Source organism: Gymnoscopelus microlampas (assembly GCF_963454915.1).
Source record: "Gymnoscopelus microlampas genome assembly, chromosome: 5".
In the NCBI taxonomy this organism is placed as follows: Eukaryota; Metazoa; Chordata; class Actinopteri; order Myctophiformes; family Myctophidae; genus Gymnoscopelus; species Gymnoscopelus microlampas.
The window spans coordinates 32,064,620-32,184,752 of NC_139942.1; the positions used below are offsets into that span (position 1 = coordinate 32,064,620).

Below are 120,133 nucleotides of genomic sequence, written 5' to 3' on the forward strand. Positions count from 1 at the left end.
TATATGTCATCATGATTTGTGTGCATGGGGATCTCATCTTAAACAAGCTAAATGCTTAATGAGCTATCCAGTTTAGTAGACCTTGTATTGTGAATTTGTACTTCCATGTCTTACTAAATAAAGTACATCAATCAATCAATCAAAACTCTGGATTCCTGGACTCTTGACAGGACAAAGCTTCTAAAATCTCAGTATTCTGTGGATCTGAGAGAGTGCTGTCCAGGTTGATCCTCCCAAGGAAGATTGAAGTCGACATCTTAAACAGAATGCGTAACACCTCAGCCTTTACAAGCCCTAAAAAACCCTGTGCATAAAATCTCTGGACCCCTCTCACTGCATTCTCTAAAGCAGTGGTTTTCAAACAGTGGTCCGGGGACCACCAGTGGTCCTTGAGGGAGTACCAGGGGGTCCCCAGCAAAATTAGTTAATAGCGTCACAATCATTTTTAACCACTTAGGTTTGGCTATTCAAAAATAGCAGATATACAAGCTCATAGCGAGCTATGAGCTTGTAGATCTGCTATTTTTGAAAAACCTTGAAAAAGTGTGCATATCTTTGAATATTTATATTTTTTAAAGCAAAAATGAACTCAATTTGCTTCTAGGGGTCCCTCGCACAAAACATTTTCAATTGGGGGTCCGCGGGCAAATGTATATCAATTTAGGGGTCCTTGGCATGAAAAAGGTTGAAAACCACTGCTCTGAAGGAGCAGTATGGTTCCCTCTACTGAATTTAAAAAAACAAGGCTTACAGCTACACCCAGGGGTGGACTACCGCACGGGCCTACCAGGCCCAGGGGCCCAAGAGCTCAGGGGGCCCAAGCCATGAGCCATGAGCATGAAGCGTTGCTGTTATTAACTTTGCATTTCTTATCAAAAGGCTTAGTCATTCATGTCAATAACAGAGCTCCAAAAGGCATACTCAAAGCTAAAGGAAACAATCACTTTGTAGATGTTACAAGAAACAAATATCATAATGCCTTTTAAGCGCATGTTTATCCCACCAGTATATTTATAGGACTTGCAAAAAGCAAAGTGTAAAACAGCACTGGAATCTCAAAAATCCTGTTAGGGTTGGTCAGTGTACCTGCCGGGGATATGGGGGGCTTTTACAAGTCTGTGCCAGGGGCCCATTGTCTCGTAATCCACCTATATGGCTACATCCGATATAACCTACATTACTTCAAAGGAAGTGGTGACTATATTATACTTACAATAGTGCAACAGTAAATTTTAAATTGTACACCACTACAGAATAAATAAACAAGGCAGGAGGCACAGCGACAACAACAAAATGTCATCACTTTTTTGTTCTCTCCACAGGTATTTATTTCATTTATCATGTAAGAAAATAAGACAAAGAAACGTTCCACTTCTCACATTTTCTTTCAATGGCACACAAGGTGAAATTCTAACAAGTTTGGCAAAGAAAGACAGCAAAAAAACAACAATCAAAGAAGAACATGGAAACATAAGCAGATTGCTTTAAGACTTCCATATTCATTACTTATAAACTCTATTGTAGTCTCATTTAAATATCTGTTGACACCAAAAATGGAAAGGGGGAATGTTAGCATGAGCATCATAAAAAATAAAATAAATCATAAATCTCAGTTGTATGTTTTAACAATGAAATAGGCTTGATTTGCATAGCTTAAAAGTGTTAAAACAAATCTGCTTTTCCATGAGCTACATGTCCTATCAACTACGTGTTGCTACCTCAAGGTCAGAGAGTGATTCTGAAAGCAATAGTATACATAAACGAAAAGCTACTGAGTGCAGGACCGTAAGCCTTTAACCAATGTCAAATGAGAACATCATCACAAATGAGTCATCCATTCTCACTTTCATATCTTGGATTTGAGTAAGGCCTTTGTCAAAACTGGAATTGACAATTCACAAAACAGTTGGCATTTTACATTTATTTCAGATAAAATTAACTGGTAGCCCGGAAGTGGGGCCACATTATTCTGTGGACAGATCCATTCTTTTAGCAATAGCTTCATCAGTAGTTACTTCTTAAGGCTTAGAATGGGTCCCCACAATGGTAGTGCTCCACTGCATTAACAAGCTAGTTCTAAGTTAAACTGAGCAGCGACATCAAAATAAATCTCAAATAGTTGCATTACGTCTAGAGAAATTGTCTTAATACATTTTGGCATTCAAATATTTGTGTGTTTTAAAAAATATTCCTACTTTCTGATTTGTACATATTTGTAGTAAAGTACATTCTCCCCACATGATGGATAAAAGGAAGACTTGTATGAGACGTTAACATTGACATTTTTCTTGCTCCCTAAAAAGCAGAATGTGGAGAAATGTTACAAGGTAAATAGATATTCACAGGCTTGAGGGACATCGAGAGGGAATCGATCTCAGTAAGTATAAATGTCCACCTTTTTATAACAGGGTCACATCAAACCAAAACTCAACAATAAAGGAGCCATTCCTCCCCTGCACACAAAGATGGTCTTCCCTCTTTACATTTTGGCCTAAAAAAGAAAATCTAAATAAACACACACACAAAAAGATCTCCAACGCCCCCACGAGGCCTAAAGGGATACTGCTTGAACCAGCAAGCGTCATCCCTCATGTTGCCCTGACTAACACCACCCCATCAATACTTGGATCCTGCTTGGATCTTGACTGGAGGTGGTTAAACATGTGCAGACACATAAAAACACACACACAGTAGATACATTTCATTGTGCACTATCTTAATGAAAGCAGAGACAAAAGGCCTGGTGAATAAGCTCAAATTCAGAGGTGAAAGGTGACATCACCATTTGCTACTGAACACATTTTTTCCATCCCCATGACATCATGACTTTAACGCATGCCTTAATGCGGCCTCTTCGAAAAACTGACCAACAAACCGATATAATGAGAAATAATTTGGTATGTTATGTTTCCAAGACATCAAAATCGAATGGCTTTTCTCGCTCCCTGTGGTTGGCTCAAGTCACAGCAGACACACACACATTGACATCATCAGCCTCAGTAACACTCTCTCTCACTTGCAAATACACTCCATCAAATGCTTAAGATTATAATCTCCCAGAAGCAAAATTACTTTTGCATTAGAAAAATTTACATAAAGAATAAAAGTAAACCCATATTCACTCTCATCACTGCAATGTACTGTCAAATGACCGTTCAGCTTGACAAACACTGCAAACACAAGCAAAACATCATTTAACGTAGACAAACCATGGAAGGTAAGAACTGTGTTCAAAGTAACATAGGTTAACAAGTCAAAGGGAGGTGCTTTGCCTGCAAAGACTCACAATCACATGACAAAATGGTACAGAAGACATTCTCACTTATTTGGTGAGAAAAGTATAGGGTGAATAAGGTGAAGCTTGCTGTGTGGTGCTTGCAATGGTATGACAAAAGGTAAGTGTTAGCATTCCATTTTTCCCCAGTGGGAAGGGATTTCAGGCCATATTGACACAACCAGTCAGACAGGCTATCCATTACTTTTAAGCATGTGTGCGGGTGGTGGCAGTGAGGCTTAATACATCTAGTATCAGTTGCTGACAAGGTCGACTTTAAGAACAGCTTGTGGGGTGTTTAGTCTGCCCTCATCCACTGCAGACCTCACCCCCCACCCACAAAAGAAGCAGGTGCGCACATGAAAACCAAAATGTCACTGGAATGCATTTGAGTGGTAAAAAAAAAAAAAAAAAAAAAGACTGTCAAGTTAATGGAGGAGTTACAGTACATCAATGGACAAGCAAAAAGGACCCATCTGCATTTTCTTTCATTCCATCTGTTGAGCTGATATCATTGGTAGACACCACGCCTGGCCTTAATGGCCACCCAGGGTGGCGTGCTTTAGGGAGTGGGGTGGGGGTGGATGTGTGTAGCTGGTCTCCTCCAGTGGTTATAATAGAAGGAGGGGAGACGGTGTAATGAGGTGGGGTGAGGGGTGCTTTTGCATGTGATCATAGTATTACTCCCTCTTATTGGCTGCTTTGGACTGCTCTCTCTGGATCATGCAGCGGCGCACGATGCTGTCAAAACTCCCCAGGTAGAAGAGGGCGATGGTCCGAAACAATCCCATGGTCACAATCTGCACAAGAGTTAAATCAAGGTGAGGTTTGAGGACAGAGGTCAACATCAGGATGCGCCTAGGTGCATTCAGAGTAAAATCCTCATTGTTAATTTATCAGAGTCCGACATTACCGGTTTGCAGATTGCCCGGGGCAAGTAAAGAAAATTGCATGTGATACCGATTGAGCCAGGTATTCTATGGAAAGTAATTGTCTATGTCTTACGGTTCAAAAGTTAGGCCAAAAACTTGACATTGAGAGGTGGCACTAGAGGGGTAGATGTATTGACTTCATAATTATTATGTGTGGAACAGTGGATATATCTCAGTTCTTTTCCATATTACTCACTCCATGTATTGCTATGGGAACAGCGCCCTCTGGCGCATCACGGCCATAACCACCCATTTGAGAATAATAAGAATGCCAACTATGACAAGAGGGACCTTGTACCTTTGGTATGTGGCCCCAATTAAGACAGAGGATTTTACTGTGATGGGATGATTAACTTACTGTAAATACCTGGCCTCGCTTATTAACTGTGGCCTAGAGCACCGCCTATGGGAAACCTAAAGTGACATCAAGAGTACAGTATGTACCTGTTGGAGGCCTTCAGTGATGGAAGTAACAGGTGACATTCCACATGTGAGTGCTGAAAGCATGTAGCCATCAGGGCCCACAGAGCTGTTGAAGTTGCCTTGCTGCAGGAAGAAGAAAAGAAAGAAGAATGTATCAAAACAAAAATAAGTAATTTTCTAGATTAAACTTTGAGGTGGCTGTCGGGTCAAAAGGCTGATAGATGGTGTTTCTTACCACAGCATCCCTAACGACAATCTTGGCCACTTGCTCTGGTTGACAAACCCCAGAGGTCTCAGAGATTAACCTGGTCTCTAGCGGCTGTGAGGGGAATGAAAAACAGGGTATTGATTGGTGAATTGATCAATTTGGTTAATTTTGTTCAAATGCTATTGCGTGAGAGCATTTACCTTTGTCTTGTTCTCCTCTGCGAGTCCTGGAGTATCTGTGTCAGGCGGGTAGGCCACAGTCACATAGATGTTGTATGGTTTCATCTGATCAAGAAAGAACACAGGAAGTCTTACCAAACCAACACGCTGTGGCTGTCTCCAATGGTCAACCACAACAATCAATATCTGACTCTGAATTATCAGTTGTCCTCCTCTGTGTTAACACATCGGGTGCCAAACACGGTCTGAACCGTCTGTTTACATAGTGGCGGTTCCGAAGCTTCGGTGCCGAACACGGTCTGAACCGTGATTTCAGTCTTTTTGTTTTTTTCATTTTTCTCCGCACGGGCGGGGCTAGAGCAGCTCTGGGAGCACCCATTGTAATCCTGCGAAGGAAGTGCCAGATCGCTCACCGGAAACACATTTTTTTCCCCCATCCGCTTCCTGTCTATTTCCTACTTTGAAACGCCTATATCTCCGAATCTGTTTCCTGTGGGGAAAAACGGTCATGCGCGACGCGCGATCCCCTCCCGTTGTAACCCGCGAGGGGAATGTTATGGTTCCAGGCAGTAGCCAGGCTCATGGCAGAACATGAATCGATGCTTTTTTTTGCGTGGATTTGCTTGTAACGCACGCGGAAACGTTAAACAGCAAAGCGCAGTCAATGGGGAGAATGCTGGCACCCACGGTAAGTTGTTGTGAAAAAATGCTGGCATCCGATGTGTTAATATAACTGTGTTAACATTTACCCAAATGTACCCATCCTCTCAAAGTTAAATTAACACTAGGATTTTGCAGTGCAGATATTTGGGAAGTGTAATAAAAAAATAAAATCTCATGAGGCAAGTATATTATAATTCACTGTGTGTCTTCAGATAAACCACTTGAACCCCCAGCATGCCTATTCTGGGGGGATCATTCGCCAAAAATAGTAGATCAACAAGCTCACAACGCGTCGCAATGCCACACATTGTAAGCTTGTAGATGGGTTATTATTGGTGAAGAGATTTGGTGTAGACAGAAAGAAAGGGTCCAAGTACAGTTTTACTAAGAATAGAGGGTTTAAGTTTAACGCTACAGTCTGTGTGCTCGTTGGCTGTCCAATAGGACTTTCCCTGGGAAGACTCACCTCCATCTGCAGTGACTCTGCCAGGCCACGGAGAGCAAACTTAGAAGGGGAGTAGGCGGTGTAGCCAAACAGGCCAATCTGGCCTGCCTGTGAGGACACGAACATAATGCGTCCCATCCGGCGTTCCTTCATGGTGGTTATAACGGCCCGCGTTGGGTACACGCTGCCGAGGTAGTTCACCTCCATCATACTCTGTAGGAAACAATGCCATGCCAAAGAAACCCCGTTAGGCACACCCATACACTGGGGCAGTTTGGCGTGGCTATTGTGGACACGCATAACAGACTCAAGACTCTTTCCATGATTATACTTTCCACTGTGAAAGCCTATCTGTGAAGCTGTTTGGATGGGAATAAAACATGCATAAGGTGCATATTTAAGTTGCTACTGAATCCTTGGTTTCAGCTTGCCATAGAAATAAAACGGTCTGAATTTTGAACAAGCAATCTTGCATGACTAGGTGAACATGTGTTCTGTTATGGCTTTTATTTTAAGGTGTATGTCCTTACACATGCGCTCTTTATCATCAAGCATCTAAGAGTGTGAAATGAGCCTAACTACCCAAAATGTACAATTGTACCTGTTATATACAACAATCATAATGAAGTGGCAACATTCACAACTCCCCTGGACCTCATGAAAGAGTAAACCAATCCGTAGTAGCAAAACATGTCCATTTGGAAGGGAAGAAAGAAAATGATGAAAATAGAATATGAAGTTATGACATTACCTCTCAGATCCTAATCCGAGTTGTAAATATATTTAACAAACCTTTCATAGGATTGCTGAGAGTAATGATATGAAACAAGTTAATTATGGGACCTAGTTGTCATCACTTAGCCTACTTTGAAGCGCTCCACCTCCACTTCATCAAACTTTGCAGAAATGGATGATCCTGCACAGCATACCAGCATATCCACAGGTCCCAGTTTCTCTTGAGCCTACGTGACACAAAAAGGTGACTTTAGCATTACAACCTTGTTGTATAAAATTAGAGAAGGTCCAGTGTGATTAAGTGAGTTAATGTACCTGTTTTATCACACTCTCCACTTGACTATACTCCTTGGAAACATCCACAGATATGCAGAGCACCACCTGATTATAGGAGATGGTAAAAGATCTTATGCAATCTTATGCAAAAATATAAGGGTATGCGCTATATTGTTAGAAACACGATCGAGTTGGTATACATACAGTACAAAAAGAAACCTACCTGTTTGTCATTTATAGCACATTTCTCCACCTCCTTCTTAGCTTGAACTAATTTGGTCTGAGGAAAAAGTGGTATGATGTTAAAGCTATGATACAAGTCTGTGCATATGGGTATATTACACTTTAACACTTTTTCACCATATCACCACCCAGAGCCAATGTAGCAGCATATTTATTACAGTGCTGCTTCTACTACTCCTTAAAAGCACAAACACATTTAATTTGTTTTGCAGCATGTATAAATGCGTAATTTAAAAAAATATGGATAATCCATGGAATATTATCCATTCTTAAAAAGTGTACAGTTGATACCATTTTGCCATGTTTGGCAACAAATAAGTTGGCTTGGCTCTTGGTAGAGACAGGTTAGGACTAGACTATACTGTTGCACAAAGGGTATGAATGGCAGGTTATTGTAGGATTTCTGCTGACCTCGTCCCGTGCCACCAAAGTGATGAAAGCTCCTTGCTTGTAGCACTCCATGGCAATGCACTTTCCTATCCCACTGGATCCACCAGTCACCTGCAGACGGAAACAAACTACTAGCAAGGCACTCTACTTAAAAGGTGCCTTTAAAGTTTAACAGTGGTGTAAAGTAACTAAGTAGATTTACTCAAGTACTGTACTTAAGTACAATGTTGAGGTACTTTACTTGTCAACAAATGTCAATACTTTTACTTTTACTCCACTACATCTCAGAGGCAAATATTGTACTTTTACTCCACTACATTTGAAAACTTTGTAGATTTTTTATTTTTTTTATTTTTATTACAAAACATACATTTACCACTTCAGCCCTATTTAAACTTTGGCTATTTGAAAATAGCATATCTACAAGCTCACAATGCAACGCGTTGTGAGCTTGTAGATCTGCTATTTTCAAAAGATTTGTATACATTTAAAAACTTGAAATGGGACATTCTGCATAATGAGTACTTTCTACTTTCAGTACATTTTGATACCAGTACTTTTACTTACATTTAGAATTCCGGACTTTTACTTGTAACAATATTTCTACATTGCAGTATTGATACTTTTACTTAAGTAAAAAATGTGAGTACTTTTTCCACCACTGCCAATATTACATGCAAATATGATCCTAGTTTTGAAACGACTTCCATTCATTGGTGTGGGCGTGTCATCCTGTTGACAGCCAGTCGTTATAAATTAGTGTAACGTGATCACTCGGGCAAACAAAGAGAGTAAGAAACCGTTGTAATTTAACACATAATTTGACTTTAAACGCTTGAGAAGACGTTGTTTTACAAAACGATGAATATTAAACCAGCGTCAGGTGGATATTATTAACGTCCCACTGTGTTGTGCACTTACCACGACATGGGCCCCGTTGAGTTTCAGAGGTTTGGGACTAATGAGAGGTGATATCATGTACAACAATAACACAAAGGCAACGATGAACGCAGCGACGACCAGGAGCATAATGAATGGCAGAAGAAGCCACCAGGAATTGATGAAAAGCCAATCGGTGATCGTTGAACTCAAGCCTTCCTCAGAGGACATGGGTGGATCTGTCAGTCGTTAGCTTATTTGCTAACTAGCGAGCTAGCTTCTGGATAACGAATAGCGGCGGTACAAAAGAAAGGGGAGGCGAAAAAAACACTTTGGAGGTGGAGTTGGGTTTTTTCTAGCAGGATTCGCCAGTCAGCCAGAGAACGAACACTGGAGATAAAATTACCTCACTGGACCTTGCCTCTCTACGACAAAGCGCACTCAAACCAAAACAAATCGAACTGTGAACTTTGAACGTCTGTTCCACGGCCGCTAGATCATTCGGTACATGTAGTCCTCGGTATAACAATTCGGCAGCATATTACCCTGACTCCAGTGTAGATAGACTACAACTCCCTAAATGCTTCAGCTTCCTCATTCCTGGGTAAAACCCTTATGTTGTACAGCACACACGCCACAGACAGAAAACAGAAGCAAACAAACATTTTAGCTGATTAAACCCACATTTAAATCACCACCCTTCTCACTCATATCTAAATTTCCCATTATATTAATTTGTAATGAAAATGCTCCGGTTATGTTGTTGGAACAAAAATACAGCAAATGCTTCTTGTGACTTACTTTATTTACATACATGAAAAGATTCTTATATGGCCTCTTCATAAAGAAAAGGGCAAATAGTTGTAGTAGTATAGAGCCATCTCCAAAGGCATTTTAAAGTAAAATGAGAGATCTTCCCTATCAACATGTTTAAAGACAGTCTTGTATTCTGAACGCCATAAGAACATAAGAGTACAGATGAATACAATGTCTAAATGAGAGTTTACATGAAATGTGTAAATTGATATACATTTCTTTTCAGTGGTGGCAAAGCACCCCTTACATAGCAATGACTTCCAATTAAAGAAAAAAAGAGAAAGAAATCCTGCAACTTGTTTAGAAGGCACATGGTTCACACTGCCACTTATAATGGCTACATATTAAAGATGAATCATGCTTGGAGCTGTATTTCAGTGATGTAAAGTGTAACAGATAGTGATCTCTCTACCCATGTCAGAAGAGTCAGAATTCAACACCTGAGCCATGTCTCTTCAAAAACCAACACTGATGCTGTGGCTATGTCAACAATAAGGCATTGCTTCTTTCAGGTTGTGTGAAGGATATTCTGTATTGCCTTGTAAGGAAATGTGATCATAGAAAGACGTAGGCTCCGCTGTGGAAAGACTTAATGATTTGAGGAGTTGAAATGAGAGACTACTTCGAGTCCTTTCCAACTGTAAAATAATAGTGGTCTGGCACCTTTGGTGATCCATCCTCGTTCCTTCTTGGATTTGTCCAAAAAAACGGAAGAAAAAGATCAAAATTTGCCAGATGCAGCTACTGCCCTGAATGCGAGTCACTTTCTCAACCCCGTAACACATCCACCACCTTGTGACTAAAACGCCTATGTTGCATGCATTGTTAGCTCTCCCCAGCTCAACAGTAATACAGGTTTATAGAGTATTTAAAATAAATCTTCTTTCATTGATACAAAATACAGGTGCAATAAAGACATCCTCTCAACTAGAGAGATGTGGCATGACGGAAATTTGACAGACAGGGAGTTAAATTTCTATTTACGATGGTAGGTAAATTAGGCGTGAACATAGGCGATGGGATAATCCTGATGTGAAATAACGTATGCCTCATATATCCAGATTAATTGAATAGTTTGATTTACATCAATGTGTATATTTCTCATCAGAAGTGTCCCAAGTTGCTTGGGAATTTTGCACAGCTATACATTTAGACCTTAGTGCATAATACAAGTAACCAAAATAATCCATTCTAAGTAGCAATCAATCCACATTTTAACAGTTCAACTGCAGAAATGCTGCAGAGAAACCCCTGAACAACAGAGGATATCCAAGAAAACAATGTAGTATTCCATCCCTTGTGTTGTGTGGCCAACACAACTTAATATAGCAGTCTTGTGATATACGAATAGAGCCCTAGGACTGGTGGAGGGTTAGAGGGAGAGAAAAGGAGAATGATAGGAAGGAGAAAAAGAACATCACTATTCCATTGCTTTGGTTTGCTTTGGCTCGAACATCCCATTAACCTTCCTGACCAAAGTCCTCTGTGAATTTTTTCAGTTTTTCCAGATCTTGTTCATTAACTGTCGGCTTTGTGTTGGTCAGGGACCTCAGCATGTCGGACTGCAAAGTAATGAACAGGCACACATTACAAGATATTCAATAATGGTTTCTCATGCACTTGGTGTGTAGAAGGCCAGCATTTCAGTACTCTTACCATGGAAACAACAGGTTCCAGTAGCTTCTCGCTAGGAACATCCATCCATGTCATCTCAATAGCACTGGGATCGCCAGGTGAGCACGGGGTCAAGAGGTCATCTACAAGAACATTGGGGTCATCTCTTGACGGCCCTCGTACCTTGGAAACCACAATTAATTAATTAAAACTTAAGTGTGGAGCGAGATCGCAAGTGGCAGCAACTACTCAATGGTCTACTGAAGCATAATCTAGCATGCGGCTGTATGGAGACCTACCCGTTTAAAGTGGGTAGCTGACTGGACCTTCCTGACAGGTTGCATGAGTGCATCTCTGACAATGATGCTGACATCTGCTCCCGAGTATCCGCCTGTCTTCTTTCCCAGCGTAACAAAGTCGGTTTCAGCGAGGCAGGTCGGGGTGGCGCCCAGGTGGAGTTTGAACATGAAGGTGCGGGCATGCTCTTCTGGCAGAGGGATGTAGATCCTCTTCTCAAATCTGACATGGTATTATAGGTGTTCAGTGAGTACAGAGGAGCAACAGCCTGGTCGCTAATATGTTTGGCAGATGACAGAAATTACCTTCTTCTGATGGCAGAGTCCAAAGTCCATGGGATGTTGGTCGCTCCAAGTACCAGGACTCCCTCATTGTCGTTCCCCACTCCTACAGAGAACAATGTCAGTGTCAGGTATACAGACTCATGCACAGGGGGCTTCAGTCACATCAGTGTTTTGAAGAGTTAAACACTTGAGTCTCGAGTCAACCCCTGTTCAGTATGTACTGTATAAACTGGTCATTACAGAATTTAGTTACAGGTTGCATTGGATTTTGCATAAGCTCTGCAGCAAACAACGGCTTATGATATTTTACATAAATCAAAAACCCTATGGAAAAAAGCTAAACATTAAAAATCAGGCATTGCTAACTCAGTTTTTAGTACTACAACCCTGTAACACTAAGTTGTACAACAGAAAATACTAATGAAACATCCACATCACATGGATAGTGAGAGATTAAGTGCACATCACCTTTGTATTCTGCCTGTTTAGCATTGGAGATACATTATCTTAATACTTAAAACAACATAAAATGCCATTTTTCCCCAAGGCACCTTTAGTGTGAAAATGCAGTAGCAAAATCAGCTTCCTCCGGCTTCAATGTGAATGTCCTTATCAATTCAATGCTCGTCATTCCATTGAATGCTGATGTTTTGTACTGATAATTCAGGCATTCATTCAAAGAGGAAGTTCACAGAAGAGATCCGCTTTTGATAAGAAGCTCAGTTAAAAGCATTGTGCTCCCCGAATCACAGAGAATGTATAATCTTTGAAAATGTAAGGGAGTAGATAAACAGCAGAGATATTTGACATTTTCAGGCCGATTTGAGGAATGAAAATCTAGTAACACTGATCAGAGCACACCGTGCGAAGCTTGGCCAATCAAATTCGAATGCTACGTTTGTACGCGAATTTGGCCAATCACATCTGGATGTTACGTTTGTGACCCCCCTCACCCTCCACCCACCCATAAGCCAATTTTAATATAAGATAGAGAGATTGCTCTGTGATCAGTAATCCAGTCATCTACAGGGGGGTTCAGGAGCTCATCTGTGGACTCACCCTGCATCTGAACCAGGAACTCAGTCTTGATGCGCCGAGCTGCCTCACTCTCATTCTCACTCCTTGAACCGCAGAGGGAGTCAATCTCATCAATGAATATGATGGAGGGTTTGTGCTCCCTCGCCAGGGTGAAGAGATTCTTCACAAGCCTGTTGAGCAGAAAGGAAGCATTAAAGAAATTAAACAACCAAACGCTGGTGTTGCCACTGCCCGTGCCCCAGAGTACCAAGACACACTCACTTTTCGCTCTCTCCCAGCCACTTGGAGACGAGGTCAGAAGAAGAGATGGAGAAAAAGGTAGAGTTGTTGGCCTCTGTGGCCACAGCTTTGGCAAGATAGGATTTTCCTGTACCCGGAGGTCCAAATAGAAGGATCCCTCTCCATGGTGTTCTCTTACCTATTAGACAGCAGAACCCCACATATCTTTATTACCTGGTTATAGCGTTTAAACCAAAACAATCAAAACCCTCCACACAATACTTTCCCACAAAATCGGCACACGTTTTATGAGGTGTTGAAAGATTAAGATGTTTTTTTGCAGCACTGGAAATCGGACAAACATGCAACGCAATTGGTCACTGTAAACTAGCTCAAAGTTATAAAAAACGTAGTCTCTGCATACAGGTTTATTGGTGCTGAGTCATACACACTCCCTCCATAGAAATTTAATGATCTGATGTATTGTTCAGTGTTTTGAAGCTGATCACCGCAAACAGTCTACTCTGCACACAAGGTAGCATGCCGTAGCGCAGCGCTGAGGGTGACTGTGAATGACAGATGATTATAGAAGCCCAGTGCTACGCCACTGACGCTTTCAAGGGGGGGGGGGGCAATTACATTGATTAGCCCATTGAGCTAATGTAATTGACAGAAATGCAGTCAAGACTTAAAAGATCATTTATCGGGTCCACATAAATTACATAACAAACATAAAGATAAAAATGAATTATTTAAGTGAAGAGTACGGTCTAAACCTGGTCTAAATGAAACGTGGGTGACTTTTATTGTAATTTGGGCCTATATAAAATACAATGAACTGGGGGGGTTCCCCTTGAAACACTTAATATATGGTCATAAATGGGAAGCGCATATATCCATCTAATAAATAATATTTAATTACCTGTGAATAGGTGTGGGAATTTGATGGGTAGAATGACAGCTTCTTTCAGGGCTTCTTTGGCTCCCTCTAACCCAGCAACATCACTCCACTGAATGTTTGGCTTTTCCATTACAATTGCACCTAGGGAAACCAAATTATTGAATTGAGAAATCTATATATTAGCGATATAATTATGAGAGCTGCATTGTAACATTCATTGATTAAAAACAATGTGACAGAAAGCGTCGTATTCTGATTGGCCAATGTCAGATATCTAACCTGAGAGTTGATTCTGGAACTTCTTTTTCTCTGGATCATCTCCTTCATCACTATCATTCCTGATAACACAGGCAGAGAAAAAGAGTGATGAACACACAAACATATCACAAACAACACAATTGACCACTATTACAAGGGAGGCACCGTATCAAGTGGACCTTGAAACAGTAATCCATGCACTCATTTCTACACCGTACGATTGGATCCTTGTAATTCCCTGTGTTTGGGGCTCAGGCCAAAAGGTCTCCAGCTTGTTCAAAACTCGGCTGCAAGAAACATCACACTGGCAATCTGTTAAGTATAGAATTCATTTAGACTTTTAAAGCCCTACATGACCTTGCCCCTACTATTTGTCTAGCCACTACCTGTGCTACTCAGGTAGGACCCTCCTAAATGTTCCCTCAGCCTGCCTAAATTACAAAAGGTAACCATCAGTTTTCTGTAAGAGCCCTGCAGCAGTGGAACTCCCTACCTGAAGAATGTGGGTTGGCAAAAAAAACCTACACGTAATAGTAAATCTGTTGTTTCTATTCCTCTTTTATAACTTATATCACTTTTATTATTAGACTTTGGTTTTGCCTATTTTGTAAGGCACACCTAGTAACTGTGTGTGTGTGTGTGTGTGTGTGTGTGTGTGTGTGTGTGTGTATATACTGTATATATACACACACACACACACACACACACACATGTTTGTATGTGTGTGTGTGTGTGTGTGTGTGTGTGTGTGTGTGTGTGTGTGTGTGTGTGTGTGTGTGTGTGTATATATATATATATATATATATATATATATATATATATATATATATATATATATATATATATATATATATATATATATATATATATATATATATATATATATATATACATATACACATACACACACACACACACATCAATCTATTTAAGTCAGTGCCAACTTAACAGACTTGATTCATCACATTCCAGCCCTGAAAGGCCAACATGTCAGCAGGTGGAATCCATGGCCCCACCCATAAACACACCCTTTGTCTTCAGAACCAGACTCTTTCACTGGCTTGGCAGGCGGAGCTTTCTCCTTCTTCCTCAGGTACTCCTTCAGCTTTTCTGCTCGGTCCAGGTACTCTGCGCATTTTGCCCGGATGCTCTGCTTAGCTTTGTCACCCTGGGCTTCGTCTAAAAAAGAACATACAAGAATTAAAGGACCAGCACTAAACTTGTTTCAGGAGGCCTAGCATTGAACACTTATCAAGCCTCCACTTGATTTCAGGTCATTTTTACGTTCCTAATAACATTAATATTAACAGTAAATAAGCCATTTATGTCTATACAAATATGTATTATTTATATCGTACACCTATGACAATATCAAAACACGGGGTCCAAAATGACCCATCACTACCTTGAAGAGGAATGACATAATTAAAATAAGATTCTGCATCAGATTAGGATAGACAAATATCAAGCGGCACATGAGGAAATGGTTAATTAAATGCAAATGTTCCACATTCCACTTACATTTTACCACATGGAGGAAGTACTGAACAGCATGTTGGTACAGACGCAAAGCCTCCTCATAATTCTGAGCTTTATCCTCTTGCGCTGCCTTGCTGGCAAGATCAATGGCTTTCTGAAAGACAAGAGATGGAAGATAACAATGCCAATCACAGAAAAACAACATACCTAAAAGTAACGGAGAGCTATAAAATAAGCACAATTACTATCTAGCGACAGCCTCTAAATTATGGGGGTGGCAAAACAGACATCCACCTGTCTGTATAGTATACAAAAATACATTTAAAGGTAGGGTAAGTGATATTTTTGGTATTTTTGTTGTATTTTGTTAAAAGGTTAAAGTACTATATTCTGATAATAATCATTGCTACAGAGTGTTTGTTCGGTCACAGGGGTCTCTCCAGCTCCTTAGTAAACAGAATATAAATACATTTTCAGGTAGGTGACAACAGTTAAGCCAATCAGGAGAGAGCACTGAAAATGCATTTTCCGTCTCCTTTTACTGAACAAACACTCCATAGCAATGAGTACTATGAGAATATAGAGCTATTTAACACTTATTTTAACAAAAGTAAATCACCTACCCTACCTTTAAATATACAGACACAAAAGGCTGAGGGCAATATCAGTATGACAAATTATCAAATGATCATTGCTGCAAAAATATTATGGGCATATAATCATGTTTTTTTTTAAATAGATCAAATTCTCAGCTGTGTAGCATTATTAGATTGGTTCAGATATTGGACTTAGACTGAACAGTTTCACTTCCTGAAGGTTTAACAATTACTATTGGCTGTGGATGGGGCTCAGCAGGTACATCACCATAGAGTGACAATAATATGTAGCCTACAAAAATATAGGTTTCTGTTTAATCCAACGATCCAAGTATACTTGAATACTTGGATTAAACTGAAACCTATATTATATATATATATTATAACTAGTTACCCGATTGCTTGGCTAATCAGATGGATTTTATGCTAACTGGTAACTTGAATATCTAGCCATTAAAAGTGAAACACTTTGATGATGACACACCATCAAACAGTGTACTTGTTCCTTGCATCAATACACAAATAAAGACGAGGCACGACACAAATGGTAGACAACTTTATTTGGCCAGAGTTGACGTGTAGCTAAATTTGCTGCTAACTAACATTAGCTTAGCCTGATCCATGCTAAATTGGTAGATTCTCTATAAAGTTAAAACCCCGCACTAGCACAATGTCCGACCGAGTGCTCAAGGACACTCAAGCCGGGGAAAGGAGGCTCGTTCTTCGGTAACCAGGGAGTGTTTTCCACGTCCTGCTTTGTTTGTTTGTGTTGTTTAGCTCGTTTAGCTGTGTTAGCTAGCGATGTGTTAGCTCTCCAACTTACCTGCAAGTTGTTGTTGGCAGCCATAAGGGCTGATTCTGTGTCAAAGCGGTCGAAAAAACGAACCAAAACACGGCAACAAAACCAACGATGTCCAAATCTGGTTGTTTATTAACACACCAAGAATAAAAACGACGGCTAATAATAATTGTGGTCGTCTTGTTTTTGTGTCGTCAAATCAACACCGAAGCAGCTGCAAACTTCCGCATTGAAAACAAGTCCAGAGACCCGAGTTGGTTTCTCTCTCTCACGCACGCGTGCACGCTATGTCATTGCGTCACGACGCACCCACATGAGAGCTGAAAGGTTAGGACCTGTCACACGGCCTGTCACAATTATTAGTACATCATTGTATAATCGCAATTATTTTTGCACAATCGGCAAAATCGTTTCCATGTTGAAAAATACATTTCTAAATATATAAAAAAGAACAGCTACAAGCTTATGTTTAAAGAATTTTGAAGTATAAAATAATTAAATGTCAAGTTAAATATTCAAGTAATTTATCATATCTGGCCTGTGCAATGTTTGATTATGAAGCCTAAAAGCCACAGAAATGTAATTTTTCATATTCATGAAATTCATATGCTCCAGTTTTCAACGACAGAAACACAATAAAATCGTTAATCACAATTATTTGTATGACAATTAATCGTCAACTTAAATCTTCTAATCTAAACTGCAATAATATTTTACTGACATTGGAAATGCTCGTACTTGGGTATAAGAAGACAAGGGAGTGTCAACAAAACACTTAATACTGCTGCTACTGACTGAGAGAATTATTAGGCCTACTACATAATGGCCCGCATTCAAAGCAAACTAATGACAACACTGTAGTAGCTAATATCTATATGAAATGTAAGCATATCACCTAAACATTTTTATGTTTGAATTAAAGGACCACATCACCCATTTTAAACTTATCTTCATACTCATGCTCATTATACTATGGTACAATTTTCGTGTACTCTGTGTCTAAGAGGAGGGCTGTGGACAGTTAAGAAACCAGTGACATGTTTGGTCATTTCAAACAAGAATTATTTGATTTCATGTTTCATTAATGCAAGAACAATGGCTTCTATTACAGCATGCCAACTTTCCAGGAAGAGAAAGTCTGCGGTTTGGATTCCCCATCGATGATGTCACTGTTAGGGGGTTTCTGAACTGTCCAGAGCCCTCCTGAGACACAGACCAAGTATATTATACAGTATATATATTTTTTCCCATAATAATCCCATAATGAGCATTAGTGAGGACCAAATATATGAAGATATTGGTGTAGTGTTCCTGTAAGTAAATCATTATTCAAGTAATTAATAATTAATTCAAGAATAAGTCTGAGAATTAACCAAAACAAAACTGCACCCTTATATTGACAGTAAATCTCTTACAGCTGGCAACTTTGGAAAAACTCTTGGTCTTGGACCAAGTGGACTCGAGTAAAATTGCAGGTTTAGACCAATACCATCAAAATGTGGTCTTGAAATCAGACTCAAGATCGAGAGCTCTTGAGTACTACAGCACTAAAAAATACAATTGAAGAAAAAGCTAATATGAGTTAGATCTGTGAAATGCTTTATATTCCATTCCCTTGATTATAAATGTGAAAATTGCGCAGTAACCTCTTTATTCTCTAGGTACTTCTGTAGTTCTTCCACTCTGTCCAGGTACTGTTTACATTTATCCCGTATCTTCTGGTTGCCTTCTTTACCCTGGGGTTCACCTGATGGGGAGGGAGAGGATTTTTCTATCAGGGACTGTTGCTGTTTGTTGATGTTGAAAGATGTGCTATGCAGTTGAGTTCAATATGATACACATGCACACACACAGACTAAATGTAACTATCTTTAGATCTTATAACCTGGTATTCCAATCCTTTATAAAACCGCTATTTTCTGTTAGTGTTCTGTATATACAACACCAAGTACTAACTCAGTCATAATTGATGTATTAGTATATTAGGTATTAGGCTACAGAGTTGGAAAAATGTAGGGACAGTGAGAATACCGGTAACCATGTAACCAGCCTATCTACAAGCTCCTGCATGCGTTGTGAGCTTGTAGATAGGCTATTGTAGAGGGAAAAAGCGGTCCAAGTACAGAGCCAACTCAGGTACAGTTGACTATCTATAGAGGGTTTAAGTGGTTAAGTCAAGTTTGTAATTTTGTTCCAATTAAGCATACGTTTTACAATGTGCAGGAAGTACTTGACTGCATGTTGGTATGAGCGGATTGCCTCCTCATAGTTCCCGGCCTGGTCCTCCTGGGAAGCCTTCTGTGCTACGGCTATAGCTTTCTGGGAAGAGTAGGACATGCATTAATAATTCATTCCTATTGTCATCCCATCCCATCCCATCCAATTGAAGGCATCTTGTAATTGGTTACCACACTAAATCTAAGATTCCCAAACTTAAGGGCCGTTTACACAAAGCACTATAACAGGGTTCCCCAAATAGACGGCCCGTGGGCCAATTGCGGCCTGCGAGAGACAATTGTGCGGCCCGCACACCCCCAACTTATACATAATGCAATATCATTCAAAACAAAAGAAGGTACAGGCAGATTTGTCACATTGGTACACTGGGAGCCAAACTGCAGCCGAGTGTTCGTGGAATACATTGGAGTCAATGAGAGCCAGGTGGACCAGCTTATGAACAAACACTATTTCTGAACGACTGTGACCTTTGTAAAATACTCTGCCCAGGAAAATAAAAGAAGACATATGACACATTGTTTTCTACTGTGTTGCTTTTCGGTGTGTAACACTGTATAATTTTATTGAGGCATCTAAAGAGTACTTTTCTGAAGGAGTCAAAGTATCGCGAGACGGTCATTGACCGAGCCAGAAACGATACATGGCGCTGTTTAGATGACTCAAGTGTGCACATCAAAAAACTAAAGATTAGAAAACAACCTGTGATATGTCTTCTTTTATATTCCTGAACCGAGTAACTGACAAAGGTCCCAATCGTTCATAAATAGTGCTTGTTCACAATCTGGTCCGGGCGGCTGCCCAGCTCTCAGCCTCCAATGTATTTCACCAAACATCCGGTTCGAGTTTTGCTTCCCATGCTCGTCAATGGCGCCTGACTGGCCCGTGGACTGTCTGTACCTTTCTATCATAGCCTTGTAGTAGACCAGGAAGTTAGGAACTTTGTCACACTGGAAAAGTTTTGTCAAAAAGGAGAATAATGCATCTCTGAAAGTACAGCCCTGTCTTCCTTTGCACGTATTTAAGACGGCAGTGGTTTAAATGGCAAAAGTATGGATAATGATAATGAGGTACAACTTTTCTACACTACTACAAATTCGTGGTCTGACAGCTGCCGGTTGAAGTTTATGGAACGGAGAAAAATAGACTGTATGTAAGCAGTCTGCTCCTACAGATTTTGTCCAAAACTCACACATTGAAATCGTTACACATTATCTCTGCATGGGGTCATGTGATCAAGATTTTTCACATCCCATTCCAAGTGGCTATGACCAAAGTTTGCCTGGCCCCTGGGTAGCCAACCCGGCCTGGTGGAGACCTGTGCTCCAAGGAGCACACTTTTCTAGTTGTCTTTGTTGTACTTTGTGTGGATTTTGGCGTCCACTTAGTTAGAACGATTTTTTAGTTAAAATTACATCTTTTATAGTCATAATAACTATAGTGCTTGATGTGTGAACGGACTTTAAGTCATAGAGCCACCTAGCCTTCCCTTGGATCAAGCCTATCATAGTATTTATCGAGTCTGACTTTTACTTTCGTATCTGATATGCAAATGTCAAAATCGATAAAATACATCTAGGATAGTCTTGATCCAAGAGCCACCTCTGTTCTACTGTTATATTCTATAAATTGCATTATTCAGACATTGGCCACAGCAGGAAATCTAACCTCAGCTAAAACAAAATTAATAATACATGACCGTTAGGTCCACATTCCCAAACAAACAAACAACACTCCAAATGATTAGAATTAGGGCAGTTTTCGCGCTTGTGGCTGGTACCATACTAAATTCAAACATGGCTGTCAAAACAACATTTTCCCACTCATTTAATAACAGTGAAACACAACATGCATAGTTAAATCAGGCTTTTGGTAAGTTAGTGATAGTGACATTTGACAGAATGTGAAGAACAGTTCAGACTGTCTCTGAATGATTGTGATGGCTATTGTGTCGATTTATTGACAAATAAGACCATTCCGTCCTGTGTTAAGGATCAAGTTCAAATCACAACATTGACACATGGAATAACCACCAATAGAAAGGCGTTAAAATTAAACTAGTCTAAACTACTTTTTAGACAGCGACTAAAAACACTATGATACTCGGTTGAGCTGCTCCTTTTAGTAGCCTCTAGTCGGCTGTAAAAACACAACATAAACATGAATAAGTGCTGTTTGACAGTCAGTGGAAGTTAATCAGTGTACCTGTAGCATTGTCGGCTCCATGCCGGAGTCTCTTTTTAAGGAAGTTTACAGTCAGTTCAGTCCGAGGGTTGAAGTTTCGATCACCTATGCATCACCCAGTTCTGTTCAGTTCCTGGTTGTTGCTGCTGGCATTCCAATTACGTCTAGTCTAGTGACAGACAGTGTGACACATGCGCCTCTAGTTTCAGCTAGAAGAATGACAACAGTGTTTGGACAACAAGAACACACCATGTTGGATAACAAGAGGAAGTACTATGCATTTGCCTTCAAAATAAAAGCATTTAGCTCTTTTATAGCCATGTTTGGCTCTCTTTTGGAAAATAACATGTGTGTAATGAAGTTTTACAGACATGATGATGTTGTTTAACCACTTAAACGCCATATGGGTAACTGGAGTCCCTCAGGGCTCAATACAGGGCCGATCGACAAGCTCACAACGCGTCGCAGAGCTTGTCGATCTGCTATTTTCTGCTAAAGCTTTCCCCACAATACAGATGCTGGGGTTTAAGTGGTTAAGAATGTTGGAAAGGATATTGATCTATTCTAGATCTTACAGACACCCACTATACAGGTAGTACCACAATCTTCAAATGCTTCCGTCATACATTCAGAGATTATGGAATAGTTGTCTGGTTACAAAAGACTACTACAAAAAAAAATGTGTGTACTACACCTAGAACAGATTCTTGACCATATTTTATTTTTGCCCTCCATCAAATCTAACAAATATTTTCATGGGGGTCCCAGTAACAAACTCTTTTCAAATGGGGTCTATATACAGATTAAGATTAGGGGGCCCCTGACATTAATATATTAATGTAGATTATACCCTGCTCTAGTGCTCTATAATACCCTGGTCATGTATGATAAGGTTAAACGTTATGCACTGTAAACATGTGGTATTCAGTAAGTAAATAAATGCAAACCCATAACTACTGAAAAGTGACTAGTACAGTAATTTAATAAATGCTTTATTTACATTTACAATATATTTCTACTTTAAAAACATGTGTCACCCTCAAAAACATACAATGGATAATACGCAGGTTTGACAGTGGATTGTGCCTGTATGCATTAGCAAAATGAAATAAATTCAACATTTACTGTAACATTTTGAAATTCCTTTACCAACACCAAGATGGATAGATTGTCAGAAGCAAAGTAACAGTGAACCAATGAGAATATGGACCCATACGCGAGTTTCAATTGCTTGATATGAACTTATTGATGACCATACTCTGGGCATGTAGACTACTACTATTCATTCAGCTATGTTTGATAGATAGTTGTATTCTACAACTATCTATCAAACATAGCTGAATGAATATTAACTCAATCCATACCTGATCTAAAAACTGGATAAAATATATCAACACTCAAATCATTAGCAAATTCCTATTGAAGAGTTTTGATTTACTCATGTAAACAGTTACAATAACCCAATTTTACTGTACAGTACAATGGCCATCAGGCCCAGACTACTGTAAAATATAAACTTGTAACAATTCTCTGTAAAAAAAAAATGTTTGGCTCAACACGTAAAAAATAAGTGTGCTGAAATGAATAAAACTTGGTCAAACTTCAGATGGCTGTTGTGGTGGCTTATCAAAAACATTTGCTTCCTGCTCTTTCCAAGGTGCCAGGAAAGATTAATCAAGGTGGGGCTGCAGCCTTCACGGAGGCCAGTGCAGAATGGATACGGACATGGAGTCTGTTCTCAAAGTCATAGCCGGCGTAGCCCTCCTGCAAAATCCATACATACATATAATATTATAATAATGAATAAAAGTAAATCATCACCTCTTACATGGTAAATATGTATATATGTGAAGCAGGATTTAAATCAACTGTAAAATAAAATGAGTACAGATTGATAAAATGCTATGCATACAACATGGCATGGCACACTGAGCTACAGTACCTTTGCCTGGATCAATAGTGCAGTACTCCTCTCTGCAGACTGAAAGAAAAAAGAAAGAAGAAATTAAGAGACAGAGCACTTCCACATATATACTACTGTATGTTCAGATGAAAGAAACAGACGCGCGCACACACACTTACGTACCTCAGGGCTGTCCAGTAATACACAGCCCAGTTCATAACAGGAATATGGCTGCACATAGGAGTTGCTTAGACGGCCCACCTCATCTCTAGCAGCCAACTGGAAATGCTGCAAGAATGAATGATGGCATGGTTTAAAAAAGGGGGGGGTTAAATATTGATTGAGGTGCACACTGTTATTTGTACTTGTTTTTTAAACCCGAGTGTACCTGAATGGCCTCTTTCTTGTTGTGAAGACATTTGTGTATGGAGCCAAGGAGCAGATTCTTCAGGCCATCACACGAGGGATCCGTAATTCCCTGCAGAACTGGTACAATGACAATATGATTTATCCAACAATATTGTGTTACTGCATCACCTATCTGTGCATTAGAATTTATGTCCGACAGTGCAGTAGAGCAGTGATTCTCAACCTTTTTAATTTCAAGGACCCCCCGTTTGATATGCATTAGGCTACAGGCCCTCATTTGATATGATCTTTTATCTCTGGGATCCCAATCTACAGTCAAATCCTCAATGTTAATTTAACTCAAAGAGTTTACACATTTGTACATTCTTGGAGTTACAGACATTAAAAGGTCCATTTGGTTACCAACTATCAATCATTTAGCTGGGGACCCCCTGGTACCTCCCCCCAAGTTCCCTGAACCCCACATTGAGAACTATTGCAGTACAGTACCTTGTGTCATAGTCTGCAGTTTGGAGGCGGAGCTATTCGGAAGCGCTTTCCACAGGTACAGAATTTCAATCACAGCCAGGATACACAGGTCTTTAGATGGACTCTGCTTTCTTATTTTCTCAGCCTGACACACACACGCACACAGAGTTGATGCTTCACATAAAGTTGATTCATTCTTATTAGGTATTTGTTTAGAAAATAATTAAGTGGTGACATACTCTCTTCAAGGAGAACACCTCTATTTGATTATTCTTGCGTTTAAACAGTCTCGGGACATCCTTGAAGACTGCTGTGGCTCCCTCCAGGTCACCAGTGGCTCCTTGGCACACTGCACAGGACCACAAAACAAAACAGTAAACAAGGAACCTCCACACACAAGAAGAACAATGCTTAATGCCTACTCCATATATGCACTGTTGGCACTGTACCTCCAGTTAAATAGGCGTAGTAGCACTGTGACCAGCGGGACTCTGCCTTCAGTCGGTCAAATGCTCTGTAGGCCTCTCTGTAGCTCAGTTCAATCATGCTGCACCAGCCTGAAAACATCCAAGGGTCAGATGTCATCACAGTGGGTTAACCACATGGACCCTAGTATCGCTCTAGACCGGCTCTATGCCAACATCTCATTTAGTTGTCACCAGTATAGATGAACAAACTGCTTCACAGTGATACTGATTACAGCCATGCTTATTATGTAACTAAGACATTTGCATGGAATCTATAATTTCATATACACAGATACATAAAACAAGACAATTTAATCGTGAAACTGGCTAACAATGGCAGATATAATTCTCTGCTTCTCTCCCTGGTGGGTGGGATTGGCTGGGACTGTTACAAAAATCACTTAACAGTCCGTGGGCAATTCAGAGGCCTGTTTGAGTTCTCATTATTCAGAAATGCCCTGACCACAAATACCACTGAGTGTTCAAAGTCTGGACTTTTGGGTTAGCATTGATGTCGGAGAACCACACAGAGAAAAACAACGAAAAAGTTAAATGTCATATCATAGGACCTAAAACAATACCTATTTCATATAAACACACATGTTGAATTTCCCTCTGCTCAGAGGCCAGGGATAAGGCGTCATTGAAGGACGTCAAGGCACCGGTGATCTGACACTGGAAAAGGAGATGTTTGTGGAGTGAGTGACAGTATGTGACAGGCTGTACCGTATTTTCAGCTAAGTACAGTATGAATGAGCTTTTAGCCACATGGCAAGAAACAGTCGGGTTTACTTTTAACTGTTATCTACCTCGAGGCGCTGCACCCTGCCTTTAAAAAACATGAAGAGGGAGGAGTTCGGGTAGACGGCCTCTCTGCGTTGAAGAATGGCTTTTGCTTCCGACAGCCCAGCCTGTGTGTCTGTGCCATCCAGAGCAAAGAAGGGCTGCACTACTGTGTGGTACCACAAGAGGGCCAACCTGCATGACATGCAGAGAAACCATAATGAATGACAATTGTGGAATTTGCCTGGCATTATAATATAATGTAATGTACAAGTATATAATATAGTAGTATATACTGAAGTGGTGAGCAATTATTATTGACTAAGCTTAGTGGAATTGACCCCCTTTCTAATACAAACACAGCCAAGAATGTGCTTGCCTGTTGGATGTCTGGTCTAATAAAATAAATTATTAATTGCTTACCGGTAGGTATCATTAGGGTAGGGGAAATTATTTAGCCATTAGCAAGCTCCAATCTATTATTGGGGCGGTACAGTTAGGGACTTGGCAGTCATTTAATGACCACTTTCACCATTATAGGTGAAAATATAGCAGACGCGTTGTGAGGTTGTAGAATTGTAGAATTCGAATTTTCTATTTTTTAACCACTTTAATCAAATCTTTTTGACAAAATATTTTTCTAAACATCAGTAATACGTGGTCTAGGACTCTCCAAAATTGGGAACAGCATCGGTCGGGCTCTACAATTGGCCAGAGTAGTAGTCAATATTTATACAATGTAACGGTATATAGAACTGAAATTGAAAACGAAATTAAAACTAGTAATTCAACTATTATAATCTTGCTTTGTACTCAGTCGTGGGAAACTGTCGAGTGAGTTCCACACCACCAAGTAGGAAGTAAGAGAAAAGGGTTATGGTCAATGAACATGCTCCGATGTCACATTATGACCCCCGTTTGCGCTTTACAGGGATGTCTGGGACACCTACTCACGTAGCTAAGGGGGCCTTCATGTCCTTACTTTCGCTGGCATATGTGAGCGCAGACAGGCCCTGGAGACGGTCGCCGGGGAAGCCCAGCAGGTTGACGATCTTCAGCAGGTGCGGTGGCACCATGGAGATGCAGAGGTGAAAGAGGCCATAGCCGAAGCTCACCGAACCCTTCAGCCTCTCCAGAGCCTCGTGGCTGATGCCGTCGCACCGCTGGGAGGGGTTCAGGCCTTGCCGAGCGGCCTGGTCGTGGATGGACTGGTCCGAGGAGGAGGACGACACTTGGGACCCACGTTGGTCTGAGGACCTCCTACTGCTGCCGTCCTGCAGCTGACTGATATCACTGTAGCATTTGTTGTACATCTTCCAAGCTTTACGGAGGAGCCAGCCTCCTTTGATGTATGCTGCCAGACATGAAGTCATAGACAGGTATTAACCGTTGCAATGTCATGCTAGCTGGTATGTAATGGCACACAAATATGACAGTATTTTCCAATGTTTCCAAAATCGTAAACTTGAGAGAAAATGTGTGATCAGATGCAGTCTATAGTATTACTGTGTATTCAAGTGACATATAATACGTTATTTGCTCATTTGCACTAATTTGAGGGCACAAGCCAAACAACTTCATCACACAGGGTGTGATGAGTGATTCATTCAACCCTGCAGGGTGTCTCCATTACTGTAGATTAATTACTGTAGCACTGGTGTGGATTACACAGAATCACGTCAAAGTGAAACCAAGGATTACTGACAGAATATGGCAGTGCTGAATAGGTTGGGCTGCATAGGCAGGTTTCTGCTGCGATATTGAATATTAAGTAATAATATATAACAAGTATAGCTGGTGTTTTTTGTATGCATGAAAGTCATATAATAAATAGATGGAGATAATGTGAAATATTCCTTTAACCCCTTCATTGTATGACGATACCGAAAACAGCCGGTCTAGGTGCGTCTGTTTTGTGGACTTGCAGACAGAATAGTCAATGCTGCTCCTAACAAATGTAAGAGGACATTTAACCACCCATCCCTATTACTAAACAAATGAATAAATACATAGGCGATTTGCATCATATCACAATGCATCTTGAGCTTGTACATAAATCTGCTATATTTTTTACAATTTTAAACATGTCCAAAATAGGGCCGCCAGGTTGTAAGTTGTTAAGCTAAACGGCTGTAACTTCATCATGTCCTACCTGACAGCTCTTGTTTGATGAAAGACAGTACTGCAAGGTAAACCTGACAGTCTGCTATGATGATCTGTCTCTGGAGGCGATCCACTACTGCCATCCCTGACCTCTGGGAATCCATCTGCAGCACACAAGAAAGCCACACACACTCTCTAACCCGATGAGTAACTAGACAGGTAGCATGCAGACTCAGAGGGAAACGCTGTTAGTTTTTTTATTTTATACTGCCACAGCTTAAAACGTACGGTAATAGGCCTTGCGCTAGATCGCGTATTTTAATAGCTTCTTTCTTTTTTTTTGGCGAGTCCTGATGTTCATAGTGACACAACACTATGCAACCGAAAAAAAAGAAGAAAAAAAACAGAGAAATCTCGTCTAGCGAGACTTCTGTAATTATTTTTATTTTTTTGCATAGTGTTCTGTCACTATGAACGTCAGATCTCACAAAAAATAAAAATACACGATCTGACGCAAGGCCTATTGGTGCACGTTTTAAGCTGTGGCCCGGGATGGAGTTATGACATTTTTCTACGGTACCATTCGTCCTAAGATATCATAACATCATAGAAAAGGTTAAGAAAACCGTGGTCCAAAATTCCCCTTTAAGTCAAGAGTTGTGGTTGTGATTGTGTATTGATAATGTCAGTATATTTGCAGTGTGTTCTGTGTTGGTTTTGGACACTTACACTTCTTTTGATCTTGTTTCTGATCATTTCAATTACTCCATTAGTGTCACTCTCACACAGTTTCTCGGTAGCTTTGAGGTCCTCGTAGGCCACCACCATTTTCTCCTCCTCAAATGTCATCATGGCATTCTACAAAAAGAGATGCACGTGAAACAGTACTGTGATATACAACTTTCACAGAGTTAGGCCTGTCAATTATTACATTATCGTCTAGTCGCAATTATTTGAGATAATTATTCTTGCATAATCGTCATAATCGTTTCCATGTTGAAAAATGTTCACACGTTTTCAAATATAAAAAAAGCTTTTTGTGACACGTTGTAAGCTTGTAGATCAGGTATTTCTGCAATTTTTAAATGTATAAAATTATTAAATATGTCAATAATTTCTTTGTATATTTAAGTTATTTGTCAAATCTTGTGCAACTTTTTATTACAAAGCCTAAAAGGCCAACAAAAATATTTTTAAAATTCATATTATGTTCAAATTAAATCGTTAATCGCAATTATTTTAGTGACAATTAATCGTCAACTTAAATTTGTAATCGTGACAGCCCTACACAGAGTAGGTGGAGCGAAACAAGTGCTTATGAGCTGTGTAACATCTCAGTTTGTGAGAAGATCCCAATCCACAGCTAAAAGTCTAAAAAGGGCCAGTAGCCATCCCATTTAAAATGTGGTCCCAAAAAGAAATAAAAAAGAAAGGAATCATTAAAAGGCACAGCATTTACTACCATGTGTAACATTCCACTAGGTCAGCAAAGTCATTCCAACAAATCAATGCCATTTGCACAGTCAGATCTCTGTGATGCATTTAACCACTTTCAATCTAGTCTCTCAAGACAGGCTGTTGGCTCACAAAACTTTCAAATGCTTCCACCCAACAGTCTACAGCGAATGTCTGACTGGCGCCCCCACTACCGTTATCTGGTCTTGCTATGCAGCAGAAATTATAAAGTTTCAAAAACAGCTTTCTGTCACAACTTTTACGAGACCATCCATTTTCAACCTCTTATCTGGAGCCGGGTCGCAGCAACAGTTCCAGCGAGAGCTCAAGAATTCCCTTTTCCGAGCAACATTAACCACTTAATGCTGGGTTATCCTGAGGCGTTCCAAAGCCAGCGTGGAGATATAATCCCCCATTCTGGTCCTTGGTCTGCACCTGGGCCTCCTCCCAGTTGGACATGCCGAGAACCTCCCTAGGGAGACGCTCAGGAAGCATCCTTACTAGAGGCCCGAACCACCTTAACTTGCTCCTTTCAGTCTCTCCTGGGTGACTGAACTTCTCACCCTATCCCTAAAAGAGATGCCAGCCACCCATCTGAAACAACTTATTTTGTCCGTTTCTATCCGCAATGTATCCGCAATCTTATTCTTTCTTGCCTTCTGGCTCAACTTTCTTTTCGTCACAACAGTGCATACTGCAATACCGCTCCTGCTGCTCTGACTCTCCGGCTGACCTACCTTCTCTCGTTAACAAGACCCTGAGATGCTTGAACTCCTTCACTTGGGGACAAGACCTCATTCCCTACCCACTGCCAGTGAACAACCGACCAGTTTCCTGCTGAGAAAACCATGGCCTCAGATTTGGAGATGCCGATCCTCATCCCAGCGGTTTCACACTCAGCGGAAAAATAATCCAATAAGAGCTGGAGGTCAGACCGATGATGCCATCAGGACCACATCACCCGCAAAAAGCAGTGAAGCAACCCTCAGCTCTCCTCCACGACTGTGTCTCAAGATCCTGGCCATGAATATCACAAACAGGATAAGTGAAAATATGCAGCCCTGGAGGAGGCCAACCCTCACCGAGAACGAAGCAGACTTACTGCCGAGCACACGGACACAGCTCTCACTTCTCCTCACCCCATACTCCCACATAGTCTCCCGGGGACCCTGTCATATGCCTGTGTTCCACAACCAGGCTGGAATCTGCATTGTTCCTCCTGGATCTGAGGTTTAAATAATTGCACCATTTACAGCCATTTATAGTTCTGTACACAAGTACATACTGTCGTTTCAAAATGAACTCTCTTGGGCTCATGTTAACCGCAGACGTTATTTTCTGCATAGAAAGCAAAATAAATCTGGCGAGGGAATCATTTCAATTTCACTTCCGTTTTTTTATGACTAAAAATTGATATTTAGGGTAAACTATGTCAGCAGAATTAAGTAATAGGAAGTTTTGTCTCTACTCACCAGAAAGCTGACAAAACTGGCTCCAAAACTCATCAAAGGACTATAGTTCCTAGTAGAGGGGATATGAAGAACAATGAACCGTTTATTGACACAGATGAAAAAATATATTTTAAAGCAGAGCCTAGCAGGGGTAACATGTTTCATGCAGCCTCGGGAAATAGGCTACCCTCTGAATTGGTAGACTGTGAAAGCAAGTTATTCACTTCTTTGACAATGTGATTGCTGCGGAGGCATAGTGCCTGACTGCCTGCCTTTTAATAGACTCAAAAATAACACCAAGCCATTTGATTTTCATACACTACAAGCCCAAAAGGTCCAGGGCGGGGGGGGGGGCTACTGTAGCAGCTTAATAAAGAGAACCAATTCCCTAATCTCTGTTGCTGATTCAACAAGCACAGCAGGAATCCCTGTGGTCGATATAATTAGTGGGAGACGTGACATTTAAGCTATCATCAGGAGACAGGGCACACATAGCATGCCCTTCTATGTCATTAAGTGAAGTCAAATTAGTTATGAAACCTGACAGGAATAGCATTCAACACATTAGTCAGTTACGATTGATTGGGCAATCAATTATTTAGAAAATTTGACTAGTAAGAACAAACTCTTGGAATAGCTTAACAATTGGTCTCAAGTCTGGTACTGGTATCGTTCTAAAGAGATGTAGGTAGGGCAGGATACTCTTATTTAACACCTCATCTTTAAGCAATACAAATAAAATAAATATAGCCTACTTAAAAATATAATAACCAATGATTTGCAAGATACAACAATGAGCCTAAATGTTCCAATAATATTGGAACATTATGTGACTAGCTTTAACCCAGCAAACTGGTTCACAGACAGTAGCTGAGCCTATTCCAGTGGCATGGTAGGAATGTTGGCCTGTTGTTTCGCACACACGAGACTAGAGAGGCCAATAGAATCAACTATTCAATCATTCAGAAATAGGATTCTCATGAACATTTCAGATGGACCAATGTGTATTTCATCTTGGCCGTGATAATCTATTAACAGTCAGGGATGATAGATAGAGGTAACACGCCATGGAGAGAAGGCAGACAGTGGCTCAGAGGTATGCATCACTAGCATGAGAAAGCCATGCGACACAGGGAATGTTTGAGCAGAGTGTTGGTGAAGACATGCCTACATTTTTGCGACTTGGACCTACTTTAGTCAGCCTCCTACTGCTGCACTGTCTACTGACTAGACAGTAAGATAAGACTAGACTCTAGTCTTACTTACTACTCGATGTGCATTAAAACGTGTGCGATTCATTTTAGGAAACATGTTAATATGACCGACATCAAAAATTGCGGTCAACGTGGAAATAAAAACACAAATACTGAATGGGTTTATCAATGGGTCTATGGGAGAAAACCCCAACACGTGGGTTGTTTGGGTTCCCCCGGCAACAACAACACAGGTGCAAATAATTGGTGGAAAAACCTACACAAACCAACCTGTGTGTTCTGAAGAGCTCGTCGCTCTCCTTGAATCCATTGTTGAGCAGCATGTTAATCCCCTTCAACGCCAATTCTGCATCATCGATAGAGTCCGTTTTCTCGGCGCTTTGCTCGGATGGTTCTGTTGTGTTGTCGGCCATTGAGAACTGCTGGTGTGGAGATTGTGGACCCGGTGTGTGTGTGTGTGTGTGTGTGTGTGTGGACACTGGACCGCTTGTCCAACCGACACACAGCGAGGAAATGCGACTGAACGCGGCTGTAGGAATGATCGAGGGAACGGTGTAGTAGGTGCGTCTGTTTTGTGGACTTGCAGACAGAATAGTCAGTGCTGCTCCTAACAAATGTAAGAGGACATTTTAACCACCATCCCTATTACTAAACAAATTAATAAATAAATAAATAAATAGGCGATTTGATTTGTTACAAATAATACGAGTTCACCGTTTTGACAGCCAGGCCGCGGTCTTTCTTCCGTATAGTCGGATGTGTGTGTGTTCAGGATGCAGTAATAATGTCATGGGTGTTCTAAGGAAATACAAGAACTTACGTGTTTGAGATCCAGCCAACCAATGAGCGTGTTTAGAACAAGTTTACACACACACACACACACACACACACACACACACACACACACACACACACACACACACACACACATATTAATAATGTGTGTGGGAGAGAAATACATTTATACATATTGTAATTGTATATGTAAACTTTGGTAAGAAAAGTACAACTAACAGGAAGATGTATAAATTCATATCTGCTGTGTTTTATACAGTTTCAAGATGAACTTATGGCAATGACAAGCATTTATAAACGATGTAAACTCTTAAAAGCATCAGTGGTCACAAAACAGGAATGCATGTGAAAAACTATACCCAGGAATAATAAAACTTATTTTCTCTCACACATTTTTTAACACATTTGAACACAACTCTGAGGTATACTCTTGCTGGTGAATCCAAAAGAATGAATTTTGTTTTTTCTGTCTTTAACTATAAGCTTCGTATAATAAATGGTCCCAATATTATCACTCAGAGTTTTGAGACTAATACCCACAATAGACCTAAATAATACAATTTGGCATTTGTTTGACCATAATCCACAGACAATTAGATATACATACAACAATAAAATAGCTAAATGACCCTGGCGTGACCACATTCATATTCACACACAGCTTCTCTATGTATGTGCAAATACAGAATATGATTTCAGATTGGCATAGTAAGCCTACATGTAAAACTATGTGATATCAAGGTTCTGTATGAAGAGTCAATTATATGCAAACCAGTTATAACATGCATATACATGCTCATGTAAGAACATTAACTCGAAGGAACTTGTCAGACACTGGTAAGTCAACACCGCCATGAATAGCATGGGTTGGAAAATAATACAAAACTTAAACACAAACTATTGGGTCCAGAGAATCAACTGAACAAAGACAGCATCTAATGATGCTGGTAATCATGAAAGCACCATCACGAATGGCAAATGGCATTCATCTTCTTAAAGTGCTGCGTTGCTCATATATAGTAAAATCCTTTATGTTAATTTAACTCCAAGAGTGTACAAGTGGAAGCAAATGGACCCGTAGCATTACGTTGTAGACAGAAAATCAATGGACTAAAACATTTCTAAACCAGATCTGATGTAAACCATCTGAAGTTAGTAAAATGGCAATTATAATAAACAATTTGTATCACAAAATAAATATAGAAACATTGAATACAGAAGCTTATCACTTTTCTTTCCTGATACAGAGCAACAAAATAGTATTTTGAAAACAAACACACACACACACACTCAAGCACACACACACACACACACACACACACACACACACACACACACACACACACACACACACACACACACACACACACACACACACACACACACACACAAACACTCCAAGTACATACGGTACATTCAAACACAACATTATATGTACATTCTTACTCATACACATTCTCTGTCTTGCTAACAGATTGCACATGGTGGCCAGTGAACATGGTCCCAACGTTTGTTGGCAAGCTTTTATCTCAGCCTGCTGAACACTCTCTGAGGTTGACTGCACCAAACACCCTAGACAGCCTCTCAAAGGAGACAGGCTCATTGTTGATCCTCATGTCCCGGATACAGCCCACAAAGGATGATGTGACTGGGAGGGTCAGTATGCTCGTCTCTGTAGCTGAAAATGACACAGCCTAGTTATAATTTCAATTCAATACACTGCTGTATGTATTTCACAGTTTTTGTCTTCTTTCCAATTGCACTCACGCAGTAAAATCGTGTTTATTTAAATGTGAGAGTCAGAGAGTGTATAAATGTTATGGGTCTATTTTTACAATCTCAAGGCAGAGGCGTATTTCAGAAGAGTAGATGGTGGACATGAATAAATACAATTACTTAGGCCAATAAATGTATGGTATAGTTCACACATGGGCAACATACGGCCCGGGGGCCGGACCCGGCCCTTTGACCATCTCAATCCGGCCCGCCAAGTCATAAAAAAAAAAAATGTAAAAATGTCTACATTTTAAAAGGCTGCCATATGTTACGGGTTTTGAGACAAATGAATTAAACTCCAATTAATATTAATTCATATTTGCCATTTGAGTACATACCTGCATTCCTCCATCCGTATGTACTCAAATGTTTTATGTTTATAATGTATTAAATATGTAACAGTGAAACAGTCTGCTGTGAGTTCATCATATAATGAATGCGATGTGAATGCAATGTGTTTTATCAGTGACCTATGGAGAGGTGCATATCAGATAAGATAAGATACGGCATTGACGTGGATTGTTTCATGTGATCTATTCATTGTAATCTCGTACAGAGTACACCAGAGTGATACAAAAAGAAAGAGAAAGATCAACATTTTGTTGATGAACATTGTTGTTGTGAAAGCAACCTTATTCTAATGTAGTCTGGCATGTCTACCAAATTCATGCAGTTTCAACATCATTCAGCACTTACAGTATGTGCTTCAAGTTTCAATTCAATTGTACAATGTGGCCCTTCACTCATTTTATCGAAGTCAGTGTGGCCCTCTGGAAATAAATGCTGCCCAACCCTGGTATAGTTGGTGACAAGACATCACGTGTTTAAACCGTAATATTTTCAAACGTATTCTGTATTCCCATTATGCCACTGACAGTAACTCTAAACCTGGTATGAGGCAATACCACCAAGATATCCTGAGAGACTACACTAGATACAGAACATGTGGAACGTGGTCATATAGCACTGAACAACAAAGGCTACTGTATAATATAAACTTGTGACTGACAATCACATATGCACAAGACACAGCTGCACACGCACGCACGCACGCACGCACGCACGCACGCACGCACGCACGCACGCACGCACGCACGCACGCACGCACACACACACACACACACACACACACACACACACACACACACACACACACACACACACACACACACACACACACACACACACACACACACACACACACTGTGTATACTGTAGTGAAGATATGTAAATGATAAATAAACTGACTTCACTACTGTATACACATAATCATTTACCACAGTTCATAAAAACACTTACCAGGAATTCCACCAACATACAGGGGGTCTTTGGTCAAAGGAGTAATGGAAGATGGTGGGCCAATTTTATAACTGTCCACTGTGTCCACATGCAGTTGCACCACATTTTTCTGCTTGATCACTAAAACCAGACACACAGATTATCATTCATCTCACATTGACCTTTATTATGAATGTTGTCAATAATCTCAACCTCAGTTTATAGTAGATAAAGTCCTGTTAAAGGGAATGTGGGCATTTTACCTGAAATTTTATGGAAAGTTCCGTCACACAGGTTGGTCTTGGGTGTGACTGACGCTTTGAATTCATTCATTCCATTCTTCACCTGAGCCACAACCTGTAGACATGGGTAGGTCCAAACTATGAGCATTACAATGGATAGTTTGACCACTAGGCGTCGCTAAAATGTTTTAACAATTCTAAATCTATTAATACAGTTTATTTGTGTTAAATGTTACTCTGACATCCCAAGGTTAACCAAATAAACTCTAGCATCCAATACAATAGTTTATTGTATAATGCTGCTGTATTTGTATTAGTGACCCGTAACCATAGCAGGTCAAGAAATGTTCACTTTTTTGGCAGGAGGGGCGGGTCAAATAGTGATGCGCAGGTCGACCTGTAACCTGTGAGTCCCGCAGGTTGGGTCAAGAAATATTGTTGGCAGGGCGGGTCAAATTATGAATTAATGCGGGCACCCTCGGCTCGTTTTCCCCCCCAAGATTAGCATAACTAATTTGGATGATGCTGTTATTTGGAGTGGCCGCACTAAAGGAAATGTTGTCATATTCTGGATACAACATCTTATCCCTATTTCTGGGCATGTCTTAACAAGTGAGAATACGTGAACATTCTGTGAAAATTGCAAATCTACAAGCTCTGTGAGCTTCTAAATTGGCAATTTTCAAGAGCTTTGGTGTGGAGGGAAAAAAAGAAGGGGATCAAGTACAGACCCCTGGGGGGGGGGGGGGCACGGTCAAGGAAGTACATAGGGTTTAAAGGGTTAGTTCAGATTTTTTGAGTATTTTCTGTAGGAAATACTTACCATTAATGTAGTGGTTGCAAAGGTATTAATTGATTGCCCGAGTCCCGTGGTCAGAGTTATGGTCAGTTTCTGATAAATATGAATGTAGTTCCGGTAGATTAGTATATTTGGTGGGGGCCGCTCATTAAAAATAAATACATTTAAAAAACTAGCGTCATTTGTATTGTTGACCTATTTCTACCATATAGAGCAGGTTTCGTTCAATTTCGACCCCTCTGTCACATGGTACTATTTTTTGTGTCATATATTTTGTGCGTGAGTAGGCTGCCGCGGCGCAGTGATTCTGGACACAAACATTAGTACCATGTGACAGAGGGGTCGAAATTGAACGAAACCTGCTCTATATGGTAGAAATGGGTCAACAATACAAATGACGTTAGTTTTTTAAATTAATTTATTTTTAATGAGCGGCCCCCACCAAATCTACTAATCAACCGGAACTACTTCATATTTATCAGAAACGGACCATAACTCTGACCACGGGACTCGGGCAATCAATTAATACCTTTGCAACCACTACATTAATGGTAAGTATTTCCTACAGAAAATACTCAAAAAATTTGAACTAACCCTTTAAGTGGTTAAGACATACAGTGTAGTGTCATCTCTACTGACATATTTGACCAACAACTGGCTTTGCTTATCTTTATTACATCAGGATGAAGATGTTCTTTTACTCAGAATTAAATATAAAATGCTCCTGATAAAATGACAGATAACAGCTGTGCTGATTGTATAGCTATAAACTAGATTTGTATTAAATACGAAATTGCATGCATTGGATGCTGAATTCCCAACATCAAGTTCAACCCTCTGAGAGTACTCATATTTCATTTACACTGATTTACATATACTTAAAATGTTATATGTGTGTGGGGGGGGGTTGCTATTCCACTGTACCCATCCCCAAAATGTCTCACCTCTCCTCTGAGCATGTAGAGGCTGAGATGGTGGTCCATAGTGGGTGTGGTTCTGGTCCTGTTAAAGTCTCCCACATGAAGCAGTAGTCCATTCAGATTCCTTGGACGGACTTCAAACAGCAGCTCAAAGCTGGAGCCCACAGCAAAGGAGTCATCTGTAACAAACAGTGAACACATTATCATCACTTTAACTGCCGCCATCATCGTCATCATTTATGACTGTACATATCAATAGTAAACATGACTTTGATGTCTCAACCAAAAGAGCAGCATTGTTTGCCTAAGTAATGTACTCACTGATAACAGCATGTGCTCCTTTCCCTGAGAAATAAGCCCCATGCTGTGTCTGTCCCTCAAAGCAGGGGCCAATGCCATTATTGCTGCTCGGCTCTGGCATGGGTGTGCCATTCATCTTGAAGTTGCGGACACAGCCAAACACACTTTGCTTTGGGAGGATTTTCCACTGAAAGTAAATTTAAAAAAAAGTTCACTGTATAAGAATGTATGTGTGTGTGCGTGCGTGCGTGCGTGCGTGCGTGCGTGCGTGCGTGCGTGCGTTGGCTGTATGGCATTTGTCATACCTTTAATTCTTTGTGAAGGGACTCGGGGGCACTGCCCAGGTACAGAGGTGACAAGATGTCCATGGATGCGGCTTCATCATTTGTCAGCTGACCATCCTGAGCCCTGATTCCATCTACGACCAATCGGAACCTCTTCTTTTCCAGACTGAAGATGACCTGCAGGTATGGAGGTCACCACAAAAATATGAAATGGATTTATTTATTAAATATATTTATCATTTCAGAATAATACAACTGAGCCTCTTCGGAGGGGAAAGGCATCCAATGCTAATAGTATAACGTGGATCATCATTTTCATCGTGTCTCATAACATAATGTCTTATCGTGATGTGAAGCAGCAAACTGACCGAGTGCCATTTCCCATCATTGTACTTCTCACGATTGAAGATCTCCTTTTGTTTGCCTACAGACAGTCTGATCCTGCCCTTGGAAAGGTACAGAGCAAGGTGAGTGCGCCCTCCACTGGTGGCAGCGAAGAATATTAGGCCCTCAGGAGAGCGCGTCCTGACATCTAGGGAGAAGTGGGGCCTAGGGCAATAATCAAAACAAATCACTTTGAGTGAGGGAGGGAGCGTGTGTGTGTGTGTGTGTGTGTGTGTGTGTGTGTGTGTGTGTGTGTGTGTGTGTGTGTGTGTGTGTGTGCGTGTGCGTGTGTCTTGTGCATGCTTTGATGTGGCAGAGTAATAAGTTACACACTTGGGCTGCAGGGCTTGTGGTGGAAGTCTGTAGGTCAGCCTGCTAACAGCACCGCCCATGTGGTAGGCATGTTGGACCAGGGCTGGCATGGTGCACATGGAAAGACTGCCATTGGCTGCCTCCATAACATCATCCTAACATAACAGAGACAGCGACAAGAGATCACAAAAAGAAGACCATAAAAGACCAGTAAAACATACAGTAGATCTGCATCGGCACCACTGCCACCTCAAAACTCTCCAGCAAGGTCCTGTAACTGAAAATGAATGTGCTTGGGAAGGAACGATAAGGTCAAGTGCCACAATCACAAACCAAAATAGACCTGTAGCCTAATGATAAATGTTGGACATACAGTATTCGCTGGTGCTACCGAAAACATAAGATCTGAGTGATGAACAATATGATCCCATTCTCATCATAGTCATAGTGCTACTTCATTGTGTTAATTAATTTATGTTAAAGTACTGTGCATATACTGTATATCTCTGATGTATCAAAATAATAAGTATTTACTGATCCCTGAGGGGAAATACTTTTTCTGCTTTTGACCCAAAGTAGTGCACTGCTCAGGTGAGCGCATGGGGAAGAAGTTATGGAAGTGTCCTGCTTGATTGAACCGGGGACGTTTTGATTCCCTAATATCTTCCTACTGTGCCAGTGCCACTGAGACTATAGCACAGGTTTCCATCGGAGCCTGTTTATCTATATTTTGCTCTTTCTCTTATTGATGGTCTATCAGGGACAACGTTTTGTTATTAGATTATAAATTATATAATCTGCTTCCTATCTATTTTATGTGCCTACTGGCACTACAATTTCAACTACAGTAAACACAACTTTTATTTGATTTCACAGTGTTCTACTTTTGCGTAAATGTAAAATATATTAGTTGTAAAATGTATGTAGAAACTTGAATGTATTAGTTTCTACACCCCAAATGTTCTCTTCTCTAGGAGGATCCAGGGAGTAATCTTAAGGGATATGAGTTTTCATAAAGTGGAATTTCACCTGACCTCCTGTGTGTACTCTGATATTCTTAACCACCAGCCCAATTAAAACATAATTAAGATCTAGCTCACAATGCGTCACATTGAACGTTCTGAGCTAAAATGTTGTTGTAAAATTCTGTAAAATTATTTTTTATTTGAATATTATAATGACATGACCAAAATAGGGACACCAGGTTCAAAGTGATGAAGAGATGAATATAAGAATCACTGACATTATTAATAGTTTACTGTGTCAGAAGAGGTGCTGGCAACCGCAAGAAAGTAATCAGAGACGAGATGAGTCACCACACAATCAGGTACCAACAAGGATATATGAGATGACAGGAATCTGGTTGTCATTTCACATCGGAGATCCTTGTTTGTGCTAACAGACAGTTTTAGCCATGAGTGTGTTACCACCACAAATGTTTGTGGCTCATCTTGTCACTGGTGGCTATTATGTCTATAACATGATAGCCAACATCATTGAATGGATGTGGGTTTTACACCCCTCAATCACCATACACAGCATGAAATATATTCTTGCTTTGCTTTGAGTTTTTAAGGTGGGTCTACTTTGTTTTTGTAAGGCATAAGTCAAACACTGGCTTTTAACCACATGAACCCTGGCGTCCCTATTCTGTGGCAAACAATCAGTAATAATAGTTTCTCTTTGCTATGGTTATTTTTTGGCAAAGATGTTTGGTCTAGAGGGAAGAAAAGGAGGGGACCTCGTATAGACCTCTGTGGGACCCCAGTCGACGAAGTGTATAGGGTCAAACCCATTAAAACCGGGAAAGCATCTGTGTCATAATAGATTTTAGCATTGGCTATTCAAAAATAGCGGATATACAAGCTCAACTTTCTTGTACATCTGCTATTTTTGAACATTTTTTTTTTAAATCTTGAAGATAACTACTTATTCAGAAGGCATTTGTAGAATTGGCCTCAGGTCTTAATGGGTTAAGTGAGTAAAATCGTTTTTATTTATTCTTTTGCGTTTCACATTTCAATAAGTTGCTGCACACATGTAAAGACTATCATTGGCTGGTAAGGTAGTGGAAGGAGACAGGTGGGAAAATGATTGCTGTAACGAAATGGTCCCAAATTCAAGCTCTCTAATTCAATATTTAGGTGTCACTAATTACCTGGTAGATTATTCTGGGTATTAACATGGAATAAATGTGTTGTATCTTATGTGCTTATGTGACCAATAGATGAAATACACAACACTATGAAACAATGCATGTTGAGAAGGTCCACACATCTGGGCCTCTTGTATTGTTTTTATGAAAATATCACTGCAGGATATTTAATGTTTTCTGTTTTCACAGTAAACCATCATGCCGTTACAGTCTGAATTAAGCATTGCTTGAAGTAGTTCCAGGTGTGTTCTTTTAAAATTAATGTAGTCCCTATAGTGAATTCCATACCCAATGGGAATTGCTAACAGTTAAAGATACGGTGATCAGGCTGGGTGACTGATTAGTAATTTAGTCCATTCAGTTGATAATGGTGACATCTACAGTATGCTTACAATCAGTTATGTTTGTAAATTAGTAGAATCATTAGATGTATGACACTTTTTTTTTTAAATGAGGTGCTTGTGAACGACTGGTTAGAAACATGTTAGAAACACATTTTGGTTAGTCATATGAAAAAAAGAGAGCAGACATGACTTCTTCACACATCACATTGTTTAGATATTTTGAGAGAAAACTCTGTGTGTCAATGGAGTATACAAGTGACAAAACATTCTATTTAATGATCATGCAACATGTTAAGCAGTTAAATACATTAGAGATGAATCAAAGCAAAAAATAATCCAGGGGTAAACAAACAAAAAAATAAAGTCAAAAGTCAGTAACGCTGACACAAAGTGTGACCATTCCAGTGACAATGTTTCTCATGTCAGAATCAGATTGTCATGAATATCTGCAGGCCTTAAGGCATCCATCCCTTTCTTCATCTCTGGAAACAAAGCAGCACAGTCATTGTAAACAATAGATCTACAGCAGACGTGACTGGGATTAAGCATAATTATGATTCAGCAGCAGCAAGAGGTTGTACATTTACTGTAAAAGGTTCAAGGTTAGTACTCTTAAAAATAGTTGTTTGTTCCTGATGGCAAAGTGAATCAATATCGATAGCAGTGGTTCTAAAACTTTTATATTTCAAGGACCCCCCCATAACTCTGAAAGTATACAAATGGAACCAAATGGACACTTACAGACCTGTAAGTGTCCATTTGGAACACCCTCGAGGAACCGTGACGTGAGGGTCCCTGGACCCCACGTTGAGAACCACTGATCTGCAGTGTTTATCATGTGCTCCAGGTTAGTTCCATTAGTCATCACTGTCAGAGTTTAATGTTGAATGTTTAACACATTATAATTCTAATTAAACATAATATCTCAAATGTATATAGCGCTTTTCTAAGTACGCAAAGACGCTTACATTATACGGTATGTGTGGGCATAAGGTTATATCATTACCTTCTTAGCATTGCGGTCGAGCATCAGCTGCGGAGGTCTGTCACCTGTACATATGTCTAACAGGGTGTCTCCATTGGAATCGAAATGGCTCAAGTCCTCAGCTACAAACAGACTGTCTGGCCTGCAGGAACAGTCAAGAAAATTGTATATCTTGAGATACCATGGAAACTCTTTTAAATGACAAAATAATTAGCAAAAAGGGAGGGGACCAATAATATAAGGTTTTAGAGGTTTTTTTATGTGACAACAGAAATGAGAAATCTGCACCACAAAAATCTTGGTTTCTCCGTATAACATGAAGGGAAATTTACCGTCTCATGTAGAGGTTGGAGAGGCAGCCTTTGAACGTGTCCTTTCCAAGGAACACAGAGCTATTTTTGCTGTCTGTGTATGCTCTGGAACTCTGCTGCTGACCCGCATCCTTATCATCGATATACAGCTCAATCCTGTTTGTTAAGATGATCATACATTACATTACATTACAGTCATTTAGCAGACGCTTTTATCCAAAGCGACTTACAATAAGTGCATTCTTATTGTATAGATAGATGTGACTATTTATTGAGGTCTCATAGTTACAGGTTTGAAGGTCAAAACGTAGATTCTTCACATCAATTATAGGTATTTGTATGAAATAAGTCTTAATGTACTGTACCTCTGAGCTCTTTTGGTTGCAGTCAAGTAATGCCATTGGCCATCCTGGTACTTTTCTTTCGATTTCCAGACCTTGTCTTTGGACTTAAGGACCACATAGCCTCCTTCTAAAGCAATTTCAATTCCAGTGGCCTAGAAAATAGAGAAAATAGAACTATATGTTATATAGGGTAAAGCATGGTTTTGTTATCCCGTACAAATCACTAATTAATAGTTTGCAGAGTAGCATACAGTATGAACACACAAAGAAAATAAATTGAAGGACAATGCCAATGAAGGACTGACCGGCTGGCTCTTTTGCAGAAGGAGACCATTTTCATTTGTGCTCTTGAAACCCAGTGAGACAGTAACATCACCAGTCAGGCTAAAGCCACTGAGGTCCGCTGACAGAGAACTCCCCAAGTTGAACTCTGCTTTACGAATTGGCTGAAAAATAACATGGAAGTGGTACATCAGCGCAATTACTTGGAACATCATCTGGACTGTGGGAAGGGGGCCTCAGAGCGTAGAACAGCACATAATTAACCACTTAAACCCTATATTTGTTGTATGTCAAATAGAGAAAAAATAGTCAAACTATAAGCTCACATGTTGTGAGCTTGGTTCATATGCTTAAAAGGTAGCAGTTCCGTCATATTGCCATGTTAATGTCTTACCAGGAACTCTGGCATACATCCTTTGCTGATGCCCACTTTCTCTTCAAAGGGTTTGAAGTCTGAGTTTATGTTGATAGATCTGACACATCCTTTCAGTGGGATTGCGGTAATATTATTTCTGTGAGAGAAAACAAGAAATGTATTTATTCTCTGCAGAATGGGATGAAGGTTACTGTATAAGCACATACACATCAAATGAATATGATGCCCACCCTTTTCTCCCACATTTAGACCTTAAGCCAATTCCCCCTTGTACATTAGTCCCTTGTCACTGCTGACCCCTACTGGTTGGTTGACTAGGGAGGGTGTAGGTGAACATGTGTTTCCTCTGATTGTGTGGCCCTTCCAGTCCGTTTCTTTTTACCTGACACAGTCAGGAATTTCACCGGGAGGATATAACGCATGCGGAGGAAAGAGATATTCCTCTCGGTTCCACTCCCCGCTGAACAGGCCCCCTAACCAACCAGCAGGAGTCGCTAATGTAGCGACAGATTTTGTGTTAGTTGGAGCACCCGGCCAAGCCAGATGCACCGCAGAGAATTTCAACCCCTAGGGTCCGTGGTGTTGGGCACATCACACCTTGCACCACCAGAACACCTCAAACATTTTGATGAAAGCTGATAATCACATACTTTTCCCTCAGGTTTAGGGGTGCGCCACCGAGGTAGTATTCAGTGAATTCTCCTTTGGTGTACTCAGCCGTGGCCTTGACGACTACGTCACCTGCCGTAATGACTTTAATCTCCTTGGACCCGCCTGCTTCAATAACAACGAGAACCTGAGAACCTTGCAGTTGTTTATTCTGAAGAGAGGAAAGAAGAGAGATGTTATTGAATCAATATAGTTCATTTAATCTCAGTTTTCCCAGCTTGGATTGGTGAAGACAACTGGAAAAGTTACTGTAAAATGACTACTGAGAATACATACAGAGCTCCAAACACTCACCGCTGGGAATATCTTTTTGACACTTTTAGCTGGTTCTGGGAGCAAGTTACTTCTGATAACAATGAAGCCCCTTTCAATTGTCACACTGTAGTATTTGTGCTGTGAAAGAGAGAAAATGTATTAATATCAGAACTATTTCACATGGCACCATCAGTTCGATAACATTAACGAAATACTTGGACACAAAATCACAGGTGTAGTAAATACAAATGTACCTCATTTCCAATGTAGATGAGCACGCCATTCTCAGAGTGACTGGAGATGCTTTGAGACATTCGGAGGGTGGACTTTGGAGTCCCAGGTATAGATATCCTGCCATATCCATTGCCTTCCAAGTACACAACATCATTCGGAGGAATATATCTGGGTTGAAGTGAGATTAAAGTCAGCTAAATAAACTATGACAGCCTTCAAACTGCTTATTTAGATTGTACCATCTACTGTACTGCAAAACAAAAGTGGTTTCTGAGAGTTTATTTATTATTTATAAATGTTTTCATTACAGGGAAAATACAGTGGGATACCATGGTGACGAAGTATTAACCCATTAAGACCTGAGGCCGATGAAAAAAAATGTTTCTAAATCCTAACGCTTTAAAAAATATATATATATTCAAAGATTTGCACACATTTTCACGATTTTACAAAAATAGCAGATCTACAAGTTCGTAGCGCGGCACTTGGTGCCGCGCTACGAACTTGTATATCTGCTATTTTTGACACAGATGCGTTCCCGGTCTTAATGGATTAAATAGCTCCATTCATTCGAAGAGCGTACCTCTTGCATGGAAGCTCCGGGTTGACGTTGACAGCTTTGTGGAAGTTGTAGAGACTAGCGGATTGGTCGTTTAAGCGGAACAGCTCGATGCAACCAGTATAATTTGGATGTTTGAGCGGTTCTGGTGGCTGAGGAAGAACATGAGACATATGTAAAACATACATTTTCATTGCAAGCATCACTGAACTAAGGTCATTGTGTCCACGCGCACGCAGACGCGCGCATGTATGCACACCCAGCAAATATATATTCTGATGATCATAGTCACATTTTTATTGATTTCATTGTTTAACTTCATTGTCACTTTATACTTCTTGTTTTTTTTGTTTTTTTTTCTAAATTTTTATCCCACGATTTCGTAACCCTATTTTATACACCCAGTGCCAATTGTCTATGTAATCCTGGGCACTACCTTCCCTCTGCCAACCTAGGGAGGCCAGGGCCGAGCTCATGCCTCCTTCAATGCATGAGAGCCAACTGACCTTCTTGTCACCTGACAGGGGGGAGTTTCCCTGGTTGGACGTAGCGCGTGGAAGGAACACGCTATTCCAACCAGTTCCCTTCCCCTCCATCAGGCGCCCCGGCTGGCCAGGGGGAGGCAATGTTTTGTTATTGTGTTATACTGTATGAACTTACAGTGAAGTCAGCAGGGTAGCCTCCGATGTAGAAGACAACCTCACTGGACTTGAGATCCAAAAGGTTCTTGGTTTCCTGTCCCTGTGCGCTGTCCGTCCTTTCAGTTTCAGGAGGATTTGTGAAGGACTTGGTGAGGATCAGTTTTGCGTCCTGGTAAATTCTGAATAATATACACACTGTATGTTACTAAATACCCAAGTTATATCCTTAGCCATTACATCCAAGCTATTGCCTTTCCAAGTACTTGTATTTCATCATTTTTTAAATGACAGATTCTGCTGAACAGTTGAACAGATTACCTGTTTAGATCCACTTTGTCAAAGACAGGTATCGTTGTAGAGGGGGTGGTTTCGCCTGACTTAATCTCAGTCTCCACTCCGTTTAATTTGTACACACAGTACAGCACATTATTCCTCAGAGCCATACCTATGTAGTCTTTAGATGACTGGAACAGATAAAGAAGCACATTTTAGGATATCACATGTATGCCCCAACACACCAGCTGCATAAATGTCAACCCACGTGTGTGGAAGTCATGTGTTTTGGTACGGTGCGCTCACTCACGTCTTTATTGCCGAGGTAGAGCACAAACATGTCTCCTTTGTTGGAGGCCTGTCTGCGTCTGCGTCCGTCTCCCCTACTGGGGGGCGCATCTCTCTGCAGGGACAGAGACATGGACGTATAGGCCTTCAGATCATCCAAATCGCTCGGGGGGCGTAGCTCCACATGGCCATTACCCGAGAATTTCATGGGGACCACCACCTGGAGAGAGGAAATGGACAAGAGGAGTGGTAAATGAAGATTGTATCGGTCAGTTCTGGGTTCAAGGTTTATGGTATGGAAGCTAAATGGCTCCAAAATGGATTCATGAACAACGTTCACTTTCTTTACCCTGTCGGCTGCGTCGCGGGCTTGTTCAATGAGCTCTTTGATCTTCTGGATGCTCTCTGATATGTTGCTGATAGGTGAGATCTCAGAGCTGAGGTTCTCCACCTCGGAGATCTTCTTTTCAAGTGACGGGATGGTGTTCAACAGGTTCTTCACTGCAAAGAGAGAACGAGAGAAAGAAAGTCAAAAAAGGCCTATTCATCCATGTCCCTGTCGCTGCAGAGAGATGAGCCCCCCGAGTAGGGGAGACAGGCCTCCAACAAAAGGAGACATCTTTTATGTAGGTGCCATCTTCTCCTCATCGCCCTCACCTGACTCGTTCACGTCATCCATGACGCTGCTGAGGTTGGAGTCCGGGTGAGTGATGTTGATCTTATCGATTTCGTCCCTGATGCCCTTCAGTTCATCCATGGTTTTGCTGGCTGTGTCGTTGGCAGACGATGCCTTCCTCTTGGCTTCAGCGATCACATCGGCGATGTCATCTGGTTGTCAAGAGACGGGGAAAAGAAGAGACGCAGGGTGAGCTGCGGCGCTGGACCTTGCTCACTCGTTCAAACACTTAACCACTTTCAACCTGGCGTCAGGGTTGCCAGATCTGCTTATTACAATTTCCCCGCAAGATTTTATTTGAAAATAGCCGATCTACAAGCTCGAAACGCGTCGCATCGCGACACGTTGTGAGCTTGTAGATCTGCTATTTTCAAATAGCTGATGTATATATTAAAGTGCTCATGAGGCCCATAGTCGCTTCTTTTGGGCTGGTTTTCCTAGACCTGGTTGCTTGTTTCTCTCACAGAATCTGGCAACACTGCCTGGCGTCCCTATTTTGGGAATCGTTATAGGGGAAAGCTTTCAAAGATTTTAAAAGTTTTTCGAAAATAGCAGATCTACGAGCTCTAAAACGCGTTGCATCGTCACACGTTGTGAGCTTGTAAATCAGCTATTATCGCCACGCAAAACACCATCGTACAGCACCGTATAAAGTATGGCTTTAGTGGTTAAGCAGTTAAGCGATGCTAACCCTTTAATCTTACAGTTGTTTGCTGTACCTCTTTTGATGTTATTTAATTCTGTCTGCGCCTTAAGAAGGTCCTTCTCCAAGGCTTTCTTCTTCTTCTCCGCGTTCTGCAGACGTTTCTTTTGGTCACTGAGGTCATCGGCAGCATCTGTTGAGGCAAAGCTGGAGTTACTTAACTGAGCTATCCAGGTTTGATATGTTGTTATTTGATATTGAAACAGATGACATGGCTGAATACCCTGAAGAGCTGTCTTTGCCTCCTTTCCGTCCTTCAGTAGGTCGTTGGCGCTGTCTTTAAGTTCTTGAGCTCTTTTCACAAGGTCCTCTTTCTTGACGTCCTAAAAAGGGGGGAAAGCATTGGAAAAGCTCTTACTCTGGATTACATTAGCTGGAGAGGATGGGGGGTTTTATCGCTAGTGGGGATATGCTTTATCGCTGCTTCAGGACAGACTAAATTAAATACATTCATTTCCCTTTCGATATGTTTGATATCTATGGTTGAAAATATCAAAATTTAACAATTTAATAAAAAAATTAAACCACATTAACCCTGGCGTCCCTATTTTGGGAAAAAGTAAGAAATTCATCAAAATAATGTCAATATATGTACGGTGTCTTTTTTGTATTAAAAACAATATAGAATAATAGCAGATCTACAAGCTGACAATGCATCACACTGAAACGGCCACTGTCTGTGTGGGCTTACGTGGTTATGTTTTTTTGTGTGTGTGCGTGCAGTAGAGAAGCTTACATCCAGGGCCTTGTCTGCTGCACGTTTGGCCTCATTGGCTGCCACCTCGGCAGCATTGATGGCATCTGTGATGTTCTTGTAGGCGTTGATGGCATCCATGGCGTCACGCACATCAGAACCACCACTGGAGTCCCTCACGGCACTGTCGGACAGGACAAAGGACACAGGTAAACACATGATTCTGACTGAGATGTCAATACGCAACATGGAAAAATGGGGCAAACTTGTCTAATCCGAAAGGTTTGCGTTTTTGGTAAATCTTTGGCTCCTATTATAATCCTCAGTTATTAACCCATTAAGACCTGGAACTGTGTCATTTTTAGATTTGAGCTAAAAAGCATTATTTTACACTTTGGGCTATTCAAAAATAGCAGATATACAAGCTCATAGCGCGGCACCGAGTGCCGCGCTACGAGCTTGTAGATCTGCTATTTTTGAAAAATCGTGAAAATGTGTGCAAATCTTTGAATATATATATTTTTAAAGCGAACATTTTTAACTCAAATCTTTGCTTCTGGGGGGTCCCTGGAACAAAATATTTTGATGGGGGTCCGCGGCCAAATACATATCATTTTGGGGGTCCTTGACATGAAAAAGATTGAGCACCACTGATATAGAAACATACGTTTTTCAGAAAACTGTTGGGATTTAGGAGACATGTAGAATCGGCTTCAGGTCTCAATGGGTTAAGCACTATAAGTGCTCCTGAACCTGCAAATGAACCCAAGTCAGGAGAAACAAGAGACGGTATCCCCCTGGATACCACCAATCTATCACTCGATCACAATGAGACGAAACACAGTGTCTGCAGTAGGTGAACCTACTCCTGGAGGTCCTTGGCCAGCTTGGTCAGGTTCCTAGCATGTTCCTCTGCTCTCCTCACAATGTCCTCCTTGGCCGCCGCCTTGGAGATCTCGTTGACCTTCTTGGTCAGGTCAGTCTTGGCGCCATCCAGTTGTGCGGCCAGCTGTTCATATTCCTGCAGAGAAGAAGCACAGGAGTGAATCTCGGTGTTGTGCTACACTGGGGGACATTCCGTCCTCATCACTTCACAGGATATGGAGCGCAAACATTGATGATTATCTGAATGGACGGCGTGTTCGGACCTGATGGCTGACTTGTGTGGAGTAAGAGGCAAAGCTGTTTTACAACGCCGTACAAACACTCTCTCAAGGCATTCATTGCCTTATACTAAGAAATAAGACAATTCATGTTTTTTAACTGTAATAACAATTATGTGGATAGGCGCAGGTCGATTGAGACATACATGTATTACAGGTTCAATGTGTCATCTGTACCTTTTGACTGTCGGCCAGCATTTTCAGCAGATCCTTTGTATTCTGCAGCTCTTTGTCTGCAATGGCAATTTGATCCTTGACTGTATCGCGTTCCTTCTTCAAGTCTGCAATGCGTTTCTGAAAAGAGCACATCAGTCATTAATATCATAACGTGATAACGTCATTATATTACACTAGTGTATATTCTATTCTATTGATAGTGTGTCTTGTGTGTCATTACCAGTAGATCCTCCAGTTCCTGTGCATTGAGTCCATTCTGGGTGTTGGCTTTCTTAACCGTGTTTCCAGCCTCTTTCAAAGCCTCCTCCAAGTCCTTAAGCTTGGCCTCATAGCCCTTTATCAGGCCCCGGAGCTTCTTTGCGGCCGCTTCATTCTGGTCACACTGCTTACTCACATTGGCCTTTACGTACTCTAGCACTGGGGAGGAATAGATCAGAATAGAATAAAGGTTTACCCACAGAGTAACATTCATTTCTGCTGTGAGACGCTTGGTATGTTAGCGACCGCTATTTTGAGAACCACATCTGCTTACTGACACTGTGTCTGTATCTAATCAAGACAAAAGCAGAAAGCTTTGGTGAAATCTGACTGAATTGTCTTACGTTTCTTGGCTTCGTCTCTTTCTTTCTCAGCTGCGGTCTTCTGCGGGTTGAAGTTCCGTCTCTCCATCTCCTTCACCATGCGCTGAGCCTCCTCCAGCATCTTAGCTAGGTCGTCATTGAGCTGGCTATCACCACTGGCACTAGTGCCTGCCTCCTTTAGTTGGTCCAACAGGGCTGCTCACACACAGAAAATATTTTGTCTTTGATTGATCGGCAATTACAAAAGAAACAGCATACTGTGTCAGCTATTAATGGAAAGCCATACAAACAGATAAACTAATACATAATGACAAATCCATATGTGAGAAAAACAAGAGCAAGAGCAGTGAAAGCAAACACAGCAATAAGTAATCAGTGTAATACTACTACAGAAAGAATTACATTACCTTGGATTTTTCTGAGCATGTTCTTAATTTCAGAGTCCAAACCCTTTGCTCTCTGATATGTTTTTTCCACATCTGCCACAGCCTTCTTTGCATCAGCAGTCTTTTGGTTTGCCTGAAAGGAAAGTTTATTGGTAAACTTCACACGTCTTTTCACACTGTTATCGCATGATTAATACAGATCTTTTCATTTGAAATGACGGATACTGGAAGTGGCAAAACTCAGCTGGTGTAACTTCATCAGTCAGTGATGTTCAGGTTTTCAGGTTATCTACAGTGCCAGTTTAATAGATCATCCAGGCTGACTGGAACCAAGGGTCAGATTTGAGAAATGTACTCAACCATGGCCGTGCAAGTACTGTAGCATCACCCCCAGGCGTCAAATAATAAGAAAAGGTCAGTTATTAGGATAGATGAATCCCCATAGCCTGTATGGTGACATCCCTCCACATGGAGGGATTATTTCTCTGCGATTGGCTAGTTCGTTGTTAGGTCAACCACAGACCAATGGTGTAGCTTCATCACTAATTGACTCAGTCATTGTTTATAGGGCTGGCCCCACTGTTGCGATCCAGCCAAAGAGCCGTCAGTATAGGATGCCCCAGTACCCTACCTTGTCTTTAAGGAGATTGATGTCATCTTTGAGAGTGAGCACATCTTCCTCCAGCTGACGAACCTTGGGCTTCTGGTTGTTGATGGTGGAGTGGAATTTGTTGACCAATATCTGAAAAACAGGGAGAAAAGCTAATATATTACTGTACAGTGTGAGACTGATCAGTTACATACTTGTGTGCTGAAGATTAAACTGAAGATTAACCCTTTAAGACCTGAGGCGATTCTTAAAAAAAAATCTAAATCTCAAGTTTTTTGAAAAAAAAAAGGGAAATATTTTTTGTAGATCTGCTATTTTTGAATAGCCCAAAGAAATCTTAAAATGAGACGCAGATGCGCCCCCGGTCTTAATGGGTTAAACTGATGTAGGAGGTCCCATAAATTAAATACTTAAGTTAAATGATGAAGAGACTGAAGTCCCTGAGCGAAAGAGCCACCCGCAAGTAATAATCTCAACCATCGATGACGCCGTTTCTAACTTGTGTCAACACCACAGACTGCGGTTGACACACAAGGCCGCAAGGACAGAATGCTCCGAGATCGCTTATCAGCGGGACTCTGGAATGTTTGGATAAACACACCCTCCTTCTGCCGCCCCGGGTGAGTGTTTGTGTGTTTGTGTGAGAAGAAGATAATACAAACCGACCACATTAGTGCATGCACATTAGTGTGCATGTGTGCATCAGCGTTCAAGTTGATGAGAAGAACATGACTACCAACATCATTAATCATGCATTTTATCTGTGACTCCTTAATTTTCTCTCTGCCGATGTCACTGTCTCTTTAGTGCAGGACTGTACCTTGGTGTCTGCTATGGCCTTTTCCAGCTTCTTCAGCCTGTCCTGGGAGGTTGCACTGGCTGTGGCATTGTCAATCTGAGCCTTGATTCTGTCCAATTCGGCATCCAGCTTCTCCAGATCACTCAGTAAAGTCTGGGCACAGCTATCGCACTCTGAAACAGCATAAACAGCATTTGATTGCTCGCTCATACCACAAAGACCGTGTGTATACATACAACTACAGTATGACAGAGTAATAATTCATTCACCAAGAGCTTGCCAAATTATGCTGGGGCCACACTAAACCTTTCTAGTAGAGAAGATATATCGTGGCTACGCTAAACATCTCCTCCATTCAAACCTCTGGAATCTGGTAAGAAACACCAATAGAAACAGGAAACTCTGCCGTATTAGGGCATGACCTGAACATGATTCCAGGTCCACCATCCTCCTAAACAAAATGAACTCCATGTCCTGTGCTTATGCTATTGTTCTAAATAGCATCTTATTGTATAGTGTTTAAATGGGTATTTCACTTAAAACACTTCTGATGGCATTTTAATGTCTACTCTGGCTTTTGTGTTTCAATATTTATTCAATATCTTTATGATTTTGATCAGACATGGCCCCCTCCCATTCAAATTAAAACTCCATGTTCACCATGTAAGACTCATTGAAAGCATACGTTCCTGCTTCTGGTGACTGAGACGCACTTCATTTTTCAGTTGCATTTTTTAAATTTGTTTAGGTTTTAATGGAGAAAAATATATCATTATTTAGTATAATATTTGTAAATTGTTTCATAATAAACTTAACCCATTGATACCTGGAACGCATCTGTGTCACTTTAGATGTCTTTGGCTATTCAAAAATAGCAGATATACAAGCTCATAGCGCGGCACCGAGTGCCGCGCTATGAGCTTGTAGATCTGCTATTTTTGAAAAACCGTGAAAAAAAAATGTTTTGATTTTTTTTTTCTGATTTAGATTTTTTGTAGAATCAGCTTCAGGTCTCAATGGGTTAAAACAAAACAACATTAGACATTGTCTCACCTTTGCATTGTCCATCTGTATTTGTATCTTTTGGCTCTGTGTTCTTACACACTGCAGAGAGAGATTGCAATAAATCATTCAGAAAATGAGTGAACTGAAGTGAACGGAACAAAACACAGTAGAATGGAAATACATTTATTTTATCTAAAAACACAAGCATCTATAAACTCACCTCCAGTCCTTGAGTCGCAGTTGTTCCCATTGCCATTACAATCACAGGCCTGACAGCTCCCTCCATCTGTTAGTGGATCACCATAGAAACCGGGAGCACATCTGTGTGGAAGCAAAGAACAGGTACGATGTGGATAAAAATAAGCAAGATCTAATGGCTGATTACTCCACATCCAAATGTGCACGACCTGATCTAAAATCTAAACCTTTTCAGGGTCACACACAGCTGTTTTCCGAGGCTGGCATGATTACCGATGCCACACAGTGAAAACTACCATTGGTTAATAATGGTTGTTTTTGATCAACTGAATGGTTCTATTACGGGACCCCATAACTCTGTGAGTGTTCAAATGGAACCAAATGGATCAATTTGTACACCCTCAGAGTTGCAGAACTGTAAGGGTCCATTTGGAATACCCTCAAGGATAACTGAGGGTCCCTGGACCCCACTTTGAGAACCACCGATCTAAACAATCCCTCCATGACGACACTCACCTCTCACACCTCTCTCCAGTGTATCCTGTTCGACAGATGCACTGGAACGCCCCAGACACCTCTCTGCAACCCACTGCAAAACTAGAGAGGAAAAGGGAGACGTAAGCTTTATTCATGTACACGTGTGCGTGTGTGTGTGTGTGTGTGTGTGTGTGTGTGTGTGTGTGTGTGTGTGTGTGTGTGTGTGTGTGTGTGTGTGTGTGTGTGTGTGTGTGTGTGTATGTGTGTACGCGCGTGCATGCATGACTTTAGCGGTGCCGAGTACTTTCTCACACCCACCTGTTAGTCGGCACACGGAATGGGCACGGGCAAACACGGCATGTCCTCTGAGCAGGGTTACCATAGTAACCTTCCTTGCAACGTTCACATCTGTCCCCGGCCGAGTCATATCGACAGTTCTGACAAAGACACAAAGACAAATATATTCTCAAACCACTTTAATACAGACTGAGCCTTGTACGCTACAGTGACTGAGATGCTGGAACTACAATAAGAGATGTGCATGGTGTACATAAGAATAAACTCTAGCCTTGTGTGTGCTCTGCAGTTAAGTCTTTCAAGACAATGCTGTACCAACATAACAACAAGAACACTAGCGTCCCTATTTAGGGCATGCTATAAAAGGAAAATAACTGGCAAAAACATCAAATCTGCAAAGCTCTCAACGCATCGCTGCACGATGCGTTGAGAGCTTGCACATCAGCTAATTTTGATATTTGACATATTTGACACAAGTGGATTTCCAGAGTTGGTTACAGTTGAGAAACCCCGCTCCCATTTACTGTAAGAAGGGGAACGTTTGGAAGCAGGCAAATGCCAAACATTTCTCTGCCAAATCATCACAAAAGGGTACTTTCCATGCTCTCAAAGGAGAGTGGTGTTCAGCAGTGCGTGTCTTGGTGGCTGTGGGTGCCCAGATATACAATACAGACAGACAGACACAGGCCTGATCTTGAGTGTTTTCACAAGAGTAGAGAGAATGTTGGGGTTTTAGATATCTCTAGGATTTCATCCATCCTTCCATCCATGAAGAAGTGATATGAAAAGTTATATAAAATGAAGGGAGGGGTCCCCTGAAGCCCAATCAGAACAAGTAATATGTCAGCGATTTTTTATGTGGTCACACAGGGTGCCACAGTATTGTGCAAACATGTGGTCAGTAGATACAGTAGGGTGGGGTGCCCATCAGTTGCCCACATATATGCCCCAGAGGAGAGCAGTCTAGACTCTGACTAAGCTGATGTCCTGAAGTAATCATTGCGGTGTGCAAACCTGTGGTCACCAAATGATTAGTGCTTTCACGCTGACTTTCAGTAGATAGACCAGGTGAGTTCAGGTGAGTGAGTGATGCAATAAGTGAGTGATACAGTGAATCAGTCAGTGAGTAAGTGAGTAAGTGAGTGAGTGATATATCAAAAGTACATTATTTGTGATAAGCTGCGACCAGCTCTTTGTTTGCCCAGCATGTTGCATGTGAGAGTTAGGATGTACGCACAACTTAACAAAAAATAAAATGTTTATGGAAAATACAAATGTCTTTTAACCCATTAAGATCTGGAACGCATCTGTATCATTTTTTGATTTGAGCTAAAAAGCATTATTTTACACTTTGGCTATTCAAAAATAGCAGATATACAAGCAGATTTTTGAAAAATCATAAAAACTTGTGAAAATCTTTGAATATATGTTATTTTAAAAACAAACACTTTTAACTAAAATCTTTGCTTCTGGGGGTCCCTGGAAAAAAAAAATAGACCGGGGTCTGTGGCCAAATACATATCATTTTGGGGGGTCCTTGTCATGAAAAAGTATGAGAACCACTGATATAGAAACATATGTTTTTCAGAAAACTGTTGGGATTTAGAAGACATTTGTAGAATCGGCTTCAGGTCTTAATGGGTTAATGATTTATTTCCATGTTGAAACATAACGTGTTGCATTCCCATCAATGGTATTCTATTGTAAACCCGAGAGACAGACAGTGGTTTATGCTAGCTGCTTGGTCACAACTGAAAAGTGAAAGAGACTTGTCACTTACCAGGCACTTCCCTGTCTTCTCATCACACTCATCAGCCCGGCCATTACAGTCACAGCGAACACAGCGCCCGAGGAAGGGCCCACTGCCATCTCGGTAGTAACCAGGAGCACATTTCTGTAAACACAGGAATACCACAATGTTATCTTCACCGTCATATTATGAATACAGACTTGTTTAAAAGCTTTTCCCTTGACTTATGGATCCGTATTTAATAAGCTAGGGAATTTCTGTCAATCTTACAGACTTAGTTTTATGTCATACCACAATAATAATTATGTACAATAATACATCACAAGATACCATTTATCAGTGTACACTTGAGATTAGTGATCTAAATACACTTTAATTACACATTTATTTTTGCCTAAAGATTGTGATGTGACTGGAGGTTTGCAAGCAAGAAAGAAAAAAAACTATTGAAATAGACGGACCTAAACAGTACTTAAAAAGGGTGTGTCACCAAGTGTGCAATTCTGTATTCACAGCTCAAATAGCAATGAACTTGACCTGAATGCAGTGTCATTAAATGGGACAAACTGGAGTCCCCAAACATTCTCTGATCTCTCACCCTTAAAAACTATAATCCACAAACCAGGTACCCCCCAAACATCTGTGCATTTTACCTTGATCTGAGAACTGCCATCAATGTCCTTAATAGACGGGTACTTAACAGTCTGCCCTCTGTCATGTACAGAGGGGTACTGTACCCTCTGAGTACCTTGGTCATTTACTGACGGGTACTGTACACGCTGAGCTCCGTGGTCATGAGGCGAAGGGTGTCGTATCCCCTGTGTCCATCTGTCATGTTGCCGAGGGTAGCGGGTTCTCTCCCCTCTCTGAAAGGGCCTCGGGCCAGCAGAGCATAGTCCGAGCAAAGTCCCCCATAGCAGGGTCTGTAGCAGAGCCCTGCTCTGCCACCTTCTATCCACGTGTGTATCTGGCATTCCTTGCATTTAGTCTGGGTGAAATAACTCCCCACTCTCCCCTATCTCGGCCTCTTAAACACACAGCCATACGCACACCGCGGAGAAGACACGCCCCTATCACTACTCACCCACCTGAGTCAGCTTTGGGCTCGGCGCACACACGTGCACGCACACAGAGTGTTGCTCACATTCAGACACATTGATTCAAGTGTGCTTGATGAGTGGCACATGATAAAAGAGTTTAAAAGAAATAAAAGAAAAGAAAACAGTTTCCACTTTTGAATAGTGAAGAAGAAACATTCATAAATCATTACATAAGAGCGTCAGGGAGCAACTGTGGGAGAGTCTTTGCTTGTAACAAAAAACATTTACCGTTGTGGTTTACCTTGGGTATTTGTGTGAGCATGTTGGTGTGATTGAAAGAAAACTCAGGCATCTCTAGACAGTACAGACATAAATCTCTGAATCACACAAGTCAAACACAATGGAGACGTTTGGGAGTGGCAGCCATACATCGCTACACACATCAACACATTGGGGCTGTGGGGAAACACTGTGTTGCCAGTTGCCACACCCTATGCGTCAAGGTGTTCCCTCAGGGAACATATTCTCAATTTCCTCTCAGCACACCCTATAAAAAGATGTCTCATATATACACAGGTAGACAGACCCCTCTGCTTTGGCAACGGTGCTCTGAGTGCAATCACAAAATAGAAAACCAACATAACAATCACTTCAGTTGTGCCCCTGGTGCAAGAATATAATCTGGGAACAAAATCAGGCTTCCTCAATACGAGACACCCACTGAGAAAAATGTGGTCACATTTACACCTGACTTTCAACGTGTTCATTCTAAGTGGATTCTGTGGGGTAATTTAGCTGGAATCATCCACCATGGCTATGAAGACCCCCCCATATCTGAGAAAGAGACATCACACATTGTGAGACATTGTGAATTCTTGCATTACATTTCTTTTTTTAATGGGCGGAAACCGTGACACAGCGATTAAGGCTGTATAATCACTAACATTATGTCTGCGTAATTGTGTTTCCTATCCCACCCTGGGGCTATGCAGTTTGGCTGCGCGGCTCTCGGGCATGTATTTTCCAGTACATTCCAGCTGATGAATTCTTACTCTTACAGTTGACCTCATTCACCCAGGGCGTGGCTCTTTGTTTGGGCATGTCAGGACTCGGGACGACCCCAAAGTATTGTCTGAGGTGAAGTTCTGGCTTTCCTGAGAAAAGCAGCTGGTCAATCTGTACCTTTCCCTCCCAACCAACCACTGAACTGAAAACAGCATCTCACATCTGATCTCAAGCCCGAGTTATACTTCATCGTACGACGGTGTCACAAGGAAAAAGTAGCGATCTACAATCTCACAATGTGTCGTGTTTGCGATGCGTTGCGAGCTTGTAGATCTGACTCTCCCTTATCCTCCCCATCTCTGTACCTTCATTCCTGTGTGACACCGAAGCGAAAGTTGAAAAATGATTATGTAAAAACGAGCACTTGATCTTCCACATCTACACTTAATCCTTCCTCTTCAATTTCTTCAGAACATTATGAAAAAATTCCATAGAACCTTCTGCTACTATTTCAATATTTGGGGTTGCTCCACAAGTACTTCACACAACCTGGAATGCTATATACTGTATATAATAGGTTGGCCGGGCAAATTATATTGCTCAAGTGGAAGAAAACATTACCCCCCGGCTTCACTTTTATATAGATGCATCATCTGACAATAGAAACAATTCGCTCTTCTACAAGAAGTTGTGATCTGAACTTTTACAATATCTGGCAACCTTTTCAGATTTTGTATGTAAGATGGATGCCGCTAGCATCCTACCTACCGTACATAAATATTGCCCCAGTCCAATTTTTTTTTATCAATAAAATTAGACAAATAAATAAAAAAGACCTTGAACAGAAAAAAAAGACATACCAGGACAAAGTGTATGAATTACTGGCGGGGTTGGCTGGGTAGGGTGGGGGGGGCAGGGTTGCCAGATCTGCTTATTATAATTTCCCCCCAATATTTTATTTGAAAATAGCCGATCTACAAGCTCACAACGCGTCGCATCGCGACGCGTTGTGAGCTTGTAGATCGGCTATGTTCAAATAGCTGATGTATATGTTAAAGTGCACATGTGGCCCATAGTCGCTTCTTTTGGGCTGGTTTTCCTAGACCTGGTTGCTTGTTTCTCTCACAGAATCTGGCAACACTGGTGGAGAGTTGCGTATGGATTCTGGCCTCCCTACCTGACAGGAGTCTCCAGAATAGCGTGCGGGGCAGGCACATTTCTCCACAGTGCTCGCAGGGCTTCCGGCCCCGGTGTCGGTGGCCTCCTCCAGGCCGACGTCCCCCAGACTGAGGCGCTGGGTCTGCGTGAAGTACAGAGCCCGGATCCTCAGGCCCGCCAGACCGGCCAGAACCGTCATCATCTCATCTCTGGACACGGGCCTGCTGGTGCCAGCGTGGCGCCAGTTTCCCTAACACAGACAATAAGAGGATTTAGTGAGGGATTATACAGGAACTCATGTCGGGAATTCTTCGAGAACAAAATGAAAATATTAATATTTTATTACAGGGGTCTTCAACGTTTTCAGGCCAAGGACCCCCTAGCTGAGAGAGAGATGAAGCAGGGACCCCCTCTATATTGTAAAAAATCGTGTTTCAGATAAACTTTTGCTGCTCTTTTTTCCCTCTACACCTATAACTCTTTCCCAAAAATAGCCGATCTACAAGCTCACAACGCCTCGCGCAGGCGTTGTGAGCTTGTAGATCTGCTATTTTTGGCTAAAGTTCTCCTCAGAAAAAGGGATGCAAGGCTTCAAGTGGTTAAGGTAAAAAAATAATCACATCACACAAAGATTTGGCGGACCCCCTGTAGTAACTCTGAGGACCCCCTGTTGAAGACCCCTGTTTTATTAGATACAATAGAAACATTGAGAAATCACATTACATAGTGGGAAAATCGATCAAATGAATGTAATGCTCTTTCTCACTTAAGTGTGAAATGGCTGACTCTTACTGAAAGCGACTATCACTACAATAGTAAAACAGCCTTCTGGGAGTAAAGACAGTGGTAGAGTGTATGTTTTCCCCTTCAAGAGTAGGGCATATTAGAGCAAGTACAGGTTATAATAGGAGGTATGGGGCAGGTGTATCTCTTTACAAAATTATATATTCTCACATAAAATCACACTTATACTGAATGAGCATTATTATGAATTGTATCAAAACTACTTTAAGGAAGCGTGTTTAAATTTAAGTAGTAAAATACGTTTAAATAAGGGTAAGGGTGAAAAAACCCACCTCAACAAGTTGGACCCTGCCCTGATAGAGGCGGTCCGGAGACGGGGGTTCTGGAGTCTGGTGGACCAATCTCATGTCCTGGCCCTGAGGATTACAGTATGTCCAGATGAAAATGAGTAATTCAGAAAGGGAACATAAGACATTGACAAAGAGAGGTGAGTGATGACAGGTAGAATCGTGACTCTACGCACAGTAAGCAAAACATCCGGTCTTGTGTTCAGCAGAGTCATCCCTTCACTGGGGATACCAAAGGACTTGATCTGGTACGTCAGGAAGCCTCCATAAGATGACACCTGAGAGGAAGAAGGAGAGGGAGAATGAAGATAATCCCAACAAGGGAAGGTAGAAGCCACAGGAATTAAGAAAGCTGTCTGAACATAGACATTCTGAGAGTTAATTGTAATGATAATTTGATCCGTACTCCTTTGCAGAATTTGCCACCAAATATTTGCATATACAGTGAAATGTGGTATCTGCATTTAACCCATCCCAAGTATCAGGAGCAGTGGGCAGCTACAGGGGCAGGTAGGGGATAAGTGCCTTACTCAGGGACCGGGGCCAGGATGCGAACCAGGGCCCCTAATGTAAGTCTGAAAGTGCCTAAATGTGCACATAGTTACATTCGTAATTTGTATAAATGAACCCTGAGGACCACACTGTGTAAAATACCTTCAACCAGTCACTCACACATGGCCATGAATTGCCAAATTATATTACATTTAAAATGATTGCTGAAAAACTGTCATGAAATGAATCACAAACTGACTTCTCTTGACCTTGCCAGCAGTCTCCATCTACTCACCCTGTCTCCTAGGTATGAAGATGGCGCCACCCAGTGGAGAATGTGTACAACAGCAGGCAGCTCCTGGACGTCTGCCACCACTGTGTTACTTGCCGAGTTCAGTACAGACGCAACTTCCTCCTGGTTCTCCCTCTCCAGACGCCAGCCACGCATCTCCACAAACTACCCACAGGAAACATAATATCCAGAGTGAGTTATCTCATGCTTTGGTGTACGGTAAACAATTATGTTGCACTCACTCTATATGGATGTTTTCTATACAACGCTCATTATTTAACCTTAAGCCCGACTGTATATACTTTGTTGTATGACAAATATAGCAATGATAGCAGATCTACAAGCTGACAACGTGTCGCTATAAGGTGTAAGGTTGTAGATCTGCCACTTTCACAATTTGTGATTATTGTTTGAAAATGTTCACCTATGCCCAAAATAGGGATGCCAGGTAAGATCAACGTGATTCACTCAGCAGGGCTTTCCTGAACAGCTGCTTTGTGTAAAAGTTTCAGATGTTTTACAAGTATTTTGTGCACCACACAATTGCAATTATTCAGTAATCTTTGCATGGGTAGAAATTCCCAAAGGCATTCATGGACATGCAGCCAGGGCAATTAAAATACACTGACCTTCCCCCTGTGCTTGCTGGAGCTCTGACACTGGCCAGTAGCTCCAAAACAGAAGCAGCTGGTGCAGCCAGTAGGGTTGGACGGGTCAAAATGGAAGGCGCCATCCTTGCACGCATCACACCGGTCACCTACAACATGTTTCTGCAACAGCAGCACCAACAACATGGAGGAGGTCAGAAGAGGGCCACAAGAAGAGATAAAACAGAACAAAGCAAAATGTCTTTATGTTCTACTGACCTTGCAGAGACACTTCCCTGTGTCAGGATGGCATACATCCGGTGTGACCCCATCCTCGTTACAGTCACAAGGAACACAGTTTGGGAAGCCATGATAACCTTCTGCACACCGGTCACACTGCCGTCCCCCAATCCGAGGTTTGCACCTGCAAGAACACAGACAGATATTGACTCGTGTGTAATCTAGTTGAGATTTGCATTATATTCTATCTGGTTTGGTTAACCCATTAAGACCTGAGGCAATTCTTAAAAATGTGTTCTAAATCCTATTCCTAACAGTTTTTTGAAAAAATAGCAGATCTAAAAGCTCATAGCGCGGCACTCGGTGCCGCGCTATGAGCTTGTATATCTGCTATTTTTGAATAGCCAAAGAAATCTAAAATGACACAGATGCGTTCAAGGTCTTAATGGGTTAATGCCCATGGAGAGGTTTACTTGATATATTTATTAGAAGTATACATACTGAATATATATATGGTGTTAGTTGTATACTACACTGTAAATCAGTATTCTATTTGGGACAATAAGTCTAGAACTTCATGAGTTCAAGGTGAGGTTTTGGTAGTAATATAATAAGGTAAGGGCAAGGCAACTTTATTTGTATGGCACATTTAAACAACAAGGCAATTCAAGATGCTTTACACAAAAACATCATTATAAGATACACAATGAAAGACGATGAAATCTCACTGACACATGTAACTCCTTAACCTGATGAGTGCTTTGTGAGTGTTTTATCGCACACAGAGTTCCAGTTCCACTCACGTGCATTGTCCAGAGACGCGGTCACAGTCAGGACCTGCACTGGTCTGTGACTGCTCGCCTCTGGTGCCCACGGGCGAGCAGTCGCAGTCCTCACAGCCCAACAAGGGGTGGAAGCTGAACGTACGAGCCTCACACACATCACAGGAAGGCCTGATAGTCTGGGGAGGGCAAATGCACTGGCCTGTCACCTCGTCACACAGCCGACGGCCACACTCACACGCTATACAGAAGGGGAAAAACAGATTATATTCAGATTCAGTATTTGCTGTACAATACATTTCATAACATTTGTGAAGATGACATGTATGGGAGACTGATGTATGCTAGTGTCAACGTCCAACGCATTCTCACGACCAACTCATCACATTTTGCCATTTTGTCAGGTGCCTTTGGCCGCGTCTGAAGCTGGCGCTGAGGATTCTTGCACCATGTCCATGATGACAATGAATGATCATAAATGATTCCTACCCTATCAGCACGAAACTTGGACACCGCTTAGTTGGCAGAAGCTGGCTCTCGGCAGGGCCACTCACTTGGCTAAGGCCTCCCTCGTACGTGCCTCACAGGCCACTAGCCAGCTTCTGATGCACGCCTGCCTTAACCCATTAAGACCGGGAACGCATCAGTGTAATTTTAGATTTCTTTGGCTATTTTTTGAAAAATCGTGAAAATGCGTGCAAATCTTTGAATATATATGTATATATTTTTTTTGAAGCGAACATTTGTAACTCAAATCTTTGCTTCTGGGGGTCCATGGAACAAAATATTTTGAGATGGGGGTCCGCCGCCAAAAACATATCATTTGGGGGGTCCTTGACATTAACAGGCTTGAGAACAAAATGTTTTCAAAAAAGATTTAGAAGACATTCTGTAGAATCGGCCCCAGGTCTTAATGGGTTAATGTTTTTAAGGGTGACATAATTGCTTGTTTTCAATAAGTCTACATGATACAAATTCCGTTGTCACAGACAGCGCATTCATGAGGCTTCTATGTCAGACATTGAGGGAGTTCTATAGAAATGTAATGACGTCCTCTGGCGTCTACACATGACACTAGAAGACATTCACAATGTCGCAAAGGGACGCCTCGGGTACTTGACCAAGTGGCTGCATTTGACGCGTTGGGGTGAGAATATGAGTGAATGTCCACTCACATCTGCAGTAGGGAAAGCCATAGTATCCTGTGGCACACTTTGTGCACTGTCGACCAATGACATGCTGCCTGCAGGGACACTGTCCTCCATTTGGATCACAGATGGACCCCGTGGAGCCTGACTGGTCACAGTTACAAGGCACGGCTCCACCATTATAGGCTGCTACTAGTGAGCGGGCGGAGTCTCTGCAGAACTCGGATGAGTTTCTGGGGCTGAAGACATAGAAAAATAGGTTGGTTTAATCATATAATTGCAGCTAGAGGGCGCCATTTACAAAAACATCCATGACATGGTTTATTTTTATGCACTTCTGGTGCTTCTGGAATGGAAGCCAGGTAACACATAAAGCTGAACTCACATGAAAATGAAGTTGTACCATAAGCAATCAAAGTTTAAAACAATCTACTAACTAACTATTGTAAAACTTAATTCATTCTAAATTGTATGTTACGTTTTTCTGCTGGAGATGATTGCTTGAGCAGTAAGTAGCTTAACCCATTTAGACATGGAACGCATCTGTGTCACTTTAGATTTCTTTGGCTATTCAAAAATAGCAGATATACAAGCTCATAGCGCGGCACCGAGTGCCGCGCTATGAGCTTGTATATCTGCTATTTTTGAAAAATCTCGATATTTTCTTTTTAATTTTTTTCGAAAAACTGTTAGGATTTAGAAAACATTTTTAAGAATCGCCTCAGGTCTTAATGGGTTAATGACATCATGCTGTATACACTGACTGCTTACTCAATATAGAATCCCTCTCCTCTGCAGTGTTGTATAAAATCTGCAGAGTTATCCAGCGGTTTGGGTTTCAGGAGATCTGGGGCGTAACTGTTATCGCGAACCACCAAGACATAATCCTAAAGCGGAACAAAGCATAACAAATTATAAAAAAGCAACAACAATGCTCTATCTGATAACCTCCCTTGCTTATCAGTGATATGCAAACCCTATGCGAACCATGATATGAACACAAAATTATCATCAGTATTTACCACTTTAAGCCGTTAATATTATTCTGTTTGGACCTAATCTGGAGAGTGAAAACCAAACTTAGATCTGCTGTTTTCTAAGCAGACTATATAGCCGAGCCAGGTACAAAACAGCCAGCTCATTGTTGTTGTTTTAGGATATGGCAGAACCCTGAGGAGAGAATACCTCATCATAACAGGCAGTTGACCTGAATGACCTTAAACAAGGCATTCCAAGCATAATCTCCTCGGTTCAAGAACTGTGCCTCTAATCGGCGGCCCCAAAAGCGTCATGTACAGCTTAAAAGGTACATTAAATTCATTGCATTGCCTCTTGGGCGAGCCAGACAACTGGTTGAGAACGGTAAGCACGAAAGGCTTAGCGACGGACTTAAAGCGACTGACCAGGGTGAGGGTCTTTCCAGGCGGAATCTTGACAGAGATGATGGGCTCTCGCCAGGAATGGCGTTCAAAGTCAAGGGCGATGCGCCGCTCGGCGATGACCACCTCCCTGCAGCCGGAGACACTGGGGCAGAAGGAGGCGTTTATGGAGCCTGGGGCGGGGGGGGCGGGGGGTTGAAGACAAGTAGAGAAAAGAGGAGGTGAGTTCAAAGAATGTCACACAATGAGAGCTATTACCCATTAAGACCTTTAACACATCTGTGTCACTTTTTGATTTGAGCTAAAAAAGCATGATTTTTGCACTTTGGCTATTCAAAAATAGCAGATATACAAGCTCATAGCGCGGCACCGAGTGCCGCGCTACGAGCTTGTAGATCTGCTATTTTTTGAAAAATCGTGAAAATGTGTCCAAATCTTTGAATATATATTGTTTAAAGCGAAAATGTTTTACTCTATTCTTTGCTTCTGGGGGTCCCTGGAACAAAATATTTTAAGATGGGGGTCCGCGGCCAAATACATGGGGGTCCTTGACATGAAAAAGATTGAGCACCACTGATATAGAAACATACGTTTTTTTCAGAATACTGTTGGGATTTAGAAGACATTTGTAGAATCGGCTTCAGGTCTTAATGGGTTAAGGCTATAACGGAAAGTGTGTCCAAGAGCTTTGATCATCTTGTCATGACCCGAGGGGGCTTATAAATCTGACCTTATAAAAGGTATCACCCCTGCACTAAGAAGACCACAATTATGCCCAAATCACACGCTCATTACATCCATTAGCCGCTGCCAGGAGAAAAAAACATTATGCTCAAAAGGGAGCCGGTATGGTTCTATTTCATTTGATTAGACAGGTGTGAGACTGTCACAAACTCACCGTTCCAGGTGCGCCCCGTGTCCACCCGCACTTCCACGGGGAAGGAGATGTGTTCTGGCTGCCGATAATGGACCACAACCACATACCTGCCCGGCAGGGGTACGGTGGGGTTGAAACTGATCTCCGTCTGGAAGAAAGGGGGGAGGATGGGACAGGGAGCATAGTGCAGATCGGGTAAAAGACTGAGAAATGCATGGGAATGGCGCAGAGGGGACCTGTCTGTCTCCAGCCCTCGAGACAGCGAGCTTAAAACAGCTACGGGTCAATGGTGTAGGCCAGTGGTTTTCAACCAGTGGTCCGGGGACCACCAGTGGTCCTTGGGGGGCTACCAGGGGGTCCCCAGCTAAATTAGTTAACATTCTCAGAATCATTTTAACCACTTAGCTTTGGGCTATTCAAAAATAGCAGATATACAAGCTCATAGCGCGGCACCGGGTGCCGCGCTATGAGCTTGTAGATCTGCTATTTTTGAAAAATCTTGAAAATGTGTGCAAATCTTTGAATCTATTAATTTTTCAAAGATATTTTTTTTTACTCAAATCTTTGCTTCTGGGGGGGTCCCTGGCACAAAACATTTTCAAATGGTGGTCCGCCAACAAATGTATATCAATTTAGGGGTCCCTGGCATGAAAAAGGTTGAAAACCACTGGTATAGGCAACAAGGGCACAATTCAACACTGATACCTGGGGAGATTTAAGCAGGACCCCTTCACTCTGGGGTTCAGTGAGAGGGAGCTGTCGCCTGCGCCTCCACTCCTCGCTCCCCCTCTGCTGAGGGGTGACGACCCGGGGGGAGGACGGCTGTCCGTCGCGAGCTGCGTCCAGAAGCCACGATGCGGCGGGTCTGGTGAACTGGCTTGGAATACAATGCTGACTGAAGAGATAGAAGAGCAGCAAGATGTTGACTATAAGACTTATAGGAAACTTTAATGTACTCTGAGAGGCAATTTTAGGTACATTAAGACCTGAGGCGATTCTTAATTTTTTTTTCTAAATCCTAACAGTTTTTTGGAAAAAAATCGGAAACATATTTTTTCAAGATTTTTCAAAAATAGCAGATATACAAGCTCATAGCGCGGCGGTGCCGCGCTATGAGCTTGTATATCTGCTATTTTTGAAAAGCCAAAGAAATCTAAAGTGACACAGATGCGTTCCAGGTCTTAATGGGTTAAGGCAAAACAACTCTAAAGTGAAAATAAATAATAACTAGAAAAAGTGCTCCTCGGAGCACAACTCTCCGCCAGAAGACTTGTGTTGGGAATGTTGGGAATGTTCTGTCTGTATAAGTGTCCTATCCCTCCTGTCTGTATAAGTGTCCTATCCCTCCTGTCTATGTAAGTGTCCTATCCGTCCTGTCTGTGTAAGTGTCCTATCTGTCCTGTCTGTGTAAGTGTCCTATCCAATTGTTACAGTATCCGCCATTTCTCAGCCATTTCGTGATTGTTCCTGTCTTACCTCACTTTGAAAGAGGCACAGACTCTTTCAAAGTGACACACGTATTTATAGGCCGTTATACCGAACATAAGAGAACATTAGAACATGTTCTCTTATATGTTCTAATTCTTACAAAAAATCCGTCCTGTCTGTATAAGTGTCCTATTCGTCCTGTTTGTATAAGTGTCCTATCCGTCCTGTCTATGTAAGTGTCCTATCCGTCCTGTCTGTGTAAGTGCCCTTATGTGTCCTGTCTGTGTAAGTGTCCTATCTGTCCTGTCTGTGTAAGTGTCCTATCCAATTGTTACAGTATCCGCCATTTCTCAGCCATTTAGTGATTATTCCTGTCTTACCTCACTTTGAAAGAGGCAAAGACTCTTTCAAAGTGACACATGTATTTATAGCCTGTTATAAAAAGTGACTTGTGCTCCTCGGAGCTCCTCGGAGCACAAGTCTCCGCCAGCAGACTTGTGTTGGGAATGTTGGGAATGTTCTAATTCTTATGTTCTAACTGTCCTATCCGTCCTGTCTGTATAAGTGTCCTATCCGTCCCGTCTGTATAAGTGTCCTATCCGTCTTGTCTGTATACAGTAAGTGTCCTATCCGTCCTGTCTATGTAAGTGTCCTATCCCTCCTGTCTGTGTAAGTGTCCTATCTGTCCATTTCTCAGCCATGTCAACTCGAAATCATGCTCGCTGGCTTGGGCGCTTAGCTGTTAACTAAGCATTTGTAGGATCGAGGCCTTCCCATCTAGAGAGGCTTTAGCTTAATTAAAGTATCTGCTTTGCATGCAGGATTGTTGGAACTGTCTTACCTCACTTTGGAAGAGGCACAGACTCTTTCAAAGTGACACATGTATTTTATAGGCCGCTATACGTCACTAGCCAATCGGATCACACTATTTCACCGTATTGTCACGTGTCACGTGAGGCTTGACCAATGTTAGTCCCAGTTTCAGAAAGTGAAAACAAACTCTCCTGGCGGAGAGAATAATAATAACAATAAATAGGCCTATATTGCTTAAAGCTCGTGGCTGAGTACTTGAAGGGATTGCCAAGCAGCACTGAAGTGGAATAATTTGACCCATTTGGACATGGGGTCAATCCACCGAGCAGAGGTCGTTATTTACAGTATGAAATGGCGCTAATCTCCAGTGATCCTCTTTTGAATCTTGACATCCTCTGACTATCACATTCTCTTTCATCAATGTACAACGTACAGAAATCACACATTTACACATTCCACACACTTCGTACGAAAGCTCCTGTGTTAGAGGCCAACTCTCTGATCCTTTGGCAATCCCCTCTGCCTTCAGGATTAATTTTCCCCCCATCCTCGTTTTTTTTTGCTTCCACCTCTCTTGCATATTTTCCATTTCATTATTACATTACTGTAGATTCAAGCCCCATGACCAAATATCCCCGAAGTCCCATTTGTTTGAATGTTTTTTGTCTTTTGTTCATCTGCCCTTATCAGCCTTTCTGTCACAAGGCCGTTCTGGCACCTCATTTCATGTTTTTTCCTCATTATTTATTTTAGGTTCAAAAAGCAGAACAATGCAGGCCAAAGAACTTGTGATATCGTCAGCAAACCACTGCACCGTATCAAATTATTGCGAGAGACTTGAAAGAGATTGTTTTTCCATTTTGAAAGTTTGCTTTCTTGATAGAAGAGATATGGGCTCAGTAATAGGCTTTTAGTTGTGATCTTAATGGAGGCACTCTCTTTTAAGGATTGCATTAGTTGAGCCATGTGCAGTGAGTGCAAAACCATTGTAATGTGGCTGTTTGTTTGTTTGTCTGTATGTCAAGTCAAATCACATTTATTTATATAGCAGCACATTTCATACGACAAGCGCAGACTCAATGTGCTTTAAAAAAAATAAGATAAATAAAGACAAGAACATTAAAATAAAGACAAAGGTCAGCAATGACACAAAATGTCACAATTACATATGATTAACATGTAAGAATGAATTAATAAAATGAAAGTCCAGTTTTAAAGATAACTGCACACTCCAAACCTAGCTGAAAGCTTGTGAAAACAGGTAGGTTATTTGTTTTCTTTTAAAAGAAGACACTGTTATAACAGACCTTAGATCAGCTGCTATAGAATTCCACAGAGTGGGACCATAGTGACTGGAAGCACCATAACTTGATTTAGAGTTTATCCAGTGTATAGTGACCTTTGTCAGATGATCTAAGGGTTCTGGTTGGTACGTATGGTTCAAGCATGTCAGACACATAGGAAGGAGCTAAGCCATTGATAGATAATCCCTGGAACAATGAGAATCACATTAAAATCAATTCTTTGTTTCACTGGGAGCCAGTGAAGAGAAGATAAAACAGGAGTAATATGTTCAAATGTCTTGGTTCTAGTTAAAACTCTAGCAGCAGCATTCTGAACAAGCTGGAGTTTATATAACACCTGCTTTGTCAGTGCAAAGAGAGCATTACAATAATCTAGTCTATTAGAAATAAAAGCATGAACCAGTTTTTCAGAGTCTACTTTAGAGATGTTCCTTAGATAAAAGGCAGTCTTGGAGATGTAATTGATGTGCTTCTGGATGTTAAGCTCATCATCTAAAATCACGCCCAAGTTTTTAACATGCTCACAGGGTTTTACTGACAAGGGAAGTAACAGGGAATTAATATGATGTCTTAAATCCTTAGGACCCCACTAATAAAATCTCAGTTTTGTGATCATTTAACTTTAAGAAAGTGTTGGTCATGTCTGAGATGCACTGGGCACCCGAGTGGAAGCATGTATAAATTGAACTTTTATGTAGTTGTATCCCTCTCTTGACAGAGAGAGGTAATTGCAAAACTGTCCGGGCGGATCTATGCCATCTGCTTGAAATAACTTTGACTTTGCCAACGAGTAGGTGTCCTACTCTAAAAGATAGAGCCTGGAAACTCATTTTATGGATTCAGGGAAAGTGTGCAGAAATCATTTAAATGCTACTGTCAAATAACAGGACTGGAAACTGACAGTAAATAATTGTCTGTAAATATATGTATTGTACGGCTGGAAATTCTAGGTTGGCCACTGGGTGTTGGTTTGAAAAGAGAGAAAACCAAAAAGGAGGGCCGACCCTGTGCTCTGACAACCTCAGGTGAGTGACCCTGCCCTGTGAGAGGAATGCACGGAATCACACCTGGAAAACAGATGTATTTGTCTCTCCACAGCAGGAGGCCAAAAGAAAGGGCTGCAGGTCCTTTTTTCTTACAAACATGTTTGCCTCTCTATGCCTGTTGTTGTTATTACCCTGTGATACCCCCATTATTGAGTTACTGTACCTGTCTGCAGTAAAGCGGCCATGGACCGAGACACAGAGTATCTTGGGGTTCACATACTCCATGAAGAATTCCTCTGCAGGCACTGCAAAGACTTTATGCTACGGAGAAAATTTCATATATCAAATGCACGAAAAAAAGAAAATTCTGTTCTCATATTCATAAGCAATTATTAAATCATTTAACCCATTATTAAGACCTGAGGCCGATTTACAAGCTCATAGCGCGGCACTCGGTGTCGCGCTATGAGCTTGTATATCTGCTATTTTTGAATAGCCAAAGTGTAAAATAATGCTTTTTAGCTCGAATCAAAAAGTGACACAGGTCTTAATGGGTTAAATCAATGAATGATCTTTCCAAAAAAAACAACCTCTGTCTCACCAGTAGGAAGGAGGCTGTGGAAGACTGCAGGAGAAGCGTGTCCTTATGCGTGAGCTGGAACACGGCCACTCGGTTACTGCTGTCCACGGCAACACTCCGACAGAGGAAGCTGCAGGTGGAGGCAATGAACAAACTAATGAAAAAACATCATTAACACTGGACAGGAGCAAACATTTCTTATTTATACAGCCGATATGAGCAGATGCCCATAGCATTGGTTCAGAACAGGAACTCGTGCCTGATGGCCGCATGCGATGATATTCAACAAACGCACCTGTAAGCACAGCTGTAAACGTTGGCTCTGGCCTGGATCTCGCCATCTGACTGGCCGTCGACGAGCAGGTTGACGTTCTGGACCGTGTCCACCTCGCTGGCATACTCCAGGACCAGAGCGTACGGGCCGGGCCGAGACACACGCAGACCAAGCTGGAGCTGGGCCTACAGTACAGACACAAATACATTCTCATACAATGTCATCCTAACTGGTACAAGAGCACAGTGGTTCTCAAACATGTGAAGGACCCCCAATTGATATGTATTTGGCCACGGACCCCCGCCCCCCTCGCCCCCCCCGGACTCAAAATTTGTAATAATAAAAAAAATCTCCACTGGGCACCCAGGGAGATCTACAAGCTCACAGATCTGCTATATCTGAATTGCTGAAGTATAAAATGGGTTTTAAGTGGATTTTGACACTATGTAAAAAAATGTTGCTGGGAGTGAGAACCACTTTGAGAACCGCTGCAATAACAGAGGGAAACTGTGCTGAGATAATGAACATACTGTAGAAGATGTTGTACTTTCATTCGTGCAACCTGTTTGCATACATGTTTTAGGTGCACATAGGCGTGCCTACCTGTGTGCCACTGACAGAGGCCATCTCGGGGTGATCTGGGGTGGGCCGTCGCACACGAACCTGCCTCTTCCGGCGCCCACCGCGGTTGGAGAGCTTTCCCTGGGTGCCCAGTGCTGAGCTGAACCCGTCCATTGACACGTGCTTGTACAACAGACAACTGAGAGAAAGAGCCACGCAGACACAAACGGTGGTCAGCTATGAATGATAACACCAGAGAATCGCACAGCAATTTCCAGAGATCAGCACTCATCATTTTAGCTGCATCATTCTAGCTCTCTTTGATCTGGGCATAAAGTTTAAATTGAATGTTCATGAAGGGTGGATGTATTAATCTAATGTATAGTATAGATCAGTGTGTCTCAAACAGAGTGTCAGTGCCCGATATCGAGTGGTGAGACATATTCACAGTCTCGGGAAGAACAGCTTTGTCAGTTTTTGTGATGTGGTATATCAGTTAATTAATTCATTGAGATGTGGCTCCCAAGCGAGAAACTAGTTGAGGACCATTGGTTTATATGATAACTCCTGTAATTACTTTGTGTCTCTATCTGCAGCGGGGGTGTACGTGCATGGCTGGGTGATCTTCTCCTGCAGTAGAGGTGCCTCATAGTAGTCGCGGGGAAGCAGCACTAAGTAATCCTGAGAAATAAGAGTGATACAGGGCAAGTTTAATTTACATTACACCAAGCACGCAACCCAAACATATTGCATTGTGTAAGCAAAACACTGCTTAAAGTGCCAGACAAGTAACTTTTAACAATAGCAATGTTTTGAAAACATTTCAACCACAAGTCATTGTGTACAGTTAATAATGCGAGCTCTGCGTCTACAACCTGAAACGTTCCCTTCCCAAGGCTTCTGAATTCTGCTACCAGGTTTACTTTAGTTTTACAGTGAGCTCTATCCAACTGCTTCTTTTTGGCATTAGATACAGTACCTCCGTGGTCATTTGTCGGCCATTAGTAAAACTCTTGCTCAATATTTGCATCTAGAACACCACAGGCATTTGTTCACGATGTGAATCCGCCTATCTCTTTGACCGCACAAATTACTTTGTTTGGAAAACACAAAAGATGAAAATAGTATGAGTAAAAAAAAAAGAATGTATGTATGGTGCTGATTTCTCTCACAGAAGCTCTTTCTATTATCGCTATTAATTAAGAATGACCTGATCTCTTTCTAAAACAACGTTGGTAACTGACACTTTAATCCTTTCACCAGAGCATAAATTACGCCTGATTTATAGTTGCGCGTGGCTGTCGTGCACCAAAAATAAATAGCAGATGTGCAAGCTCGAGCTTGTAGATTGGCTATTTACGGTGCGCAACACCCCTGCACAACTCAGTATGACTCAGGCTTTCGACATGAGGAAGACGCACGAACAAAGCCCTTTTTCCCCTCTTGTACTCACAAGCAGAATTCCCTGGGCCTGTATGTGGATCACCCATTTTCCAGGGGTCAAAGAGAAGGGCTGAGCGAAACCATCTCCTGGAACCGTAAGGAAAGTCGGGGAGGTGCTGACAGGGAACACCACCTCCTGACTCTGACCTGACCCTGCAGAAGAAATAAAACCACAGGCTTGTAAAATGACACCTTCACAGCTGAGAGCACATTACAATAGGAAGAGCATCGACTGTCATCGACTGTGTAAGATATTAGATGCATCATGCACCAATTTATAAACAACATGAAGGGGAGTTGTTGCTTTTATTGTTATGCTACACCAGTGCCGGGGGGGGAATCAACTATGTTGGCATTATAGTTAATGCCCTCCTCTTGACAAAAATGTGAATGTTCCAGTCTGAGAGGTTTTCTGAGCCAAAATTATATAAATTAGTTCATTCAAAGACTTGGGAGTCATTTGTCAATAATCTTTTGGTGTACAGCACATTATTTATTTCAGATTTTCCTATCTATAAAGGCCCCTTTTAATGCATAACATGGTTAAAGACCCCTTTACACAAATCTTTTGTGGCTTTTGAGCCACAGTCCTGGAACCCTGTTGCCCCCCAGGCACCGGTATGGATGGCCTTGACTCCCTTGACAAAAGCTACAATACAGTGTGTGCTTAGTTCTATTATGTGTGTGTTATGAGCAAACAGGGTGTGAACAGGGTGTTGAATTGGACCTTAATGACAATGGTATGCACGGTGACACATTTAAAAGCTAACTTGGTGTCAGACACAGCCTTACCTGGGGCGCCACGGTTATTGGTGGCCTTGACACTACCGCTCACATTTGTACCGCTGGGGTTAGCGAACCGCAGAACCACACGGAACAGGGGGGACAAAGGCTGCCTTGCCTCGTCCACATCAACATGCACTGTTACTCTGACTTCAGTCTGCAGAGACAAGGGGAGGGGGGGGACACATAGCTGACTGGAGGGACAACAGTCTGGGTGGGAGGCGTTAAGGGAAATGTTAATGACAGACTAGTGGGTTAAGCAGGTAAACTGATACAAGGGGTTAATTAATGGAGAGCCGGCGCGGTCAAGACAGGAAAAGAAAGCTATAGGAAAGATGGCCCTTCACTTACAGTCACAGCAAGAGTGAAAGCCAGCCTCTTCCATGACCAAGATCCTCGCTCTCACGCGCGCTGCCCCTTTTTGTTGGAGAGTGGCGTAGCGCATTATTACATGGAAAGGGCCAGGAAAGCCTACGGCAAGCATTAGGATCACCTCTGGCTGAGAAGAGATAGGATTAGTGCTAGGAGAGCTAGCCACCACATTTCCAACAATAGCCTCATTGTAAATGTTTCAAGTGGGAGAGGTAAAAGAGAAGTGCAAGTGCAACAGCAGTAAAGTAAATGGAAAGATGCATCCTGTAAAACCTTGAGATAACAGACAAGGTCGAGCTCCCCCCCCCCCCCCCCCCGCAATAAATGAGTGCCAAATTATTTCACATAGTGCGGTGAAAATGTCCCAACAATTGAAGTAAACATGTACTGACCTGTGCCGTAGACATAATGGCATAACCTCTCCAGCTGAATGCTGGGAAGTTGCGGGGGTCAAACCCAAAGCGCACAGGCCTAGAGTTGGGAGTGATGCCATTCTCTACTTCATACTTTAGCTGGTGGAGGCTAGGGAAATAGTAGCCAGTTGCGGGCCTAGCGGGGCAGAATTAAATTTAAACCCAAATTATACATAGTGAACATAGTACAGAGTAAGAGTATGTCTTGTTAAGCCAATTGGTAGATAAGATATAGACTAGAATAGATAATATTACATTAGGACTGCAACAGTTAATCAAACTAATCGATTTACTAGATTCTAAAAAAAATTGGCAATCGTTAATTCAAGTAAAATTAGCGATTAATAATCAATCCCTATTTTCACTATTTTTGCATGGCACCATTGTGCGACGAAGTATAAAATATTGCTTAAATGGTTAATACATTTATTGAACTTTAAAAAAAAAACATGCTTCTGAATTATTTGATTAATCGGATAGCTGCAGCTCTAATGTACGTACATTTCATTAGCAAACATGACATGTGTTTATCTATTAACACATCGGGTGCCAGCATTTTTTCATAACAACTTACCGTGGGTGCCAGCATTCTCCCCATTGACTGCGCTTTGCTGTTTAAAGCTTCCGCGTGCGTTACAAGCAAATCCACGCAAAAAAAAGCATCGATTCATGTTGTGCCATGAGCCTGGCTACAGCCTGGAACCATAACATTTCCCTCGCGGGTTACAACGGGGGGGATCGCGCATCGCGCATGACCGGTTTTCCCCACAGGAAACAGATTCGGAGATATAGGCGTTTCAAAGTAGGAAATAGAAAGGAAGCGGATGGGAAAAAAAATGTTGTTTCCGGTGAGCGATCTGGCGCTTCCTTCGCAGGATTAAAATGGGTGCTCCCAGAGCTGCTCTAGCCCCGCCCGCGCGGAGAAAAACGAAAAAAACAAAAAGACTAAACTCACGGTTCAGACCGTGTTCGGCACCGGAGTGCTACTATGTAAACACACGGTTCAGACCGTGTTCGGCACCCGATGTGTTAAGTTATGATTCAGTCAGTGCTTACTCTGTGCAGGTACGGCCCACCACGTGATTCCGACACCGACACTGTCCCGACATATCATCACAGGCCCTGCCAATAGCCCCGCCCACATCACACTGACAGCCTATCAGGAGAAGACAAAAATAAGACATTCTCTTAGATTAAAGTACAATAACTTATGTTGGTTATGAAGTAAAATCTTGGCATTTTGTTCAACTTGTATGTTAATTATTTATGTATTACATGTTTCGTGGAAGTGGTTTTAATAGAAGATAGAAACACATTTTGTAACAATCCAGTTTAGATCAAAGTGTTAACCTGCTCTCTGAATATACTGGTATATCAATGGAGTAGAAATAGAGCATAAGAATAGAGTAGCCCGTATGATTTAGGTTTGAAGACATTACTCACCTTCACAGCCAAAATAGTTACGTTTCTGCACCAGGAAGTATCCATGCTTACATGTGTCACAGGAATGTCCACATGCGTTTGGTTTACAGTAACACTGCCCATTTTTCTAGAGGAGACGATTAATAGTGAAAATATCAGATTAGGCATACGGCCCATGCAAAGCACAGTAGACGAAAAGTACCAAAAGTAAAAGTACTAAAATGTTTGAAAATAGCAGATCTACAAGCTCACAACGCGTCGCAACGCGACGCGTTGTGAGCTTGTAGATCGGCTATTTTCAAATAGCCTAGGTATAAAATAGGGCTAAAGTGGTTAATGTATGTTTTATAATGTAATCATTTATATCTGCAAAGTAACTAGTAACTAAAGTTTTCAAATAATTGTAGTGGAGTAAAAGTACAATATTTGCCTCTGAGATGTAGTGGAGTAGAAGTGAAAGTATAGACAATTGGAAACACTCCAGTAAAGTTGTACTTAAGTGCAGTACTTGAGTAAATGTACTTAGTTACTGTACATCAAATAGCATTTAACATACATACCTGTCAACATTAGAGAGAGTAATAACAGAAAATGTTACCCTGCACGTACAGGACAGTGTAATAGTATTATTGCTCATCACAGGCAGAGAGTATAAAGGAAGCTCAGGTAACCTCACCTGCTGACACTCCCCGACGCCACTCAAGGTCCCCTTTACATCACACTGACACTCTGTCAAAGAGAGAGAGAGAGAGAGAGAGAGAGAGAGAGAGAGAGAGAGAGACGAGGTGGGGTTGGTAATGGGTGGGAGATGGTGTTAGTGGGGCTCTACCGTGAATAGAGTCTGATTACAGAGGATTCTCTCACTTTTATGGGTGAAACATGACAGCACAAGCCCCCTCCCCTCATACTCAGGGAGTTGCACATCAAAGGCCACGGCAACGTTACCGCTGGGGCTTTCAACTCACTGAACGAGGTTCTCCTCAATGTTCTGCCACAGTTAACCTGAGGCATTCCTGGGATATTAAACTTGTTTTTTTTCTCCCCTGTCCTCTCCTGTATCTCCGCACAGGCTGACAGTGATAACATTCTTACTGCAAAGCAGAGCTGTAACATTAGACCAGGTATCTGCACTATCTGGACAAAGCCTCAGGCTGTTCCCTCAGCACTGGCTGCTTAATGGAGGCAAGCTACTCCTCAACTGACTGTTTCTATATCCAGTATGCTTATGTTGAAATGGTGTACAGTAGTATAGTTTTTTGGCTAGTGGATATTAAGCTGTTAGGCGCTGCCAGAGCGCTAGACGCTTTAATAGAGTTTACTTTACTAATTGGCGCTGAATAACCACTCCCTTTTTCTTTTTTTTGGACCACGGTGGGTAGAGGGGCGGAGCTTGGGAGTATTCCAGGTTTCTGAAATGCCACCATGCACATTCTTGCACTGTGACATTGATGAAATCCCACTCGTTCAAAAGGAAAGCTGCCAAGAAGCCTGTATTAATGTGTTTTTCCCCCCCCAACCGTCCCTGTGAAGGACAGGAAAGTGGATGGATGGCTCCCCATTGACAGAGTGTGTAAGAGAGGCCAAGGCCCATATCAGCACCTCTTCAGGTTGCTACTGATGATTTAATATTTCTGACGATAAAACATAGGGGCTGATATTGCTACGGGAAAAAAATCCTTTGGACCATTTTTGCAGAAGCTGTGTAGCTACTGTTGCCGTTTTTGCCTCAGGTGTGCAGCTACTGTTCGTGTTTCAGCAGAAGGTGTGCAATTAGTTGTTTTTGCAGAAGGTGTGCACGCGTAGAGACGAGACGATATACGATATTACGTTTTTATCATGATAAAAAACTATTCAAGTCATCATAAAATAGTCAATAACCTCCATCATACTCTGGGATCAATTCGCTGAGAGAAACAGTGATATGTAAAGGGTCTGTGTGCGTCCATGTGTGTGGAAATGACCGTTTACAGTTTTGCAGTAGGTGGGCTCTACACTGGCTGGCAGTGTTTACATTCAGAATAGAATCCAGGCTTTCCATGCTATGATACAACGTTATAATAGCTGAAGGCTCGCTCTCTTGAATAATAGAATAAAACATAATAATATCTTATTGTGATTATCTGTTGGGTATTGACAAGAGTCTGAATCTGTTTGTTTTCAGTAAAAAGATTGTTCGCAAATGATGGTCTATGAGACAATACAAATATTTGCAGAAATTTCAGGTTGAGTGATTCCAGTGATTTTTGTGGCATTTTAAGAATTATAAGCACACTTTGCATATTTTAAGCATATTTCTTATTTTGTCCACAATAATTGTGACACATTTTCATATCGTCCCCATAGGTGTTTTTGCAGAAGGTGTGCAGCTGTTTTTGCAGAACGTGCAGCAGCTCTGTGTTTTTTTTTACAGCACTCTCAAAGCGAGGTACAGCATGCTATGAGGAATCTGTGTGGATAGGCTTCACAATGGATCCAGGTTATCATGTAACATTATCTTTGTCCTATTTGGGACTTACCTATACAGCCGCTGGGGTGATCTGTAGCTAGGTTCCAGTAGAGAGGTTTACATCTGTCACACTGAGGTCCCTCTACATTTGGTAGGCAGCGACAGGAGCCCTGGTCAGGCTACAAGGGTTGGTAAATACAGAATAAAGTTACATTTTCTCTGATTGTTTATATATGTACACAGTACAATAGGAGTCCCATAGTAAATGTCTGTGACACTGATGCATATTGTTGATTTTGTTTTCAGTTTCTTCTTCAAAATGGAAGGAAGTCTCTTTTCCTTTTTTTTGATTACAGTTGATTTCACTTCCACTGACCCACAAAAAAAAAGAAAAAACTTCCTTATTAACTCTGCCGGATGAAGGTTTGGCAAGTTGGCTCTGTTATCAGATACAGGAATGTGAAAACACGTGAGTCCACACCCAGTTGGGGGCGGGGGGAGCGGGGGGGGGTTGGTCTTATACTGACAAGAAATTATAGACATCATGTTACGAAAGCTACGTTTTTAGCATATACCTGTAAGTGATAGTCTGTTGAGAGAGGCCTACCTACCGTTTGTGAATTGATGACTTCTGACCCTGCTGGGTTACACTGTCTAATGGAGGCTGGAAACACACACACACAATACACACACACACAGTCAAAGGACAAGCTCAAATCATACAGTAGGCCAGTAGGACAGTAGGCCATTAACCCTTGTGATCATTTGTAAAGCATTCACCTTTATAGTACAAAATATTTTGAGATGAGGGACATGAAAAAGTTTGCCACAGCTGATACAGCAACTCAAACTGCTCAGGTCTTAATGGGTTAAAAAGAAAGTGTTACAAAGTGATCATATTTGTGAAAAGGGGGGGGGGGGGAACAGTGGCCAATCAGGGATTACCTGAACATTGTGGGAACTGTAGTCCTGAGGCACAGCGGTCACACATCTGCCCCACCACCCCAGGGAGACACTGCAGACACTGGCCTGACAGAGGGTTGCATGTCGTGCCGTAGGAGCCCTCCCGTGAGCACTGGCATGCTGACACCAGGAAACAAGCAAATGCCACATGTTGATTTCGTCGACTAAAACTATGCCGAAAAATGTTGGTCGACTACCTATTTTCACGAAAACGAAATAAAAACTAGGCTGAAATGTTTGGGAGGCACTAGTGGAGAAGAGATCCAGTAGAACTAAGACAAGTCATCATGGGCGAGCGCGGGTGTCACAGACCGAAAATAGTTGATCTACAAGCTCACAACGCGTCGCAGCGCGACGCGTTGTGAGCTTGTAGATCGGCTATTTTCAGCATGCAGCTAAGTGAAAATCATTTCGATGCCATCACGTCCCGCCAAAGATCTCAACACTGCTTGAGATGTGTGTACAATGTATGGTATCTGGTCAGAAAGCCTGCAATATGAATAAAGGCTTGAAGAAATTCCAAACAAATCCCGTGGCTTCTTGGAGACGAGCTTCATGTGCAGCGTATATCATCTGTGTCTGATTTAACACAAGAACACTAAAAACGCGACTTTATTCTCAGTGGTCTAATCTTGGAAAAGAGAATCCTTTCTAAAGATGAGGGCAAGCCCATATATTTATATCCCTCAAGTTTATCTCTGTGTGAAATGTCTTGTTGTGTCGAAAACATGAGATAAATCAGTTGTGGATGACAGCACAGGGCTTTAACCCATTTAGACCGGGAAAGAATCTGTGTCATTTTAGATTTCTTGGGCTATTCAAAATAGCAGATATACAAGCTCATACACAAGCTTGTAAATCTGCTATTTTTGAAAAATCATGAAAATGTCTTTGAATATATATATTTTTTTAAAGCAAACATTTGTAACTCAAATGTTTGCTTCAGGGGGTCCCTGGAACAAAATATTTGACAAATGTTCACTTTAAAAAATATATATTCAAAGATTTGCACACATTTTCGGGATTAAAAAAAAGCGCAATGAGCTTGTATATCTGCAATTTTTGAATAGCCAAAGAAAAAAAAAATGACACACAGATGCATTCCCGGTCTTAATGGGTTAACGGATACTGTGGGGAGAATCACGGTATTCACCACAGTCATGAGAAGAGGCCACAGTAAGCCTTAATGAAACCAGCAGCATTACTTTTTCCAGCAGCAATGGCACATCAAAGGTCACGCCGGCCCGATCTGTGGGGCTCTCTGTTGTAGTTACATGGGGTTTTGGCACAGCGTTAACTCACCAGCACAGTCTGGGTAGCCGTAGTAGCCGGGAGCACATTGGTCACACTGCTGTCCCTGGTAGTTGGCGAGGCAGCTGCACTGGCCGCTCGGATCGCAGACAGTGCCAGCTGCACCAGCGCCGTCACAGCGACACTCTAGACGTGACAGGGAGAGAGGGTAGTGAGCGCAACATTTTATGTTTCGCAGAGATGGATCATGACGCAACTTATACTGTAGGCCCCGTTTGCGCCAGATTAAATTTTCTGCCGTTTTCTTCAAATCACATTTTTTTCTACTACTCAAATCGGTAAACATTATCTCTGGGGTCATGTATTCAAGATGTATGAGTCAGATCCCATTCCCAAGTGGCTATGACCAAAGTTTGCGGGCCCTGGGTAGCCGTGGTGGAAAGTAACTAAGTACTTAAGTACTGTGCTTAAGTACAATTTTGAATACTTTTACTTCTACGCCACTACATCTCAGAGGCAAATATTAACGCCACTACAATTATTTGAAAACTTTAGTTACTAGTTACTTTGCAGATATAAATTACTATATTATAAAATATACATTAACCACTATTGGCCCTATTTTATACATAGGCTATTTGAAAATAGCCTATCTACAAGCTTCACAACGCGTTGTGAGCTTGTAGATCTGCTATATTCAAACATTAGTACTTTACTTTTGGTACTTAAAGTATGTTTTGATGCCAATACTTTTGCGCTTTTATTCAAGTAACATTTTGAACACAGGCCTTTCACTTGAAACAGAGTATTTTTATATTGTAGTATTGCTAGGTATACTTAAGTAAAATATGTGCGTGCTTCTTTCCACCACTGCTGGGGTAGTGCTTCAAGAAGCACACCTTTCATTCACAACAGACTTGATGTTTGCTGATATTAACGAGGTTGTGACTCAGCAGTGTGGAGATGGTCTCTCACCCTGGCAGCTTGGGAACGTGTGGAACCCGGGTCGACAGCGGTCACACCGCTCCCCCTCCACTCCCCGGCGGCACAGACAGCGTCCCAAGGCGTCACACACTTCATAGACTGAGCCTCTGTCGTCACACACGCACCCTGTACATAAAGATATCAGAAACTATTAGACCACACAAGCAATATTTAACCCATTAAGACCTGAGGCAGATTCTACACAAAATGTCTTCTAAATCCTAACAGTTTTTTTTAAAAAGACCTATGTTGCTACATCAGTGGTTCTCAAACGTTTTTATGTCAAGGACCCCCAAAATGATATGTATTTGGCCGCGGACACACATCTCAAAACATTTTGTTTCAGTGACCCCCAAAAGCAAAGATTTGAGTTACAAATATTCGCTTTAAAATATATATTAAAATATTTGCTATTAAAAAATAGCTGATCTATGAGCTTGTATATCTGCTATTTTTGAATAGCCTAAGAAATCTTAAAATGACACAGATGCATTCCCGGTCTTAATGGGTTAAGCTGCAACAGAAATTGTAAAATTAGGAACGTTAGGGTCATTCCCAAGCCCTTCCCATGATTCTGAGTCTTTGGCCCAGTTGAACAAGGGTCAATGACACTTCAGTCAGATAAACTACTCCCACATTGTGGGACTATGCTTGCGCAATGGTGCCAGTGTCTTGCCAAGCCTGGCATTCACATATGAATAGGCCTGGCACGGTGACAAGCACCACAGAATAGTGCTATAGTTAACTTGGCTCCTAAGGCGGCAACAAAACATTAAAAACCTCTTTCGAAAAGCTATTGATGAAATTCTTTCTCAGTCAGTCAGGGTCACTTTGTTTGTCTAAAAACAATGAAACAAAAACAGCCATTTCCAAATCAAATGTCATCCAGCTAATCATGCTTTTCCCAAATTGATTCCAGCTCAAAAGAAAACCAAAAAAGGAGATTTTGGGAGATGACTACAGCTATTAATAGGCAGCTTGTTTTCGCCTAAACATTCCCAACTGACTGCTTTCATCCTGAGGGGACAGAGACCCCATCGACCTGCAGTTTGACTTTTTGAGAAATTATCATACGATGTGGACCACCTTTTAGCAGCTGATTGCACAGGAGGCTTCCCTCGAGGCATGTCTGGAAATGCTTCCCATTTCACTATTTTCAGTTCAACAAAAACAGTACAGTATATTATACCTATTATTACAGTACCTAATACAGTATAATTACATTACATTAATTATATTTATTGTGGAGTTGTATTTTCTTAAATGCAGGCATGGCCAAATTTAAGGGATTAAAACATGAATTTTCAACGAGTTATATTAAAGTCAGTTATTGTTGATTTTCTTTTTCCAGCAGAAAAATCACTAGGCAGCACCTTTTCTTCATAAAGGATGGACAGTGTGAACATACCCTTATGTGGTTCACTGCCTAAATTACAGTTATTCTCAAACGGTGTGCTTAAATTTCAATAAAGAAATATCTTATTTTTCTCCCACAAATGTTGAAAAATGTGCGAATACAGCATATCTGCAAGCTCACCACGAATCGCATCACAATGCATTGTGAGCTTGTAGATCTGCTATTTTTGCTATGACTAGAGTTGTGCCTTGAGACTTTTGGTGTACAGTACTGTACCTTGGGCACAAAAACAATCGTAAACCATTGATGTATCGGTTTGTGGGTCCTTGACATGAAAATGTTTGTGAGCCGCTGTTCTAACCTGCTCATTAATCCTAACCATAATTCATCTGACTTTCAAGTCAAGAACTCCTAAAAACCCTTTTTTGGCTGGATTTGGATACTGGCTCTTAGCCGTAACCTTGTAATAAAGTCAGGTAGACTCATTAGAGCCCAACATGGTCTCCAAATGTTCTGTTTAATGACCTGTATTATCTTGTATCTAGTTGAGTGGCTCCAAAATTCAGAGACGACGGTCTTTACAAAGGTTCTCTGAGAGCTTATTGCAAAGAGTGTAGATGTAGAAGTTGCTAATGGTTAAGAAGCAATAAAAGCCATTGCCAGCATAGTGTAGCCTTGTAATCACCCATCAAGTAACACTAATCACACTCACGCTGACAGCTGGGTGGTCCGAAATAACCCGGCAAGCAGGCTGTGGAGAGACGGGAGCAAGACAAGGCAGGATAAGATTCAAATTATAAGAGTTAAATAGCACTTTTAAAATGATTGTTTAGAACACTTACCCTCAATATTACCTGAAGGAGATTTGGTTGTGGTCTGGGGATATCCTCCTGATTACAAAAGGGGGAAAGGGGAAATCAACAGCTATACCACAAGTGGCATACAATTAAAACAAAATGGAAACCAACTATTGTACTAAGAACTAGGTGAAATTAAATAACCCACAGAACAAATTGCAGAAAAATTGTCTCCCCAAAAATAAAGCAGAGGAGTGCATCCTAAAACCCAGGCAGCATTCATTCTGCCTACAAGTTGAGACTACTCTGTCAGGCCTACGGGCCGAGAGATGAACCATCCAATTCTGTTATAATTACATCCAGTAATAAATCTGAGTATTCTGGTAATACACTGTCAAGCACAATTTCCAAAGTTTTTGTGACATGTAAACATCTTGGGGCAGACTACAGATTTGTTATGGTTTCACATGGTGATCGTATTCCAGTAGAACAAAAGCTTTAGTGAATAATTTGTGTCTACCAAATTATACAAACTGGCCAATATTTGGTCATGAGCACAACTGACCATATTCACACGGTGGCCATTTAGCTCCGATATCATGCTCTGGGGAAACGGATTAGATTTAGGTATCTCTTTCATTCAAGTGCCAAAGCAAAACAATTCAAACCCTGACTTTTCAACAGGGTTCAAGTAGCTTCGCTAGCCAGCCTCTGTTTAATTACGGTTTCAAGTGGTTAAATACGTGTTTTAAATACACAACATAGGTGATGCATAGTCACACACTAACAAAATGAGATGAAACATTTTGAGCAAACATAACTAGAAATAAAATATTTTCTAATTCTGATCAAAGTTCACTTGCTAGAACAATTCATTTGTAATAAAGGCAAACCTACAGTACCATATAGCACACATATACACTTTCCTTTCCATCAGCATGCAGCCCTGTAGCATTAATTGAATGCGTCTGCCCTTGTGCTTCTGAAAGTCAAAATCTGCCCTTCTGGGGTCAACCTAGACTAGAGAGCCTTGAAGCCTCTCAGAGCAAAACTCAAGTACCTCAACAAAAACAGTCCATGAAATCAAAGACAGCCATCAAAGGAACGGGGTCAGTTATAGCCACGGTCAGATCACAAATAGCTTGACACATGGAGCCCCCAAATACAGTACAGACACACTTCCTTTGAGGTCATAAACAGGACTTCCTCAATTAACAGACTTGATGGGAGTTTCCTCTCTAGTCCATGAATCGGACGTGCAGCAACACTGAGCCACAACCACCATTTTATTTGGACACCAAACATGCACACTTTATTTTGACAACCACATACACTTACATCTACTTTACAACATCCATCCATCCATCCATCCACCGGATCAAAATGGATTCCCACCAAACTGAACTTACTAATGCATTGAGGCGGGTAGCCATAGTAGCCATCTGCACAGCGGTCACAGTTGCCTCCAGTGAACTGTGGCTTGCAGATACAGCGTCCCGACCCCATCTCACAGCCGGCGGTGGTCCTGCCATCACATCTACAGGCTGGTGGGGTAAAGGGAATGAAAATATATGAATACCCACACATACGTATACACAAATGCGAACATTATGCATATATGTAAACACATGGAGACGAATGTACATACATTGCACAAAATGTCATATCATATCAAGTATTCTTTCCATGTTATAGAGGTATGTATTTATTATTTTCCCCCACACATACAGCTCAAGACACAGGGGAGTTGTTGAAGATGAATGATCATTAACAGACCTCCACCGTCTACAAGACAAACATCTTCCGCTGCTAAGCTCACTTAATTGAGTTAGTGACTCCTTTGGTTCACTTTTCAAAGAGCTCAGGGCATCGTGTTTAATTCCATTGCTTTCCAAAGTCCAAACACAACTGGCAGCTATTTATACGCCAAGAGACAACCACGGCCCACATCAGCAATGTAAACAGGAGCGGAGCCCAATTTAGCAACAATACAAGTGGTGCTGGTTGTTGGCGGCGGTGCCATTTGTCTCTGCCTCAAACAACACGTCTCCTAGGGACAGAGATTCTTTGAACACAGCATTGCTTTTGGCCACCTGTGTTAGCCATGCATACCGTAGGTCAAATATGGACACTGTGAGACAACAAGTTATGTCTGTCTGCGCTGTTAATCCAGCGTACGTCACACTGCACATTGTAGTCTCGAGAATTCAAGTGGAAGCAATCTGTCACTAATGGTGACGTTTGAATGCTATGGCAAGTTGGCAACACAATGGAGTAAAACACGGTATATCCATGTTACGGTATATATCTTAGCAGAAACCGTGTATATCCATATTTCACCTCTATGTTTTTTCGTAAATAACTGGCCTATTTCATTCTTCATATGACAGTGTGTGTTGCACAAAAGTAAAAAAAAAAAAAAAAAGAAATAGCAGATCTACAAGCCTGCTATTTTTGCAGTTTTTTTGAAAGATTTTGTAAATCTTTGAACATTTTAATGACATGCTCAAAATAGTGATGCCAGGTTGGAAGTGGTTAAGTTTATCTGTGGGTTTTTATAAATATCTAACCATAAACTGAATAATAACTACATTGGATCCATTGGAACACAGGTCATTTTTATCTCCTGAAAAGTAACGTTTTTTGACATACAAGGTATCCAACCAACATCGACAATATTCCTTTATCTAATAACGGCATAAAATGAAAACAACTGAATTACGCTTGAACCCACAGAATGTGCAAGTGCAAGCGTGTGCCGCAGGGATATCATTTCTTTCCGCCCCCATTTTAATGAATGCCGGAAATGAATGCATTCTCATTGAAACGCATTCACCAGACGTCCGCTGTGGCCTGGCTTGGCGAGAACAAACCTCTGCGCACAATAAAAAGCGTGTTTGACACTTTTTTTGGTGGGTTACCATTAGAGTTTTCAAATTCTGCCCGAACCCTACCCTACCCTACCCGGCCAAAACTCAATCGAAAATCGGCGATCGGAAATCGGCCAATTGGGACAGAATCTGCTCAGTTCAAAGCTTGTTGGATGCGTGACTTTGAGGACATAAAGAGCATAATGACACGTTTTGGGTTTCTTCAGGTTTTCGGGCCTAAAATTGTGGTAATTGTTCGGGCCTGGCCCTATTCAGGCCGGGCCTTCATTTTCAGGCCTGTTGAGAACTCTAGTTCCCAGTGTTAGAGACGATTTTGCTCATCTAGTTTCTCTTTCATTGTTGAATGAATCTTGCATGAGAAAATAATAGATATCTATTTGTTATTTTTTGTGTCACAATATAATTATGACTCAATACATGTCCCGGCAGTAAGGAGAGCAAACTCACGTATGCATCCAGTGTGAGATTCAGTAGGCAGTCCATAAGGTCTGTAGAAGCCCTCAACACATTTGTCACAGTTGACTCCAGCAGTGTTGTGCTAAAGAGACACAAACAAAAACATACAACTCACATAGAATTCAATAAAATGTATTATTAAGTCCCTGGAGGAGCACTAATGTGCCCTTTGCCTTATAAAGTAGAACTTCTGATCCATTTGTTCGTGCAACCAGAATTTAACAGGACAACGCTTTTCAACCACTTACCGTAAGTGAGATCGATACCAAAAATGGCCGATCTACAAGCTCACAGTGCGACATACAGTGAGCTTGTAGATATTTTTTGCTATTTCTGAAAAATCTTAAAATGTTTTCAATTCTTTTAAGGTTTTCACCTGTAACGACATGTGAGACAATAAAGACACTGTGGTAAATGTCATTAATCTGCATTAGTATCATATTCCATATGACAGCCTATACAATCTCTATACAGTATCAACAAAATTACTTTCATCTTTTAAATAAAGAACTGAGCTTCAGGCCAAATTAACTGGCAGGCCCTTCTGTTTGTTCAAGAACAAGGTTTGTTTTAGAAACATTCATTTGAGCTCTGAGAAGTGCAGAAAGGACTGACTTAAAAGCGGTCCATGCAGCGCAAAACACCCGTGACAAGGTATCACGAAATATTCGTTCATCATGTACTTATACACTCACACCCATCGGCACACACAGATGACAGACACAAATAGCACCCACCCTGCACACACACACACACACACACACACACACACACACACACACAAAATACCCGTGACAAGGCATCACAAAATATTCGTTCATCATGTACTATACACTCACACCCATCTGCACACACACAAATAGCACCCACCCTGCACACACACACACACACACACACACACACACACACACACACACACACACACACACACACACACACACACACACACACACACACACACACACACACACACACACACACACACACACACACACACACACACACAGAGTATATGGTGTGGAATCGGTTTAGACTTGATATGGACTCCATACCTGGCAGTTGATGCATACTCCTCCTCCGTCATACCTGCCGAAGGTGTCTAAACTTGTTCTCTTCTGCTCCACCTCTGGATCGTAATAACAGTCAAAGGCATGGGAGAAGCACTGGCAAGCTGAGAAGGAAAACCCCCGAGACAAGCACACACACACACACACACACACACACACACACACACACACACACACACACACACAGGTAATGAATGCTAGACACGTTTCACGTCGAAAATATTTGATTCCCTGTTCTCATGCGCCAACACATTATTCTCGAGGGTGTTCTTCTTGAACCTTTATCTGATTAAAGCTGCTACAGTAAATCCCCTTAATATGGTTGTTAAAACTATACAAATCTAAACTAAACTTCCTACAAACCAGGCCCTGTGTCTCGTTAATGTTTATGAATGGTTCTGGTGCCTTTCCACTACAAGAATGCAGAGACTGCTCATCTGTCCCCCTCTCTCTGTTTTAGAGGCTGCTAGCAGGTCAGGTTTCAGCATCTCCAGCTATGAAGGGAGAATCCTGTCAAAAGTCCAAGGTAATTAGAATCCAGCTGACATGAGCTTCACTGGCTGGCTGTCTAACTGGCTGGCTGACTGAATGGATGTCTGGGCGACTGGCTGGCTGTCTAACTGGCTTGCTGACTGAATGGATGTCTGGGCGACTGGCTGGCTGTCTAACTGGCTTGCTGACTGAATGGATGTCTGGGCGACTGGCTGCCTGTCTAACTGGCTGACTGAATGGATGTCTGGGCGACTGGCTGCCTGTCTAACTGGCTGACTGAATGGATGTCTGGGCGACTGGCTGGCTGTCTAACTGGCTTGCTGACTGAATGGATGTCTGGGCGACTGGCTGCCTGTCTAACTGGCTGACTGAATGGATGTCTGGGCGACTGGCTGCCTGTCTAACTGGCTGACTGAATGGATGTCTGGGCGACTGGCTGCCTGTCTAACTGGCTGACTAAATGGATGTCTGGGCAACTGGCTGGCTGGCTGTCTAACTGGCTGACTGAATGGATGTCTAGGTTGCTGGTTCTCAAAGTGGGGTTCAGGGGACCCCCTGGTGTCCTTTAGTGGGTTTCAGGGGGTTTAAACAACTTGTTTTTTTGTCGCCTATTTTAAAATAGCAGATCTATAAGCTCACATTGTGTTGCGATGCAAAGCATTGTGAACTTGTAGATCGGCTATTTAAAAAAAAAAGATCTTGAACATTTTAGACAATTTTTTAATAATTTAGGAAAAGTTGAACAACACTTTTGTAATGGGGGTCCCTGGCACAAAACCTTTTCAGAAATCCATTTCCCTTGACGTGAAAATGTAATAAGAACCACTGACTGGCTGGTTGACAACTTGACAACTTGGCACAGCTGCCTGACTGGCATTGGACTGGCAAGGCTGGCTTGCTGGCTGAGCAGATTAAAAGGCACTGGTCCTGGGGCTAACTCCACATTGTGCTGTTCATCATGCAAACCCCTTGAGTAATGCCGACTTGAGTCTCCAGTAAGCCTCTGTGCAATACCATATCAGGGCATTTAGTACAGAGCTAAAACGTGATAGAGGCAAAGGGATGCTCATAAAACCCTTTAGCCCTCCCCGGAGGCCCCAACTCACTGAACCAACATGTGATGAAAAAGAATCCTTTGCAGTATGAGGTGGGTGGTTTATTTATGTACCGCCACAACGAGGCATTGTACATACTATATATACACGGTTGCTCACTTACGTTGACACTCGTTGGGGCTGTCTGCGGTAGCGGCACGCCACGGCTTCTGGTTGAAACCTGGGCAGCAGCGGTCACATGACTCGCCGCACGTGTTGTGCGTGCACTCGCACTGGCGTCTGAAGGCAGGAGATGAGACACCTGGAGTTACTGTCACGGAGATTCTCATGCAAATATCTCACAAAACTGACAAAAACAATTAGATTTCTCCTGGGTAATGGTAATGTAAAATGCTCAAATCCCTATCAAAGGCAGCCAGTCAGCACTGTAAGGTACAATAAGAGCATAAGATTCTGCTGTGTCATTTTTGTGGTTAATTATTTTCCCACCCACTGAGTATGGATGAAAATGGCTGCTGTTTGAATATTGTCAATAGCCTTAGAGCGTTATCTCACATCTTGCATCCCCTTCATCTTCTTGCCAACCCTTTGGTTTACATCATCACAGTCGGTAATCAGGGGAATCAAAACAATCTGTTGCTTTTCACAAAGGCTATATCAGAAAACAAACAAATGAAGTCACTGCCCTTTTTCCAAAACCCAAGTATATCACTAGGATCTCAAGGAGACTATAGTATCATGCTGCTTTCAGCAAATTAAGTCATCCTTCCTTTGGCCCATACACTGTATAAACTAACCCTTTTACAAACAATCCCATAAGGGGGATGTTTCACTGGGTAAATCTTTATTTTATTGTGTACTTTGGAAAGGCTCATAAAAGTAATTGCAGCCTAAGGAAGAATCTGTAAGAACAAATAGGGGCAAATGAATATTTCTTGCCTATCTGCAAATTTCTCCTGTTCTCCAAATTCATAGGACATTTAACATTATAACTAACACAATCTGATAGCTTCAACATTCCCTACAGTCATTAGAAAAGAATGGGGAAAAAGAGCATTACTCACCTATTTGGACTGTCCTGGTTCCGCCCGCCACACACCTGTGCATGCCCGTGACAAACGCACCGTCCACCAACACTGATGTCCTTGATGCTGTAGTAATACTGTAAATAAAGAGAAATGTTATCTCAGAATTTGAATCAATATTATTTCTGTGTTATCAGCAGCGATATCGCCCACACCAGAACAAACCAATGTCTCACCTGGCTTAACCGCAAGCATTTTAACAAGAGTGAACATTAACCATAATATCTGTACCTACAGTACAGTAGTATATTGGCTGGTTGAATCTGTACATACAGTATAAGAACATTGACATTGAAATTGACACCTACTGTTTATCTTCTGCCTCTCAGGCTAAAACAAACGGTAGCATCTTACATACTGTACAATTAATTTGAGAATTAACTTCATACAATAAAGCCTACATTATAATTTAACTGTGAGAAAAGCATGCAGCACAGTAATGTCAATAGATATACTTACTGCTCTGACATTGGAAATATACCAATTTTAGGTTTAACAAATATACAAAGTAAAAACATCCACAGATTTTAACGTATTGGTAGAGCCCGATCAATATATCGGCCATTAAGTGTAAAAGTTAATTTAGGAGTACTACAGGAAAGCTATCCCTATTTTAAATGGTCTCATTCATTTTATTTTGTACATGTATACATCGGCCATTATTTGATTTTTCTTCAGACATTGGTAACGGCAATTATGTAGCCGATGTGTCACGATTTTTTACCACTTTCAACCTGCCGTCCCTATTTTGGCATGTCATTATAGGCAGAAAATGCGATGTGTCACACAACGTAGTGCTTGTAAATCTGCATGTGTAATGGGAGATGCAGTAGTTAGGCGGCACGCTACAGCGGGCATTGCATAACTCGAGGTGCATGCATTCCCAACGGGCATCGTTCCCAATGGACATCGGCCTAGTACACTTCATTTTAAAAACTGTATCATCTAAAAGTTAAATAAAGTTCAACTTGAATCAAATCTATTTTTTCTGAATTTGCCCTTTTTTCTATTTTTTTAATACAAATTATCAGTCAAAACATCAGAAATGGGTGGTGTACGTCTCTCCAAAATCGGTACTGGCAATGGACCCAAATATCTGTCTTTGGTCGGGCTCTACTAAACATGCACAATACAATACTAAGACCAGCTGCTTCTACATCTTATGCCTGCAGGGAGGTGAGCTGTCTAAACCAGTCCTGTGTATTCTCTACCAAGAAAATGACTATGATAACTGGACAGTCAGGTCTGGCATTAAGCCTCGACAAAGAGGAATGTGCAAGCAGGACATATCAGCTCAGTGTGCTTGCGTCAGCAAAACACAGACACTGGCAGGGAGCTGATGCAGTGCTGTAAATATGTCTTGCCCAAATGGGCAAAGAGAATCTGCTAGAGTGGCACCTTGGTGTGAGGCACCAGTGTGCGCGCCCTACCCTGCGTGTGACGGTGGGGTCTCTCTGGGCCTTGGAGATGAGGTGGCCCAGAAGGGTGCTTGTGCGGAGGAAGCGTAGGCGGATGTTGGTGGCCTTGGTGAAGTCTCGCAGCACCGGAGAGTAGGTGAAGTTCTTAGATCCTGGCCGTCCGTTGACCAGAGACACCACAATCTGGATAACACAGCATCCATTTTAATCATGTACCTCCTGCTAGAGCTAGGCCATATATAATTGAAATCATATGAGACTAGATAATACAGTTTAAATGTTGCAATAAAGTTAAATTCCACATTACTATAATGATTGTTTATCAAAATTGTCTTGAGTGTAAATATCTTCTGAGCACACCAACTCTCATCCCCAAAATACTGTCAAATTATCAATATCTTTTTGACAATCACCCAGCCTGACTTTTGCCAGTTCCCACTATAATACACATCTGTAAGGATAAGGATAAGGATAATATTGTTATATATTTAAAGTGTCATTTAACCTCTCCATTCTCCAGGGGGACAATCCGTGAGTATTCTGTGTAGCAGATCTGGTCGTCATCTCGTACTATACGCAAGTTGGGCTCCTTCCCAAACTTTTCAATGCACTCTCGCTTGGAATCTGAGAGCAAAACCACACACATTAGACAATCTCTCATCTACATGCCATTTCATCACACAACGAAAACAAATAAGATCAGGTTTCTTGAGAATATTTTCAATTTGTCAATAGAATGACAACTTCTGACAATTTCTGCATCAGCTTCATTGACAATAAACTGGAAATGTACTTTATGTTTCTCCTAAAATGGGTGGATTTCCTGGCATAGCCTATACAGTAGTTAAATGCTCCAGGTATTTTGGCACAATTTTAAATTAAGCTTTTTGATTGTAAAAAGGTTAAACGGGTATTCACTTAGTCGACAGTCAGCCTTATTTTCTTTGGCAATGTTATGTCCCAAAGACTTGTCTCTTTATACTAGGGCTGGGCAACATATCAACAGACCAAATCATCATGGCATCATGGCATGCCATAAGGAATTATCCTTATGGCATCACCACAACCAAAAAAGAATTTCTGGGTAGATAGCACAGATTATTTTATTACAACAGATTATTTTATTGTTTCATTTTAACATTAGACATTTAAAATGAAAAAAGCAATCAAAGAATGATGGTCCCCTCATGCATTACGACAACAACAGAACCAGGGACATGTGTTTTTAATGAGTCATGGACTCAACAGTTTGAAGTTGAATGGGTTTATATAGGAGGGGGCGTGTCTGAGCAAAAGAATATCAATTGTCTAAATATTGAATCAAGCAACATAAAAATTGTCTGGGGTGCAGACAGACCAGAGTAGACATTAAAACTACGGCAGATGTGTTTTAAAGTGAAAAACAGCTTTATGCCTTTCAAAAATAGCCAATCTGAATCTACAAGCTTGCATCGTGACGTGTTGTGAGTTTGTAGATCAGGGTTTTTTTTACGTGAAAAGTGTAAAAAATAAACATTGATATTATCGTCATCATACAATATTATAGGCAGTCACAATATCGAGGTAGTTTGTCAACAATGTTGTGATATTAGATTTTGTCCATATCGCCCAGCTCTACTTTATACCATCAGTGACTTTATGTCTTATAACTATAATCTTGCCAATCTTTAGCCTTTACATAACTAACTGGAAAGGTGCACTCAGTTGAGCTCAAATCTCTGCCAGGAGGCATGCCCTAATAATAATAGCGATGTAGGCAGTTAAAGTTCCACCTATAGTCATGAAAGAGCAGCACGGCATGTGATTGCAAGTTGTACATTGACTCTACTGCCTTCCTCTCTCTCTCTCTCATACACATTCATTGTGTACAAAAACTAATATGGCCACGCAGCTGTAAAATACCAGGATGAATGGGTAAAACGGACGAAAGGGACAACGTGAGACACAGTGGAGACAGGGCATAGCCTGAGCCCAAGAAAATAAGTGTTAATTCAGCAAACCCAAAAGTAGAAATATTGAAAGAATAGGAGCTGAGAGATGCCCATTTTGAATCAGATCAGTGAATCAGTGACAGTGGAAACCATATTTTGCAAATCTTCCACCCTTTTCCTTATACAGTATATGAACTGTCACAATGTAACTTGTTGAGTATGGATCTATTGTGTAAACTTACATTTTCTCAATTAAAATAATGTGCACCAAGTAAAGTTTTTACTAGTTATTGGAAGCACCAGACGGGAGACACATGAAATGTCCTAAATGCTATTTAAATGTAAACATAGATATTCTGTATTGTTGACACTAATTGAATCTTTTGTGAGCCTATTATGTCAAACAGCACTGAAAACAATCTGCAGGTGCCAGTCTAGACAGCAAGGATATTCCAAACAAACAAAATACACAGGCTGAAAGACTACTTCACGATAAGTACTTGCTTTCCTTTTCACATATTTATGCAACAGAAGTCATGTTGCCCTCTGACTCCCAGTCATTAATAACATGTACAATAACCAAAATCCCCACTTGCTAGGGCAAAGGCCTGATTAAGTCCCAGACATACTTCACTGTTCCAGTCCTTACTGACTATATACAACACATTAAATCATAAACATTAGTTTAAGTAGGGAAGGGATTAGACCCCCTGAACCTTACTCAACAAAAGGCAGCAGTGGTATTACTTTAAAGACACTATAGTGCAGGGGAGGACTGAAGGCCCCTGTGTGTATAATGAAGGTGTCTAATGAATTCGTCAATCAAAGTGAACATATGTAAAGTACAATTCAATAAACAACAACAATGTAGAAAAATAGGCAATGTGCTATCTATAATCAGCTTATCTCTATCAGCAAGTATAGCCGTGAACCTAGGGAACTGTCAAGGTGCTTTACTTTACATCTCAGTAGTCCATGTGCAATAGTGAATAAGAGGATTGATTACTCAGCACAACAACCAACAGCCAACATGGAGAGACCGAGACTATGGCCTGGAGACACACTTCTGCATGAGCTTGAATCCAGGTACAACCTGGATGCATTCCAACCACTGTAAAAATGCTGGGAAGCTATGTGTAATCTCACCCGTTTCTCATCAACACAATGAGACCTTCCCCAGCTAGATGTACCTGCTGGCTTTGATCCACTACCAGAGCTCTCACTGGGAATAGACTACTAAGAACACTAGGAACACACTCTAGTCTTCACCACTTGAGATGGACATAAAATGGACAGCTGTATGGAAGTAGCAAATTAAGTTTTAAACTAGCAGATTTAGATAGATAAGACATCTAAACAACATACATGAAGATGCTCTTCCCAGGCAGGAGAGCTGATAGCCCGGAGTGACAATTGTTGCTCGCCTCTGGCAGCTTGTTTGTAAACAATCTATTCATTTTAGGCACACACACACAATTTATTGCATTTCACTAACATTCACATTGTTAACATTCACTTAATGCTGCTAGTGTGAATTCAGTGTTAGGAGGCACTCAGAGTGTAGTCAGACACATGACACACGACCCAGACTTTGTCAGCAGCATGAGTGGGAATTTTATTTAGAAAGAAAAGAGTCATGAGAAAGTGGAAGACTTTTTTTGTGATAAGGGGAACCTCTGGTGCCCAAAGATAAATACTAAGGACATGTCTCATTTTTTCAAACGTAGAGAAGGGAGAACTAATGTTGTGACTTGGACTTGGTCATAATAACACAGATCATCGCCATCTTAATCCCAAAAGACACGCTCCACAAGGTGAGACTTAACTAACAGTCACTTTAAAAGACACAACACACCTCCACTAACATAAACACTCTATGTCCACGGACCTTGACAAATTAATACACACACTGATTTTGCTCTCAGACTAAAACGGTCGTTGATAAATAATAAACCCAGTTGCAGGCTTTATGGCAATCTATAGTAGGTTGACATTTACATTTAATTCTCTAAAACGTTTATTTTTTTCAGACCTGAGGCGATTCTTAAAAAAAATCAAAATCCTAACAGTTTTTTTTTTTTAATAGCCAAAGAAATCTAAAGTGACACAGATGCGTTCCAGGTCTTAATGGGTTAAGAAATTCCATATTGTATTCTTTCTCTAGTTTTCTTTATTAAACCTTTTCGTAACGTTTTTCTTTTCAAGTTCATATCAAGTGGTATTTTGTAATTCTACCTGGGTGTGTTAGATGGTTGATCTTGTGATCAATAAGGAAGGAATTGTGGTAGAAGTACACCTCACAGTATATTGTTATTATGTTGTTCACCTTTGACCTTATGATATGTTGACCATCTGAGTATCATAGAGTGCCATGGTACATGCCTGATTTGGCTTGTTTTGGGTAGAGCTTGGTCCCATGACCCAAGCAGTTCCTCCCTTATCTTTGTTTATGACTATGCTTTCTCTCTGCTTTTGACCACCAACCTGCATTTTTAATGTATTTCTCAAGTAAACTTCTGTCTTATAATGGGACGTGTCTCTGACTCCATTTGCCACTACAGTTACTGATTTATACGGAATTCCACAACATTATATTTGTTTTGGTGCAGGTTTACTTTAAACAGACCGTCTGCACTCTAAACTCTATAAAAGGAGCTAAAGACTGACTTAAAATACATGACTCTGGGCATTTGAGGGTTTTGGGTAGGGATGCATGACTATTCAAATAGCCTGAAGGGATAATTGTTCTGTGAATATTTAAAGGAAAAAAAAGCAATTTGAAAAATATTTGAGAATTGAGATTCTTGGCCTGCTTAGATTAGACACACACTCACACTCACACGCACACGCACACACACACACACACACACACACACACACACACACACACACACACCCACCCACCCACCCACCCCTTGGTGGTTGCAGTGTTCTTCACTTAATGTTGAAACGGCGTCAAACAAATGTTTATAATATTTCCTCATTTACATTTTATCCAGATAAATTAACCTTATTGATGCAGAATGCTATATTATTGTTCTAGTCAGTGTTACCCCCACCCCAACACCACTGCACACATGCAGTGTCCAATGAGTTTGCTCATACTAAGAAAGTCAATGTCAGTCAAAATTGTTGCTCTTGCATCACTAAATGCAATTAGGATTAATTAAAATGATCTCATGGTCTAACTTTCATTCAATTAAATAACACAAGACCTAAGACAGTACGCTCACACAGTTTACCTGCATGATTCTAGAAGGAATGCAGGTCATTCATTACACTTTCAACATCCAAAATAACTAACTAACTAATCAATATAAACTAAAGCCTTGCTTGTCGTGGACGGGGGATTCATTAGCAATGTGACTTAAACAGCACACTGTGTGAGAACAAAGTAAAAAAAAAAAATAGAGAAAAAAGAACCTACAGGATCAAAAGGGCATTTTATTATTCGTTGGAAAGGGACAATTACAGTGCTATATTATTAGGATATTTGTGAAGGAGGGGAAAAAATACTTATTATTTAATGAGGAGGAGTGAAGCAAGCCATAAATTATTCCAAGAGAACATTAACCCATTAAGATCGGGATAGAATCTGTGTCATTTTAGATTTCTTTGGCTATTCAAAAATAGCTTTTTTTTTTAAATGTTTGAACATTTGTGCAAATCTTTGAATATATATATTTTTAAAGCGAACATTTGTAACTCAAATCTTTGCTTCTGGAGGTCCCTGGAACAAAATATTTTACAAATGTTCGCTTAAAAAAATATAAATTCAAAGATTTGCACAAATGTTCACAATTTTTCAAAAATAGCAGATCTACAAGCTTGTGATCTGCTATTTTTGAATAGCCAAAGCATAAAATAATGGTGACACAGATGCGTTCCCGGATGGAATGGGTTAAGTGAGATCAGGAGAATAAGGCAAAGAGAAAGGAAATGAGTCAGAACGGCGTCACGTGGCAGGGTGTGGGCACACACAGGTGCCTTCCAGTCAGAGACTGGATAGATCATCAGTCTGAGACTTGGCAACCGAGTGTGTGATGACAACTGGCAAATAAAAGCCGTCGTGTATAAACCTTGTAACTCCATATTTCCATTTTTTTTAAATTGATATCTTATTTTATACTTTATACATTATATGACAGTGTCATACAAACAGTTCGAAACTTTTAACCTGAAATGCCCAAAATAGGGTCACTATGCACCAGGTAGAAAGTGGTGGAAAGTGAAGTCTGCCTGTGGGTTTAAAAGATATTTCGCCATTGAAAAGAATTAACAAGAGCTTGTGATAAATACTAACTACAATGGAACACAGGTTATTTTTTCCCATTTCCTAATTTTTTAAAGTTTTTTTCCACCCGACAGGACCGAAATACAGCATATACTGTAGTGAACCTTTCTATAGTTTTTATTTTTCATTATTAAATTCAAGTTGCTTGATTATGGTAGAATTATTTGATTTACTGGTAAGTTTAATGTTAACTGAATGTTCAGATGGGCTTCATATAGGCTACTGTTTCAATGTGGGTAAGTACAACTTTTGCATGGGACAGATTGGAGTCTGTCTAACACCACAGATGTAATGTGACCATCCCCTCCCCTTTCCCACTCTTTTCCCATCTTGAGAAGACTAGTAGGGGTTTGGGGATTACAGCTCCAGAAAGCATCATGTTTTTCATGGGTTTCCCCCAAATCCCGTTGAGCATGAGGGTATTTAAACAAAATCAGCAAATTTGTCTCACCTAATGTTTATTGTAAAACACTACCATTTAGGCTGTGTTAAGCACTGTAAATCATAACATCATCACATTTCAGACCTTCAGATTGTTCTCCAAAGAAGAACATTTTGGCTGCGACTTTATGCGACTACAACCTCCGCAGCATTACAAGCCAATGCAATATTGTAACTTACGTGCAAAATACTGCCAGGGACTGTAGGTTCTCCCATCGTCCACAGAACGCTCCAGTGCCCATAGGTCAGGACGAGGGGAGTTGGCAAACTTGATGAGGACATACGCCACATGGAAGAGCTGAAAATCAGAGCACAATGAGAAGTGTAAACAAAGAGGAGTGATTGTATGTGCAGATTTGGGTCAAGATGTTCCTCCTGGCAGGCAACTAAGACAGTACTCCCAGCAGGGTACTGTGTACCCTTGTGCAACAAAAACAGAGGGGGGGCACATTTTCTCAACCACTTAGCCCTATATAATTCGTCGTACAACAAATTGCAAAGATATACAGTACGATCTACAAGCTCACAATGCATCACATCACAATGTGACATGACTTGTTGTGAGCTTGTATGTAACATTCTTTTTCGATATAATTTTAAAATAATACTTTTTGGAAAAAAGAAATTGCCCAAAATATGGACAACAGGGTTAATGCAATTAACCCATTAAGACCTGGAACGCATCTATGTCACTTTAGATTTCTTTGGCTATTCAAAAATAGCAGATATACAAGCTCATAGCGCGGCACCGAGTGCCGCGCTATGAGCTTGTAGATCTGCTATTTTTATGTTGAAAAAAAAAGTTTTAGAATTTTTTCAAAAAAAGTTTTTTTAAGAATCGCCTCAGGTCTTAATGTGGTTAACATACATTTGTTATTAGATTGTTGAATTGTGATATCATCAAACTTAAATCAAACCTATCAGACGGTCTATATTTCCCAAAGGGAAACGCATGTACTTAATTCAGTCTGACCAGAAAGCAGGGATAAGCAAAATCAGAGGCATGGATGCTAGCGCCCCCCCCATCCCCCCCAACAAATTGATCTCCGAGTACGCCGGCTGGGCCACAGCCACGTCCACATGGATAATCTCCACTTTCTAAGTTGCAAAGGTCCACCAGAGAATTAATGACCTTAATGAGCTATGAGACGTGAGGTAAGACATGTCCAAAGAACTAAAGGCCTTAATCAGGTTTAGCCATTGAGCTGATTCATGAGCAGCTATGCTTATTTTACCCCCCTTTCGCAGCTTAACTTCATTTTCCCATTTTCCCACATTGTGGAGGCAAAAAAAAACACCTATAGCCAAAGGCACAGATATGGGAATTGAGGCAATAAATATTGCCTGGGTGCCATAATGAGAACCTATAGCAACTAAACTCATATAATTCAAGTATCTCTGAAGTCTCTATCTCTTCTATCAGAAGGTCCAGGCCATACAAGAGGAGCAAATGATCCCAGCATCCTCCTGTCAGGCTCATAAAGCTCAATGTTTGCCATTTTCACTTCATTATCAATCCTTAAAAGCGGGTGGCTTCAGTTTGACTGAATAGAATTGAAACATATTTTCTTATCTACAGTATTTAGTCAATGCGCACTTTGTTACAGCATGACATAATGTTGGCATGGTTTTTGAATTCGCAGTCTATGACACCAACCTGCATGTCCACATGTGGAGTTTTATCGAAAAGAAAAGGTCTAGCCTGCACCCCGGTCTTGTTGAGGCTGCAACACAACATCTTTTCAAGTGATTCATGCTGCCACGAATCTTAAACCAGCATTTAACATGCTCAAGAGACAGGATATAGCAAGTATTTGCAAAACATGTGTTACCCCCACTCCCGACCCCACCCCAACACCAGGATTTAAGTGGTAAATGAAAACTGTATCTAAAATATAGTGTGTTATTTTAGAAAAATACCCATCTATAGACAGCCTGGCGTGTGCAGGGGTTCAAAAGGATGAGGGCAGGTCTACACTAGTCTAGCATCATTCAGCACCCTGTTGAAAACCCCTGGCAGGCATTTGGAACATTCAGGGCTCTGTCTCTCCTTGCATGAGACAGGGAGCTAACACGGACAACCAAGCAAAGTAACGCAGAGCAAAGCCTGTGCTGCAAAGTCGCAAACTTGTCAACAAGGCTCCACAATTATGTTGAAGGATTGCCATCCCCCCACACTGAGAAATAATGACCACAAGTTCAAGTAGCTTGGGCTGATGGACCGTGACATGGTTCAAGGGGTAACTAGGACATTGTCTGGCCTTGTCCTTTAGAAAAGAAACACATAGTTGTTCATAAACAAGAAAATCATTAGCCTAGTAGCCTACAGAGTGGAGGCTAATAAATCAATAGTAAGATGTATGGTATAGGGTTGGTCAGTGTTATTGTTTTTCTTGTTTATATGCTGTGTTTTTCTTGTTTATATGCTGTAGATTTTTACTTCTGTTGTTGTTGTAAATGATGATATTCACAATCATGGTTTCATTAACTTGCTTGCATACTGTCAGCAGCCACCTTTGAGGAGGACCACAGTGGACCTTTTTTTTTTTTTTTTTTTTACATTTCTGTGTTATCTTCAATGAATCGTTAATCGTAAATTATTTTACATATCATTTTTGAAGTATATTCATAAATACAATCAAATCAACCAATCAATAAAAAATGGGAGAAACTTAGCAGATGGCTACTAATCAAATGAATCATTTAGCATATCTAATCTAATCAATCATTTGTGTCAGACATCAGAAAACATCTTGCTAATTGTGACCTCTATTTTGCATTGGCCATGCCCTAAAGTGAATCTGAGAACACTTCCACCCGCATGCTACGGGATGTGCCAAGCACAGGAAAAGATAAATGGGAGCACACAAACAAAGCACGGGCTGCTATCCCGCTAAAAACAGAAGCAGGGCTTTTCGCAGAGAGGCGAGTGCCAAGTCTGCCTACTATCAATACCGATTCTGCTGAGGAGTGGGAGCAAGTTGAGTTCACACGAGCTGGGATGACGTTGGGGGAAGGGAGGCCAAAGGGATAAAGTGGGAAGGGGCACAGGGGGTGTCCTGTCCAGAGACGTGCCGATTGGCATGTTGGCCCATCTCAGATTCCAACCATAGCGTCACATTCCACCTCTCCGCTAATGCCTCCATGGCAGGGCATGCCACTGCTTTCACAGACCTGTTACTGACAAGCAATGCACAACAGTGAAAATCTTCACATCTACACAATAACATTGTCAGTGTTCATTTAACTCTGCAGCGCAAATTGACCCAAATGGACCTGTACGATTGTACACTCTCACTGGGGATTTTAGTGTGTAGTCGTGTACTGTAGGGGAACTATGGAAAACAAGGACACAGGCCAGAAAATAATCTCAAACGATTCAAGCGCCCTACCACCATGACCAATTTGTAAAGCTAACCATGTAGGATCATGCCTGACATGATCATCAAAAAACAGCAGGCTATCAGCCATTTCTCTCATTTATCAGAACTCTGATTTGGAAATCACATAAAGATTAGAATCACAACCACATGCTGAGACTGTTTAAAACCCCATCTAGTCTAACTTAACGAATGTCACATACTGTGATAATACATCAACACATGAAATAACTCAACAAATGCCGATACTGTCCTGCAGGGTTGGAACCTGTCAGAATGAGATGTAGCTGGAAGACAGGGCCTGTTCCAGCATGGCTCGAGCTTCATTTCAAGTCTCTCATTCTGTCTCTGTCCTGCCAGTCTAAACATTCACTCTTGAATTAGTATATCCAGTGCCTATTGTGTGGAGCAGGCCTGAAATATCGTCATGGCATGCTAAGCGTACCAGCACAGATTCCAGTTGTGTACAAAGACATGAAACACATTGACAAGCTTGTGGCAACAACGCTTGAATAACATTTCAGCACAGCCATCTCCAGCCCCTCCCTGCATCTGTTGTGCTAGGATGTTGGGCTTGGACGCTGACGTGTGGGTGGGTGTCAGAAAGGTCAGGGGTTGAGCCATCACAGGTATTGGCTGTTTGACACCCACCCTCTCTTGCTCTCTACCCCCAGCTCAAATTCTTGACATTGACCCCAATAAACATGTCACAAAATACAGAGCTTAAGATTGTCCAAATGACCCCCGTAAACCAGCAACTTGACACCATTTTCACAACAACAATCCATGAAATAAAGTCTTTCAAACACACACATCTCTGACATTTCATGCCCAGTGTGTGTGTGTGTGTGTGTGTGTGGTGGTGGTGGTGGTGGTGGTGTGTGGTGTGGTGTGGTGTGGTGTGGTGTGTGTGTGTGTGTGTGCGTGTGCGTGTGCGTGTGCGTGTGCGTGTGCGTGCGCGTGCGCGTGCGCGTGCGCGTGCGCGTGCGCGTGTGATAGCTTGAGCATGATAAAGAATGCCTTTGAGTGGAAATTACAGCAGTGACGTACAGTATCTATAGAGAACATATGGGCCGACAGTGGCTCAGGAGGTAGCAAATGGGAATCGGAAGGTTACTGGTTCGGTCACAGCTCCTTTCTGCATAGCTGCCCACTGATCCTAATATTGAGGATGGGTTCAATCAATGCAGAGGACAAACTCACTCCAGTTATGTACAAATGAACATGGCCAATGAAACGTCCCTTTTCCCCAGAATTCCTGCCATAATCTCTGTGTTGATTAAGTGTGCATAATACATTCTGTAAATGTATTAAGAACGCTTTTTCGATGAATCATTTTAGTTTATTAATGACCCCAGCGTCCCTATTCTGTGGAGAACATTTGGCGAAGATTGTAAAAGTAAAAACAGGAGGGGGCCTAATATAGACCAGGTCAACAAAGTATAGGCCAGGGTTTTAAGTGGTTTCACAAAGGGTATTTAGCCCAACTTTTATTTGTTGACCTAAGGCTATCATATAACTCTAATGTAAGTATGAATATTCAAGTTACATACAGTATGCCCACCTACCTACACATATGAATAGACAAGTTATCTCTTGATTAAATAGGGGCCTTTTGTAAGCTTGCGATCCAATCTGGAAAGGTAGGTAGCATATTCAACAACTGCTGCTGAGAAGCAGATATGCCCTAATCCCAACTTCCAAGTAGAGGGCATTAGAGAACCAACAGGACTAAATTTACTGTAAGACCAGAAGCCTGGCAGATAGAAGCGGGCGTGGGCTGGCCAGTACCAGTGCTAAATCACACATTATTTTGTCCTATTAAACCACACGGATATATTTTTATGTCCAGTCATTTCATACAAGAAGCACTTTACGAATTATTATACTACTTGCCATTATAGCTGAAAAGCATTATTTTACGCTTTGGCTATTCAAAAATAGCAGATATACAAGCTCAGAGCTTGCATATCTGCTATTTTTGAAAAATCTATAAAATGTGTGCAAATCTTTGAATATATGTTTTTAAAGCGAACATTTGTAACTCAAATCTTTGCTTCTGGGTGTCCCTGGAACAACATATTTTAAGATGGGGGTCTGCGGCCAAATACATATACATTTTGGGGTCCTTGACATGAAAAAGTTTGAGAACCACTGATATAGCAACATACGTTTTTTCAAAAAACTGTTTTTGTAGACATTTTGTAGAATCGGAACCTCTGGCCTTAATGGGTTAAGGTTAAAGCTGCACATTGCTGTAACTTTGTTACGGTGATTACAATGATATTTTGTCCAATCTGGATGGTAGGGTATGTTACGACAGCATAACTTATACAGTTGGGGTGGTTGTATTGGGTCTCCCTGCTCTTCAGAATCAGAATTTAGGTTTATCGTCACATCACAGGTTTACAGGTGTAAAAAAGTGGGTGAAACGTTTAGATCCTGTGTCTGGTTTGACACGACTGGTTGACTGCTAACCTTTAAAAGTCAGTTTCTCCCCTGAGCAAATAGGCAAATAGGCTCCATTAGCTCAGTGGTAAAAGCATTTGAGCAGGAGCCTCAAAGTTCAAATCCAGCGTAGAAGAAAGTTGCAAAGGGTAACTTTAAGCTATAGTCCTTGCATTGTGCCCTTTGTTACAGTACATACATGTAGGAAACTGTTTTCCTTTGCACACATTACTTCGAATTATTATTTAGCCACATTTATGTCCATGTGATGATACCTGTAAACACAATCTGAAGTTAAGTTGCTAATACATTTGACTGCTACAGTAACTTAGTCATTCCTCATTTTTTGAACAGACTGCAAAACAGATAACTGGTCCTATTGAATAAAGGGAGATTCCAACGCACCTCAAGCTGAAATTTCATTTTGTTTCGCACATGGTAGTGTATTACAGTACATACAATTCCTATCAGAGGATAATAATTCATTTAATCTAATACACCCATGATCGAAAAGGAGCAAGGTAAAAGAATGACAACGTTTCAATGTCAGATTACATCTTTGTCAGCTCATCCTGATATAACATCATAACAGAGTTTAGCTTATGTTTCTTTACACATATGGGGGGCGCTGTAACTTAGATTCTGGATAAAAGCTGCCTGAGTGAAGCTCCTGAGCATCTGCTGTTAAGTCAAGGAATGTATCATAAAGGAGAAGAGGCAACGCCTTCTGTTGGGACTTGGGAGTGGATCAGGCCTGTCAAACAGAGCACATTGCAGACAATGGGGTGGAGCAGTCCTAGTCCCAGTTTTAAACAATGCAATGTACAACTGTTTGTCTATGTGCAACAGGTGGTGCTGGTGGAAGGACAGTGGGGTAGGTTAGGGTTTTATTTATTTTATTTTTATTTTTATAAACCTACATCCACTGAATTAGACATATCCCCCTAACAAAATAATGATCACCTACATTATGTGGAGTTACCCAAAAGTCAAGTCAAAGAAAATGTAAACACACGTTTCTACATTGCAAGAGATTTTAGGTGCAGCTGTAGTTCAGTAATTGTTTGAACACTTTACTGTGTGGTGGACTACTGCATGATTGCTTATTTATATTATTATATGGCAGTCAAGCCATAAAAAAACATCTCTCAAGATGCAATGCAGAATTCAGATTTAACAATACTTCAAATGATAAATAACCTTCAAACCACAATCTGATAATGTTGCTAGAGTTTATACTATTAAGAAATTGAAAAATACAAAGAACATAAACAAATAAAGAAACACAAGATTGTGATGTTAGGTTGTGATGTAAGCTGAGAAGTGTGCATAGTCAATACAGTATAATCCCAGTACATGACAATCACATATTGCATTACAGTTCTGCCCATCGTTCTGAATGTATAAAAAACAGCTGTCATGTCAAGTTGTGTGTGCATGTGTGAGAGGGAGAGGGAGAGGGAGAGAAAGAGAGCGTGTGAATGAGAGAAAGTGAAATTATTGAGTTGTACAACTTTAGCATGCTCTTTGTCGGAAAAAAATTGATTTATGCTGTTCAGCAAAATGTTTCTGTAATAGAGCTTGGGACTTTCATACATCTTCCAAAAACACAGATAAGTGTCTTGATTGGCCATTTACTTGTCCACGTTTCGGGTGGGACACTGAGCAGAACTAAAAAACTGTACCTTTCAGAGAGTGGTCACTGCATCAGAGGAGTGCATGCATGGCAAGCATGTCGGTTAAAATACCAATTCCGATTACCATTACAATAATTGTCAGGTCCGAAAATTAGTCGACCCCTACTGTCCTCTTCACCCATTATCTACAACTTCAACACAAAATGAAACCAGTCAGATGAAGCTACAATCAAAATGTGAAAACGCCATTAAAATGCATGTAGGAAAATGTTGTGTGTGCCAATATGTATTATTGACATGAAAAGGTGTATAATACCTAAGTTATCCCTCATAATCTTTTCCACAATAGAGCTCCAGGTTTAGGAGGCACTGCTGTCCAACAATAACCCGTGATCTACACTCCAAGCCAGACTGCTGCTGCTGCTAACTAGCACGAGGTGGGCTGCTAGTGGAGTTGTAAATATCTGCCGGTTTGGCTTGGCGCCTCTAGCAGCCTGGCTAAAGACAGGCACTTACATCACGTCTATCATCACCACAGCAATAGCTAGGGGCATGTCTAATAGAAAATCATGTCTGTAAGGAGATGGACAAGGACCCTGCCAACTGCACTACATGAAGTTGTCTTTGGTAACTAGCTTAAGGGATATAGACTAGCTCAGTGGTCCTCAAACATTTTCATGTCAAAGACCCCGCAAATTGATATGTATTAGACTACAGACCCCCATGTGAAAAGATATTGTGCCAGGGAACACCGATTCTTGTTGTTAGATTTAGTACAGAACTAGAAAAGTGCGATCCTCTGAGCGTTCTCTGCCAGGCCGGGTTGCCAACCCATGGCTGGGTGATTGGGTCAGTCGACTGGGTCAGTCTGCGAGAGGAAATTGAGTTTTGCGACAGGTGGTGTTTTGGAGGTGCACTCTACAGAGTCCTCTCAACATGCGATTCCAATTTGGGGATTACTGGATGTTGCGTCATGATATATGGTGTTTTGTCTTTCTTTTTGTAAGAAATAAGCCCCTCCCACAATTGTATTAATCTGATTACAAGCTAATGTTATGGAGTATGAAAACCCTGTTTAATGGTCCTTTTGTGCCTAGCATTTGTGCCTAATTTGGTGAAAAATAAAGGACGTTTATGCAACAGTGATATTTGTAGCATTTAATGCACCCCCTATGGTGGAAGCAAAATTACTTCTAGCTCTGCCTTTAGAGGCCCCTCAACGTGTGATTAAAATGTGCTGTGTTAATGATTTGTGACATTTTTTGCTAAACGGGCGCCTCCCGCAAACTCTGGAAGCCAATCATAGCCAATCAGAATGGAATATGAAAAATCTGACTGATACATCTTGATCACATGACCATAGAGAGAATGTGTACCGATTTGTTACGATTCAATTGTAATAATAATTATTATTATTAACCATTATTATTATTATATTCAGTACAGAATTGTACAACTATCTATACTGTAGGTGAGGTGATAACAGTATGTGTAGAGAGTGAAATTTATAATCTAAATAATTATTCTATTTATCTATTATACTCTCATTGTGCTAACTTTTAGACAGTGAAATAATAGTGTGATTAAACTGTTCCTCATTTTGCTGGGGACCCCCTGGAACCCCTTCAAGGACCCCTGAAGGTCCCCAGGCCCCACTTTGAGTATCACTAGACTATGATGCTCATATAATTTCAACACCTCTAGGCTTATAGCCACATCCTGGCAGAGTGTACCAGCGATGTCAGAGACATGACACCTCATTACATAAATCACTTTTGGGTTTGAATAATATTGTCAATGTTAAAAAAAGAAGAAGAAAAAAGCATTTTGTGCAATGCATAATATAGTCTGTTAAGATGTATTAAAGAATTGTATTTTACAGTATCATTCTTGGGTGCACTTGAGAGCCTGTGTCTGTGTGTGTGTGTGTGTGTGTGTGTGTGTGTGTGTGTGTGTGTGTGTGTGTGTGTGTGTGTGTGTGTGTGTGTGTGTGTGTGTGTGTGTGTGTGTGTGTGTGTGTGTGTGTGTGTGTGTGTGTGTGTGTGTGTGTGTGTGTGTGTGTGTGTGTGTGTGTGTGTGTGTGTGTGTGTGTGTGTGTGTGTACGCTTGCATGTGTGTGTGTGTGTGTGTGAGAGAGAGAGAGGCGCTTTCTCTCCACCAATTTACCCCACCTCTTCAATCCATTTTCCCAGTGAAAAGAGAAGGTCAGGTCACTTTCAGAAAGGTTTGAGAAGAATAAAACCTTTGTGGGTATCTGAGAGTGCAGCAAGGATGTCATACAATACAGCCTACAAGAGCTTCAGCACAAAAGGGAGCAACGGGTGCATATTAAACATTCAAATCAATGCTGTGCACATGGAGGTAGACCCCAGAGAGAGAGAGAGAGTGGATTAAGTTATAGAGGAATTCTCTTTCAAAGCATTCCTGGACGCTCTATCTCCCAAGTCTGACAGAATTAAATAACTGAGGTGAAATGACAAAACCTACAAATGTTCCCAAAACAGCATCATTCTGTGTTGATCTTTTAATCTTATCACACTGGGGCATTCAAATCTAAGGAAACACTTGGCTGGTATTGACCAAAACAGAGAGTGGAGAACAAGCGTCTCAAATCCTACCACCAGTTGAAGATAAACACACAACATGCCGCTCTCCAAGGCAATTAAAGCCCATTCACACCACAAAAGCCGTTACTCCGTACTGTAATCTACCAGACATAAACTAAATCAGAACACATTATCCACAGGTACAATCCATAGAAAATCGTACAAAAAAAGGTACATCGGTCCCTTACATATCACTGCAGGTGCTAATCAAGAAGTTCATTCAAACCAATAGTGCACAGCACAATGTCTGTTCTGTGTCAGAAAGCCACCAATCAAAAGGATTTAGGTGTCATCAGTTGGCACAGACAGCGGTAAGCCCTGGCATTTCAGTCTCACGTGGGCTGCTCTGGGCCAGTCATAGAGATTCATACATGTGGTCAGGGGTCCTAAAAATACATTCCCCAGAAAAACCGAACAAGTGACGGGCCAATACATGGTGCAAATGTTCACTGGAACAATGAGTGGCCACCCATGTCCTGTAAATAGTTTAGCAAGGCCGAATGTTACTGGAAAGGGGCTTGGGGTGGTCTGGGGTGGGGGGACCCATGGTATGAGCTGGTGTTGAATGTTGAAATTGTCCTTGCCAATAGGCACATTAGCCCCTTAAGATAAACTAGCAAAAAATAAGGGATACAACTTTAGGAGTCACTGTCCTGTGAATATGGAATTAAAAATAACTGGCTATTCAAAGATGATACTAATAACTTTTTTTCTATCAGACTAGCTTCATTGCCAAGGAAACTTTAGCAAAGCCCACTGGATCCACCAGCCCTGAAGAACCCAACCGTCAAGGTCATTTCCAGACACAATGGAGGATTTGTCATGGGTCACAGATCAAAAGATAAGAACTCTGCCAGTCTGAGACATAACACTAAGTCAAAAGTAAAAATTGAGCATCATGATCTTGACATAAGATGAACGCTGCATACAGTACATCTACTCATTTTCTCCACTGATGGACCATCTTCTAAAATGTACTAATCAAAACTCTCCAGGAATCCCTTTCTTACAGTATTGGTGTAATCCTTTAAGAGGTTATTTTTGCTATTAGGTAGATTAGTCTTTCACTAGAGCTTAACTAAGGCAGCCCTTACTTCAAACAAGGTTCACAGGACAGACGGAAATGGCTGTCAAAGAAGCCTCTTGCCTTTGAACCATGCCGTTCATACATAAACATTTTATATGCCATTATCTGATATATCCGCTGTGAAGAGATGGAAGATAACTCAAGTGAAGGGAGGCACCTGCGTTGGCCTTAAAAGAAAACCACAAGACTCATTCAGCTGGATCCAGCCCACACATTTCTGTGACCGCATCATCTACGTGAATTTTTCGAATCTACAAAGCCCTCAAAGCCTCAGGTTGAACAGCCTCCCACAAACAACTCTGCAATTCTCTCCTTGCCTGAAAGGTGTGCAAGCTTACATATGTAGGAAGGAAGAGAGTCATAAAGTGCCCTGTAAGTCATATATCACGGGAGGTTTAAACACAGGTAGAGGCCCAAACAAAACCCATATCAAAGCCTAAATAAATAACTACCAAAGCTCTCTCACCATATAGCCTGCCCTGTATCATTAAGTCGAAGTGATACTTTGGGATGTTTACTCCATAATGGTTTTATCACTTTGAGTGGAATGCTTGCAATTATGTTTTGGCAGCACCTATTGACATCGCTGACTTTGCTGAATTGAAAAGCCACGTGTTAGGAAGGTGCCAACCCACAAGAAATATTTGGGAGCATTCTTCCACTAAAATATGGTGCGTCTCTTCCCAAAAATTTAATTGTTTCTCTGAAAGCTCCAAATCTGAATTAATGTTACCGGGAAAAAAAGAAGAATATGAAAAAACAACTCTAAGACCTACAGTACCAAGGCCCAAGTGCGCAGCGTTCAGAATCTCACTGGTTGCATCAGATACAGGGTAACAGGCGAAGGCAGGGTGATGTGTGTGTGTATGTATAGCATGTTGTTTATAGAATGCTTCATGCAACAACAGCACTTTCCCCACTGTCAAATAAACAGAGCATTACCACGTATTAAAGTGACTAGGATATCCCTAGAGGCCCTGCATGCATCCATCCTTTCATAAGCATAATACTATATTTAGCCTCTGTGTGGCCCCTCACTCAGCTCAGGGGTGGGGGGGCATGGGATCACCGTGTGTTTACTATTGTTGTTTGTCCAACTGAAGCCTACCTCAGACCCAGTCCAAACCCTCCTCAACCCAACAGGTCCAGGCCTCCACCTGCACTCCCTCACTCAAGACTTAACCTCCCTCTGAGCCCTAATCCCTAGACAGAATTCTTCTCTCTTTCCTCACAGTGGATAATTGAGCATTTAGGTGCAATTTCATGGGCCATGAGCCAAACTCCTGCCACAGACACGGGTCATAATGGAGTCGGACGCATATCCCCCGACCAAAGAGGCGTGAATCTGATTCCTGGCAATGTGCCAACTGCAGGACATCACACACATGACCACCGCTGACTAAGACGAGGAGAATCAAACTTGAAATATTCTACTTGACAGTAGATGAAAATTAAGCAAAGACTTCACAGCTACAAAGACAGCAGAGACAACACCAAAACACAGCATTGAAGATAGTAAATGAAAAGCTAGGATTTGTGGTAGGAAGCCACCCACCTCACACAAATGACATAACGCATCAGTAAACCAAAGAGCTGAGGCAGAATACAACATCCCTCTATTCCCTCCTGTAACATCCGAGTGTTATATTCCATACTGTCACCACAGAACACTTGTCATTTACATGTCATGCAACAGTAGGAGGTGAATGACTGTCCTCAGTCGACTCGAGTGCGTTAATCTCACCTGCCCAAGGTCCAGGGTGACGTTCACCTCGTTGTTGACCAGTCCTCTGGAAAGAGGAGGGCTTTGCCACCAGCGCTCCGTTCCATCAATGGCATTGGTCACTGGGTGAGCTTTGCTTGGGTCGTTGGCATTGCAATAGTCGCAGAACGATCCCTACAGCGGATGGAAATGATTGACACTTGTAAGTTGTATATATATGAGAGGTGTGTGTCAGAAACACAAAACAAATATTCAATGCAAAATGAATATGTATTTCAAATCACATTCATAGAATAGGCAATGAAGTATAACATGAGAAATAGGCAAGCAAGCAAACAATTTTCACAATTTTTGCCTCTTTCTTATATTGGCTATTTTGACAAATTTGGCCAATGTTTGACCACTTTTTATAGTATAATTTGTTGATTACTTTTGATGCAGTAATGGACTTTCTTCTCTTTTTTTTTAGGCATTAAAAAGGTCTTAAAAGTCCTTAAATTGTCACTGCACTGTCAGACATCTAGGGACTGCCCAACATCATGACCTACAGGTTGAGAACCACTGATTTAGAGAACTCGGGAGTAAACACAATGGTGTAAAACTATTTTTGGCAGATGTACAACTTGGTCAGGGCAGGCAGCAGAGTTGCCATGTTTCCCCCAAGGGGATTGAATGACTCATTTATTAGCAAATAGGAAGGGAACATTTGGCGGAGACATGGTCAACAGTTAAATATTATCAGAGATTATTTCCCCCCCCCATATATTCAGCACTCATTTGCAGGTGCCCCAGGTTCTATTAATGCTTATTAAACTGCGTGTAGACTATACATTCATTCCTTTATTTATATGCATAGAAAAATGTCATCAACTTAATACCATGGTGGAAAAAGTATTTTTTTACTTCAGTAAAAGTATCAATACTGCAATGTAGAAATACTCTGTTACAAGTAAAAGTCCGGAATTCAAAATGTGCCTACTTGAGTAAAGTACAAAAGTATTCGAACTGTACTTAAAGTACCAAAAGTATGAAGTACTCATTATGCAGAATAACCAATTTCACCAGTTTTAAAATGTCTAAAAATCTTTTGAAAATAGCAGATCTACAAGCTCACAATGCATGGTGATGCATTGTGAGCTTGTAGATCAGCTATTTTCAAATGGCCGAAATGTATATAGGGCTGTAGTGGTTAATGCATATCTTCTTTTAACAAAATCTACTAAGTAACTAGAAACTGTAGTTTTCATATAGATGTAGTGGAGTGGAAGTAAAAGTATTGAAAATTGGAAATACCCCAGTAAAGTCAAAATACCTCAAAATTGTACTAAAGTACAGTACTTGAGTACATGTAGTTAGTTACTTTACACTGCTTAATACAAGACTCATATATATATATATGTCATATATTATGACCGATGACCGTCTTGATAGTCAGCATCCATAAATTCCACTGTCTTACCTGTACATTCTGAGTAGGAGGTCTAAAGTTGGGTCCTCCGACCAGCTTACAGTACAGGTCATCTCGCGCTCTCTCGTTCTGATCCTGGCCGCAGGTTGCAGTGGCAGAGATCCGTGCCCCTTCGGCCAGGTTGAAATAGGGTGGACTCAAACTGAACCCCGTTATGTCGTTGAACGATGCCTGTTGTCCGTCTACGTCCCTGAAAAATGATATCGACAAAGTCAAAAGCAAAGCGACGAGATGAGCTCCTGCTCTCATCCTCCCTCTCGCCATGTTCCACCGGTAGAAATCCCTGTTAGATGCTGGAGCAACCCGCAGCTTATTGCAGTTCATGCCATCATCTCCATGAAATGTGCCCAGCAGTAGACAGTAGACTACACAACACACAGTATATGCGCATCAGACTCTTTTAAAACGACGACTCCTGCCTGCTGCACGTACTGTAGCCTGCTCCTCTACATACCATGCTTTCAGTTGCATGTTTCCAAGCGAATGAAATGAACCACCTCTCTCCCGGGTTTCCTTCAAACAGTGGGCTGAGCTGAGCTGCCACACAGGGAGGATCAGGTGTCACAGACTGTCAATGGCCAGAGAGCTCCTCACTAGTAAAAAGTAATACACAGCCTGGGGCCAAAGACACAAATTCCCTGCACTATATGCGCATATCAAAAGCTCTGAAGCGGCGGGTCACGGCCACGGGTGTAATTTGCTATTAGCTTGAGGGACCGTTCAATGGACAGGTGGCGCCATTATATCTTGAGAGGTTCTCGCTCTTCTCTTTCTAGATCTAAAGTTCCCTCTTTATTGGCTAAGAAGAATTAAACTGAGGGTAGATCAATCTTTTAAAACATTGCATGCAGTAAGCTACAACTAAGGCTACTCATGTAGGGCGCTGGATTTCTGTATTTTTAGAGGATGAGGATCTCAGTCAGTTATGAATTCCCATACAATTTCATGACCTGTGGCATGGACATAGACAAAACACAAGCCTTTTCATCAAATTGATTTTAAAAAAGGGCTAAATATGAGGATGCTCAGTTGTACACAGCAAAATCCAAAGTGTTATAATAGGCCTACACAAGAGCTCAATTGACTGTTGATGTTAAAGCAGTGGTTCTCAAACTATTTAATTTCAAGGACCCCATACAGTTTGGTATGCAATTAGGCCATATGGACCCCCATAACTCTTGAGTTACAGACCCAATTAGTTAAAGAGATACAGACCCATAAGGGTCCATTTGGTTCCTACCGATCAAAATATTTAGCTAGGGACCCCCTTGGGGTCCTCATACCCCACTTTTGGGAACCGGCAAAGAGGTCCCAACTTCATCAAACCTTTAGTTTAAATTGATCGTAGGGGGACACCTAGTGGATGAAACACTTCATTACAATACAGCAAAAATATGTATTTTATGCAGATCAGATATCCACTGCCATATCCACTGATAGACTGTTCACATATTCTGGCAATAGATATTGTATATGTATATGTATATTCATACATATAACTGGTGAGACCAAGTCTTATAGACTTATTCTCATATCTCATCTACTCTAATCTTACTTGTACCCATCTTGTTTCATGCTGCTTTTGATGTTAAACTTTAATTTCCCCGCAGGGATCAATAAAGGTCTATTTGATCCTACGCCTGTGTGCATGATATCAATCATTCAAGGACGGTGATCACTGTGAGGGAGTAAACATTTGTTGCTAGGAAATACCACAGGAATTCCATTTTATGTATTGTTGCAACTTGCAAAGTGTTTGCTTCAGTATCTTTTTAATCTCGGTCTCGGATATACCGCAAATGAGTAGCTGTAGCATACCATAGCTGTATTTCATCAGAATTTCTTCGGAACCAAGAGTGCAGGGAGTAGAATTTTTTAAAAGAGTGTGGGTGGTTTTATTTCCAGACACAGCAGATATCTGGCCTATCACAGGTTCGTCAGTTGGATATGGGGGTAACTGGTCCCCAGAAACAGAAATATGATATCATCCTGCATTGTGGTTCAGTTTTTATGTTGTTCTTTCACAAATTAATGCCCTGTTTTACACTTCATCGTATGACAGCTTCATGCAAAAGTAGAGTGAAAATGGCAGATTTACAAGCTTGTTTTAAGCTTGTAAATCTGCTGTTTTTGCTAATTTTGAAAATGTTCACCTATAATGACATGCCCGAAAGTGGTTTAAGTCTGTCTGTGGGTTTAATACATATTCAACCAATGAAAAGTATTAACAGCTTGTGACTAAACAATAACATTGGATCCAGTGGAACCTACAAGGTTTCCAGCCGGCACTGAATTACTGGCCTCTATAAGGACAACTGAACCATGACATCAAACCAGCAACAGGCTCATTCATGTCCACTGTCCAGCACCATTGAGGTCAGCAGCTAGTAGGGGTGGGATGAGCTCCCTGCTCTGCAGTGAAGACCTGAGGGTTGATGACGACCCCTGTGAAAAGGTTCTCAGCAGCTTCTCCACATATTCTGGGGGTGAAAAAAAGGAAAACATTAGTCTTTTTTTTTTTTTTTAAATGGTAGCACAGGTGGCAGCAGCTCATAGTCTAATTTCTTAAGTTTTATTTCTTGTGTTTTATTTGCTTTGTATTATAGATAAGAACAGTCAATAGTTTGGTATGCAATAATGTATACAGTTCTACTCTCACTTTTGTATTGATTGGTTGATTGATTGATTGAATACTTTATAAACAGTTTGCAAAAAGTACAGAGGTACAGTTATACCATAATGCTAGAAGGATAACACAAAAATCCCTGAGGGCTTGTTTCCATTGTGGTCCTGTGTATTCAATTAATCAAGACATATAAAGACACACAATACTATACAAGAGATCATCAATACTAGGAGCAGTAAAAGTATATTTACAGAAAAACAGTGGGGGGTCATTTCTTTTGACCCCACTGATTCTGAAAACAGAAATTAAATATTTTTGAAATTTTCTCAGACCAGGTGAGTGGTAAATGAATGAAAATGGCTATGCAAACTCTGAACAGCCATAAAGGCACATCCCATCACTATTGTCATCAATGTGATTGCTACAACATTTTTTCTCAACCTTTTCAGGCTGTGACCCTCAAAGATAATCATATTTGAACTGGGGACCCCCCACCCTGAGGCTGACAAGCACTTGGCAATGGCATTGTAGGAGTTGAGGCATTACATTTAGTTTGACTGGTTCCAGTGCCTTTCTGTAGATAAGAAAATAGCTCAGTTTTGCCAAGAAAGCAACGCAAATGACCCACAAGAGGGCAGCAGTTTCCGTAGTGTAGTGGTTATCACGTTCGCCTCACACGCGAAAGGTCCCCGGTTCGAAACCGGGCGGAAACATATTTGGTCGAGACCAAGGCTCTCTCACATGCCAATTTTTGCCAATAATTCTTATATTATTTGAGATTTTGGCCAATGTTTGACCAGTTTTTATAGTATAGTTTGTTGATTTTTTATTTTCTTTCTTTCTTTTAGGTATTAAAAAAACTCCTCCAAAATATTGTGGGGACCCCCCTGGGGGTCCCGACCCACAAGTTAAGAACCACTGCCCAACAAACAAAGTGTGGAACAAATATGACAAGAAACTTACCGTTGGTTGGCTTCAGGACATATCTGTTGGAAACCCCCATTTTTTGCGTTATAATTCCACTGCCGTGCGAGGTCTCCGTCTTTAGTAAAAACAAACAAAACTATTTCGCTACCCACCGAAAAAAAGGCAGTTTTGTGTTGTTTAAAGTCTATTCTCCAGGGTGGGAAGCCTCTCACGAACTAACCTCGGTCCCAGCCTCACTAATCTGCGAAAAGAAGAGCCTGGTCACGACCTAAAGCAGCGAGTGTCTAGGAAGTCCTGAGTGGACATATTTCCGTTTCCCCCGGAAACGATATTTTTTGACCAATCACAACACTCGTTTCATTCACGGAGAATGTTAACAGATTTGTAAAGCATCAACGTCATTTCCTTGGGCGGTACTTCCGCAAAATTCAACCATTTCCGGTTGTCAACTTCCTAGACAACCAACATCGCAGGTCTTGCCCAGGGTGCTCACGAACCCACCTTCTTTGTATAATAAACTTTTTGGGCAGAAAATAAAATATGTCCGCCAGATGGAAATTAATGTATTTACTCCACTGCGACCTCTACAGATCTGGTGAACATAAATGACCATTGACCAGTTGTTTCGGTGAGTAGCGAAGTAGTTGTGTTTATATTTCCATACTATTTCCTCGCACGGTGCGAGTCGCACGGCAGTGTACTTTTCGGTCTATGAGCAGAGCAAAGCGCCTGGCATAGAGTTAAAGAGAACTCACTAACGCTCAGGACCAGGGCTAGTGAGGTGTTATTCCGTTCGTTCATGTGCTATCAACTATTTCAAAACAATCCGCTTTTTGATGCACCCACTGCTTCCGTATCCGTTTTAGACCGGATATGCAAACTGTCAAACTGCACGAAAATACGGACCTTCAAAACGATATTAACAACAAAAATCAACCCGAAAAAGTGTTGTCAATGTCATGTGACTTTAGCCGCGTAACACGCTGTCATTGGTTGAGATTGCAAGGAGGGACTGGCTGTCTTGTTTTAAAAAGTGAATTTAAAGGGATAATTCACTTTAAAAAAAAGATTTGGGTCATTTTATCATCTACTCAGGCTTTTGTCAGACCCCCAGACAGTTTTTAAGTTGCTTGATTCAGTATTTAGATATTTGATATTCATTTTATCAGTTGCTTGATTCAGTATTTAGATATTTGATATTAATTTTATCAGACACGCCCCCTTCCTATACAAACCCATTGTAACTTCAAACTCCATTTTAACCATGTTAGATTCATCAAGAACACCTGTCATTGGTTCTGGTGACTCATCCTGCCCTCCTAATACGTGAGGTTTTTCGAAAACTTTTGAATTTTTTTTTAAACATTTTTTTTATTGCATTTCATTTTTCTCATTTCCCCCAAAAAATATAAAAATTGAATGAAAAAAGTAATTGAAAAAACACGGTCTCCTCAGGTCCCTAGAAGGACTATATCAGTCACCAGAACCAAGGACGGGTGTTTCCGATGAATCTAACATGGTTAAAATGGAGTTTGAAGTTACAATGGGTTTGTATAGGAAGGGGGCGTGTCTGATAAAATGAATATCAAATATGTAAATACTGAATCAAGCAACTTAAAAACTATCTGGGGGGCTCACAAAAGCCTGAGTAGACGATAAAATGACCCAAATTTGTTTTGAAAGTGAAATATCCCTTTAATATCGATTTTATAGGTCCTGCTTGCTGACTATCACGTTGGATTGGAGTTCCACCAGGGTCCGTGGTCCGTCCCTCGTGAATCCCTGTTCATGTACGAGACGCATCTCATTCTCATCAATTAAGCCTACATTTACATGGCTTCTATCTTGGCTTCATCATGAGCATACCAGGCTGGTTCACGGTCGTTGCTGATTGATGGGTCCCCGACTCCCCGTAGTGAGCAGCCTGATGGTTGATGAGCAGCTGACCAGAAGGACATGGAGCTCATCAAGAAAGAGAAGGCAGAGGAGACCCTGCCACCAGAGGATGCTACATGGGGCAGAGACCAGTTTCTATGGAAACAATACCCCCCGTCCCCCCCTCCCCCAAAAAAAGAAAAGAAGACGGGGGTGAAAAAGATGCAGAATGAGAAACAAGTGGACTGGACTGGAGGATATACATACACACTCTACTCTTACATCCAAACAAGATAACCATCCACCCCTTTTACACATGCTTCTTGAACAGCTGGCTCTGCTTTGGTCAGAGGGTGTCAACTGATCTGGCACAGTGCCAGCTATACTGTCCCCTCTTTTAAAAATGTAATTGCAAAATAATGGAGGTTGAATAAGTTTTAGTATGTCATCATTGTGCTCAACGTGTTCTGCACACAGTAGGAATTATTTGTGTTTGTTTGTTTGTTTGATTGAATACTTTATTAACAGTTTGCAGATTATACAGAGGTACGGTTCATAATGATTGTTAAAATTATAACACAAAAAGCCCTAGGGGCTTGTTTCCATTGTGGTCCTGTGTATTCAATTCATTGTTGCATGGTAACTTGGGACTATAGGCTGTAGTAATCTCTCAGATACACAGTGTACTAATGTTTCTCCATCTGCTGCATTATTGTCACAGAATTTGTTTTGGAAATGAGTCTTGCAGGATACAAATGTAGCCGTATTTAAAGACTCTGTTTATCAAAGAACAGAGAGCAGTTGTATCAATATAAATCATGTCACTAAAATTTGTTACAGGAGAATTGCATTCAACAATCCCCACAAGATGAATGCAATGTCCTTGTCCTGGTTACAGTCCCTAAGAGAACTGATGTTAACTGATGTTGACAGCACTACACTAAGAGTTATCATATCAGGTAAGGCCATTGACCATATACAGTAACGTCAAAATAAAGTTGCATCATATTGTAGCTCATTTTGTTTTAGCATTACAATGAACCTCATATTGTCACA

The 120,133-nt window shown here is 41.3% G+C and overlaps 4 protein-coding genes across 8 annotated transcripts; all 4 read right to left on the reverse strand.

Moving 5' to 3' along the window:
- Positions 1–1,316: 1,316 nt before the first annotated feature.
- Positions 1,317–9,114, reverse strand: kdsr (3-ketodihydrosphingosine reductase). Its single transcript, XM_084057569.1, has 10 exons — positions 8,690–9,114; positions 7,790–7,879; positions 7,359–7,415; positions 7,175–7,240; positions 6,991–7,086; positions 6,146–6,337; positions 5,038–5,121; positions 4,865–4,948; positions 4,651–4,752; positions 1,317–4,074 (listed from the first exon to the last, which is right to left on the reverse strand). Exons 1-10 carry the CDS (start codon positions 8,876–8,878, stop codon positions 3,955–3,957), a joined length of 1,080 nt encoding a protein of 359 aa, XP_083913695.1. The 5' UTR covers positions 8,879–9,114; the 3' UTR covers positions 1,317–3,954.
- Positions 9,115–9,433: 319 nt separating this feature from the next.
- Positions 9,434–21,548, reverse strand: vps4b (vacuolar protein sorting 4 homolog B). Of its 2 annotated transcripts, XM_084058574.1 has the most exons (13): positions 21,389–21,548; positions 19,156–19,267; positions 18,595–18,695; positions 15,596–15,707; positions 15,103–15,253; positions 14,096–14,154; positions 13,838–13,957; positions 12,958–13,114; positions 12,718–12,866; positions 11,680–11,761; positions 11,377–11,596; positions 11,120–11,260; positions 9,434–11,025 (listed from the first exon to the last, which is right to left on the reverse strand). In XM_084058574.1, exons 1-13 carry the CDS (start codon positions 21,407–21,409, stop codon positions 10,924–10,926), a joined length of 1,527 nt encoding a protein of 508 aa, XP_083914700.1. In that variant the 5' UTR covers positions 21,410–21,548; the 3' UTR covers positions 9,434–10,923. The 2 variants fall into 2 exon arrangements, with proteins under 2 accessions (XP_083914700.1, XP_083914701.1); XM_084058575.1 differs by lacking the exons at positions 18,595–18,695; positions 19,156–19,267; positions 21,389–21,548 and adding an exon at positions 16,973–17,199.
- A 794-nt stretch (positions 21,549–22,342) lies between these two features.
- Positions 22,343–32,345, reverse strand: LOC311045251 (tetratricopeptide repeat protein 39C-like). 2 transcript variants are annotated; one of them, XM_084057051.1, is made up of 14 exons: positions 31,851–32,345; positions 30,388–30,436; positions 28,190–28,318; positions 27,510–27,624; positions 26,312–26,711; positions 25,384–25,552; positions 25,156–25,249; positions 24,557–24,664; positions 24,347–24,456; positions 24,129–24,252; positions 23,659–23,756; positions 23,454–23,558; positions 23,310–23,348; positions 22,343–23,131 (listed from the first exon to the last, which is right to left on the reverse strand). In XM_084057051.1, exons 1-14 carry the CDS (start codon positions 31,991–31,993, stop codon positions 23,042–23,044), a joined length of 1,773 nt encoding a protein of 590 aa, XP_083913177.1. In that variant the 5' UTR covers positions 31,994–32,345; the 3' UTR covers positions 22,343–23,041. The 2 variants fall into 2 exon arrangements, with proteins under 2 accessions (XP_083913177.1, XP_083913178.1); XM_084057052.1 differs by lacking the exons at positions 30,388–30,436; positions 31,851–32,345 and adding an exon at positions 28,923–29,070.
- A 256-nt stretch (positions 32,346–32,601) lies between these two features.
- Positions 32,602–114,200, reverse strand: LOC311046384 (laminin subunit alpha-3-like). Of its 3 annotated transcripts, none has more exons than XM_084058650.1 (77): positions 113,641–114,200; positions 112,203–112,355; positions 99,481–99,598; positions 93,140–93,258; positions 92,647–92,817; positions 91,196–91,293; positions 90,295–90,410; positions 88,570–88,688; positions 87,509–87,599; positions 85,580–85,714; positions 84,228–84,263; positions 84,086–84,124; positions 82,008–82,142; positions 81,084–81,218; positions 79,764–79,901; positions 79,430–79,482; positions 78,889–78,997; positions 77,049–77,101; positions 76,394–76,499; positions 76,007–76,106; positions 74,930–75,086; positions 74,175–74,322; positions 73,393–73,535; positions 72,517–72,620; positions 71,982–72,138; positions 71,400–71,563; positions 71,126–71,234; positions 70,748–70,845; positions 66,699–66,888; positions 66,015–66,141; positions 65,141–65,289; positions 64,509–64,624; positions 63,765–63,976; positions 62,611–62,830; positions 61,847–61,991; positions 61,610–61,750; positions 60,984–61,145; positions 60,373–60,474; positions 60,182–60,265; positions 59,125–59,355; positions 55,933–56,046; positions 54,174–54,292; positions 53,895–53,975; positions 53,401–53,501; positions 53,229–53,279; positions 52,197–52,348; positions 51,398–51,508; positions 50,788–50,899; positions 50,402–50,575; positions 50,020–50,216; positions 49,800–49,916; positions 49,326–49,480; positions 48,502–48,643; positions 47,989–48,088; positions 47,782–47,898; positions 47,044–47,214; positions 46,736–46,887; positions 46,409–46,606; positions 46,144–46,289; positions 45,845–46,004; positions 45,209–45,336; positions 44,646–44,793; positions 44,431–44,529; positions 44,118–44,287; positions 43,486–43,603; positions 43,115–43,255; positions 42,831–42,961; positions 42,487–42,621; positions 42,176–42,296; positions 38,692–38,825; positions 38,343–38,523; positions 37,996–38,151; positions 37,712–37,877; positions 37,415–37,569; positions 35,693–35,786; positions 35,451–35,570; positions 32,602–34,053 (listed from the first exon to the last, which is right to left on the reverse strand). In XM_084058650.1, the coding sequence occupies exons 1-77, from the start codon at positions 113,971–113,973 to the stop codon at positions 33,905–33,907; spliced, it is 10,332 nt and encodes a 3,443-aa protein (XP_083914776.1). In that variant the 5' UTR covers positions 113,974–114,200; the 3' UTR covers positions 32,602–33,904. The 3 variants fall into 3 exon arrangements, with proteins under 3 accessions (XP_083914776.1, XP_083914775.1, XP_083914777.1); XM_084058649.1 differs by having other exon boundaries at positions 84,216–84,263; XM_084058651.1 differs by lacking the exons at positions 32,602–34,053; positions 35,451–35,570; positions 35,693–35,786; ... (3 more) ...; positions 38,343–38,523; positions 38,692–38,825 and adding an exon at positions 41,360–41,651 and having other exon boundaries at positions 84,216–84,263; positions 113,641–114,197.
- Between the last annotated feature and the right edge of the window lie 5,933 nt (positions 114,201–120,133).

Coding starts and splice junctions, on each gene's coding strand:
- kdsr (XM_084057569.1), bottom strand. CDS start 8,878: ATGTCCTCTGAGGAAGGCTTGAGTTCAACGATCACCGATTGGCTTTTC. Junction 7,416..7,789: donor CTTTGGTGGCACGGGACGAG/GTCAGCAGAAAT, acceptor CTTTTTCCTCAG/ACCAAATTAGTTCAAGCTAA. Junction 5,122..6,145: donor CAGAGTCACTGCAGATGGAG/GTGAGTCTTCCC, acceptor TTTCTTGATCAG/ATGAAACCATACAACATCTA.
- vps4b (XM_084058574.1), bottom strand. CDS start 21,409: ATGGAGCCGACAATGCTACAG. Junction 18,696..19,155: donor CTTCCTGCACATTGTAAAAC/GTATGCTTAATT, acceptor CCTCCCCATCAG/GTGAACCCCAGGGTAAAGAA. Junction 14,155..15,102: donor TCTGGTTCTGAAGACAAAGG/GTGTGTTTATGG, acceptor CTGTGTTATCAG/GAATGATAGTGATGAAGGAG.
- LOC311045251 (XM_084057051.1), bottom strand. CDS start 31,993: ATGGCCGACAACACAACAGAACCATCCGAGCAAAGCGCCGAGAAAACG. Junction 26,712..27,509: donor CATCAAACAAGAGCTGTCAG/GTAGGACATGAT, acceptor CATGTCTGGCAG/CATACATCAAAGGAGGCTGG. Junction 25,250..25,383: donor GCAGGGTGCAGCGCCTCGAG/GTAGATAACAGT, acceptor CTCCTTTTCCAG/TGTCAGATCACCGGTGCCTT.
- LOC311046384 (XM_084058649.1), bottom strand. CDS start 113,973: ATGAACTGCAATAAGCTGCGGGTTGCTCCAGCATCTAACAGGGATTTC. Junction 78,998..79,429: donor AAGTCATCAATTCACAAACG/GTAGGTAGGCCT, acceptor CAACCCTTGTAG/CCTGACCAGGGCTCCTGTCG. Junction 47,215..47,781: donor ATTAAATAACATCAAAAGAG/GTACAGCAAACA, acceptor CTTGACAACCAG/ATGACATCGCCGATGTGATC.